The following is a 144,179-nucleotide window of genomic DNA, read 5'->3' on the forward strand; positions in this document are numbered from 1 at the left end:
AGGAACTGGAAAGTTGCTGGAGAGGCCTTCATCCTGCAATGGATTGAAAATGGCTGATGATGATCATGAGGGCATAGCTTAGGGTCCACTTTTTTCTGTGGGCATAGCTTAGGGTCCACTTTTTTCAGCAACCATTCACAGTAATGAACTCATTTTGTCACGAGACCATATTATCATCAGACAGTCTGGTGACAACTAATGCATGACATGTATGAAGGTCATTCAAAATGTTTTGCTATTCAGGTACAAAAAAAACAATACTAGTTTCAGTTATAATTTTATTTTTCAATTTAATGTCCTTAGCTCTATGAACCATTTTGTACACTTTTAATGCTTATTAAATAAATTTTTAAATTTGCTTCTCAAAATGGTCATTAAAAAACAGTTGTCATGATTATTAATATCTGAAAATCTGTCCGGAACAGAAGGAATATGCTATTAGGATGACCAGGTTATCCTACTAGCATATTCCTTCTGTTCTCTTACTTTCTTTTCTTTATTTTTATGTAAAATCAAGTATGTTATATTTTGTCCGCCCCTTTCACTTTTATTCATGGGGAGGAGACAAACTTAATTTTACATGGATGGACTGTTAAATTTCATGCTAGTAAAATCCAAATTTCATTTGGATTTTACTAGTTTTCTGAAAATCATCTGTATCTTTCTTTCATTTTTTTTTTATTATTCTTTCATGCAAATCTATCTAAATGTGCAAATAATTTGCATATTTAGAGTGAATAGCCATTTTGAAACTGCCTGGATATTGGGGGTTCATTATGTATCAGTAGGTCTCAAAATCAAGGTTGATTTGAATTTGGCAGTAAATATTTTGAGCTGAAAAATTTTTTGTTGAATATATTATGTACAGAAATATACCTATATTATTCATTATTTAAATGAATAATATAGCTATGTTTCTGTATAGCTCTATTTACACCAAAGCTGCCAATGTTTTAAATGTCTCTTCTCCTTTTAAAGGAAACATAATTCCTTCACAGTTCTGTGGATTGCTCATCTGCTATGCAAGTTTCTCAAAAATTCAAATGGACTCACTTTCCCCACCACATGATTCTTGGTTGAGTGGAAAATGCACTGTGGAACTTTTTTAAAAAAATTTTAATACTTCTTAATTGCATTTTATTTTAATTCTATCATAGTATCCTTTTTTTAATACTTTTTTTTCCATGGTGATACATAGGCATAGCAATGCGATTTATTGATACATAGCCAGGTGTAGTCCCCTGAAGAATTACCTGCTTTATTTATCAGTTATTTATAGTATGCATCAAATTTTATTATATTGTTTTTCATTACTTTCTCACATCTTTAGATTTCTCTTTCATTAAATTTCCCTCACCCTCATCTGATGTATGCTATTTTATGTAATCATTAATATTAATCATTCATTTTTACTTCATTCCTTTATAGCTTCATTCCATCTAATTGGCTTTCTAATTCAGCCTTTAATTTCTTATAATTTAATGTTTCGCTTAGATTTTTCACCTTTTCCCTGTCATCCACCCTTAATACTTCTCTTTGTTGTTTCTATCTTTTCCCTGCTAGTTTGGCACCTTATGCTCTTTACATTTCCATCTGTCAGTTTTCTTTCACTTAATTATTATAACTTTGCTCATATATATATATATATATATATGAATATATATATATATATATATATATATATATATATGTGCCTATTGTCTTCATGTCCATCCATTTGTCTGTCCATCTCTCTGCAAGCAACAGAGGTATTCCCAGTAGATGGATTTTCATAGAATTTTATATTTAGGCCTTTTAAAAATGATTGTCAAGACATTCCAAATTTCATTAAAATTGAACAAACAGAAATCTGGTAATCATTTCTTTTTTCTATATGAATTGTATGGAAAAAAGAAATGCATAGATTAAATATAGTTTTAATGCAGCACTGTTAGCTTTAGACAGGCCATACATGCTTTGCATGTATTGTTATGTAAGACTTATGATCACATTGTTGCTTGTGAAGAGACATGTATATAAAGAGAGATAAGTATATGCGAGAAGAGTAATAAAAATTATACAATTATAATTAAACTGAATGACTAAGAACATAAAACTATACAGCTTTATTAAAGTGTTCTGTAAAGTTACAACCTTAGTAATTAATCAATAAGGAGATAACTAGATTTATTTTAACCTCTATTAATCAGAAAAAGAACAAAGTTTCATTTAATTTAAGAAAAAAATCAAATGCGCCTGAAATGTAATGCACTACATACATTTCAGGTGCACCAACTTGTGAATTTTTCTTGCTAACTTTTTTGAATATTATATTTACATCTCATATAAGTATTATTTGCCAGAATATCAAATTTCCATAAGAAACTTCTATCACTTAGGTTAAAATTAAGTTAAATGAATAACTCTTAATTATTCTTTTTTAAGCAACATTTAGTTTATTGACCTGGTAATGTCAAGAAATCCTGCATTCAAAACTTTAAATATCCTAAACTATTACTTTATTAGACAATGTTTATAAACTCATTTCAGAATTCTATTATCAAATCAATTCAGATACACTAGATATGACTTCCTTCAGAGAGAAACAAAATAAACTGCTTTTATATTTTTCTCAACATTACAGGATGAATAAAATGTAAGCAATGCTTATAAAATGTGGAGTTAAGTATTATTTATCTAAAAATACAAAAAAAATCATAAATGGTCATGCTAGAAGTGGTTAAATTTTAGAGTCATTCTGGCCACAGAATAATTTGATATTATTTTAAGTTAACTATTTTTGATCATTAATTAAAAATTTTAATTAAATGTACTATGTTCAGTTCTTACTTACCTAGTCCTTCAAAAGTACCTCCTAGAACACCTTGCATGGTAGCTTCAGTTCCTGGTGGAGCTGCAACTCTAGCATAAGATGTCATAGCAGTGTAAAATGCACCAAACGCTGGTCCTTGGAGGAGTTCTATTGGTAACACAAGCCAAGGATCATACAGTAAAGAATAACAAATATATCGCACACCAAATGCTACCAAGCTTAGTGTCAATGTATTTACATGACCAAGCGTATTAATTATCCATCCAGCAAAAAAGAAAAATGGCAGTTCCCCAATAAAGCACTGAACAGCAGAGATTAGACCTAAGATTACCTGTGTGGCATTTAGTTCTTTTATATATAAAAATAAATAAGACCAAAGCATACCAGTTAATGCACCAATAAAAAACACTGCAAAAATAAATATCACAACTCGTATTTTCGTGAATAGCAAACCAATATCTTTAAGAATATTCTTAGATTTTTTTGTGCTATTTACTGAAATTCTGCACATAATAATCAGATCAACCAACATCAATCCACCAAATACATAAAATCCAGGATAATACACATCGTAAGACAGTTTTTCTGTAACTATTTGATTCAGGTAACCAGCAAATGCACCAAATGCACCCCATCCTATAGTACCCCACATTCGCTGTCTACCATATAGATGCATATCTGTGCTTAAAATTTCATAACACAGAGCATCTGAAAGAGAAACAGCAACTCCGGTTGATATCCAAGCAATAACAGTAAAGATGCAAAATATCCAGAACTGTGGAATGCTATATAGTGGCTTATTTTTTGTCACATCCTGAACAGTGTGAAAACACCTATTTAAGTCAGGATCACAAACAAGATTACAGTTTTGTTTCTCAAAATAGTAACATGATGTGTTTAGTGCTGTCTTCTCATATTTTGAAGATCTAACAAGTTTCCAAGTTGTGTGATTTGAAGGTGCAAGATATTTCTGTGCAACTTGCAAAACCATAGTATAGTTGACATACCGTGTGCACGAAGTAGCATTATGCTTATCCATGTCTAATTCACACATATTACATTTCATAATACAGTTTAATTCCTTTTTTGATAATAAAGACATACAAGAAAAATTTGATGAACCATTAAGTTCAATTTCTTCTTCTTCAGTATCTGTACAGTTCAATTTAATCCTATACTTAATGTTATCTGTAGGTAAACCTGTATGCATTTTGGGTATCACTGTCAATAGAAGGTATGAGACAGTAATAATCATAAGAAAAATTATAAATAGCATTTTAATTTTCTTGTAATGATCTGCAATGCCTCCAAAAAATGGCTTTGCTAGCATAGCAAGAAGGGGCATGATGGTATACAAAAAACCTAAATACATTTCTGAAAGTCCCAACTGACTGGCATATACTGGAAGATAGGGTAAAACACAGGCCAAAGCTGGAAAAAAAGAAGAAAAAAAAAGTATTTGCATTATATAAAATCATTCAAAAAATTAAATCTCTGACCAATACTATCACAATTTTTCTCAACATATTTACATGCACAAATTTTTTTAGAAACTTTTTCTGCTTATATAATATGTGTTGCCATGGTGCATCATGTGTATTGTACTCTAAACATTGTCTTCATTTAACAGGAAAAAAATGTGGTTTCCAGTATGAAAGTCCTACTACCTCTGCCGGAGACCAATTATTTTTCATTACTGGAAAACTATAAAAAATGTAGAGAAAAAAAAAATTCATGTCATCAGTATTTGAACCCTAGACTAGTTAAGTAGTGAATACAAATTCACTCAGTACAAATTCACTAATATGATCATAAAGGAAAACAATGTACATCAAGTCCATCATTATTTTCCTTTTGGTAGAAACAGTAAGCTGAAATTTGGAGATCAACCAAAACGTGCAAAGAATGAATAATTATTCTTTTCTGTGAGTTGTATTTTTTTTTTATTATACAGCATATAATTAATGTTTTAATTTTATTTTTAATTTATTCATAAACTATACATCTTACAGAAGGTAACTTCCTAATAATTAATGCAAATGCAAAGTAGTAAATTAAAAATTTTAACCATACTTAATGATAGTTGTATGATAATTATAAACATATTAAAGAAAAATATAAAATAATAAATATAAACAGTCATCTCATAGATACAAATCCAAAAACAAAATGAAACAATGGAAATCAAAAGTATGAGGACTGATCAAAAAGAATGATCATAGTTTTTAATTGTTTACTTTAATGTACATCCAAATTTTGTTAGTATGTTTCAAAATAATCTCCATTTAATAAAAAAAACACCTAATCCAACGTTGTTGCCATTTTCCAAAAACTTGTGAAAGTCTACTTCTCTGCTAAGAGATAGACCTTCACAAGTGGAATTTTCCTTTTTATCATAAAACAGAGAACTTCATTCTTTGATCATCAATATCATATTTGCTGCACAGAACACCACTGTGAAGCATTGATACTGTAATCTTAATTTTTTTTAAATAAAAAGATAAAAGTCATAGGACACAAGGTCTGGCCTACACAGGAGGATATGGTATACAGCTGACACTGATGGAAACAGAACCCTACAGCGATTAGAACAACATGAAGGAACACATTGTCATAGCAGAGTATAATTACTAGTATAGGGATTTGGATTTTTCTGAAAGATAATGTTTTGTAGAGTTCTTAAACACAGAAAAATAATACTGGCTAGTAATCGTCAAAAAGTTAGAATCATAACATTACCAGTAGATGACATTACATTAAAAAATAAATTTTATAATTGCAGTTAGTTGAGGCTGACAATTTGAATAAATTTAATATAACTTGTATTTTCTTATCTAGTTGGTTGGGTTTGTTTTTGGTTTTTTTTGCCAGTTCAGCAAAAGCCTGTGGCTTCCTTGCATTATATGACAAATACTATTACAATTACTATTAAATGCTGATCACTATGGGAATTACACCACAGCCAACATTACATAAAAGAAGCAAACATGCATAAAATGTACATGCTACCATACAAAAATTACACTTTTCATAGCTGGTCTCATACTGAACTTCAAGGGAAGAAAAAAATGTCACTGAAATGTGATCAATTTATGATTACATGAAAAATATGTAATATTTGGATGTAGCAGTAGTAGTGGCATGTGATGCAAGAAAGCAAGTGTATGAGCTTATCAGCGCCAAAAAAAAAAAAAAAAAAAAAATTACACCATTCCGTCCAAATGCCTGTCCAGTTCCTCCTTAAATTTATTTAACCTATCAACTTCCACAATCACAGATGGAAGTTTGTTCCAGCAATTAACCACCCGCTGGCTAAAGGCAAATTTCCGCACATCTATTCTACATCTGTCTTTTCTTAATTTGAATTTATGCCCCCTAAGGTTCGTAATCTGAACAAGTGGAACGATCCCATCAGAATTCAGCATGCTCAACCCATTCAAGGCCTTATACACCTCAATCAGATCACCGCGCAGGTGCCTAGTCTCCAGCCACTGCAATTTGCAGAACTTAAGCCTCTCTTGGTAAGAGGATCCCTTCATTCCCCTCACTAATCTTGTTGCCCTTCTCTGTACACGCTCAAGCAAATCTACATCCTTCCTAAAATGAAGCCTCCAGACCTGTATGCAGTACTCAAGGCGTGGCCTGACCATTGCCTAATACAGAGGGACAATCACCTCCTTTTCCCTGCTAGCAAAATTCCTATATATCATTGACAAAATCCCATGACCTGCCTGGCAGCCTGTCTGCATTGCTCAGAAAACTTCATATCTGACTGCACAATTACTCCCAGGTCTTTTTCATTTTCTACCACCTTAAGTGTAGTACCACACAGTTGGTACGTTTCTCTGGGGTTACTTCTACCCACATGCAGTACTTTGCATTTGTCAAGGTTAAACTTCAGTTGCCACTTCTTAGCCCATCTGCCCAAATTATCTAGATCCTGTTGCAGTAGCACACTGCCATTACTGTCATTAACAACCCTGCCAACCTTATCATCTGCAAACTTTGACACTAAGCCTGATATACCTTCATCAATATCATTGATAAATATACAAAACACCGAACCCTGTGGGATTCCAGTAATAACATTAGTCCACGAAGAGCAGCACCCATTAATTACCACCCTCTGTCTTCTCCCACTCAACCATCCTTTTATCCATTGTAGCAACTTACCCTTAATACCATTCTGCTCCAATTTGCACAATAGTCTTCCATGCACAACAGTGTCAAAAGCTTTCCTGAAATCCAAATATATGATATCAAAATTATTTTTTGCATCCAGTTCCTTTAATATCCTATCAAATTTGATAGATTTTTTTCCATAATATCTTATCAAATTTGTCAGACAAGACTTTCCCTTAACAAACCCATGCTGTCTGAATTATTGCTGCAGTCTTGTCTAGATGATCCTGCAATGCATCTTTAACCAGTGACTCCATTATTTTACCCGGAACAGAAGTTAAACTAACTGGTCTGTAATTATTCATATCACCCTTCGATCCCCCTTTGTGAATTGGGAATACATTTGCACATCTCCAGTCCGTGAGGACCTCCCCTGAGTCCAAGGATGCTCTCATAATGTGTCAGTTTGCAAATTTATTTTTCCTTCTCTTCAAAATAAGACTGGTGATGCGCTATTTGAATTTATTTTGTAAGTTAGATGTATCAAAATTTACCTAATTATTTTGAAAAAATATTTTCTTACTTTTTTTTTTAATACATATAAAATGATCAGTTGCATTAAACTGAAATCCTTTTCAAGTTAATAATGACAGTTAGTTGGGTTTTTTCACACAAGATATCACAGAACTGAAAACAAACACTTCTACATGTTTTTCCACCAATGCACATTTGCTATTTATCCAATTAAGGATAACATTTTCATAATCTGAATAAAGTATAAACTAGCATTTTTTGTCAATACATTGTGAAACAAGCAAGAAGAATAAAAAATAAAATTGAAAATGTAATGCCTATTACATTTTCAGTGTTTATTTTGCAAATAAAAGAGAAGTTTTATTTTTGATATATCACAAAATTATTTTCTTACTGTGTTCATAATATACAAACTTAAATGGCTAACAGAAGAAATTTAATAGAGAAGTAAAATAAAAAGTTATAATTAAAATCTTACCTGCATTAAGAAGAAAATAATGAACTTTAACTGGCAAAAACTTCTTGTTAATTTTAAATAGAGACTGTTTCTTTTTTTCTATATTCTTATTATTGATTTTGCTTTCAGAAGAATTCTGGAGACCATCTGATTTCTTTTCCATTTCAAAATATTTAGCATATATTTACCAGAAAACAACTCTAATATGAAAAATAAAAAAAATTAAAAATTCAGAAGATTTTTTTGTAAATTACATTTTTTATATATATTTATCTATTTTTGTTTTGCTTTATATCAGGCATATAAACTGGCTGCCTGTGGGCCATGTGAGCCTCAATATGGGCTTCAAGCATTTGCTGCAAAGCCCAAGTGTTGGCTAAAAGTTCATAGTTGGCTAAAGTTGGCTAAAATGTTAAACTAATATGAAAATAATAATAAATGTAGATTAAATAAATTTATTAAAATTTCAATGAAATTGATAAATTATCTAAATCTTTAAAAGTGCTATTGGCCAAGATATGTACTTTTTGTGCAAGAGCCAATACGCAAAAAAATATTTTAATATATTATTTTCAGTAATGCCTATTTGGTGGGTGGGTTGTGTATGTATGTGTGTGTGTACGCGCACCCCATGTGCACACTAGTGTGGTCCCAAGAGCCAACAGTACAGCCTACAAACAGTTCTAGGTTTGATGCCCCTGCTTTAGTATGATTCCATATTTCAACTACAATGGCTGAAATTATTAATAAACAATGTTTCACAAGAATATATATATATATATTATATAAGTTGACATATATGTATATATATCAGCTTAAAATCACTTTAATTTTATATATATATATATATATATATCAGCTTAAAATCACTTTAATTTTATATATATATATCAAAAGGAGCACTGTTTCTTAAAATACATTATTTTCTTGAGAAACAAATTTATAATGTTGCAGCAAAATAAGTAAAATGCTTTGAAACAGTTTATGTTTGGAAGTAAAGGCCAATTTATGTTATTATGCCCACGTCATTCAGTCCAGTTAAAATGAAAATATTTACCTACAATATAATGCAGAAAAATTATTTTTAAAAAATGTAGCATTATTCTAAATACTTTCTTAGTAACTTTATACAAATAATTATCAGGACTCAATCCATTCAGAAGCAAAGTGCAGGTCAATGTGCTTCTAATATTTCATATTCCTTCTTGTAGATGTTTGTTTTAAAACATAGATAACTTCCAAAGATAAGTATCTTTCATTTTTCAGTGCAGTATTACATAAAAGCAGTAATCAGTTATAACCATACATGCCACTGAACTAGAAGTGTATGGGTAATGACAAGCTTAAGACAGGGAATTCTAAGAATGCAAACTGTACGTCCAAATAACATTACAGTTGCAGTTGTTACAGAGCTACACACTTCACAGAATTTTTTTTTATTTTTTTATTCATATTTGGGGCTTATTTAAATTCATATTTGGAGCATAAAGTATGAAAAACTGCAAGTACAAATTATAAATAATACTGTAAAGTGCAATGCAGTGGTGAAACTACCATACTGCTAGGTCCACTACTGAGGGGGGGGGAAGAGTCAGAGGATCCAACAGTTTGTTTGGTATGATTGCAAAAAGGGGAGAGGCATCAACAATAAAATACTGTTGAGGCATCAATAATAATTCAGAAATTAACAAAGTAATGTGTAAGATAACAACAGAAAAACTGTATGTGGTACAGAGGATATTAACTATAGATATAAACTATTCATTGCAAATTATAACAAAAATTATGTACTACAATAAACTCTAAAATTTTGCACTCTCAAGAATTGAGAGGTTCTGGATTTTAAAGAGGTATACCTAGTGGTTGAGTAGCTTTAGAGAAGTACAATTCTGTAAATTTTAAGCTCTAACAACTGAACTTAATTACATCTGTAAAATTTATAATGATTAGACATTGAATAATATGCACTAAAAATAGGCAAAATATGCAACAAAATATATGAAAATAAGCACTAAAATGCTGTTCAATTATATTTTTACATTCATTATAATACATTTATTATACAGGTAACCCTCATATAACACAGTAATTAGGTTCCTATAAAATCTTGTGTAGTGCAAAACCGGGTTATACGAGACTAAGAACCAGAACCTAAAAGGGAGGTTACGTTTTCCAAGAGCTAACAAAAATACAACATTTAGTTAACAAAATGTTGACAAAAATACACCATTCTAGATTTTGTGTATCTTCTGCTCTCTCTAAAAAATCATAATCTGGGTTTGTTTGCTTTTGCTTGATAGATCATTGTAATTTCATCATATGGAACTAAGCAGTTTTGAAGCTCCCTTTTGAACTTTGGGCTCCTTTCAGTCAAAGAATATGAATTCAAAAAGTAAGATTCTATTGTTTGTTTGTTGTTTGGTTTTTAGGAGCATTAGCAACTAAGGCCATATTACTCTGGGGATATGCGGTGGTCAGCATCCTCTGTATTTGGTGGGCATGGGCTCAAACCCCGGTCTAATCAAGAAGCATGTGCTACACACTACTGCTCCTGCCCACCTGGCTACGGAAGCGCCGTAAGCTTCTAATTGCTCAGCTAATTTATGTCTTTCCGTATACTTTTTAGTGTAAAATTTGGAAGTTCAGAATTTTCATCTGCACTATCATCCTCTGAATTTATTTGATTTGCCTCCAATGCCATTTCCACCAAATCCGCTTCATCAGCCTCTTTTACTAACAGTAATTCTTGAACGTCTTTAGTAATCATATCTTTTTTTTTAGGAGCATTAGTAACTAAGGCTACGCTGCTCTGTGTTCAAATTACGTGTGTTCTGAGGTCGAATTTCTATTTTTCTGAAGAAAAACCTGAGTTTTCCGGTGGGGGGAGGGGGGGAACGATGCTACCCTTGTCTGAGACCGACTAACTCAGGCACATTGTGAAAAAGACCCATAAAAATTCCTCCCGTCATTGATGGGATTCAAACTTAGGTCTTTTCCACCCGGTGTGGGGATGTCAACGATTCTACCAACTGTGCTACCCACGAGGGCCTCAGTAGTCATATCATCAAAATCTTCCCCTCCTACCGGCTTAGCAAGTTCTACTATCGCACGGATTCCATTTTCTGTCAGTTCGACCATATTTCCTGAATGAACTGACTCTGGCGATACATTTTTTCAACATGCATTTAATGTTGACAGTTTTACTTCTTTGAACGATAGGGCTATGTTTCAAATACAGCCCCAACTGAAAAATGTTTCCATGCCTCCATCACTTCAATTTTCCATCAATTCAATTCAGAATCAATTTTTTCCAAAATCCATTGTAACGATTTTCTGATGTAATGAGTTTCAAAGGTAGATATAATGCCTTGATCTAATTAAAGGAGGTGAACTAGGTGGTAGAAACATTACCTCAACGTTTGGATGACTTAAATCTTTTGGATGGCCTGGCACGTTATCCAATAGTAATAAAACTTTAAAATCTAGATTTTTCCACAAGTTCAATAGCACAGAACCTAACACAGGGATTTCCCAACATTTTTTTTTTTTTTTTGCATTACAATTAGCGAACCAAAAAAGCAGGGATTCACAAAAAAGAATGAAAATGTTGAAAACTTACATCCAACATAATAGCAGAGTTTTTTCCCACACAAAAGCTCAAAAATACTGTGTTATGTGAGGTTGCCACAATTCTCTAACAGTGTTAGAGTGAAACCGTGTTGTAGAAGTACCGTATTATACGGGGATTGCCTGTAACTTTACTGCAAGAGCTACTAATATAAAATAATAATTAGCATTAGCATTAGTAGAGGCATATGATGCAAGAAAGCAAGCTTATTCAGCATCAGCCAAAATAAAAGAAAAAAAAAAAAAAAAAAAAAAAAAACAACCACTACTCCCATTTCACCCCTCAATTCGTTCGAAATACCTGTCCAGCTGAGCCTTAAATTTGTTTAGGCTATCAACTTCAACAACAAGCGATGGAAGTCTAGTCCACAAACCAACTGCCCACTGGCTAAAGGCGAATTTCCGCACATCTATCCGACATCCGTCCTTCCTCAATTTGAATTTATGCCCTCTCAGGTGATTATTCTGAGCAAGAGGAAGAATTCCATCGGCATTGAGCATGCTCAAGCCATTCAAAGCCTTGTACACCTCTATCAGATCACCTCGGCGATGCCTAGTCTCCAGGCTCTGTAATTTGCAAAACTTAAGCCTTTCTTCGTAAGAGCAACCCTTTGTTCCATTCACTAATCTTGTTGCCCTTCTCTGTACTCGTTCCAGCAGCTCTACATCCTTCTTGAAATGAGGCCACCAGACCTGTATACAGTACTCAAGGTGTGGCCTGACCAATGCCTTATACAAGGGAATAATCACATCCCTGTCCCTGCTAGAAAAATTCCTGTATATCATTGACAAGACACCATGAGCTACTCTTGCAGCTCGTCTGCACTGCTCAGAGAACTTCATATCTGCCTGCACAATTACCCCCAGGTCCTTTTCATTCTCTACCACTGTCAGCGTAGTACCACAGAGTTGATACGTTGATCTGGGGTTACTGTTTCCCATATGTAGTACTTTACATTTGTCAATGTTAAACTTCATTTGCCACCTCTCAGCCCATCTGCTCAACCTTTCCAGATCCTGTTGCAGCAGCATAGTATCAGTAGTGTCCTTAACAACCCTGCCAACCTTTGTATCGTCTGCAAACTTGGACATTAAGCCTGATACACCATCATCAATATCATTTATAAATACAGAAAACAACAATGGACCCAACACTGAACCCTGAGGAACTCCACTAATAACATTAGTCCACGTTGAGCAGTGTCCATTGATTACCGCTCTCTGTCTTCTGCCACTCAACCATCCCTTTATCCATAGCAGCAATTTGCCTCGAATGCCACACTTCTCCAATTTGTGCAGCAGTCTTCCATGCGCAACAGTATCAAAAGCCTTTCTAAGATCCAAATATATAATATCAAAGTTATTCCCTGCATCCAGTTCTTTTGTGACTACATCATAGTATCCAATCAAATTGGTCAGACAAGACCTGCCCTTAACAAACCCATGCTGTGTCTGAGCTATAACTGAATTCTTGTCCAGATGATCCTGCAGTGCTTCTTTAACCAGTGCCTCCATTAATTTTCCTGGAACCGAAGTTAAACTAACAGGTCTATAATTACTTGTGTCAGCCTTTGATCCTCCTTTGTGAATTGGGGTTACATTTGCACATCTCCAGTCCATGGGTACCTCCCCTGAGTCCAAAGAAGCTCTCATAATTATGGCTAGGGGTTTGCTTACTTCCTTTGCTGCCTCCTTTAATATAACTGGATAGATCCCATCCACCCCGGGTGCCTTTTTTATGTTTATCCTCAACAATTTCTCCTCCACTTTCCTCTCAGTTATTAGAAAATCATCTAGCTCACTGCCAATGTTTACTTCACCTACGACATTCCCCTTCCTGAATAACTCCTCATGTGTGAATGTAGATGCAAAATACTCGTTTAGATTGTTAGCCACCTGAGCTGGATCCTCAACTGTTGAACCATCAACATCCAGTGGACCAATCTGATTCATCCCTTTCCTTCTTGAGTTTAAATAGGTAAAGAACTCTTTTCTGTTTTTCTTTGCATCCTTTGCCAAGGATTTCTCATAATCTGCCTTTGCCTGCCTAATCTCCTTTGTGACTTGGTTACAGACCAACTTATATCTATCATAGGCTTCCACGTCACCCATTAATTTGTATGTATCCCATGCATTTTTCTTCTCTGCCATATGTCTCATTAGTTCATCTGACAACCATTTAGGCCTGAACCTTGAACAATATTTCTTGGTTGGTATGTAAAGCCTGGTAGCTTCCAAGATTAGTTCCTTGAATGCTTCCCATTTTGAATTTGCTGTTGGTAACATCATCAGTTGGTCCCACTGTATAGAATTTAAATACTGTCTCAGACCAGCATAGTCTCCTTTACGAAAGCAAAAACCCTTCCCTTTACCTCTGATGGTAGTTACCTCCTTGAGTAAATCCCACTTCAGCACACTGTGATCACTGCCACCCAGTGGTTCATTTATCTGCAGATTCCTAATGCATGAAGAATCACTACTGATAATCAGATCAAGAGTATTACTCCCTCTAGTTGCCTCCCGAACATGCTGGTGTAGAAAACAATCATCCAATAAATCCACAAAAGCCTTGCTAGTGTGTGAGTGACCAACCCACAAATTCCAGTCAATATCTGGGAAATTAAAATCCCCCATTATAAGACTCTCTGATTTACTGGCCCACTCTATTTCCCTGTACAGTATCTTATTATACTCATCAGAGTCATTAGGCCTATAGCACACTCCTACTCTCAATTTTGATTTACCTATGCTTATGTCACACCAAACTGACTCAACACTGCACTGTCCAGCGATGTCAACTGGCTTCACTTCCTTGGATTTTATGTGTTTTTTAACTAATAGCATAACCCCTCCTCCCTTCCTATCCTGTCTATCCTTTCTGTAGACGTTGTACTCCCCAAATTCCAGTCTGCATTCCTTATATCTGTGTGACACCACGTCTCTGATATCCCAACAATATCTGCCTTTGATGTTTTGAGTAATACCTCAAATTCATCAAATTTATTTACTAAACTCCTAGCATTAGTGTACACGCAAGTGTACATTATAATGCACTGTGTTCTAATATATTATTCTGAATAATTTAAAAATATTTAAAGAATGGCAATCGGTTATAAATAAAATTAAATAAGAGAGTTAACTACTCACATCTTTTTGACCTTTGTTTGTTCATAGTTTTTTTCAAAGAAGTAAAACATTGAAAAAAGGAAAAAACTCATGCTTATCTTGAGGACTTTAGCATAGCTTTGTCCTTTTATTTTGAAAATTGTTTTTACTACTGGTAGGATGAAAAGGGTATTAATATTATTCATATAGTGCAAAGACCCCACAGGCATTTGCTATACCAACCAACCAAAAAAAAAAAAAAAAAACCATTAGATAAGAAAATACAAATTATGTGCTTCCCTCCTCACATAACTACCCAACTGACCTTTGAATTTTTACAAACTGTCAGCCTTAACTACAAGGAGAGGCAACTTGTTCCAGTAATTAATAACTCACTGGCCAAAAGAAAACTCCCTACAGTCTACTCTAAAGCTTTTCCTCTGTAATTTGAATTTATGGCCTGTGAGGCCATATATTATATGGACCCTAGTTCATGCCATCACTTTATAAAATTGAAAATTCTTCATTAACTTTACTAACCCCCTCTCAGAGCCTTATAAACCTCAATCAGGTCCTCTCTAAGGTGCCTGGTTGCCAAGCTCTGTGGCACACATAATTGAAGTCTTTCCTGATATGTTGCCCTTTGCCGATCTCACCATACAAGTTGCCCATCTGTGGACCCTTTCAAGAAGCTCAATGTATTTTTTTTAGATGAGGTCTCCATACCTGGACAAAGTATCTCAAATACTGTCTTACAACTTTCTTACCTTGTACAGTGAGATTATGATCTCCCTATCTCTACAGGATATTGTTCAATGCAGGCAACCAACCCGGTTTAACACAGTACTTCAACAACACGGTTTCGCTCTTAAACGACTGATAAATTGCAGCAATCCTCGCACAACACAGTACTTATATGACACGGTTTCGCTCTTAAACGATTGATAAATTGCAGCAATCCTCGCACAACACAGTACTTATATGACACAGTTTCACTCTAACATGGTTAGAAAATTGGGGGAAACCTTGCATAACATGGTATTTTTTAGCTTTTTTGCTGGGGAAATCCTGCTATGTTGGATGTAATTTTTCAACATTTCCATTCTTTTTTGTGAATCTCTGCTGCTGACTTGCTAGTCGTTATGCAAAAAAAAAAAAAAAAAAAAAATTGGGAAATCCCTATATTTTATTTTGGGAAATCCCCGTGTGCTATTGAACTTGTGCTTGTTTGAGACCACAAAAAATTAACTTCAAAGCATGCAGTTCATGACTTTTAAGGTTTTTTTAAAGTTATTTTAGCTTTTATTTGATTGTTTATAAATTTTTCTGGATAGGTATTACTAAACTTTGTTCTTAAGAACCATATCAGAATAATTTCTTTGTTGTGAATTTAATTCCAGCCCTAAATTATGCCTAAGGAAAGTAAAAAAGCACCCCTCAACAGACATTTTTCAATTGTGGACTGTATCAGAATCACAGATTTATGGCTCAAAGAAGTAAAACTGTCAACATTAACTGCACATTGGAAAAATGTATGGCCAGAGTCAGCTCATTTAGAAAATATGGTTGAAAAGGCAGAAAACTGAATCGATGTGATAGTAGAACTTGCTGAGTCAGTAGGAGGGGAAGGTTTTGATGAAAGGACCACTGAAGACATTCACGAATTACTGGTAGAAAAAGAAGCTGGCAAAGCAGTTTGCTGTAAATGGCATCAGATGTAAACCAAATCAAGTAAGAGGTTGATAGCACAGATCAAAATTCTGAAGTTCCAAATTTTATGCTAAAAAGCATATGGGAAGGCAGAATGCAGATCCTTCGTCTGAAAGGAGCACAAAGTTCAAAAGGGATCGAACATGCTTAGCTCCATACCAAGAAATTTACAAAGATCTATCAAGTAAAGGCAAACAAACCCAGATTGCTGATTTTTTAAAGAGGAGAAGATACACGAAATGTAGATACTACAGAAGAAAGTTCAAAAGGTGAAGATATTCTGCAACAGAGAAAACTTTTTTGTTTGATTGTGCTTAACAGTGATGAAGAGAAAGAAAATTAAATGAAAGTACATTATCTGACATATATGTATCATAGTTTGTAAGACGTTTGTTCAGTTATTACTTTTTTTAATAAAAAGTAATTTTCAAATTTATAAAAATATGGTGTATTTTTGTTAGCTTTTGGAATGTAACCCCCCCCCCCTTTTGTACTGGTTCTTAGTCCCATATAACTCGATTTTGCCCTGAACAACATTTTTTAGGAACCTAACTACCATGTTATATAAGGATTATCTGTATATCATCAATAGGACACCATGGACTTGCCTGAAAACCTATTTACACTGCTCAGAGAACTTCATATCTGCCCTTATTGTAACTCCCAGATCCCATTTTTCCTCTACTATTTTGAATTCAATGCCACCAAGTGTATAAATTATTTTGGTGGTTGGTATTCCCCAAATGTAAGGCCTTTCAGAAACATACCTTTTCTGACCATTGTTGAAGTCTGTTCAAGTTATCAAGATGGAGCACTACTTGGTATTGATAAAATTAATGACTCCCCAAATCTTTATGCTGTCTACAAATCACGCCATCTATCCCTTTATCAATGTCATTTACGAAAATCTGTAACAACAGTGGTCCAAGAGCCAATCCTTGGAGGACCAACTTCTAACATTATACTAATCTGAAGAATATCCATTAATCACAACCCAATGTCTTCTGCCACCCTATGATTCACCATAGAATCTTTCCAGTTCATACAGCAAATTTGTAACATATTCCAGCTTACATCGTAACCTTGTAACACATTGCACTTTACACAGTAACCTTGTAACATGTTCCAGCTTATACCGTAACCTCTTATGAGGGACTGAGCCAAATGCCTTGCTAAAATCCAAATAAACTATGTTGAAATTGTTCCCTACTTCCAGTTCATGAGTAACTGTGTCAAAATAGCTTACAGTTTAGATGAACAAGTTAGTGCAGAACATCATTTTAGCTCATAATAAATCACCAAAGTAGGTGAAATGGCATTGTTTTTGTTACATCTCATATTATGTAAATAAACAATGCCATTTCACTTATTTCAGTGATTTACTACAAACTAAAATGATGCTTTGAACTAACTTGTTCATCTAGTAAATTTTCGTAGTCTGATGCTTTCTGCCATAAATCCTTTTTAGTACTTACCAGGCTAGTTAAATGCAATTTTCCCTTAACAAAACAGGTAACATGTTGTGTGTCTTTCAGAATGCTACCTCTATCCAAAATGTCCCTCGACTGCACTCTTAACAACTGCCTCCAAGATCTTCCCTACCACCAAAGTCATACTAACTAGTCTGTAGTTACCAACTTCACTCTCAGAATTGCCTTTTTGTATTGGTGACACATGGAACTTCTCTAATACAGAGGAATCTTTCCCGAGTCCAGTAGTTCAATACACTCTCTGGCTGCCTCCCTCAAACTTACTGGGTACATGCCGTCAAATACAGAAGCCTTACTTGCTTTTAGGCTTGAAAGTAATAAACAGTTATCTGTAATTTGAAACTCACTAATTCCATGTCTCAGCTTTACTTGCACAGCCTCATCTTAGCATGAAGGTTCTTTCATCAGTAAAGACTGATGCAAGTACCTATTCAATTCATCTGCAACATCAGCTGGGTTATCTAAAACTTTTCCACATCCAGTATACAAGGGTCCAATCTGATTAGATTTCTTCTTCTTTGCAGTCACATTCATCAAAAATTCCTTGTTTCCATTCTTTACTCTGTTAGCCACTGCTTTCTCATACTGAGCCTTGGCCTCCCTAACCTTATCTGTGATACTATTGCAATCAACTTATAGCTGCTGTAGGCTTCAGCACTTTTCATCACTATGTAACTTTCCCATGCTATCTTCTTCTGGTCTATTAGACTGGCCAGCTCTGTATTCATCCATCTCAGCATTCTTCTCATGCTATATTTTCTTAATGGTATATATGTGTTCATGGCTTCTATGATTATTGCTTTTGGTTGGTTGGCTGTTTGGATTTTTTTGACACAAAAGCAACTTTGGCCATATTGTGCCTAACTATTGATATTATGAAAAATAATGTTTAATCATGATTTGTACGTGGCTGAATTGTCCCATTAAAATTATCACCTATGATTTTTGATAAGGTCAGGAAGTCCTGCATATTTACAGGGAGATGGAAGGCTGTTTGCTGCACCATGTAATGCAGTAGGCAATCTATAAGGAAATGTTTCACAGTGAGATGACAGCAGCAGCAGCAGTAGAGACATTCTCGAGGATTTGCTTTCATGAGTAGGTAAAAGTGTGTAAGATGACTAGATCCAATGCATAATCTTGTTAGAATGACTTCTTCATGCCGATTCGTACAGATACTCAACTTCCATGACTTAGTAGTGAAAACCCGTTTGGTGACAGAGGGAATCTAATTGACTGAACTGACCAATCTAATCAGTAATCATGACATGATCGGCAATGAACTGGATGCAAAATATAATTTTCACATTGTTTCATACTGTTCCACATGAAAGACTGTTGAACAAACTGGAGCAGTGTGGCATTAGGGGTAGTTTACTACTATGAATAAAGAGATGGTCGAGTGGCAAGAAACAGAGAGTGGTTATTAATGGCCACTGCTCTTCATGGACTAATGTTATTAGTTGAGTTCCTCAAGGTTCATTGCTGGGCTTCTTACTGCTTTTCAACATTTATTAAAAATATTAATGAAGCTATATCAAGTGTAATGTTGAATTTTGCAGATGATGTGAAGGGTGGCTATGTGCTTAACTATAGGAATGAAGATATACTACTGCAACAAGCCCTAGAAAAATTAGGCAGATGGGCTAAGTAATGGCAATTGAAGTTTAACTCTGATAAATGCAAAGTATGTACTATATATTAATTGGATGGGATCATACTCAAAGTGGTGGAAAATGAAAAAGACCTAGGTGTATTTGTACAGTCCTACGTGGTGTTCTCTGAGCAGTGCAAGAGCTGTCCTAGGCTGCTCATGGGTTTCTGTCAAAAAAAATGGGAATTTTGCCAGCAGGGACAAGGAGGTGAATATCTGACTGTATAAGCCAGCATTTCCCAAACTTTTTTAGTCACAGAAGACTTTTCATCTCACAATACATTTGCAGGACACTTACGGAACACAAGTTTAGCGGGCTCCAAAGAACTGTTTGCTAATATTTTATTACCTACAATGCACTGAGCATCAGGAGCATATTTATTTCCAACACATACAAAGCCAAAATGCAAATAACTGTCATCATACTTTCATTTTGGTTTTTTGTTAGTTGGTTACTGTTTTTTCACTTCAGATTTTTGGGGAACAAATGGCTGCGATTGTTCATCCTCACTTTGAAGTGTGACAATATTGTGTTGGTTTTCATCGGAAATACTAGAAGTACTTGCTTCTCATTTCAAAGTTCCTTTTTTTCAGCCAAAAATCCATGGTCATTTATTTTAATAATTATACTGTATTTCAAAATACTGATAATGAACAAAAATTTATGCACAGAAGTGAGTTTAGTTATGATATCGGTTCGCTTCCCCCACTCCTTCATTAGCATTAGTAGAGGCATATGATGCAAGAAAGCAAATTTATGCAGCATCAGCCAAAAAAAAAAACCCTCCCATTTCGCCTCTACATTTGTTCCAAATGCCTGTCCAGCTCAGCCTTAAATTTATTTAGGCTATTAACATCCACAACAAAAGATGGAAGCCTGTTCCACGAATCAACTACACACTGGCTAAAGTTGTAGAATAGATATGCGGCAAATTTCCGCACATCTATTCAACAACCATCTTTCCTAAATTTGAAACTGTGCCCCCACAGGTTCTTGCTCTGAGCAGGAGGAAGAATTCCATCAGCATTTAGTTTGCTCAACCCATTCAAGGCCTTATAAACCTCAATCAGATCACCTCGCAGGTGCCTACTCTCCAGGCGCTGAAATTTGCAGAACTTAAGCCTTTCTTGGTAAGAGCACTCCTTTGTTCTCCTCATCAATCTTGTTGCCCTTCTTTGTACTCATTCTAGCAATTCTACATCCTTCATAAAATGAGGCCTCCAGACCTGTACACAGTACTCTAGGTGTCCTCACCACTGCTTTGTATAATGGGATAATAACCTCTCTGTCCCTGCTAGCAAAATTCCTATACATCATTGACAAGACTCCATGACCTGCCCTGGCAGCCTGTCTGCACTGTCAGCGAACTTCAAATTTGACTGCACAATTACCCCCCAGGTCTTTTTTACTTTCCACTTCCCTGAGTGTAGTACTACGCGATTGGTACGTTTCTCTTCAGTTATTGCTACCCATATGCAGTACTTTGCATTTATCAATGTTAAACTTCAGTTGCCACTTCTCAGCCCATTTGCCCAACTTGTCTAGATCCAGTTGGAGTAGCATACTGTCTTTATTGTCGTTAACAACCCTGCCAACCTTTTTTATCATCTGCAAACTTGGACATTAATCCTGATATACCTTCATCAATATCATTGATGAATACACAAACCAACAATGGGCCCAGCACCAAACCCTGGGGAACTCCACTAATAACATTTGTCCACGAAGAGCAATGTCCATTGATTACCACTCTCTGTCGTCTCCCACTCAACCATCCCTTTATCCATTGTAGCAACTTACCCTTAATGCCATACCTCTCCAATTTGTACAGCAGTATTCCATGTGCAACAGTATCAAAAGCTTTCCTGAAATCCAAGTATATAATATCAAAATTATTTTTGGCATTCAGTTCCTTTGTAACCACATCATAGTATCCAATCAAATTGGTCAGACAAGACCTCCCTTTAACAAACCCATGCTGTGTCTTAACTATTACTGCAGTCTTGTCTAGATGATCCTGCAATGCTTCTTTAACCAGTGATTCCATTATTTTCTCCGGAACACAAGTTAAACTAACAGATCTGTAGTTACTTGTGTCACCTTTCGAACCCCCTTTGTGAATTGGTGATACATTTGCACACCTCCAGTCCATGGGGACCTCCCCTGAGTCCAAGGAAACTCTCATAATTATGGCTAAGGGTTTGCTTACTTCCTTTCATGCCCCATTAATATAACTGGATAGATCCTGTCCATCCCAGGTGCCTTCCTTATGTTTAACTTCAACAATTTCTTCTCCACTTTGCTCTCAGTTATTACAAAATTACTTAGCCCGTTAGCATTTGATAAACTTCTGGCACTCCCCTCATTGAATGACTCCTCATGTGTGAATGTAGATGCAAAATACTCATTCAGCTACCTGAGCATGATCATCAATAGTCAACCCATCTATGTTAAGTGGTCCAATCTAATTCATCCTTTTCCTTCTAGAGTTTACATAAGTAAAGAACTCTTTGCTGTTTTTCTTTGCATTCTTTGCCAAAGATTTCTCGTAATCTGCCCTCACCTGCCTAACCTCCTTTGTGACTTGATTACAGACTAGTTTATACCTGCCAGACTTCTGTGTCACCTGATACTTTATATGCATCCAACACATTCTTCTTCTCTGCCACGAGCCTCATTAATTCATCTGACATCCATTTAGGTCTAAACTCCGCATTTCTTAGTTGGAATGAAAAGCCTAGTAGCCTCCAAAATTAAGTCCCCGAAGGCTTCCCATTTAGAATTCAATGTTGGTAAGATCATCAGTTGATCCCACTATACAGAACTTAAAAACTGTCTGAGACCTCTGTAGTCACCTTTACGAAAGCAAAAGCCCTTCCCTTTAGCGTTGATGGTAGTTACATTTTAAGTAATTCCCACATCAGTACATTGTGATCACTGTCACCCAGTGGTTCCTTTATCTGCAAATTCTTAATGCATGAATAATCACTGCTGATAATCAGATCAAGAGTATTAACTCCCTCTGGTTGCCTCTCAAACATGTTGCTGTAAAAAACAGTCATCCAATAAATCCACAAAAGTCTTGCTAGTGTGCGAATGACCAACCCACAAGTTCCAGTCAATATCTGGAAAGTTAAAATGTCCTATTATAAGACATTCTGATTTACTGGTCACTCTATTTCTCTGCACAATTGCTCATTATACTCATCAGATTCATTAGGCCTATAACACACACACCTACTCTCATTTTTTCTTTCCCAGTGCTTATTTCACACCAAACAGACTCAACACTGCATTGTCCACCAACATCAAATGGATGCACTTCCTTAGATTTTATGTGTTTCTTAACTAACAACATAACCCCTCCTCCCTTCCTGTCCTGGCTATCCTTTCTCAACAGATTGTACTCCCTAAATTCCAATTCTGCACTGCTTATATCTGTGTGACATCACATCTCTGATGTCCCAACAATATCTGCCTTTGATGCCTTGAGCAACACCTCAAACTCATCAAATTTATTTACCAAACTCCTAGCATTGGTGTACATACAAGTATACATGCACCTGTTCCTATTCTTAGCTACCCTAACATAACCCATGTGTTTACTTGTACCGCAATGACTCCGAGCAGTCTCTGAAATACCCTGCATCTTGTTTTCCAGGCTGCTGCTCATTCCAATAGAATGTGCAAGAATCACTTTCACCTCTGCCAGTGGCTACTGTTAATCTATTAGTCCTTGTATCCCCACCAAGCTAGCAGTTTTCCGACCCACCTAACACTGCCTCAATAGCATCAACAAATATTCTTGCACCCTTTCTATTTAAGTGTACCCCATCCCTGTAGAAGCAGTCTCTCCTGTCAACAAGCACAGACCAGACTGAAAAAAATTCTACCCCTTGAGCCTTGCACAATCTCTCCAGGGCTGATTTGATCGACAAGGCTCCCATCGTATACTTCCTCCTATTGTGTCTGTGCAGAATTGCAGACACTTTCACATTCAACCCTAACTCACGACAGGTGAGTTAGGTTCTGTACCTGTACTTAGAATAAATCTGCAGATCTCTTACTCTTAATGTCATTAGTCAACCCGTGTACTCCAGGCTAAATCGCATACAAATGTCATATTAGATCACCACTGCTACTTTTTTCATAGATGTCATTACCTCTACGTATACTTCTCTATGCAAAAGCCAACCAAAATAAAGTGTTCCACGGTCTATATGATTAATATACTGGCATTTAGTCTATGCCAGTATATTAATAACTGAAAAAAGTTATGTTAAAAATTATAATGATACAAAAGGGTGTACGCTACAAATATGCAAAATTTATTTTATTTTTTTAATTATTAATTACGATTTTTCACGGAACACTTGTTCACATCTCACGGAACACAGTTTGGGAAACGCTGGTGTATAAGCTAAGCTTCATCTTGAGTATTGCAAACAGATCTAAAAGCTTCATTTTAGGAAGGTGTAGATTTGTCGGAGCAAATGCAGAAAAGAGCAACAAGATTAGTCAGGAACACAAAAGACTGTGTTCCTGACTAAGAGAGAGAGATATTTTAGTTCTGCAAATCATATTTGGAAATTAGACACCTGCAAAGAGAGGTGATTAAGTGTTTAAAGCTATAAATGGATTGAGTAAACTAAATGTACATGATATCCTTACTCTTTCTCAGACAATACACATAATGGGACTTAAATTTAACCCCAGGGGCTCAAATCTGGTAAGTATGGGCTTGGCACACCCATGGTCCTGAACTGGATATCATCATTCTTCATTTTCTTGGTGATTTCCTTCTACTTCTGACTCTTGTTTTTTTTCCTATCTTTCTTTCTTTCTCTCTCTCTCTCTCTCTCTCTCTCACAGGGTAAATAAGAACATTTTTTTTGGCTGGTGCAGCAAAAGCGTCAGGCTTCCTTGCACCATATGGCTAATAATAAATTAAAATTGAAAAATATGGCTGCAGGATAGATAAACAAAAGTTTGTTTTCAGCCAAAGGGTAATTGATTGATATTGGGACAATCAACCGGTCAGTCTAACTTCAGTAGTAGGGAAAATCATAGAGGCAATGATCAAGGTTGGAATTCAGGATCATTTGGATAGAAATGAAATTCTCGAGGATAAACAGCATGGTTTTGTAAAGGAAAAATCAGGTTTAACAAATTTGGTTAGCTATTTTTACAGGGTCACTTGTGAACTGGATTTAGAGAATAATTTCAACATTGTTTATTTGGATTTCAGTAAAGCATGACTTTCCCGCGGTTACTGACATGAGCGGTTACTTTATAAGCTAGAACAGCTTGGAATCAGAGGGAAAATCCTAAGATGGATAGCAGGATGGCTTCAAGACAGGAGGGAGAGGGGTGTGATAAATGGTAATTCCTCAGATTGGGTTAACGTAAGAAGAGGAGGCCCCAAGTATCAGTATTGGGACCACCGTTGTTTTTGATTTTCTTAAATAACATCCATGAAGGGATAGAGGGTGTGATATCTAAATTTGCAGATGATGTAAGGATTGGTAGATTAGTTAATGTAGTTAGAACTCTGAAGTTAGAGCTTCTTCAGAGTGACCTAGGCAGACTTCAGGGATGGTCAGAAAAGTGGCGGCTATGCTTTAATCCAGCAAAGTGCAAGGTCTTACACCCTGGGAACAGTAACCCCAAAATAACTTATACACTTAGTGGAGCTGAACTAAAGTCAGTAGGGGAAGAAAGGAACTTGGGAGTTAAGATATGGTCAAATATGAAGTTCTCCGAGCATTGTAGACAGGTTGCAAGGGAGACCCATGGTGACCTATCAATGATTTATTGAACATTTGCTAGTACAGATAAGGACATCATAATCTCATTATATAAGGCTATTGTCAGACCACACTTGGAATATTGTGTTCAAGTGTAGAGACAGCACTTAAAATAAACATTGAAAGGGTTGTTGTTGTTATTTGGTTTTTAGGAGCATTAGCAACTAAGGCCATATTGCTCCGGGTATATGTGGTGGTCATTCCTGACCTTTCCGCATCCTCCGTATTTGGTGGTCACGGGCTCGAACCCCGGTCTAATCAAGAAGCGTGTGCTACACACTGCTGCTCCTGCCCACCTGGCTACGGAGGCGCCCATTGAAAGGGTCCAGGGACGGGTAACTCGCCTGGTGAGATTGGCAAAAGGACATTCTTATAGGAAAAGCTTCAAATATGTGGATTGCACATTTTGGAAACTAGGCATGTTAGAGGCAACTTGACTGAGGTGTTTAAGGCTCTGAGAGGCAATAGTAATATGAATGAGGATGAAATTTTCACGGTTATAAATGGTTCTAGGAGCCATTAATTAAAGTTATGGGAAGAGATGTTTAGACTGGGTTGCAGGAAGTTATAAATTACTGGAATAATTACCTATATGGGTGGTAGAGGCTGAAGGTTTGGGGAAATTCAAAGGTCAGCTGGATAGTTACCTGCAGGAGGAGGAAAATGCATAGGTTATCCATTTCCTTTTCTCTTATTATTATTTATTTTATTTTTTTTGGCTGGTGCAGCATATGGCCATTACTATTACTAAATACCAATACAAACTTTCTTCTGGTTTTGTGAAAGTGAGTGGTTTGAATAAATTTATGGGTTAGAAAATGCTAGAAGGAATGCACAGAGAGTTTTTTTTTTCTGCTTATGCTGTATAAGCTTGCTTCCTTGCATCATTTGCAACTACTAATACTAATAAAAGAGCTACATAGTAACTTAGGTTTAATGTATATGAGTGTGCATATACAAAGAAGCACTGAGTGTCATCACAGATCCTTGTGGAAGCATCAAGAGATTCCTTCCATTTTTCTATTACTTTCAAATAATAACTATGGCACAAAATCCTCTTCCCCTTACATGGAATTCAATCCTTCAACAGCTAACCTGCCCTCAATACCACTACTGCCATATTCACATATATAAAATATATAAAAATCAAAGTTTTGAGCATGAAAAAAAATAAAAATGTGAAGCACAATATTTCTTTGATGTACTACACCACTTACAACATTTTGGCCGAGTCAAATAACATGTTGCTGTCAAAGTGAATTATATGCTCTCTCCTAGCCACCAATGGCTCTCCTTAGGTACAAGGAAAGACCACTGAAGCACAACTTTTATATGTCCCAATACCATATTTAAAAATACAGGCAACTATCTGTGGACTGGTTGCCTACTCTGTCTATTGATAAAATCTGACACAGTTACAAGTTAATGACAGAATCTCCAAAGCCACTTAGTATGGCTGAAAGGCACTTGAGTTGAATATCAGCTCCCAGTTTGATTATATTGCATTTAACCAAACATAACATGATCTTCAGGAACTAGGAAAATTCAAACAGCTGTAGAGTTTTAAGGTCATATCTGTTTGTGCCCCCAACTAATCTTGTTGTCCTTCTCTCACCTTTCCAACAGGTCTATATTCTTCCTAAAATGAGGTTTCTAAACCTTATTTTAAGAAGAGTATGTAGTATTTCAGACATGACCTAACCATTATCTTATACCAGCAGTTCTCAAACTTTTTCGTCAGTGGGCCAATATTGATGAAAATACAAATTGATGACAATAGAAATTGTGGGTGGGCCATATATCTGATTAATGCTGTGATATCATTGACATTATTATTTATTATTATTATTAGCCTTAAGGTGCAAGGAAGCCTGAGGCTTATGCTGCACCAGCCAAAAAAAAAAAAAAAAAATTCCTGTGTTACCCTGAGAGAGAGAGTCAGAAGTAGAAGGGAATCACCAAGAAAGAGAAGAATGATGATATCCAACTCAGGGCCCTGGGTTTGCCAAGCCCATACTCACCAAATGTGAGCCCCTGGGGTCATATGTATATACATTGCAAAACAACATATCAGAAAACAACACTTCTCAATACAGTTTGGTTTTAAAAATGGCTGAAGGCTGCATACAAAAAACTTATGGGGCTTAATCAATGGGATAATCACATCTCTGCTGGCAAAGAGTTCCTATATATCATTGATAGAATATCAGATAAGCAGCTTTGTACTACTCAGAAAATTTCATGTCTTTATCAACTACCTTGAGTTTGGTGCTACTCAAAGCGTATGTTATGTTATTCTGGAATTACTGCCATCCCAATGTAATAACTTGCATTTATTAATGTTTAAACTTAACTGCTACTTTTCTGCCAATCACCCTTAAGATCTTCTTGAAGTAGCATATTCTGATTACTGTCATTAACCACTACACCAACTTTTTTTATCATCAGAAAACTTAGACATCAAACTTGAAATACTTTTCAATGATATTGAAATTCAATATCATTAAAAATACTAGGGGTCCAATACTAGCCCTGTGCTGCCCAACTCATTACATTAGTTCATGAAGAATAGTGGCCATTTATAACCACTCTCTGTTTTGTAACATATTTTGTCTCCTATTTTTATATTTTATACATACTGTTGTACCTGACAGTCCAGCAATTTGTATAAAAATCAGTTAGAAGTAACTGCTGATATCGTTATTATATGTCTGCCATGTGACTCCAACAAAATTGCCTTTGTAGTAGACATACAATCAGAACATTAGCAATAAAGTAGTCAGTCTCAGCCAGTATGCCTTCTCCTAGATTCCTTTGGTTAAGATTTTGTTCATATTTCTTAATTCCCTGGATCCTCAGTTCCAGCAGTTTGCATAAAACATGATGAAAGTTATCCGTCCATGCTTGAAGACTGGATTTTCTACTTGTTTGTTTAACCATGAAGGTAGAAGAGCCCCTTCCCTCTCCTACCCCCAGCAGTTTTGTGAATAGCTGTTTCCAAGTTTAGAATTTAGGTCTAAGAATACCAGCAGTCTTTGAAGAAAAATTCTATTATATCTCATCAGAAATATATATATAATTTTAGATCCCTTGTTCTATATTTCTATTATAAATTATAATAGTATGTAACCCCTCTTCCTCCCCACCTATTTACTCCTATAAATCACAGTAACTACTTAGTTACATCATAAATTCCACATCAATACACAGTATTATAACTGCCACCTAGTACTTCTTTTAATTGCAGATTCTTAATACATGAAGAATCACTGCTGATAGTCAGAATAAGAGTAGTGCTTTCATTTGCTGCTTTTCTAACATGCTGACACAGAAAACAGTCATTCAAAAATACAGAAAAGTCTTGGTACTGTGTGATTGACAAACTCACAAATTCCAGTTAGTATTTGGAAAGTTAAAATCCGCCAATTAGAAAAGGCAACATTGATTTATATCAGAGAATTGACAAACTGTGTTCATTTCTAAGGAATATAACAATGTCTCAGTGATTTGGAAAGTTAAAATCCGCCAATTAGAAAAGGCAACATTGATTTATATCAGAGAATTGACAAACTGTGTTCATTTCTAAGGAATATAACAATGTCTCAGTGAGGTTAAGTAGCCCAAGAACAAATTAGTATCCTGTTTTGCAGAGGTCTATTATTAGTAATAATCTGCAACATAAAAAGTCAACACTTCTAAGCTGTTTTTTGTACAAATATACTAATTATTGACTTTTTAAGTAAAAATTATTGTAACAGGCAAAATTATTAGAAAAAACTATTTGAGGCCAACCTGTCTGCTTGGCTAAGATGTATAATAAATAATACATTTTTAATTCCTATGCATGTGAATGACGATTTAATTAAATCATCATAACAAATTTAGAATGGAATAATAATTACAAAATCACATCTCGTGGAACGTATGTAACTTATTCCCTCAAACTCTGCCACCAGCAGTTGCCTATGTATACACCTGGTCTGCTGGTTCATCAAACTAAAGTTTCCAACCCAATAATCATCTGATACAGTAACATTCAATAGCAGATACATTCTCCTTCTTCCTGTGCTAATCTGATTCACAATCTCGAGAACCAGCAGCCTAAGGGAAGGAGAGGGTAGGAGGTTGAGGTCTACAGTACCCGAGCCCACAATTCTTCAAGGGGCCGGCTGTACTTTTTTAAGCTACAAACTTAATATATATATATATATATATATATATATATATATATATATTTTTTTTTTTTTTTTAAATCTTATATGTTAGAATTAGGTTGTAGCTCTTTAACCTTCACACCGACAGGTGAACACAAACACATGCAAAGAGGATGATAAACGCTTCACCGGGACCCCCGTTAGTTCTCAACGTCCCTGAAAAAAGTAGTCTTAGATGAATAAAATATATTCAGCTAATATTTACTTAACTTACTGGTTAAAATCACACCGCACATAAAATAAGCCGGCATGGAAAAAAAAAAAAAAAAAGGAACAAAATCCACTACTTACTATTTGCAATTGTAATAATATATGTTAAAATTAATGCTAACGATGAATTAGCAGTTGGAATACAGAAATCAGAAACCACAGGCTTTAGGCTACAAACAGGGTGCCTTCCAAAAGGAAGTAATTAAAAAATATTCCTCCGTAAGGAAAATTATTGCTATTTGTTTTTAATAAATTATCAGTACTGATTGTAGTCACGTCCTGAGTAAAAGTGAAACTCGTCACTGCGAGTACTGCATGTATATAGCAATCACGTGATCAGCAATACAAACATCGATAACCGAATCAAACAAATAGTAGCGATTACTATTGTAAACAGTTATCGCTATCTCGTTAATCTATGTGGTCATTTTGAACCCTGCTGGTTTAAAAGTGAACGAGTTTAGTTCTAAACACGCGTGTTTAGTTTCAGAGGACTAATAAAATATTGTAAATTGCATATTTGACTCAAAATGTAGGCATTTGTTTGTTGCTCAGTTTCGTTCATCCCACAAACATAAACGAAATAAATTATATTTCATTCATAAGACAAAAAGCGTAACCCAGACAAACATATAACTCATTCAAGTTTCCTTTTACATGTTTTTTTTTTTTCACGATTTTACGTCTCCTTCATCACCGCCCTCTGGCGGCTATCAAGGATACATGTAAAATTTCATTAAAAATAGCAAGAAAATAAAAACTCGTGGTCATAAGAACTGAATCAAAATCAATGATAGCCTTCATTTCTTTTTTATGTAAAATATTTGTTCTACATACAGTAAAAAAATAACCGAACCTAGGAAGAGGAGCGAAAGGAACGTAGCCAACGAAATGATAGTTGATACAGTGGGAAGTAAGTTCAGTCCATAAGGCTGTTATGTTGTTATTTTGGTTTTTAGGAGCATTAGCAACTAAGGACATATTGCTCCAGGGATATGCGGTGTTTATTCCCTGACCTTTCCGCATCCTCCGTATTTGGTGATCACGGGCTCAAACCCCGGTCTAATCAAGAAGCGTGTGCTACGCACTGCTGCTCCTGCCCACCTGGCTACGGAGACGCCTCCATAGGCTGTGAATAAGAACACAGAGTAGTAAGGTAAAAACATCTAAAACACAGGGCAATATACAGTGGCGGACAAAAAACTGCATCACCTTAAAAAAAATTAACATTTGTAGTGAAACGTATAAGATATTGTTTGATTAGAGTCATTTTGTGTGACGCAAAGCGTGGGGGGGGGGGACGTGGTGACCAGGTGTTGCTACTTCCCATCTGCTAAAAGACTGGTACTGGCCGAAAACATAACAACACACCATATCACTACACTTACACATCCAACAGACTACATAAAAATGGCCGGTTTTGGCGTAAGCTTCTACACAAGATGTACAACGTCGGCTGATGGGGGAAACCTGGGATCCGCCTCAACAACATTTGAATATCCCCTGACGCAAAGAAAAGGTATTACGTCAGATAACGCTTCTATTGCATCAGACAGTGATTGCAAGATATTGCATCAACCATTTCTATAAATACGGCGTTGGAATACACGCTCAGAGGTGTAAGCATGGCTCCAATTGTTCAGTTGACCCCAAGAAAAAAAAGTGTAGCTGTTGCTCTGTCCCAGGAAGGGTTTTCTATGCGCACTATCGCTGATAAAATAGGCTCTCACCAGTCAACAGTATCCCGGGTGTTGAAATTAAAGCGTGAAACCGGTGATGTGAAGAGAAGACCTGGATCAGGCGGTAAGAGAGTGACTACGCCTTCCCAATATCGATATTTGAAACGGCTATGCCTTCGTAATCGCCATGTTAGTGCTCCTGATCTAAAATTGGACTTTGAGATGCCCTTTGGTGTTGAAACAAGTGCACGAACTGTTCAAAGACGGCTTTCGGAATGTGGTCTACATGCCTATCGGCCCAAGAAGAAGCCTTTGTTGACCCAATAAATGAGGAAGAAGCGTCTTGTTTGGACTAAAACGCGTGTTTCGTGGACAAAAGAGCAATGGGACATCGTCATCTTTTCTGACGAATCGAAATTCAACCTGCATGGCTCGGATGGAAAGCGATATGTCAGAAGACGAAAATCGGAGGCAAACCATCCTGGCTGTATAACACCGACTGTAAAGTTCCCCGCCGGTCAGATGGTCTCAGGGTGCATAACAAACAACGGGGTGGGGCGAATTAAGTTTATTAACGGAACGGTGAATGCAGAAACCTACACTGCTATCTTGTAGGAGTGCCTGAAACCCGTTATTAGGGATCACCACACAGAGGTTCAAAACTGCATTTTTCAATAGGACTCAGAAACTTGCCACACAGCAAAATTGGTAAGTTTTATGCTATTTAGATTTAATAATGAGTTTTTCTTCTTGTCTCACAAGGCTTAAAACATACTTACACCAATGTTTTTTTCTCGTTTTTCTCCCTTAAGGTGCAGTCATACCTCAGAAATGCTAGCATTACAGTGTTGGACTGGCCCGGCAACAGTCTACATTTGAATCCCATTGAAAATTGCTGGTACATAATGTCATCTAAAATTGCTCAGAAGAAGCCAACAAGTAAGATTCAGCTGCAGGAGAGCATTGTTATAAATTAATTTATTTATTTATTTTTCTCCTCCTCTCTCTCATTCTACTCTGCTTTGGAGCTTCTCTATGCCAGGGACGTCTCCCTCCTCTCTTCCCCCTTCTCCCTCTTCCTCCCTGGGAAACCAGTTCTTAAGGGGGGGGGGAAGCAGATGGTAGGGAGGCTTGCTTTCCTATAGCTAGGGACGAGTGCCTGGAAGCGGCCGTCCTCTTTATGGCTTTCAGGTAGCCAAGAGGCCAATACACAACCCAGTATACACAAGACACTGAGACAGTATTTATTTTCTTTCCTGTCCTGTGCAGGATGAACTTTTTTTCTTCTTCTTCTTCTTTTTCTTTATTTTCTCTCTTTCTCAATTATCCTTTTCCTGCCGGTGCAGGTAAAATTTTCCCTGCGAATTTTTTTTTTTTTTTTTTTTTTACTTCACACACGGGCCTTACCTTCACAGTCTGTTAAAAAAAAAAAAAAAAGTAAAAAGTAACCAGGCGGAGTTGAACGTATGTTCTAGGAGCCTCCCACACATATAATACATACATACATACATAAGAAGACTGCGCGGTAGCACAGCGGTATTGTCACCGTCTTCCCCACACCAGGTGGAAAAGGCCCTGGGTTCGAATCCCGCGGATGAAGCGAGGAACTTTAATGGGCTTTTTTCACTCCGTGGCTGAATTAGTCTGTCTCAGGTGTAGATAGCAAGGTTTTTTTTACCCCAGAAACTGGAATTTATTGTTCAGCAAAACAGACAAATCGACCATAGAACACATGCAATTATATGACACAGCACGGCTGATGAATTTAAATATTCGGGTGGCCTAAAATAATAGGTTTTTTTTTTTTGGTACATCATTGTTAGATGGAGCGACATTCTGGTTGAAGACACTGCTAAATCGAACGCTTTTCCCTTTGTCATTTACGCAATCCTGATAATCCTTTCGTTCTCGCGCACACATTGCTACCTTCGTCCTTATTTTCTTAGATCTTGTCACTTTCATTCTTGTTCGACACTCTCGAGAGCACTCTGCACTTGACTTCGGCATCGTTGCACACTGAAATTTTATTTTCGAAAATTATTTGTTTTATTGTGTTTTTTAATGAAGTTCGACGAAATTCAAACAAATGGCGTTTGAATTTTGTAAATCGGTTCATTATAACTCGAGATATCGTACCAGTTATGAAAATATGCGCCACGCACTCTAATCATACTTGTGTGTGTCGAGTGCTCGGTACAGACTAGTGGTAGGAGCGTGAAAGCGCCTCTGTCAGAGACCGCGGATGACGTAATCACTTCCGTGACGCATATTTTCATGACCAATCAGATTTACTTGTTGTAGGTGCCCGCAAGGATGTTTCACATCGTAAACTAAGACAATCAACTCGCCTAATTTTATATAATGCAGCAGCGTTCTTAGATAGACACCGAAGAAGATATAATCCTTTTAGGATAAAAATAATGTGCATTTTATCATTTTTACCTTATTTTGTCTATGCAGCAGCACAGTGATTATAATTACTGTCTTTCCCACACTGGATGAAAAAGACCCGGTTTCGAATCCGGTCAATAACGCAAGGAACTTTTATGGGCTTTTTTCATTCTGTGGTTGAGTTAGTTGGTCTCAGAAGAGAACAGCAAGATTTTCCTCTGGAAATTTGGGTTTTTCGTCCAGCAAAACCTGCAAATCGACCATTTGCAGATCGACGCAAACTATGGACATATTACACATGGCTAGATCAATTGGTTTTCGGGTGGCCCTAATATGACACTTTTTACCTTATTGTAAATCGATAACTCGTAATACGCATTGTTTTATTTTTATTTCAACTCTGTATACCTTTGGTCAGAGTTATGACAGAAGATTCTGTTCTCATTCATCCCAACCCAGATGGATTTTTCGTTCTATATGTTCATTTTTTTTTACTGCTACATGATAACTAGAGCCCAATGATCTTCTGGAACACTCTTTGTATCCCCCCCCCCCCTCACCACTTCAGAAAATCCTGGGACCGCCACTAATAATGTATATTGTAAAATAATATAACCTGTACAAAGTGTATATCTTGTATACCCTCTTTTCAGAATATGCAATTTTATACAGTAGTTATTAAGCTGCATTGTCATACTGAATAGAACAGAGGAATGCAGTGTCCCTTGATTTGTGTAGTAGGAACCCCCCAATCAACCAGTCTAGAAAAGAAATATATCAGATGTTACATACCGCATTAACTCGGTTTTTGCCACAAGGGCCTGGATTTATAAACAAAAGAACAACAATGAGAAATAATTTCATTTTTGGAGATTTCATAACGTTTATTAGAAGTAATTACACGGATTTCTGGAAAGAATTTGCAATCTCTCACTTTAACTTACAATCCTGGCATACGTTGGCAAAGGCAGATTATGAAAAATCGCTGGCTAAAGAGTAGGGATAAGGAATTTTTCACATATATAAATGCAAAGAAACAGGGCCGCCAGTAAGCGAAATCAAATTTGTCGCCTCAAAATACTTAGATTAAAAAATAAAAAGACGTAAATAATTATTCATTTATTGCAAAAGAAAACATATCTCACATATAAGAATAATAATATTATTATTAGCTATATGGTGCAAAGAAGCTTGAAGCTTATGCTGCACCAGCCAAAAAAATTTTCCGAGTTACCCTGAGAGAGAGAGAGAGAGAGAGAGAAGAAGGGAATCATCAAGAAAGAGAAGAATGATGATGATATCCAGCTCAGGGCCCTGGGTTGCCAAGCCCATACTCACCAAATGTGAGCCCCCAGTGTTAAATAATGAAACAACAAACAAATATAACAAAATCATTCTTAAAAAAAACTTTAAATTCTAAATCACAGTAATCGTACAATAATAAAATAAAAGGAAAATTATACAAATTTGTTTCCTTGCTTAAAGAGATGCGAATTTATTAATTATTACATTCATGTTTATTTGTTCCAAAAGATCATTTTCCATTGAAATTATTGCCAAATTAGACAGTCATTGTTGAGATATTTTCGATAGTAAATAATTTTTGATTAAATTTAATTTTGAAAAACTCCGTTCACCTGAGGCAACTGAAACTGGTAAAGTTAGAAAAATTCTTAATGCAGCTGCTACAGCTGGAAAAGTATATGTGAAATCGTTTTTAAAAAATATTGTAACACTTCAAAGGGAGTATATAAATTTATATTCAATATAAATTTGAAGTGCTCTAAGTTCTTCAGACAATGTTAAACCATCAATATCGGACTCATTACGATCAATGTCACTTAACTTAATATTTAAATCTTTGCAATGAGTTAATAAATCGTCATCTGACCATTGTTTTTAATTCAGAAATATTATAAAACATTTTAAATATTTCTACATGTTCTTTCATATTTGTAAACCTTTCAGTTAACGAGAAAATTGTGTCCATAATTTGAAAGAAAAAAATTTATTTTGAAATTTTGTTGCGAATCCTGAATACCTTCATCTCTACTTTCATAATCGAAATGACGTTTTTTCAAGGTCAAACAAAGCTTCAATGCCAATGACAGCAGCCATATTATTAGCCAAATCGAGAATTTTTTTGACTGCTTCCTCTGTTCTACTTTCTTTAAAATATTCCATGATATTTTGTAGACATTCAAGAGCTTCATATATATCAGAATCTTTTTTTTTTTGAGCATTTACTTATTAGAGTAATTTTATTTAAAATAGCATGCCAAATTATAACTGAACAAAGAAACATGAGATGTTATTTTTAAGGCTATTGATTTAGCATGATTCCTTTTATCCATATTTTCATTTTCAGTGATTATAGCAAAATACTAGAAATGACTAGCTTCTCTAATCATTTCTGGTATTTTATCTGTAATATTTTGGGAAATTATTTCAATAATTTAATTTGTATTTGATCACCCAAATAATGCACGATATTTTTCGATTCAGATTTCTGAATACGGCGAATATGTTCTGCCATAACTGAATCAAATTTAGCAATTGTTTCAGTAAGTTTTAACAAGTTACCATTCTCATTTTCATATAAATCTTTTGAAGATCCCTTGAACTCTATACATTGCCTTGCTAAAATTAGTATCATATATATTATTTTGGCTGAATCCATAACATGGGTATCTCTGTTGCGGGCGTGACCGAAGAAAGGAGTAATTGTCCGGTCGAGTTCTGTAATTGGCTGATTATTGGGAATGCGTAATTTACCTCATTTTGCGTTTCTGATTGATTGGATGCAAATTCGCTTCTGATTTTAGCGGGATATGCGAAATTATCGTGGTTTAGTCTTCGTCGTGCTGCTCTCGTTTATTGTGTGTTATTGTTATTTTGTGTTATTCCGTTTCAAAAGGATGGATGTAGCACTGTAACTGAATGGTGTACAAGTGTAAATTTGATACCTTCGGAATACAGTACATGTTTTCAGTGCGGATGTTTGATGAAGTGTACTGGCATGCCATGACTGATGAGGTTAGGTTTTTTTTTTTTTTTTTGCTTTCAAGTTGTTTCTTGACGATTTGATGTTTTTCCCAGCAATTGTATGTATGAATTGCTAGTATCAGGGTCTCTTTATATTAGCGGGGGTGTTGGGGGAAGCAATCCCCAGAACAGAACAAAAAAAAAAAAAAAAAAACGTTAAACAATCAGATGACCAGCGCGACTTCTGGATATGTGGAACAGGAGGTTGGATAGGTTTTATGAATACCACTAAATGGTAATCCCTTTAACTCTTAATTCTTGCTTAGTAGCAGCACTAATTGTCTTAATTGTCTCAATTGCCTGAAGGCCAGAGGTGCGAACCGTTAATGCGTTCCCAGTTAAGTCTCTCGCAATCCGTTCGTTATATGGAAATTTTCTTTTCTACAAAAACTATTTTAAATGTAATTACCAAGGGGAATTCAAAATATATCGCTAAATAGAAAATTTCGTTTTAAATAAGTTCGTTAAACACAGGTCCGACTTGCATATGTCAAAAAAAAAAAAAATTGGCGCCCACCTGAACTGCCGCCCGTAAGCGACGCTTACCTCACCTACCCACTTGCGGCGACCCTGCAAAGAAGAGAAGGACAAACCAAATCAGACCCTTATGTAATGGACGTGGGACAGTATTAGATACCCCAGCTAATGTTGCAGATGAACTCAGTTACTTTGCATCGATATTTACAGAAGAAAAACCCTTTATGTCAAAGAGAAATTATGGGAATGAAGTTGAAAAATATGTAATTAATGATATCGAAATTTCACATGAGTATTTAATGAAAAAACTCTCGAGACTACAGGCCAGTAAGACTCCTGGGTTTTATGGTATATACCTTCTAATTTTAAGGGAGGCGGCAAGTGATGGCATTGAACCATTGAGGATAATTATGAGAACATCACTGGACTCGGGCGTAATTCCGTTGGATTGGAAAAGTGCCAATGTATTACAAATACATAAGGACGGTTCTAAGAGTGAAGTGGGAAATTACCTGCCGGTCAGTCTAACTTCAGAAGTAGGGAAAATCATGGAGACAATGATCAAAGGTAGAATTCAGGATCATTTAGATAGAAATGGAATTCTGAAGGATACTCAGCATGCTTTTCGTAAAGGGAAAATCATGTTTAACTAATCTGGTTAGCTATTTTGACAGGGTCACTCAAGAGCTGGAATTAAGGAATAAATTCGACTTAGTTTATTTTGGATTTCAGCAAAGCATTTGACTCAGTCCCACATGAGCGGTTATTTTATAAGCTGGAACAGGCTGGGAATCACAGGGGAAATGCTTAGACGGATAGCCTGAAGGCTTCAGGGCAGGAGGCAGAGGGTTGTGATGAATGGTTATTCCTCAGATTGGGTTGACGTAAGAAGTGGGGTTCCCCAAGGATCAGTATTAGGACCACTGTTGTTTTTGATTTTCAGAAATGACATCGATGAAGGGATAGAGGGCGTGATGTTTAAATTTGCAGACGATGTAAAGATTGGTAGAGTAGTTAATGATCGCCGCCAAGCAGAGCTTCTTCAGAGTAACCTAGACAGACTTCAGGGATGGTTAGAAAAATGGTAGCTATGCTTTAATCTGGCAAAATATACCTGGTGAACAAGTAACCCCAGAATAACTTATACACTTGGTGGAGTTGAAATAAAGCCGGTAGTGGAGGAAAGGAACTTGGGTGTTACGATACGGTCAGATATGAAGTTCTCCGAGCATTGCAGACAGGTTGCAAAGAAAGGTCATTGATGTCCTATCAGTGATTTATCGAACAACTGCTGGTAGAGATAGGGACGTCATAATCTCATTATATAAGACTATTGTTAAATCACACTTGGAATATTGTGTTCAAATATGGAGACCGCACCTAAAGAAAGACATTGAGCTTCTTGAAAGGGTACAAAGACGGGTAACTCGCCTGGTTATATCGGCAAAAGGGTTCATATGAGGAAAGACTTCGAATATGCGAGTTGTAGAGCTTGGAAACTAGGCACTTTAGAGGAGACTTGAGGTGTTTACGGCTCTGAGAGGCATAAGTAAAATGAATTAGGACGAATTTTCATAGTTATAAACGATTCTAGAACTAGGGTCCATAATTTCAAGTTACTGGTGGAAATGTTTAGACTGGATTGCAGGTTTTTTAGCCATCGAGTTATAAATTACTGGAATAAGTTACCTACATGAGTGGTAGAGGCTGACTGTAGGAGAAATCCGAAGGAAAACCTACAGGAAGCAGGAAACGCATAGGTTGTCTATTTCCTTTTCTCTTATATTTTTTTAAAATTTTCTTCTTATTATTTATTTCATTTTTATCTTATTTTATTTATTTACTTCATTTATTATTATTATATATATTTATATTTTGGCTGGTGCAGCATAAGCCATAGGCTTCCTTGCACAATGTGGCCATTGCTAATACTATTCAGCAACGCAGTGAAAAATAGTCCCAATGACTCCTCCCGCCTTAATGAAGATTGTCCCTCAACTTCAACTAACAGCAGAAATTGAATACAGGTTCTTTCTTCTCAGTTTATTCTAAGACTACCACCAAGCAGAACACTTTCAGAAAAATTTCACGGAAAATTTCGACAAACTCAAGCAATAAATCTGAACTATTTAAAAGGTATGCGATTTCGTTTTTCATAAATATTCTTCTACACAAGCTTCCTCATAACCTTGGTCCGCCTTCTGCAATATTGTGAAAAATTTTCTTCATAGTGTACTAACAGCTATCGATCACTATGTGATGACTCTTTATTTTCAAACTTCTTGAGCAATGATGGTTTATCACAAAGTTCTGATGTTTAAATTACTTTTGTTCTTCCATATAGAAAGACTCAGTAAAAAGTAGTGGCAAATACACTGCTCGACAAGATTAACAGAACACGTATACGACGTTGTGAAATATGCAGCTTGCGATAAAGCGGGACAAAATTTGGTATGGTAGTATATCATAGAATAACTATGCAATGAAGAGACAGCTAGAAACTTCGGTGAGGTATAAGAGACATTTATAGGGGTTGTACAAGAATTACCAAAAAGGTCACATTACAGAAGTCGATACAGGGTGCTCAATAATATGGTCACATGACGTCAGTGTGCCGTATGATCCGCATCCAATGGCAAAACAGGCCTGACAGCAGTGAATCATGCTTGATATAAGGGGTATCTATAACATTCTGTGGCCATAAATCCCATTCTTCCAACAGCGCCGATATGAGCTTACCAAATGACCGAGGAGTCGGCTATTGGCATACAATGCGACGCAGAAAGGCATCATATCACCAGATTTAAATCCGATGTTCCCGTGGATTTAAAAATGCTGATCGTGTTGGCCGCGGCAGTCAGATTTCTTCAGTTTCAAAATATTCCTCCACCACTTGGGCTCTATATGCAGTGATGTTGTCGTGCATGGAAAGAACCTGGGGCAACAGCACACCTAAAAAGTCGCACATAGGGTTCGAGAATCTGTTCTCGGTACCTCAGCGCACTTACAGTACCCTTACCGAAAACATGAAGAGGGATCCGGCCGTTGAACATTATTTCGCTCCACACGAGAGCACTTTTAAGTGCCTCTATCTATGATATTGGAAGAATGGTACCGCATTCCTCTTTGCCTCCAGATGAAATAATATCTAGAATCTGTATGTAGGCTACAACGGGACTCATCAGAGAACAGAACTTTACCCCATTTGTCAGGGCTCCAAGTCACAGGTTTATGACGCCAGTTTCGACGAATTCTGCGGTGGTTTGGATTTAATGGAACACAAAACACTGGCTTCCTTGTGGGAAGCCCACTTGAATTGAGCCTTCTTAACACGGTCCGGTTGGAAATGTTTTCATCTGTGGTTGCAGCAACCTCGAGAGACAGCACACCATAGGGTTCTGTCTTGCTCTTAGAGCCAGATAGCGGTCTGTTCTGGTTGAGATAGACCTCGGGTGACCTTGGCCAGCTCTTCTCGTAATGATTTCCGTTTCCTGAAACTGCTTCCATAGTGCCAAGATGATGCATCAAGCAAACGTGCCACCTCCGCTTACGACTGACTTCCCGGCTTCAAGTCCTCCCAACAGTCCCATCTCAAAGAATCATCTAAAGGACGATGACTTGCCATTGTGAGTACTGGAAATGTGGTCATTTCACTGAGTAAACAAAAAAAAAAAAAAAAACGGGAATGAAGTCTTGTGGTCTCAACCCGTGTTTTTATAGGGATGAATAATTTACATACTGTGTGGCTCCGTAAGGTGGTAGACTGATTTCTATTGGATGCTTGGAATTTACATGCCAATATTCTACCATTTACACTAGTGTTCAAAGAAAGTGCACTACCCCATAAAATTTTAATTGTCGTCCGAATAACGTAAGTATATGGCAATATTTCTTACAGATTGCATCAGATAAGATTGACACGCGTAGGTGATGATTTCTGAACTGAAATAACAGCTGATGCAAACGTAATATTGCATCAGCTGCTATTTTCAGCTATATAAGCACGCTCTGCAAGAGTTGCAGTCATTCCTTGCTTGTGTCTGGAATGAAGAAGTTACTTGCAGTTGACGCCACGAAGAAAGAGTGCTATTGTTGCTTTACGTGAGGAGGATGTTCTTCCTGTCATGTTGCTTATAGAGTGTCTTGTAATCAGTCGACAATGAGTAGTTTTCTTTCCAAACTCAAGAATACTGATTCTGCTGATAGGAAAAAAGGAACCGGATGCAAACGAGTCTCTACGCCAAAACAGGACCACGTTTTTGAAGCGCTTATGCCTTAAAAACCGTAAAGTTTCTTCGTTTGAGCTGAAAAGAGAATGGGGAAAGAACATACAGGAGTGGTAGCAAGTGAAATAACAGTCAGAAGACGCTTCTTCAAAAATGGACTTGTAGCCCGTCGTCCTAAGAAGCCCCTCCTCACAAAAAAATGAAAAAGACCCGATTCATTTGGTATAAGGAGCATGTCAAATGGACCCCCGAGCAGTGGGAAGTGTTATTTTCTCGGATGAGAAGAAATTCAACCTGCACGGCTCTGATGGGAGACAAACGATTCGCTGTAGACGTGGTGAAGAAACCATTCAGTATGTGGTTTACAGTGAAATTCCCTACCAGCCAAATGATATGGGGGTGCATTTCGTATCGCGGAGTAGGTTCACTGCAGTTTATAAAAGGTTCAGTAAATGCTAATGGGACACGTGGCTATATTGGAAGGCAAATTGCTGCCATTAGAGACCATTTCAACCTGCCAAGTAACTGCATCTTTTAGGACGACTCTGCTCCTTGTCATCGGGCGAAAAGTGTAAGTAGGTACTTCAGCTTCTTTTCTGCATTAGAGGTTCGAAAGTAATGTGTTTACATTTGTTGCAGGTGAGCAAATGGTTGGAAGAACGGTCCATTATAACTTTTAGCTGGCCAGAAAACAGCCCGGACCTGAATCTTATAGAGAACTGTCGGCGTGGTGTGGAATCTGCAGTTGCCAGAAAGAAACCAAAGACCCTTCGTGAACTTCAGGAAGCCATAATTCTTGTTTGGATCCACGAACTATCAGTTGATCATCTCCAGAAATTGAGATGATGCCTTGTCAATGCCTCGACTGTGTGCTGCTGTCATCAGGGCCAGAGGAGGTTCAACTAAATATTAGTTTGCACCTGGTGAAGTTTTCATTTTGTTTTCCATTTAAAAACGATAAACTGAAGCATAAAATTAAGAGCTTCTGATAACATTTCAGCCATAATTGCCATGTTTACCAAAACTGTTTGTATAAAGGTTGCAAATGCTGTTTGGAATATTTTGAAAGCATCTGTCAAATATTACTTAGCTTAACCTTAACTATTAATAAATATATTTTGTTTATATTTCTATTTGTGATGCTAGTCATTAATGTAACATACCATCGCGAAAAAGGGTTAGAAATGTGAAATTCGTAGGTGATGCACTTTCTTTGAACACCAGTATATGTGCTGATATTCTAAATTCAGTTCGTTCGCACATTGTAAGAGAAGTAAGCGCTAATGCTGCCTGTATAAAATAGAATAGGAAAAGCCCCTAGTAGATCGTTTTAGTTTAGTTGTCGGGTTTTAGGCGCATCAGCAACTAAGACCATATTGCTGTAAATTGCATGTGTTCCCTGGTCGATTTGCTGTTCGTTAAACAAAAAACCAGAGTTTCAGGGAGAAAAAACCATGCGAACCTCGCCTGAGACCGACTAACTCAGCCGCGGGGATAAAGATTGTTACATGCTCAATTGGGCTAATATCGGCTGAGATGGGCGGCTGTGGGAGGGCGGAGAATTCATTGATGGTTTAACCACTTCAGAACTTGCCAGGCATTTTTGCATGATGCCATTGTCTGGATACGCTGTCATCATGAATGGGTGTAATTGGTCGGCAACGATAGAAAGGTAGGCGTTTCGATTAAGCTGTTGATTAATGGTGATCTGAGGATCCGGGGAATGCCATGAACACAGTCCCCAAATCATAACACCGCCGCCCACAGAACACTAACGTGCATCCATGTGCCATAGCCCCATGTTGATTTCTACAAACGCGAATACGTCCATCAGCATGATAAAGTTGAAAATGGGATTCATCAGATCGGCGACAGATCTGCATATGTTGGCGGTGCAATGTTGGGGCTGATGTGCCCATGCAAGGTGCAGTTTCTTCTGTCTCATAGTCTATATGAATATTGGCCTTGCTGCTTCTATGGTGCACTGAGTGGTAAGTCGGTCCACTGTGCTACGAGACGAGACATACGACGCTCACGAGTGTCATCGATGTGCCCCACGTGCGATCTTTGGCTGGTTATTCGATCACATGATAGACTCGTGACACCGTTGGCTGTTATCGAATTACTGGCAACTGTACGCCTTGTCCCCACAATTATTTCACATTCGAAGGCGGAAAGATCTGCTCGCCGACCATTCTTCCTTGCAAACACTAAAAAACTGATCGCCACGTGTGCAAACTACGATCTTATATCAGCCGTTCCCGACTCTGAGCCTTCACCAGCATCATACCCAATACATTCTTACACAAGCGGGTGTTGCTAATGCAAAGCCAACTCAGTATATATCTTAATATATTTCAAATCTGATGGTGCCTAGCATTTGAATGAAGTTATACAGGCTCGAGGATGTGTCACATGTGCTAACACTTTTCACATTTGACTAATTGTTTATCATGTTTTCCCATTTGCACATTCATTTATACATTTTAATCATATACATACAACAACGGTCTTACATATGTCAAAATAGTAGTATTTTTTATTTTACAATTGTACAGAATTGTAACTGTGCCAACGGTCGAAAATAGTCCTGATTATCAGAATATAAATGGTAACGGCGCTTGAAGTTTTAGAAGGAAGTAGAAAACGAATAAAAATCACTATAATACATCCTGTTCATATGATTATACATCTATCACAAATCGAATGAAATCACATTGGATCTTCAGCAGATTGTTCGGTGGTTTGTCTTGGTTCGTTTCTCTTTTATTGGCGCAATTGGGAATATAGTAATAAATTCACCGAAAATACAGCTGACAGATTCTCGTACTGGCAGTGTTGGAGTTATTTTGGTACTCTTCTAAAGTCTTGAACGGAAAGGCAGAGAAAGAAACTTTCACTTGGTATCAGTGGCTCTACTAGATTACAACCATAAACACCATTCAACAATCAGTTTTCTCTCAATCATCTGAAGGCCAAGAAGTTACACCCGATACGGTAAATTAGCACCAAAATATATTCGTTGTTGTCCTTAACGGCAATCGAAGAACTTTCAGTAACTATTCTATAAGTCACACCTTTCTGTCGGAACTCGAGAAGATAATTCACCTGTTGAAATAAACTTCTATAGGGCGTTTATCTCATTCAAACTATGGAGTTTCCTTGAGGCATCATTGGTTCTTCCACTGCTTCTTTCGGTTCTGAAAAAATAAAATAAAATAAACACACACATCACTTGGCGAATCAATTGTATTTAATGAAATTAAGAGAATTTTTAAACTCTCACCTTTAATCCGTTGGCAGAAGAGGAAAAATAAATAAACAAATAAAAACACGATCTGGCTAATGCAGCATTTCTGTCTGAATCTGTAATAGTTAAGTAACAGGGTGGTTTTTTTTTTTTTTTTTTTGTAAATTATAATTTGGATATGGAAACTTCAATGATTTCATAAAATTATAAGAAACAGCTCAAATTTCGCATAGCACTTTCAAATTTCGGGGTGGGGGGGAGCTTAACACACCCATTTGAAAATACCCCTGGTTTAAATATATGATATCAATAAACATAATAAAATTATGCCACGAAAAATAATTCAAGAACATAACTGAAAGTGTAAAGCAATAAATTAATGGGAGGGGCGGTCGCTTTTTCTAATTTATGGGGTCATCAAATGTTATTTTAGTCCTTGGCAGGTCACATATTTTATAAAGTCGGTTTTTAATCTTTCTTAGAAGGGCAATTGATACAAGATTTGAAACAAAATCAAGAGTTTTCAAAAACAACGATTTATATTCAAAAATCAAGAATTAATATAATTATTCATGACGAAAGTAATCAAGCAGTGGTATCATTATTTGATAAAATCTTTAAATACATATGTATCAGAAGGTCATTACTCTCCAGTTATCTCTATACCTGCTAGAACCACCTTTTCCGCTTGAAGTGGGTTTCCTTTTCCTCTTCGTTTTTTTTTTTACCTTTATACAGTATTACTCGTATTTTCGATCGCCTTTTTTGGGACATATAGAAGGGCGGAAAAGGTATAAATTTCTCACACCCACACGAACAAGTACAAAAATAAACGGTATAATAAAAAACATTTCTAATAAGAAAAATGCATTTATTCGATGATTGGTACTAAAGTTTAAAAAGTGTGGGTAATTCGGGGATAGAATTTGGGGGTCCTGCCCAGAGCTGGCCTTAGAAAATGCGGAACCCAATTTTGAACCATTTGGTGCCGCCCCTCTGGACTTAAGATAATTAGGTATGAGGAATATATGCTATTACGTAAAATTAAAAATAAAATCTATATTTATTAGTTATATTTTGACGTAAAATAAAACCGTCAAAGGGTAATGCAGTGTCAAAGAAATGCAAGGTAAAAGAAGTTTATATTTCTTTGTTTTGATCAAACTAAACACATCAGAAAGTTATATTAGTTAACTCGACATAGCATTTCGAAACCTTAGACTAAACTCATAGCTAACCCTAACCCAATAACGATGAAACACGCAAAAACAAATCACTGTTAAATAACATCACTCATGTAATGGACTTTAACAGTTTCATGTAATGAAACTAATTATAAAGAAATTTTTCTTGTTTTTTGTTCAGCAACATCTAAAATTGTATCAAAATTTAAATTTATTACATCATTACATTCTATTGATAATATTGCAAGGCTATTGAGTCTACCTTGGAGCATGTTTGACCTCAGATATGATTTTCTGATTTTAATTTGGAAAAGGCGCTTTCTCTTGAAGCTACTGTGACTGGAATTGTCCAAAGTATGTGTAGACCAATAAAACAATATGAAAATCTAGTAGTTCTCTCATTCAAGTAAGGAATTTCAAGATTTTCGAAAGTATGAAGAAAAAAGAATTGTCATCAGTTTTCATTTCCTAAACAAGAATATGACCATCGAAATATGCTGCTTGTCTGCAGCGCAGTCTTTCCCTCCCCACACCGGATGGAAAAGACTTGAGTTCGAGTCCCATCGATGACAATAGGAATTTTTATGGGCCTTTTTCACACCGTGGCTGAGTTAGTCGGTCTCAGGAGCGGGTAGCAGGGTTTTTCCGCCCGAAAACTCGGTTTTTTCGTACAGCAAACAAAAAATCAACCAAAGAACACACGCAATACATAGACAGTACATACGGAGCAATATGAGCATAGTTGCTGATGCTCCTAAAACCCTATTACAACAACCTGCATCAGCCCCACGTTCTTCTGTAGGATGTTCCTTATTTTTCAAAGATGGAGGTGGAAACCCTAGAGCTGGGCCCACTGTTGGGGCGGGGCTCAATTGTGTCAAATAGGTCCAATTGGCCTAACACTGGCCCTGGTGCTGCCAGAGCTTGCACTAACCTGTTAGATTTTTAATAGTTTTCCGAGCTGTCTATTAAGACAACTATAAGTATGTTATATCAGTTAGTAAGCTGTTTTACTGAATTAGCTCTATAGACCCTCGTCTAGAGAGTTAATTCAGCCCCTCTGACAGGTCGTACAATTAAATAAGGTGAGGCGTTTGCGTAAACAATACTTTCCCCTTTCTCTTACCTTTCTTTTTGTCTACTTGTTTCCATACCAGGAATCGATCGACTAATGCACTCTCTGCTGTGATTACGAAACTCACTATGGAAGCTGTAAGATAGGTAGTTTTTCCGCCATATATGTCAAATCCTAACCCTCCTATAAGACTTCCTAAAGCAACACCTGAAAATAATAATTATTAATTAGTACATTAAGCATGCTGCGATCGTAAATTCCAAGTTTCTGATTAATTTGAATAAATTCAATCAAACATTTAAAAAAAAATTATTATCTGTATGTGAAAGGAATAAAATCACTACAGCTGTAGTCTCTCCTCACCTTTCTGCACTAACTATTTTCAAAACGCCTTTTTTATTCAAGAGAAACTGAATTATCCACACTACTGTTTTTAATATTAAAGCAAATAAAATTAAATTAGGAGTGGTATTTACCATTTCTTTGAAATCGGGGACAAATCTTTTCACTAAATCTCGTTGCCGAATATTTAACTTGTTCTGGGAGCTGTAAAGCGTGTGAGAAAATACGGATATTATTTTGTATTTACTTGGGATGCTAAATTTAGAATCAGCAGGCGATGTCAGTACAAAGCAAAGGATCCAAAACTCATTATCTTCCAGTTCTAGATAATTACTTTTTTTCTTTAAGAAAAGAAATAGTTACTCCCAACGTCTATTAAATCTATTTGAAACATCTATTTAAAAGAGGGCAAACAGAAATTTTGGGTCATCGAATAATTCATGACGTAAGTGATTCAGATGGAGCCAAAATTATTGGAAACTCAGAGTCAAAAACCTGTTAGTTCAACCATAACCATCTTATAATAGTAGCAAGACACCCCCCCCCCCAATTATGTTTGTTCTAGAGATTTCCTTTAATGAACATTTCCGAAATTTATTTCTGGCTGCAGTTTGACAACCCCTGGCATATTTCACTATTCGCAGTTTTATATGCGGCCAGGGTTCGTAATGGAATATTTTAAGAACGCTCGTAAGCGGTTAAAAATAATTTAGTACAACACATTTCAAATTAAAATTTCACGCTCAATTAAACAGCACAATAAGTTTTCATATCACACTGCAAAAGTAAATAAATTATTTGATAAAATTTCCTGGCTATTATATGTTTTATGATTTTTTAAAATGCATTTTTTTAAAAATAAAAATGTTTTGTTTTGGTCCATACAAGTTTTATTTGCTTTATTTAGGCCCACACTTCATTACTTTCCGATTTAAGAATAAACAAGGAGTTACCTTTTATTCCGTCGGAAGGAATTCTTCTTGATCAACTCTGCGCGGATCGGCGCGGCACACCCCAACCCTACTCCAGGAATATCAAACCCCCATGTAACCTCTAGTACTGGAAAACATTGTCAAAATCGCGAATCTAAATAGAAGTAAAATATTCTTAAGAGCGATAAAATTTACGATTAAAATCCACTGCAATTTCTTCCCCTTAAGCGGACCAAAACTGTGGACACGACGGATAATAAAACTGTGGAAATTTAACACGACGCTTGTCGAAAAGTTTTGGCCCGCTTAAGGGGAGGAAATTGCAGTCGATTTTAATCGTAAATTTTATGGCTCTTAAGAATATTTTACTTCTATTTAGATTCGCGATTTTGACAAAATGTTTTCCAGTACTAGAGGTTACATGGGGGTTTGATATTCCTGGGGACGGGTTGAGGTGTACCGCGCCGATCCTGGGGGTGTTGGATTACTCGTGGACTGATAGTATGGAACACGTTATGAGTTTTAAATTATTTTTAGATTAATTTAACGACAATTTGTTTTATTATTTTATAATTCACAAAAAGGAATTGATCAAGAAGAATTCCTTCCGACGAAATAAAAGGTAACTCATTGTTTATACAACCTAGGAAAATATCGATCACATGTATGCTCTCACTTATTTAATTACTTTCCGATAGATGGCGGGATGTGTCGGCTTTAGAGAAACCCAGCTTCCAACTTACAAGCAACATACTAGAAATGTATTTCACAAAAAACCTGAAATACCTTGCAAGAATCGTAAACAATATTGCTTAGCTCTTGGGAAATAGCACAGCTCAGTACCTTAAAAGGCATCATGTATTCCAGGAGTGGTCAACTTAATTTATGATGCGATCTACTTTTTTTCTTCAAAAACCCCAGGGGGCTCACATCTGGTGAGTAAGGCTTGGCACACCTAGGGTCTTGAGCTGGATATCATCATTCTTCTCTTTCTTGGTGATTCCCTTCTACTTCTGACTCTTGTTTTGTTTTGCGCGCGCTCTCTCTCTCTCTCTCTCTCTCTCTCTCTCTCTCTCTCTCTCTCTCTCTCTCTCTCTCAAGATAACTCATTTTTTTTTTTTTTTTTTTTGGCTGGTACAGCATAAGCCTCAGGCTTCCTTGTACCATATGGCTAATAATAAATAATAATAATAATGTGCCGCGATCAACCATCTCAAGGAGAATTTCATTGCACATGGTTAAAAAAATTAATCCAGACATATTGAAAAATGTTGTTTATAAATTTTAAAATTAAATACAATTCAGAATTCTTATTTTAAATTCGTACTATGTATAAATATAGTACAAGCGTATCAGAAATGCATAGCTATATCAGAATAAATCAGAATATTTGTAAAAACGGCATCGTTTTAAGTTATATCTCATATTGTGAATACCTTCACAACGAGTTGCCATGAAATTGCACTACTTCGAATAAGTAACGCTTCAACCTAAGGAGAAGTTTGTTAGTCTTCACCTTAGGTGAAGCGTTACTTATTCGAAGTAGTGCAATATCATGGCAGCTCGTTGTGAAGGTATTCACAATATGAGATATAACTTAAAACGATGCCGTTTTACTAATATTCTGATTTATTCAGATATAGCTATGTATTTCTGATGCGCTTGCACTACATTTATACATAGTCTAGACTCCCCCATAGCTTGAGGCTTATGCCCTAAACGCTTTAGAGTTTAAATTCGTACTTATTTAAAATTTTAATTTATGTGAAGTTTGTGTCTTCGTGTCATCTGCCAAGCATTCAAAATCGGGAATATACTGTACTGTGATAAGGCCAACCGTAAAGAATTTTTTTCTGTAGGCAAGTCCGTAAGAGTAGAGCGATTCTTCGTCTTTGTTTGTTTCAAATACGAAAAGGCCGATTCACATAGATATGTGGAACCAAAACAGGAATTTAAAAGTTCACTGCATTTTTTTTACATTTGGGTACTTTTCTCGGCAAACATATTTCCAAAAGTCTTTTTCTGATGATCTGGCTTTTAGGAAGATATCTTTTCGCAATGTAATAATTTCATTTTCAAGTAGTATTTTCTCCGTGTGAAAAATCTCAGCGATTTTTTTCTGCAATTTGTTTTTTTTATCTAAGTCGACATTAAATGGATAAGAAATATATTGAACAATGTCTTCAATTGTTTTAAAATCACTGAATCTGGTTTCAAAATCATCCACAACCTTCTCAATTTCAGAAACATATTTGTCACTAGTCAATTGAAAAACAGGATATTTTTGCAAATGATCATGCATATTTGCAAAATGATCGATTTTTTTTTTTTTTCTTTGAGATCCTTAGCCATTATCAAAAATTTATATTTATAAGCAGAAATACTACTAATCATGTCACCCACATTTTTATTTTTTACCTTGTAATTCCAAATTCAGATCACTTAATTTACTGGTAAAATCTGCCAAAAAAGAAAGATCACACAACCACTCCGTATCTTGTAGCTACTGATAATCAGTAGATTCGAAATCTCTGTAGAAACTTACTCGGACGACTCAACCACCTCACATCTGTGTGTAATATCAGATCTGGTTCGTTTTCATCGAGTTGCGTTTTGAAAAGTCTCCTTTGAAGAGATTGTCCTCTGATGGACTAGGCAGTCCTCTGATGGAATTAACGATTTTGAAAGCTATGTCCATAACACTTTTAGCTCCATCTGTTGTTATTGATACGAGTTTAAATAGTGGTCATTTCATTTTTGAAGACCACTTTTAATTGACGTAGCCCAGTGGTCAGGAGCGAGAGTGCATAGCACGCGTTCCTTGAGTGGACCGGGGTTCAAGCCCGTGACTACTAAATGCGATAAATATTTGTATTGACGATTAATTGTAAACTCTACTGACTTGGTTGTCGTGCCGGAGTATAAACAGAAAATTTATTTAATTTATTTATTCATTAAGAGTACTTTTAATTTCATTTTTATTCTTAAAATTTTCGAACGAGAATCTGTTATTTTTAAAATGCGTCTTCAATGAATTGACCACCAGAAGTGAGTTGCAGTTCCGTGATCGACCGAAATTGAAGCCGCTTTCGACTTTTTGGCCACCCCGATGTATTCCATTAGACACTGTGCCTAGGTGTGACGAGGAAAAAAAAAAAAAAAAAAAAGTGACCCAAAAAAATATAATTCAAAAAGAATTCAACGATTTTATTTCCACAATAAAATTCTACAAACAAATTTTTTAAACACAGATTTCTGCAGTAAATTATTTTTACGCTTTTTTTTCCCCCTTAGCAAATCATTAACAATCTCAAAGTTTGCATTGTGAGTAGGTTAGTGCTGGAATAAGTGTTGTGGAAATCACTTCAAAACCAAATTTAAACGTTTCGAGTTTCTTTTCTTTCTTTTTTTTATTTAGATTTAACGCGAGGGAATTTTAATATGTTCCTAGGGCCTACGAATTTTAATAAAACGAAAAAGCAATAACTTTTCATTTTATTAAAATTTCAGATCTGCATTTGTCTCCGTTAACTTATTTACCGTTCACGACGATGTAAGGTTAGTTCTCTTTCCTTTTATTTTTTACATTATATTATTTAGACCTATACCCTTATATAATTTCAGTTATACATGTCTATTAATTCATCTTTCACGCGTTTACCACTATGGAATTTTTTTATTAAAATTTCAGATCTATATTAGTCTTATGTGTCAAGTTTCAAAATATATGCCATATATAAACTATTTTTCCCTCTGCCTTTTATTTTGGTTTATATTCATTTCTATACTTGTAACCTGTTTTTACCCATGAATTTTACATCAAAAATAGACACGATGTTGCAGTATGTTATTACTTGCAATTCCAGCGGTTGACACCTGATGAAGACGCCAGGTTTTGAGATGTAGAGCAACATCCTTTCTTGATTAAATTTGTTTTATAAGTACTATGCAATTTTTTTTATATGTCCTTTCTTCTCTCTTCCCCTCCATTGTTTCTTATTATATATATATAATGCCTATTACTAATATCCATACACGGACCCTAAACGGAATATTCGTAAATGGGCCTATATACGAATAGGGTTAGAGGAACTTACAAGAAAGAGATGATATAAGAAAAGCACCGTATTCAGCATAAGCACTTAACGATGCTCGAAACACTTAATATTTTTACTTTAAAAATGACATAATAGCTGTAGAATGTACTGTGTTAACTATTTTAAGCGCAATTCATAAACCCTAAGTGAACCTAGAACAAAAGCCTCATGCTACGAGAACTATAAAACATACTGTAATACAAGAAGGGGACGGCTCCAGTTTGTACGTAGCACTGACGAGTTAAATTTGCTACTGAGTGCATCAATCTCATATTGTGGAGGAACTTCACCAATATTGCATTACACACTTCACATTCATATTAAATATAAAGAACACTGGAAACAGAGTTATTAAAACGAATTTTTACACCGGAAAACTTTTTTTTTAGTCTTAAGTCCAATCTAATGTTAAAATTGGAATACAAGTGCCAATTATTCTCATAAAAAGTTATAAGCTCTGGGGAGGAAAAAATCCATTGCAACGAAACAACACATCCTAAAAGGGATATGGTGAACACAAAAATCATGTAAAATACAAAATCCGGTCAAAGTTGGGCATAAAATTATAGAAAATACGCGATTTTATATATACAATACATTCGCCGAAATTTAAAATGTCATACTGGAGATTATTGCCTCAACCCCTTGAAATAAGAGGAAATCGCCTACTCAGGTGATGTGAAGGGTAGGATCAGCGTCTTTATGTCAAGGTCCCACTGGAGATGGAGGACGAAAAAATGTAAGACGCAATAGTAATCTGACAGCTCTTCTTTGTTGATAAAATATGGGAGGGATGAAGGAGTTGTCATTAATATAAAGGTAAATTACGGGGCCAATCTGTCGTAACAGCACTCTTCGACAGCTATCATTAACAGTGAACTTCAGAGCGTTAAAAGTTAACAATTCTTTGAATTATGCCAACAGAACTGATCACAATAATTCACATTAGAAGAATTATGTCAGTGTGTAATTCGAAATGTTCATTATAAACTTATCGGCTTGCAAAATGCTTTTCCACAGAAATACAATGAAATTGCATAACTACAGATGCACTTTGACTTTACCTTCAAATGACCTCATTGAGTACAATTTGGATGACTTCTTACTCTAGCATCCTATCATCATCATTTTTCTAGGCAGCTCTTTAATTATCAACTAGTCAAGGATAATCTTTGTATTTTATGAGCAGAACAGCTGTACAGAAGCACTATCAATTTTTTATTATTTGTTTCAACGCACTGCGCACTTGGATGCTTTCAGGAAGATTGGTGGCCAAGGACGCCGAAACCCGCAGACCATGACTAAAGTAAGTGAGTACTGTTGAAGTTTTAAAAAGGAATTTGAATTACCCATCTGATAAACTCGCTTGCATTTATACAAAAGTTAGATATATCCAAATTTGTTCACATATAATAAACTTAATGTTAGAAAAATATCTTAATTAATAATTGTTTTATTGGACATTTATTGAAATTTGGCTTGTGTGAATTCCATTTCACTTTAATAACTAGTTATAAATGATTTTAATTGGCTTTAAGATATGGTAAATGAGTGTTTATTAATGGTCAACAATAGATCACAACATTCCCGACATTCTCTCGGAGTGTTAGATTGGTTATTAGATTGCAAACCAAAATTTAACTTTTCGTGGTTAATTTATTTAATTAATCAGCAGACTCTTTCTTGGTGATATGCTCCCCCCCATCCATGTTTTGTTAAAATAAAAAAAAATAATAAAAATTGTAGGGAAGTGGGGGACATCCAATAAATTACATGCTCCAAAGAACTGAAAAAGGGAGTACTGTGTGTTCAATTATACGAGTGATGGTAAAAAAAAGTTCCGAGAACAAGGTATATAAATGCGTTAATAAATTACTAGGGGGTTTCGCCCCCCTGCTCGCTTCTTTTGATAAAGTAAAGTAAAATACTTACAGAAGCTTTCGACATTGTGCTTGTCTCTTTTCTATGAATACATAAATACGTTACATATGGAAATCAAGCATGGTACCGCGTGGTCATAATAGATAAACATAGCGCGTGACCACGCTTAAACAGAAGCTTGTTTTACCGCAGTAAAACAAGCTTCTGTTACGTATTTTAGTATTTGTTACGTAAATACCACGTAACCCGCATCTCTCTTCTCCCATTGGCTGAATAAATATCGCTAGGAGGAAAATTATTTTAATGTATAGAAAGATAAAATAGTTTATTTTTGATAGCGTAATGTCTTATAAAATAGCATGAAAAAAAAAAAAACTGTCAATGTTTTATGTAGTTTCTAAAATTTATTATTTTTATGTTGGTAGGTGGAAAAAGAATGAATATCCAGCTAATCGAGCACCTTTCGGCAATCTACCAGGAGGATACGAATGCTATATAAATCCATGAAAGAATGACTAGTGTTTGGGGAAGTCTTACCCAGTTATGCTATTATTGCAAGGTGGTACCCAGAGTTCAAAGAGGACGGGAGTCAGTTGAAGCCTATCCAAGGTCTGGATGACCATCTGAAACAATCAATTGTGAAACAACTGCCATCGATGAAGAAAAAAAAAATTGAAATCAAAAGAATTAAAGTGTCTGGAACTTGGAAAACGTACTCAACATCTGCCTCGCACGGAAGTATTTTCACAGTAATATAGGGGCTAATGTCCAAAGTTTGTAAAAGATGTGTTCCGAAAAACCTTTCTATTTATTACAAATATCAGAGAGCAGAATCATGAAAAGAATTTTTTTAATTAATTCTTGCTAATCCAGATAGATTTTTATTCCGTTTGGTGATTATACTTGGCTACATTTTTATGATTCCGAATACAAATTAGAAAGCATGCAGTAGAAGCATGAGGGATCTCCATTCCCAAAAAAGGTTCGAACCCAATTATGATTGTTTGTTTGTTTGAGAATTTTTTAGGCATATGGGCGTCTATGGCCATAGTGCGCCACCCAACTATGATCTATACAAGTATTAGCCTCAGTTTTCTGCAACAAAAAAAAAAAAAAAGGATTGCTGCTAATTGATTACCTTGAATCTAAAATCACAATAACAAGGGAAAGATTATGGCAGCTTTTGTCACAATTAAAAGCATCAATTCGGGAAAGAAGACAAGGAAAATTGGGTTTTGCTTCATGCTTGTTCTCCATGACAATGCACAAAGCCCGGGATGCATAGGCATACATTCAAAGCAGCTCTTCGGGAGGCCTGATTTGATGCCCGACTCCTATATATATATATATATATAATGTGAGGTAAAAGTTAGGCAAAAGTGATAAAAATAAATAAATATGGCTATGTAGCTATCATTAGAGGCAGCAAATGCACATCCTCCACATGATGCCTAATTATATCTGATAATTAAAATAAATATGATATTTAAAATAAAAACATCAGCCAGTAGTACGGCAATAATGCAGAGCGAAACGAAACGTAAAATAATATAAAATAAACAAACAGGGAAGGGAAAGTAGCGGTAGTAGGACAAAAGGTAGTCGATAATCCCCTGTATAATTTAGTCAATTAAGTCATTAAACCCAATTAATAAAACATGATGTAAATTTAAAATAATGCCAATTATACATAATTTTGTCCTACTACCGCTACTTTCCCTTCCCTGTTTGTTTATTTTATATTATTTTACGTTTCGTTTCGCTCTGCATTATTGCCGTACTACTGGCTGATGTTTTTATTTTAAATATCATATTTATTATTTATTTTAATTATCAGATTATATATATATATATATATATAAAGGGTAATATAAAGAACCATTAGAATATATAATAACTTAATGTTAGAAAAATATCTTAATTAATAATTATGTTTTATTGGACATTTATTGAAATTTGGCTTGTGTGAATTCCATTTCACTTTAATAACTAGTTATAAATGATTTTAATTGGCTTTAAGATATGGTAAATGAGTGTTTATTAATGATCAACAATAGATCACATATTCAGAATTAGCTCTTTGCACTTTAAATATAATAAGTGCACTCGGGGTGAACACACTGGGAAAAAAAAGGCAGAAAGTTGTGTGTCTGTCTATTTAACTTCGCTCTCAGAACTTTTTGACCACCCCTCGTAATGCTATGCAAGGTCACAGCAATTTTCCTTATAACATTATTTTCATCATAATATAAAATATTAAATAATATTATAAATATATTTAAATATCAAATAAAAAATTACTTGAAAGAAAAAATAAACGCGCTTTAATATTAAGTCCATCAAAATTGGAAAGTTTTTGATTGTGAATTTTTTTCTAGGGGTTATATTTTTTTCAAAATCTGAACGATTTGTGCAAGAGATATACAAAGTTAGATTTCAACATAAAAGAATCATATTTCTCATTAAGTGTTCTGAAAAGGTCTAGTACCGACGCTCCAAACTTTTATTTGTCAAATTATTTCGAAGGAAACAAATATAAACTGTTTTCTAATTTCGCAATTCAGACCAGAACATTTTCCTCGTCTGAAGTGATCGAAAGAAACAAACTACATGTGTTTTAAGGTTAGGTTGTGGAAATTTAAAATTGCAATAAAAGATTAAACAAAGCTGCGCATCACGTATATTTTAATTTGAGAGAAGAAAAAAAAAAAAAAAAGCAAAAAAAGATGGAGTTATAATTCGATCAATTTTTAAATTTAAAATTTACGTGGAATGCAATGTCGTTTATGCTATTATTAATTACAATTAGTTAATTCCCACTTATTCTTTCTTCCAATAAATTATAAATTTAAGATATTAAAGATTATTAGATCACTGCCAAATTTCATCAAATTTGACAATTAGGTAAGTAGGTGTACATTCACATTTCCATTCAAGGTGCTGCTTTTTTTAACCATACAATTTGGCCAAGTGATGATCAGTGCTACAGAATAAGTGTTTTTTCAAAAACGTGGAATTGAGCTGCCCGTTGAGCTACACTAGCAGTAGCAAAGTGCATATAAGCACCGTCCTCCCCGCACCCGGTGGAAAAAACTCGAGTTCGAATTCCGTCAGTATCAAAAGTATAGTAAACCTTCGATTTAACGGGTCCCGATATAATAGATTTCGGATTTAACGGACCAGACAAATAATACAGTAATGTATATATTAATCTGGATCATATTATTTTTTAGGTTATACAAAACTGATTATTAATTAAAAATTAATAATAATTACCTCTTTCCATTATTGTTTTGACAATTACCTACTATTATTTTTATAATCAAATTCAGGAAATTGTTTTTCATTCTTTCTGAAAACGTGTTCAAACAGTTGTTTTCCCAGATTACAGATAAGAGCAGGCGCTGACTTGCGAGCTGAACGTGACTCGGGACACTAAACTGCAGGTCTACCGACTCTCTTTGTTTCGGTCTCAGTCTGCCTCAAGCTATCGTGCGGTGGGGTTGTATACAGTGTTTCTGTAATTTCTGAATTGTGACTTTATTTATTATATAATTTTGCAATCCTTACAATTTAAAATGGTATCAAGTGATAGAGGAGTTAAAAGAAAGCGTGTGAACTTAAATGTGACACAGAAATTAGAACAAAGCGTCTCACTAGCACGTGTTTGTGACATTTACGGCGTAAAAAAAAACTGTTTCTGATATCCGTAAACCGTAAATCAAAGGCCAAATTGCAACATAATTTTATATTATACAGTACTGTTTACTGTATTAAAGTTTTTTTTTTTTACATTAAGAACAATAAAAAATCCCCCCCCCCAGGTTACATTCGGCATTAACGGACTTTCGTTATTAACGGACCTAATGACAATTAGATTTAAATATTATTATTATATATTTTTTTAAATATTAAATTCTTAAATAGAGTACGAGGGTATTAACTCCTAAGTTAATGCTGGTACAATACGGTCTATAAGTCGTTGATGCGCCTAAAAATCCTACAACAATAATAAAACTCTTCCGGTATCCAGGATTTTCGTTGCGTTAACTTATAAACCAGCACAATATACGCAGACTTACTTTACTCCTATATAGACACACATATACCCCCCTCTCTCTCTCTCTCTCTCGGGAACTAACTGCGTGGCTGTAAAACCCTCCTATCGTATTATTTATTTATTTCTCCCCCCCCCCAATTATTATACTGTATTAAACTGAATTGGGTGCAGTACTTTCAGTTCAACTAAATAAACTGAGTTAACGTTAAATATAAATTAAGTAAACTTACCAATTCCTTCAAATGTGGCACCTAATACGGCTTGCATGGTTGCTTCTGTACCAGGAGGAGCGACATGGTTACCATATGATGTCATGGCTGCATAAAATAAGCCGAATGTCGGTCCATGAAATATACCGAGTGGTAAAGCGAGCCACGGGTTTCGGATATAGGCATATCCAATGAAGCGGAAACCTAAACATAAAAAGGCAAGTGTCATTGCATTCAGATGACCTATTTTCTGTATGATTTTTCCAGCAAATATGAAGCAAGGTAACTCGGCCAAGAAGGACTCGACAACTTGAGTAAGTCCTAACATTAACTGTGTGGCTCCAAGGTCTTCCAAGTGCCAAAACTGAAAATTCCAAAAGAGTCCAGAAAGGACACCAACCAGAAGTACGTTAACAACAAACAAAGCGACTCTAGGTTTTAGGAGAAGTTTTCCAATGTCCTTAACAATATTATCAGATTGTGCGGAACTTCTGGCCTCCACTTTCATAACAATTCCAATGTCCAAAGCCAACAGTACAGTCATCAAGTAGAAAGCAGGAGAGAAATCTGTATAGGTGGAATCACCAGTAGCCAAGTTATTGAGGTAACCTGCGGTGAATGCTCCAACACCCCATCCAATAGTTCCCCACATTCGCTGTGTGCCATACTTTTCCGGTTTGTCGTCTAACATTTCATAGCAAGCGGCATCGGACAGATAAATAGCAGCGGCCATGGTCACACCAGAAACCATCAGTAGAGAGAAGAAGCACCAAAACTGTAATGTCACATAAATGTTTTCCTTCTTTGCCCCCACATCGTGGTGATCATGGAAACAGGAATGAATACTTGGAGTGCAATTTAAGCTACACCTGAGGTTGTTCAAATCATATGACATATGCCTATTTTCATCTTGAGAAACGTTGTGAAATATGAATTCAAGTAAAGATTCGTTTGCTTCTTTTCTAACTGCGTCTTGAAGATAGATTTTCATGAAGCTGGAGCTGTTGATTTTAGAACCATCTAGCAGTGATTCGTCACAGTGATTGCAGCTTGCTTCGCAAAAGGACACTGTTTCAGAAAGTACATGGGATATGCAGGAACTGTTATAATCTCCCAAAAAGGTGGTCTTTGCTATCCCCTCATTACAGTGCAGTAGAACATTTACAGAAGATTTGTTAAGTTGGGGAATTTCCATTGGAGGAATAAATATCATAGACAAGTGAGAAATGGCCATCAGAGTGACAAGAATTAGAAGAACTAACTTGAGTTTTTTGAAGTGATCCACGAGGGCCCCACAAAGTGGGCTGGCTACTAGTTTCAGGAAAGGCAAAACGGTCATCGAGATCCCTACGGCTGTAGCTGTAATTCCAAGTTGTTTAGCGAATACATTTCGGTAGGGCAGAACAGAAGCCACAGCTGCAATAAAACATTGAGATTAAGATTAGGATTTGATATAGACAATAAAACATAAGTTGAATTAAATTTACACTGAAATTTCATTTTCTACGTAAAAATTGTAATCTAAGAAATCTTTTAGATTTGTTTCAAAGCAGCTAAAATCAAAGATAAAAGATGCATAAAACATTTATTGTTCAATTGTATTAATATATTTTATTACTATACTGCTGTATATCAAAAATAATCAGAAAATATGAATTACCGAATGTGCCCCGAATGCGTTAGTTTGGTGCGTGCTGGTCGCAGATTGCATGAGATCTTTAAATGCGCCTGAAGCAATTTAACACAATACTATCAAAGTATTCAGATCCCTCTAACATCAAATCCAGAAAGCCTATTTCTTTCCTAGCCGAGTGTAGCCAATGGTGAGAAAATGACGAGGGTGACAAATCAGTCAAATTCAAAGCTCCAGGCATAAACAGCAAAACCTCTTACTGCAGCCACTATTCACAGGAGTTGCACATATAGCATTGCTTTCTAAGGCAGAAATACAGCAAACAAATCCAATAACAACACGAATGCCAACCGTTGGTTACACTCCAACATTATGGAAAGGAGATCGATGAATAGCGCTGCATAAATAGTTCAGGCGAGAAGGCTAAGGCAGTTTGGAAAATACCCGGTGAAAATGCAGCATCTAAACAATAAAATTTGAAAGAATAAGTTTGTTACTGTGACTGTTGTAGTAAAGTTTTAGGAGCATTAGCGAGTAAGGCCATATTGCTCCGTATCCGGCTGTAAATTGCGAGTGATCTGTGGTCAATTTTCTGTTTGCTCCACGAAAAACCATGCTATCCTCTCCTGAGACCGACTAACTCAGCCACGTTGTAAAGAAGGCTCAAAAATTCTTCAGGTCATCGACGGTACTCGAACTTAGCTCTCTTCCACCTATCCGGTGTGAGGAGGACGGTGGTTCTACCAACTGTGCTGCCCACGAGGGCGAGTGTGACTGCTTCTCATGGTTTACACTGAGACAATTTGTAGTACTGTATAGTGCTGTCAAAATCCTTACAGACTTGTCCCACATTGACATTTTGACAGTTCCATTACTATTGTAGTAATTCTATGAAAATAAATACCGCATATGGCAGAACGGCGTCGTAATTATCTTTCCTTCCCCCCCCCCCCATCAGAAGTACTGATCCGAATTTCTATAGACCAAAGGACATTGGTTTCATTAATAATGGCGGGGTTATAAATTTAAAATAGTAATCTTTATGAAAAATGTAGTTTAAGTGATAATTTTCCGAGATATGAACTCACTTTGTCGAATCCCACCCCCTCCAATTCCGATCAAAGTGCTCTTCTCTGTGATTGTAGTTACAACTCCTGTAGAAATGGGGCTTAATAAGCTTCCTGAAAGTAACTGATCGAAGTACTGTATTTCCAGAACGATTGCAGGCGTCATTAATAAATAAAAAAAAGCGACTGTCACAGTACTAATTCTCTAATTAAACATTTTCTTTTGAGATTTCCGTTAATTTTGCAAGTTGCTGAACTGGCTGCTAAAAATGCAAATTGCATTTCTAGCAGAAATGCAAATAAAGATAAACATAAAACCATAACCAGTAGCCAGTTAATATTAATGATATAATAATGTACTGGTTTGTTTAATGAATTCTCCTTGTGTATGCTCTGTAATTTAACTTATTTATAGTAATCACCCTTGTATGAATATACTGGTTTCTGGATCTGTGTGGAAGAAGAAACCAAACAGGGTAATTCAGAGACTGGTGTTTTAGCCACTGGTATAAATATGCTCAAAGATTTATCTGATACCCTGTCTACACACGCACGCTGCGTAATCATTATATATCGGGAATTCCATAACCATGTGAATCCGGATCATGAATATGCAAATGAATCACAAATATAAAAAAAAAAAAAAAAAAAATCGGCAGATATTGCAAGTAGCACATCTTTTTATCTGCCTTCTTTCGGAGCAAAAGAAATACTATTAGAAATCGCAATTCGTATTAAACCAGCAGCCATAACAGATCGCATCATCTCTTAAGCTTTTTTTAGGAAACCCACAACAAGAAAGGTATTATAACCTATGGTATTTAGTAGCCTGCATGCGTTCAGGGTTGAGAAGATCAACTGCACTTGAATTTCTGTAGACTGTAATTTTCAGGAAATACGTGTCAGGATATATATACACACACACACAGTGTATTATAGAGTAGATTTTAACTAAGCAAAGGGGCGCCTCCATAGCCAGGTGGGCAGGAGCAGCAGTGCGTAGCACACGCTTCTTGATTAGACCGGGGTTCGAGCCCGTCACCACCAAATACGGAGGATGCGGAAAGGTCAGGGAATGACCACCGCATATTCCCAGAGCAATATGGCCTTAGTTGCTAATGCTCCTAAAAACCAGACAACTAAGCAAAAAGAAAGAAAATTAGTACAGCAAACAGTGGTATTTGCTATTTTGTTAATTGGCCTTTATCTAAATTATATTAGGAGGGTTTTTCCTTTCTGAAATACTCTACCTTGATCTAGTCCCCCTTACTTTGTATGTCGCTTTATTATACATGTATACTGGTTTACTTTTATTTTTCGCTTTACTGGCTTTCCATGTTACTGATTCATTTCAAGCCTGTCTCATTTATTTTTATTTAAGTAATATATATATATATATATATATATATATATATATATATATATATATATATATATATATATATATATATATAATAGATAATAAATGAATAAAGTGAAGGAATAAATGAGGAAGAAGAAAAGTTGGTTCTGTGAATTTGAAGAAAAGCAGCAGAAACAGAACGTCCATGAGACAGAGTGGAGAGACCTTGTAATAGATGGGTCATTAATTATCCTAACTGCCTTCGTTTGAATGGAGTCTAGAAGCCTCAGAAAGGTTATGGGGGCACCGCCTCAGATGCGAGAGCAATATTCCATGGTAGGGCGGATTAGACATTTGTACAGAGTGAGTAAGCTGTTTAGAAGAAAAGTAAAGCCGAGAGCGAGAAAAAGAAACCTGTTTTTTAAATGCAAAGGAAGCAGTTAAACATCTTGGTATAAAGGTATCGCAAAAATACTTAAATAAATATTTCTGTATATATCTTTACTGCAGGCAGTGATTGATTACATGATTGCCTGATGCAATAATACCCACAACAGCGACAATGCTAGGGGTTTAACATTAAATAACTCATACAAGAAAAATTACACAAAACATACAATAAGACATAAAACGTATAATTACATATTTTACATATAAAATTAATATTAACATGTGAAATGAAAACACATGAAAAGCGATGAAAAGAGGATGGCAGTCATTCGGTTGAAGACGAAAGCTGGTCCCTGATGATGCGTCTTCTGTACGATTTGTCCTCTATGAACTTTTTGTAGTCCACATCCATCTCCTGGACATTGTGAAGCATCTCCATGGGCAGGAATCTATCCCCTATTCTGAGCCTCCACGCCACAGACTGCAGAGAGGGGAGGGCTCTTAAGGGTTTTGGGGGGATCCTCCAATTGCACATTTGCCAAAAATTTGGCGTATTGACTTCACCAGCTATCATTTTAATTGACACAAGCAAGCGGAGGGCAAATATCCGTTTGGAGACTTTTCTGTAATTTAGAAGTTGGGTGATATCTGAAGTATGTATGAGTGGTGGCAGTTTATGCTTGAAGAGGATCCACCGAAGAAGCCAGTACTCATCAGATGCAATGGTTTTTAGCGTGGTTTTCGTTGCCGACGCCCAGATTTCTGACCCGTAGGTGATGGCTGGCTGCAGAAACCGGTATATGTATTGGAGCGTGTACTCAGGCTCTGTGACATGAAGGAGGTATTGTTTGGTAAGCCATCTTGCTCTGCAGACCTTGTTGTGAATGTCTGCAACATGCTGTTTGAAACTGAATTTAGGGTCGAATATAACGCCGAGATCTTTGTGCTTGATGACTGGGGTGATGGGGGTTCCGTGGATTTCCAGGTTTAGTTGCGTTGGGTTTGATTTGAGGGAAAATACCATTTGTGTAGATTTTTTTGGATTTATCTTAAGAGAGAACTGTGCCAAGTATGTAATCAGATTCTTGAGGCTGTTGATAATGTTTCCAGAAACAGAATCAGGTCGGGCGGTCCCGTTGATCCGATAGAGGAGCTTCAAGTCGTCTGCATAACTGATAAATTCTGTTTGCTGACACAGGAATGGGTGGATGGCAGCCGTAAAGAGGAGCCCTGAGAGAACTCCGCCCTAGGGTACACTTACGCAAACTTTCCTTGTGAAAGATTTTTTATTCACAGTCAAGTGAAGGACCTTGGTCGTAAGTAGCGACTTCAAGAATTCCAGTATATTGCCTTTTATCTGGTATCCATCCTCACAAAGTTGCAGGAGGGGCTGGATGTCTATGCTGTCGAATGCAGACTGGATATCCAGATAAACAATTGCCATCTCAGCCCTATCTTGTAGAGCCCCCAAAATGGTGTTGGTGGTTTGCAATAGGTTTGTAATGGTGGACCTGCGTTTCAAGGCATAGTGAATGTATGGTGATTCACATGGCAGAACCTGGTTGGTTAGGATAGGAAGAAGGCACTTCTCCATGACTTTGAGGTGACATGAGGCTTTCACAATTGGCCTGAATTGTGAAATTGATGTCGCTCCTTGTGTTTTGGGGATTGGTCGGACAATATATTGATTCCAGGCTGTTGGGAAACTTTGCGTTGTGAGGATTCCATTGAAGATACCTAGGAGTGCATCAATGATGAATACACTAACGCTCTTAAGAATGAATTGTGGGACCCCATCATATCCAGTGCAAGACGTTGGTGGGATATCATTGATGGCCTGGATAAGCTCTCTTTTTGTGATGATAATGGAAGCGAGGACATCTCGCTGACAACTGTTGTGAATGCTCTTAAAGTCTGATGCTGACTTTGGCTTAAATCTTGTGATGTAGTCTAGCCATTCAATTGGATTAAGTTGGTGAGGAAATTCATCATGCCTTGCCTTAAACGGTGCTTTCTCGATCTTGATTGTTTTGTCGATATAGGCTTTAATGGCTTCAGATTTGCTTCTATTGAACTGGGCGCGGGCTCTTGAATATGCAATTCTGTCTAGTGGGTCTGATTTTGCTTTCCATTTTCCATGTAGTCTTTGTTTATTCCGAAATTTAAGGCTGAGATCTTGGGTCCACCATGCTTTGCTTCGACAGGAGATCGAAACTGTTTTTGACGCTGCAGTTCGAGCAACAGACTGCAGCCAGCAGGTAAGAAAGTGCAGCCCGAGCTGTGCATCACATTGGTTTAGGGCTTCCCAAGGAAAAATAGATGCTGCGAAGCAGCATTTCTCTGGATTGAGGAGAGAAGGGCTAATCACTGTCTTCTTAACTGGTGCCTGATGTTGCCAGGATGTCCTGGGAGTGATTGGAAGAATGAGGCCTACTGGTAGATGGTCTGACATGAAGGCTGTTTCCGGTTGGCTGTCAATGGTGAGAGTGTCTGTTGCATATATTAGGTCTAACAGGTTAGAGCCTCTGGTAGAAGAAAAATTCTGGAGGGTCAGACCTACTGATGCCAGATTAGAAGATAACAATTTTCGAAGACTGTGTTGGCCTGAGCTAATATTAAAGCCTCCACACACTAGTAATGTTGCTTTAGGGTGGCATTGATTAATGATCCAGTTGGAGATCTCTTGTAAAGTGTTCTTTACTGTGGGAGGGGGGGATGTAGACTGTGCACACGTCAAGTCTGTGGCCTTGAATGCTGAGTGAGGCTCTTGCAGATTCAAACAGTTCTGTTTTTAGTGTTGCTGAGCTTGTGAGTGAGAATTTTTTTTTTTTTTTTTTGTTGAAGAGAATTCCTACACCACCACCAGTTGTCCGTTCCGTGGAGGCAAAAATGCCCGAGAAGCAAGTGGCTTGAGAAAATGCGAGGTCTTCTTCATTGGGGGACAGCCATGTCTCTGTGATACAAATGATGTCATACCACCTTGACAAAAGAAGAATTTCCATTGTCTGAAGTTTGTTTCTCAGACTTCTAGTATTTTGATAGAAAATTGTGCACATTAAAGAAGTTTGGATGTATGCCCTTGTTGGAGCTCAGGCCTTCATCAATCGTCTATGGTTCGTTCTGGAGGTAGTTCTCACCTCAATCTTCATATGTCTTCCCTCAGGCGTTTGTGGTGGGTGATCATGTCGCTGGCAAGCTTCTGTGAGAGTGTTTGAACCTTTAAGAAGGTCCTGCTCAGTATAACTGGAATGTTCCTCCCAAAACTTAGACTTAATGGCGGGTCTGAGTCGGGTTTTCCTTTCATTATTTGTGGTTTCAATACGTTGGGGATACCGCATCCAGGTAGAGGTACGCTCTGTAGTGTAGAAGTGTTTCACTAGTGCCCCTGCAGGCCAAGAAGATGCAAGGCTGAGTAGTTTGTAGTTTGATTCTGCTGTAGTGATTTTGAATGATGCATAGTATAATAATGATGCATAAGCATATTTGTGATATGCTTATAATAAGAGAGATTAGAAGTCAGAGTAATTCTAGAGATGCATGATCTTGTCTGCCGACCGGGCTAGCTGGGTGGGTAAAGTGCCTGCCTGGCAACCCAAAGGTCGCGGGTTCGAATCCCGCCTCGGGCTTGGATCAAAGTACTGCAAAAACCTTGGGAGGTGCATTATGGCCACAGAAGCCGATGCCCCAACAACAAAAAAAAAAAAAAAAAAGATCTTGTCTAGAAATCTGAGTGCCGTCGAAGATAAGCACAGGGGCAGAAAAATCATTTTTTGGGAGATGTAAGACAGGACTGAGATGAAATAAGTTGTCTCATTGGAGAATTACCTGAAGTTCAGCATTTAAGGAACTTGTAGTGGATACTGAGAAGTTGAAACCGTTTGTGCAGGACAAGGTTTCTCAAACTGTAAGATGGAATGCAATGTGCTATAATTGGCAAAACTGTGGTTGGGATTTCAGTCAATGGAAGAAATCCATTAATATACAAGAGGAAAAGAGTAGGAGAAAGAACTGAACCTTACAGAACACCAGCATTAGTGAAGGTAATACACAGAGAGCCGTGTACCATCACCCGCAGTGAGCGGTAAGACTGGATACCCAATTACAAAAAAGAATTGGCAATCCATAATATCGAAGCTTATTTAGAAGACCGATATGCCAAGATATTTCTTATAGAGTTTTAGGCGCATCGGCAACATTGTGACGTATATAATATGTCTGTAAATTGAATGTGTATTCTCTTGTCGATTTGCTGTTTACTGGACAAAAAACCCGAACTTTCGAGAGGGGAAAAAAAAAAAAAAAAAAATCATGCTGCCTGAGACTGACTAACTAGGCCACATTGTGAAAAAGACCCATAAAATTCCTCCCTTCATTGACGGTATTCGAACTCGATCGAATTTTACACCAGGTGTGGAGGATGGTTATTATATCAACTGCGCTACCATGAGGGTCTATATGCCAAATGCGATCAAAAGCCTTTGAAATATCAATAGAAACTGCTTGAGTGTCACCAGCCTTTTCCATTGAATTTGTCCCTAGGAGGGTATGCACAAGTACCACCTTTGAAGCGAAAGGAATCGTACAGGGAATAACTAGGACAATATAGATGCGCAGTGGTGAATCAACCGATAATTGAGATTCTGTCAGAAAAAAAGTAAGTTGGGCCTGGCAGACTAAGTGGAAATGGACATAATTGAGATTGTAACTGAGACTATGCATATTTGTAAAATGAATGAGGAAGCGTTCGGGAAGTTTGGATCTTTTCGCAAATAAGTTTATTCTATTAGTCTGACTATTCATAATGTATTCAATGGTAATAAAAGGTGAGGAGGACATGTTGTATGAAGTCATAAAATATTTGGAGATGGCGTACACATATGGTGTAACAACAAGTCTACAGCTTCTATTTCAGAATGATCAAGGTGGCATCTTAATGCCAGCTGCCGAAGATGGGGCTAGGAATAACTATAGTGGAGAGAAATTGTACAGGCGTTAAGGTCATTCTTTAGCACACTCATATAATTCATGGTAACGACTGCTTACGCGAGCAGTGCGTTTCTTAGACCAATAGTTTGTTCATGAGAATGGGTGGAATTGTAGCGTTAATGCATCGTGGAATAGCTAGTGGATGCCTTGACACGTCTAAAGAAATTCTCTATATAACAGAAACTCTTTACTGACAACTATGATTTACCATGCGTTTCTCGCGCAGTACAAATTATACAGACTAGTACAGGGAAAAGAAGGGAAAAAAATTAAAGCCTGTTTCAAAGCTGGCTGCTTTATACTTTTTTCAATATTACAATGGATAACCCTTAGAGAATCCTAAGGAAATAGGGAAGCAATTGGGTAAGAAATATATGCATTTTTCCCCCGTACCATTAATATGAAATAAAAATCGGTCAATTAGTGTAGCATATATAATCACTAACGAACAGTTTCATTGTGTGCATCGCCCTCGTTACGACATTTAAAAAAATTGAACATTAGTGGTTACAACATACCAGTTAAACATGCAAGGGAAAATAATAATTGGTAATAATCAACAAGATGTCATGTCTCCTTATATACCTGGATCCTGGATGAAACGTCGCTAATTCCTTCGGCTGGCTCAAGGTTAACTGCTCCCCATTTCATTGCTGTTCTGCAGATGTTTCGTGAGCACAACCAACTTCCCTATAGTCGGCCTCCACAGTACAGGAAGACACTTCCCAAGAGTTGCTTATTTCACTACTACGAGTTTCCAAAAAGGAAATTTATGCTTTTCTTCATAAGAGGGGTAGTACAGACATTGGATTCCTCCAGTAACATATCTCGGCACTTATGCTATTACTGCTTCACAGACATCACCATTAGATAGATTAGTAAGAAATAACTAGGCACTTGTAGTGTGCAAACACAACAATTAACATCAAACGTTTTACGCAGAACAATTATTTCGGTGGACATTAAGCGAACTGCCTATTTCTATTCCATGTGTTAAGGATTCTCTAATCATCAAATAAAACATCTTCGTAATCTGCTTGCACAGATTTTCGTCAATCACAAAAATTAGGAAACTATTATTTTCTGATTTATAATTTCTTTAACCGTAAACTATAATATCAGTTTCATTTCCAGACTGTAAATAGTAGTAGTAGTAGTAGTGGCATGTGATGCAAGAAAACAAGTGTATGAGCTTATGCAGCATCACCAAAAAAAAAAAAAAAAAAAAAAAAAATACAAAACAATTCCCTCTAAATGTTTCTCCAGTTCCTCCTTAAATTTATTTCACCTATCAACTACCAAAACGACAGATGGAAGTTTGTTCCAGCAATTAATCACCCGCTGGCTAAATTGCCGCACATCTATTCTACATCTGTCTTTCCTCAATTTGAATTTATGCCCCCTTAGGTTCGTAATCTGAACAAGTGGAAGAATCCCATCATAATTCAGCGTGCTCAACCCATTTAAGGCCTGATACACCTCAATCAGATCACCTCGCAGGTGCCTAGTCTCCAGCCGCTGCAATTTGCAGAACTTAAGCCTCTCTTGGTAAGAGGATCTCTTCATTCCCCTCACCAATCTTGTTGCCCTTCTCTGTACACGCTCAAGCAAATCTACATACTTCCTAAAATGAGGCCTCCAGACCTGTACGCAGTACTCAAGGCGTTATATAATCTAAAATTAAGACAATCGGCTTTAGAATTAAAGAATGGCGTTTGGTTTGATAAAATTTATTTTCGAAAATTAAGTTTAAAGCATTTCAGTTATTCAACTATTTTCTAAAGTTTTCCAAAATGTTAAGATGGTCATTGCTGATTAAAAGTTCGGGCTCATGTGAAATTAATCATGGGATCCGAATTCCAAAACCAATAAAAACTGGAGTATAATGTTTGTATGTGTTGGAAAAACTTTTTGACAAAAGCTATATTTAATCTTATTTTGTATGCCAAATATCATATCAGCGTTACAGTTAATATCTTCCATTTCGGGCGGCACCTCCGTAGCCAGGTGGGCAGGAGCAGCGTTGTTTGTTATTTAGGAGCATTAGCAACTAAGGCCATATTGCTCCGGGATATGCGGTGGTCATTCCCGACCTTTCCGCATCCTCCATATTTGGTGGTGACGGGCTCGAACCCCGGTCTAATCAAGAAGCGTGTACTACGCACTGCTGCTCCTTCCCACCTGGCTAGGGAGGCGCGGGCAGGAGCAGCAGTGCATAGCACATGCTTCTTGATTAGACCGGGGTTCGAGCCCGTGACCATCAAATACGGAGGATGCTCCTAAAAAAATCAAATAACAACAAATAACATAACATCCATTTCGGGCATTGGATATAATATAGTTTTATTATATTATTTAATTTTACGACATGTAATTCTGTTTTTCTTTATTATGAATACTGTGTTCGTTTTATATATTTTGTATGCATTTATTAGTGTTTAATATTTGGTTGTCCATAGAACCAGATAAAATAAAATGGTCAAGCTGAAAACTATAAAATGCAAACCGTGTAAAAATTAAAAATCTTAACAAAACTTGTATTATGAAAATCACTAAAAGGTGTATTTCAGAAGTTTTCTGTATGACAATTCCAGTATACAAGGTGATTCACTACCAGTGCGACAAACTTGCACTGGTAGTGAAACCGGTTCCCGAGGCAGTAGGGTGGACGAGTATTCAAACGTTGAACTGGTCAACATGCACCTCGCGTATGGAGCTGCGGACTGTAACGGGCGCGCCGCTCTGTGCTTCTACCAGGAACGTTTCACGCACAGGCGTGCTCCTCATCATACGATTTTCGAACGTGTGCACAGAAGGTTACGTGAGACTGTTTTTTCACGAGAGGTACCATGAATCGAGAGCGAACGACGAGGAAGCCAGACAATGAGGAGAATGTCCTACGTCTTGCAGAAGGCAATCCGAGTACGAGTACTCGAGAGATAAGCCAACGATTGGATATTTCCCAATCCACTGTATGGAGGATACTGTCAACAAACCAAATGAGTTCATACCATCTGCAACGCGTCCAATCATTGGAGCCTGCGGATTATCCGCTCCGGAGGACTTTTGCTACTTGGTTTCTTCAACAGAAACGGTTCGCAAATGCTGACTTCCAGCGGGATCGCTGTTCACGCGACCTCCCGTTCAACGTCCTCTACCGCATGACGAAGGCATTTCGGACCCTGCAATGCTATGTAAATCCGATTCGTCTTTGTGCCCCCTACACCTCCTGCAAGTTTGTCGCACTGGTAGTGAATCACCCTGTATAATGGTTGACAACAGTGATCTATCCCCACCCCATTAAGTGGAGTTCTTATATTCCATCCATCGTATACTCACTGGCCAAAAAATTAGAAACCTTTATTTATTTTGTAATGCTATCTACTAGGGCCACCTTTTGCCCGAATTACAGCCCATACATGTCGTGGCATGGATTCCACTAGGTGTACGAGGGACTCCAGCTCCACATTTGAACGTTCTCCCATCAGGATATTTGTCAGCTGTTGTACCGTGGTTGGTATAGAACTGCAAAGCCGAAATAACCTTTCTAACATATCCCAGACATTTTTAATTGGCTTCAGCTTTAGAAAAATAGGCGGCCAGGATAAATGCTGGAAATCTTGCGAATGTTCTTAGACCCATTCAGATATATTTTGTGCATGGTAGATAGTTTCATTATTGCCTGGAAAGAATCCATCGCAATCCGGGTAAAAATGAAGCACTACAGGGTGAAGTTGATCCTATATGTTAGAAAGATATTCACTGGAGGTAACACGACCTTCTAGTGGAATGAGCGTATCCAGTCCGATAGATACGGATATCCCATGCCATGATGCCGCCTCTAGCCGCTCGAGTGCTGAATACCAGACAGTCGTGATGCATGGCTTCATGATACACTTTCACCCTACCTCTGGTGCAAAAAAAAAAAAAAAAAAAAAGTGGAAACTGAGACTCAAACCACATGATCTTTTTTCCAATCGACTGTGGAATACATGTACTTGATTTTTCCAGTATTCCACAGTCAATTCTTGGCGTTGGCAGCACCAATCCACATATGGTGCTGCCAAGGACGATTACGTCTCTACAACTAATTGTCTGCTTCAAGGATTAGGGAACGTTGATCTTGGTGGTGACTATGCTTGTCAGAGATAAATGTGGCTTACGGTTTTTATTGATTTCGTTTGTCTGTCATGCGTACAGTAACTGGAAGTACGGGGAACTTCTAAAATGATTCCTGTACGTTGTAACCATACATAAAAAAAAAACAAATAAAATATACAAAGTAAGTGCGCCAAAATCTAAACTGATTAAATAATAAATGTATAAATCTGCAGCCGTTTTCAATCCACTGCAGAATGGAGGCCTCCTCAACAAGCCACGTTGAGGGAAAGACCATATTTTCTACGCTGGTCCAGTGTGGATTGGAAGATCGGCCGTATTTAGCAGTCAGGGGCTTGAATCCCTGTTTACTCAAACAGCGTGTACTACAGTATTGCAGTCCGGCTCTTCACTACTCGGCTACGGCCACCTAATAAACTACTGGAGACCTGTGGAGAGGGGGTAACAAGCCCCTTTCCACCTGTGTGTGTCTAGTGGCGAAAGGTCACACATTTCACATCGTTTTATTGTGTTACCAGGACTTCGAGGGTGTAATATTAGATGTGACAAAAGGAAAACTATGAAGCCCCCCCCCAACAAGATCGTTCACCAGGGGCTCAAGCGGTTCAAAAGGGGCTCGCTAATACGTGATGGTTCTGTTGTAATTTATATCTTGTTTTAATTACTTTAATTTTAACCTTTTCAAGCTTTGTATATTTTATATATTACCGTACTTGTAATTTTAAATCTTTTGCGCATATGATTTAACTTCATAATTTGGAAGAGCACGCTAAGATACCCGCTCAACTATTTTTAAAATTAAATGTAACAATTTTCATTTCAACAGACTGGGGTATAACTTAAATCAATAATACAATACAGAATGGGACATCGATTATGATACAAAATATCACAGTAGATGCAAAAGTTAATTGTTGTTGGTGGTAGTTTTTAAAATGCATCAGCATCTTAAGCTATGTAAACACACACTTAACAAACCGTGTGTTTACCAACAACCTATTCCTTCGCTTGTGATCAGTCTCAACTGAGGGAGCATTTAAAGGGTTCCTCCCGTCTCCGTACCCAGACTTCTCGAAACAAGTGATAAAACCAATATATACTGTCATGGAGTACCAGCTAGATCTGAAGAACGGAAACTGTAATTAAATTCACCCCAAAATATATTTCTAAAAAGCCTCACTGTTGCGTGAAACGTGTGAGAGTAGACCAATCGTGAAGATTGCTTGACATTTTTCTTTTAACAGTAATCACTCGACCAAAAAGAAAATCCGTATTGTCAACTATAACAATTTCCTGTAGAAAACATACATAATTATCCAACCTATATTAAGGATGCAAAAATACAGTTTAATTAGATTTTCAGGAATAATTATACATAGGCTCATAACTATTTTGCACATAACTTCATTTATCACTGTGAAGTATTTTATATCAAGGATGGAAAAAAACTTACCACCAAAGTAAAGAAAATAGTGGACTTTAAGGGGTAGAAAACGCATATTGATTCCACATCGACGGTGACTCTTCTTTTTTTCTTTCTCTGCCATTCTTCAACTTATTCTGACCTAGGACAAAGGCAACGCTACTATTAGATCAATAATGAAAGAGGTGTTAAAGTATCACAGTATCATTGACGTACACAAAATATGTAGCAATAAATTAAAAAATTGTGACAGAGTTAATTACAGCAGCTATATAAATATTGGAGTGTTAATGAACATGAATCTTAAGCCCTTGTTATTAACGACTGGGTTGGTTTATTTAACTTCAGCTCAGCCCGGTACAAAATATGTTTTCACTATCGTTAACGCAACTAGATCATTAGAGACGCTTGAACTATCCAAACTTGTAATTTTTAGGAATATCGCTAACAAATACAAGTATAGCTGGTTTCACGAGTCGATTTTAAAGTTTGAGAAATTAGAATTATTTAGCGTTTTTTTTTTTTTTTTTGCGCATTAGCAACAAACGCTGTTATGCGCCATGGCAAGATATGAGGATTATTACCCAAAGTTAAAAGAATCGACATCGACCTATTATTATTAGTAGTAGCAACAGCAGTGGCATATGGTGCAAGAAAGCAAGCTTATAGAGCATCAGCCAAAAAAAAAAGAAAAAAAAAACCTCCCACATCACCAGTCCATCCCCTCCAACCAATTCAAACTATCCATTTCCACAACAACAGATGGAAGTTTGTTCCAGCAGTCAACCACCTGCACGGCTATCCTGCAACCATTCCTTCCTCAATTTGATTTTTGTTCCCTCATGTGTAGCGTGTGTTTAGGGTCGAACGGCACCAGGGTTTCCCCCATTTCAGCGTAGTTTTCATTGTGATTGATACAGTTCGCTGTAGAGGCCAGAGATTTAAAAGTGCATGGATCTTGAGATGTGTAATGTAGTGTACCGTTGTTCTTCTGACCGGTCTCTGTCTCCTCCCCTCCCCTCCCTGTCTCCCCCATACTTCGCTTGGTGGGGTTCGTCCCCACTGACCTCTTTGGGGATGTCTACTCTATCATCTCATCCTTTTACCTGTTTCCCCCCCAGTCTCCCCCACTCTAACTAAACCGACTAAGTATGCCCCTAACGATGCCGCCAAATTGTAATCAGCGTCAAAAAATTCTCGTAAATCTCTTTCGACCTTTCCAAATTGTAGTGTTCAAACCCCCCCCCCCCCATTTTTTTTTTTAGGCCTTGCCAATGAATCCTTGGAAAATAGGTGGCGGGACCTGCCAGAGTACTTAAATAATCTACTGGGTGCCTGACCTGCCTCCTCGTGGCAAAGTGTGGGCAACGGTGGGTCCCAATAGGGGCCCAACGGCTAAATTGTCAGAGAAACAACAGAACATAACACTACACACTTTTTAAATCTCTAGCCTCCAGAGTTCTGTGTCACTTACAAAGAATACAACGCGGAGATGGGGGGCAACCCCCGCTGCCGTCAGACAACTAACACACTTTGCACTTTGTTCTTCTGGCCGTTTAGCCGCCAGATCCCTGCTGAGGCTCGAGGTTGCCCACGCTTCGCCCCCGTGGGGGCAGACCAGATACCCCGTAGTTTGAATTTTACTCTGGCAGATCCTGCCACTTAGTTTCTTGGGATTTCGGTGGCTAGAACAACAACACACACACACACACACACACACACACACACACACACACACACACACACTTCCGAAAGAGTGGGCAAAATCATAATTTGGAAATTCATGATTTGGATGTGTGGGGCATTCGCTAGTATGCAGATAGAGGGGGGGGGACTGAATGCGTGTAGTCTGAACAAGAGGAAGAATGCCAACAGCATTGAGTTTGCTCAATTCATTCAAAGGCTGAAAACCTCAATCAGATCACCTCGCAGTCTACTCTGCAGTCGTTGCAAAATGAAGCCTTTCTTGGTAAGACCACCCTTTCGTTCCCTTCTCTGCTCCCGTTCCAACAGATCTACATCTTTCCTAAAATGAGACCTACGTACAGTACTCAAGATGCGGCCCAACCATTGCCTTCTACAATGGGATAACCACTTCCTTATCACTGCTAGTAAAGTTCCTGTAATACAGAAATACCAATTTTAAATTTCACAGTTCTTACTACTATAGTTACTTCTAGCAATTTCCTTATTTAATGGTATGTAATAACGATCATACTAATATATCATTATTGTATAAATAGTTAATTTCATTTCATTTTGAAAATAAGTGAAATCTAACTTGAATGCATTGTGTATTCAGTAAATGTAATTTTGGGTATTTCAGCTTGTAGATTAAGCTATAGCAGTGGCGAAACTACTGTAACGCCAGTTCCTCCACCAACACAGGGAAGTCCAAAAATTCATTTCATTTGGATGAACCATCAGCAGTCATCCCCGTGCTCTCGCACATATAAGTCTTGTTCTCGACTGTGTTTATCAACTTAACCATTATTATACAGTTAGTTATTACAAACACCAATAGAGATCCACAACACAAAAGAAATAAAAACTAACCAAAAAACATTTGACACGATGATCATTTAGCCTCGCAGCAGGGGCGGGCACTCACGTTACACCCACAAGGAGCTAGGTCCGAAAGGTCGGGGAGAATTGGTTGGTTGGGCGTTGTTGTTAAAGAGAACGGGGGGGGGGGATATGTCATTAATCTCGTGAAGGACGAGAATTCGTAATTTCCACTGAGCCTTAGTTAAGGAGCTTAGTTAAGGAAAACGACCAATTTGATATTAAAAAAATAATTTACTGAATATGCAAACTTCAGTTTTGAACCTGTGAAATTACTGACAGAAAAGGAGATTTCCTGTATCACATTATCTCAATTCATTTGTTGATGCGAAAGAATATTTTTTTTTATTGAGATGCACGCGTTTCCTCTATCAATCGACGCCTTAAACATCATTTAGAAAATTAAAGCATTCACTGGAACAGGTTTATATTTTCACCTTGCGATACGCTTGACTAATGAAAAATAAAAGGAAAGCCAGTAGGAAGAAGGAAAAGGAAGTGTGCGGTAGTTCTAGGGGAAGTACTACTTTCCTTTAATTCTGAAGTTGTTCACTGAAAATTATTCCTGAGGCCGCATCTCGTATTTATGTAGCTGTGACCATGTCGACGATAGCAACCCAACTGTATTGTACCCCAGTATTTCTGTCCATAAGTTACTGAAGATCTCACTTTGTTTTTGTACTAAATGTCATCAGAATTCTAAGGTGCATCTTCCAGTGCACAAACAACGATTGAAGTTTTCACCCACCTTACTTGCATTGCTGTTTGTAAAAAAAAAAAAAAATTATGACAGCCAGCAAACAAAAACTTATATATATAAAAGAGCAGAAAAAATTTTGGCGCCTTCGTAGCCAGGAGCAGCAGTGCGTAGCACACGCTTCTTGATTAGACCGGGGTTTGAGCCCGTGACCACCAAATACGAAGGATGCGGAAAGGTCAGGGAATGATCACCGCATATCCCCGGAGCAATATGGCCTTAGTTGCTAATGCTCCTAAAAAAAAAAAAAAAAACCCCAAATAACAATAACAAAGTTTTCTAAGCGCTCCACCAGCACGGTGCGCAAATTCTTCAAGTGCATTTTCCTAAAACAGATGTGACAATTGCAATGCTCGTATCCAGACACCCTAAACTAATGCATAAGTATTTTATATAGCAGCCATTACTGTTGCAAAATTTTGCAGCAGAAATTAAGAGTTGCCTCATGGGGTTATTTTATTTAGTTTTCATTTTTCTTTAAAGGCAATTTTTATAGATAGCTGTAGAAATTAAAAATTTCGTAGCATACAAAAATCGGAAAATAGATGAAATCACAGTAACAGATGAAGCAGCAAAGTCGCGAAATGGTTGAAATATTATACAGTATATACCATTATGGATGTGTGCGTGATAAGTTGCAGTTGAATTTTTCTCAAAATGCTTAAATTTAGTCACACTATTATAACTTTCATATCTTGCCAAAATCTTCAAATAACAATATTTAATAACCATAAACTGAAAGCGTATTTTCCCATACTTTTGTTGGCGGTCTTATTCGATAAACTAATTGAAGGCCACTTCCAAAGTGTAAAACTTTACCCCATTATTTATTTTATTTTTTTATTAGCTTTAGCTTTTTTATATTTTCGTTTAGAAAAAATTTCTGTGCAATCTTCATTTTGCTATACTGTATTGATTTGAGATGTCGGAAGTGAAAAATGCAGCAGTCTGGTTTTCTGCAGTTAACCTTTACGATTATCATTAGGGCCATGTCAAGACTTAAACAGGCGGAGTTTTATCGATGCAAACTATAAAATGCCGCCCTCCTTCCAAACATGAAGCGGTCGCTTCCAGTATTTCATGTTAACACGGTCCTCATTACGGTATGTGGCATTTGTGTGTGGCTGAATTATTTGGAAACACTTTCCACATGTTCCGATGGAATTTCCTAGTTAAACAAGGAAATACATACAAAGGAAGGAAAAACTGAATGGAAAATATCGCCAAAAATATTATCACACTGAAAATGTTAAAATAATTACGCAATCATAAAAATTACTGAGACCACAAACAGAAGAGGCAGGGTTAAATGACGAAAGCGACTTTTTTTTTTTTCTCCTCACATCAACAGCCCGGTGATCCGTTGGCACGACATGGTATGTCCTTTAAACACAACCTAGCTTTGTTATTCAGAAGATTGATAACTTACAGTTACTGGCAAGTGCCGAATCCAGGAATTACACAGAATGCCCGGTAGAGTATGAAAAACTTCATTTTCATAGATTGCCTAGGCAATATATAAAATTCATAGGCATTGTATACAATGCCTAAGCAAAGCATGAAAAAAAAAAATTTGTTTTTTCATAAATGTATCTCGAAAAATTAGAATCGCCCTATGATCTGTTATGTGAGTGAATCACAGTTCTTGATTTTCAAACAAGAGCATATGGGGGGTGGGGATTCTACTCCCCATATTTTGCTGTAAACGAATCGGAAGGCATATGAATCGACATCCTAAGTGAATGAATATGAAATAAACTTTCATTTAATCTCTGCAGCGTCGGATGAAACTACCAGTTTTTCCTTACCACAGAACCAGCCTCAAATTTCTGGGATCTCTGACCTGACGCACCCATGCACAATCCTTGGGGTCAACTCCAACGCTGCTGCTTAAGTCACTACCGGCCATTCAAATATTGGAATCAGAGTTGATATGTATAGATTTGCAACCCAATCTGGATATAGACGCTCAGCAACTGTCCGCTTTACTCAGTATGTAAACAGCTCGTCTTTGATTGCACTCGTGTGTGTCCTTCAGATCCTAGTAATGAAGCCTAAAGCAGTTGTCCACCAAAACGAGTGCGCGTGCTTCTCCAATCCAATTGATAAACTATCTAATTGGGAACTGGTACAAAAAATTAATAAATTTTCTGTTTATACTCCGGGACGACCACACGGTCAGAGGAGTTCACAAGGTAGAGATTCACAAGAAACAGCACCGTATTCAGCAGTCACGGGCTTGAACCAGGGTCACTCAAGGGACGTGTACTTATGCACCCGCTCGCATGACCACTCGGCTACGGCGGCCTAGCTATGACGTAAAAAAAACTAACAGTGGCTGTTGTTTAAATTGAAATTTATTTTTGTGTATTTTTTCTAATTTTATGTAATGTTAATATCACACAATTTGCCCTTAACTATAATTTACCTTTCCACTTTTAGAAAATTGCTAACCTATTTTATATTACACCTAACTTTCCATTATTGACTATTAACATAACCTATGAATATCCTCATTGCTAATCTCTAATTGTATGTTGAGGTATACTCAACTTGTCAAATCCGTAGCCTTGTAGACTGTGATGGGTATTTATTGCCCACTGTACCTGGTTATGTGCAATGAAAGATTATTTTTTTTAATTCGACTCTATTGTGAGAGCATTGCTTGAAAAACGTTACTTTTATAAGTTACCGTAGATCAAAATAAAATCAAATTATTTTAAAAATAATAATAATTTTTGATTTTGAAAACATTCAACGTTTTTCCACTTATAGTCGAGTATCTACGGTAAACGATTTTCACCATGCATAAGAAATTATCAACGATATTCTGCTACGGTGAATCTACTAAACATTTACTACATTTACTAGTTCAATTAATTTTACTAAAAAAGACAATTTATAGCTTAATTTCGTAATGCTTTATGGCTGAAGCATTCTACGCATACAAAAGTACACTCATTTGAAATTCTGATAATGATAAAAACGTGAAATAAATATTTATAGCCTTTAATTCTCTTCTTAAGCAAATGCACGCTAGCCTGTTTGTTAAAGCGGTGGAAAAGAAAGAGGCAGGGGGACGGAATAGCATCATTTCCTCTATAAAAGATGCTAAAACAAATACTTAAGGCGTTTCAAGACTACGGAAAAGGTTTAAAAATATTGTATCAGTCGTAACAAACCTTATTTTTTGCTATAGTAGATTAAAGAGAATCCCCATTTCCCCTAAGAAAATGAGTTTTTCTGTAATGGGATGTAAAGCATGATAGACCAAACTGTGCTTCATAAAAAAAATTAAAATAAAATCGAAATGCAAAACTTCAGTTTGTCTCAACCTACATAGAAAAAGTTTCCGTATTTGCAAATAAATAAATACACAGAATTAAAGTTCTGCTATTATTAATAATTTAAAAATATTGTAATAGCTCTATTACTAGACAGTATTCCCCCCTATTACCTGTTGTTCAGCTAAGAATTACCGCCGAGAGGCGAACGGCCTGAGTAGGTACATAAATTCCACAAATGAAACAGTGAATATTCTCACTGTTTGCAGTAGTTGGCTTACTATTTTGCTAGATGAAAAATCGAATTTCCTGGAGGGAACAACTATGCAACCCTCTCCTGAGACGACCGACTAACACAGCCACTGTGTGAAAAAAAGCCAATTATCATTCCTTCCGTTTCGAACTCTATTTTCCTTAGATGTGAAGGGCAGCGATTATAATTATCTAACGTACAAACTGCGAGGGTCATTGCATGTCCTATAGGAATCAAATGCGTGAGTGAGACACACACCACACACTCGCACATGTTATCTTTATGGATTTTGACCACGTCTAATAAGTGACTAAAGACATTCCTAGAAAGCAATTTGAAAACATAACCAGTGTCTCAGCTAGTGTTACTGGACGCTGCCAAGTGGTCCAAGTAAAAGAGCAAGTAGTACACGAGTTTGAGTTATCATGAACTGTCTTCAGCCATTTAGCGTTGGGCTCGAACCACTTAGCGTGGTTAGAGTCCACGTCAAATACGATTAATGATAATACTGTTAAAATGACTAGTTTTAAACGTCTCCTAAACTATGTGGTCGTACTGGAGTACAAACAACGTTTATTCTTTCCAGCTGGTATATGGCTACCTAAAATCTACTCGGCAGTCCAACTTGGTGTGAACGAATAGAACAAGATACACTTCGCATTTGCATACACTATTTAAAAAAATAAGCCAAAAGAAATTATTATATTAACATAAATGTGTAATATCTATCTCTACTTATTGTAAATTAACGCCAACTCGAATGAGAGATTACTATGTAGCGGTTGACTTTAATATAGTAGCACAATCAGCTATCTATGGCTCCAAACCATATTTATTACCATACAGAAAGTCATTGACAGATGAAAAACAATTTTGATATGGTGGACTAAAAGTAATCGTAAAGAAACCTACTGCGGACTTAATCAATGTTGAAGATGACCATTACTAAATTTTACCATATTTAACAATTAATATACAGTATTTTCTGAATATTGGAAATCGCAAAGTACGATGCTTCTGCCCTATTTTCTCTTATAAACTGAACTCCACACGAAAGACTTATCATACAGTACACTAAAAAGTAACCTAGAACCTTTCAAACTGACAGCACGTATGGAGTCACTCTTAGTTCGATCGGATTTTCATTTTAATTTCATTAAATGAAAATCCGATTTCGAATTTTCACTTAATCTAACTACAAATTATATTAGTGAGGTCTTGACGGATTTTATAAATAAAAATAAAAGAAAAATGCCATATGAACCTTACCTTGCAAGATGAGCACCACCGAATTGCTGAACTTATGATGACTATTACCAGTATGATTCTGGTTCAGACTTCGCGCAGTCCATAGATGTAGTATAGATAAAAAGGAAAAGAGAGAAAAAAAAAGAATTGCGTAAGTAGCTGGGCCTATTGGACGGTTTTGTGTGGCTACCTTGACCTTGAAAGTAAGAGAGTTGCTCCAGGTTCTACGACGTATTACTTAAGGTAGAACAGTGCGTTGGAGCAGGTGAGCTAAGCGTCATCTCACAGGAAATTTCTCAGAAGTTGGCAAAAGGCGCTGAAAACTGTGTCGACAATCCCGTTTAATCATTTACTTCACATTAGGTGGCAAATCTGCGACCAGTTATTTACACCTAATCCTATTTAAAAAAAAAAAAACAACGGAATCTTTTACATATTCATAACTTTCAAGTTACCAAGACGATTTCCTGTATACTTTACCTGTTAACTGTGCAGGTATTGCATATTTCGTTATTAAATATTTTTCGAAAATCAAAATTCCCCTTAACACATGCAGTTTCTTGTTGATATAAGGAATTTCGTGAAGAAGGGCTTGGCAAGGGGAAAATATACAGACCACTCCCTTTCAGATTTGTATGATAAAATACAGGATTTCTCCAGAACTGACCTTCAAGTTATATAACCTTTCTGGAACATACTTAAAAACGAACAAATTTTGGATAGAATTCCCAATGACAGATAACATTTCGGTTGTGTTAATTAACGCAATTATGGTAAAAGACAGGCAAGAAATCAGCTGAAGTACTGCACCCACGTTATTTGGTAAGTTCTTTCTGAAAATATACACAATCCAGAGAGAGAGAGAGAGAAAAAAAAAAATACCAACGCTGGTATCAGGTGTCAAAAATGTCTCTTCGCCTATATTTCCTAGTACAGTACAAGAATGTATATAACATTATACGAAAAGAAGTATTTACATTTTAAGTTGGAATTGAGGTCTTTAATATAAAGTAGGAACTTTTCGAGGGGTATGTACACATCATACAATAAACAAGTTGCATTTTATTTAAAAAATAGATAAACAGTAAAAGTAAAAGCTTATTCTATTAAGACAAGGGTTTGGTCATTAATTTCTCATAATTTGAGATTATAGCATGGAGTTGCCTCAGGGACTGAGTAACATCACGTTCCGAAGTATTTATACATCTGATTCAGAGATGGGCGTGATTTTGTCCTGATTCGTCACTACCAGCATCGGCATAGATAAATTGTGAACAGTTAATCTTTTAATCCTATGCAACATGTACAAATTTCTTTACTCGAGGATTAAGGGTCATTAGATGAATTATTGGAAATTAGATATAGATGTAAATCAAGGAACTAAGAACTTGTGGAAATCTATCAAATGTAACTAAAAACTACCCCACCACAAAAAAAAAAAAAAAAAAAAAATGCATAGGCCATTATATGACTGGGCGCTGAAATTACAGCTGCCAATAATAATTTTAACATTTAAGCAGTCGTGATAAATTTGTAATTAAAGATTCTTTCTTGAACTCTTCTGGCCTCAGCCGCTTCGAGAATAAAGGGATATTTATTTATTTAAAATTCGATCGAACCGCCTCTTATTTTATTACTTTTTATTCAGCAATGGAGTCCGTACTACGTTTTCTGCTGCGATGACCGTCTAGTCAGCAGTGAAACTACAAATTCTGCACTCTCCCTCTCCTCCACAATATTTGCGAACGAGCACGAAATGCTCGTTAAAAACTAGACGATTCCAGCCATGATAGATCTGCCATTGTGTACAATAAAAATATGCGTTTTTCGCCATCATAACCTTGCATGCTGTACAAGGGGCAATTGTAACTAGCAATCAATTGAATAAATAAAAATTAATTTTCTAAAATATCTAACTGCAATGTTAAATGAGAAATGCATCAGCTATAATCTAGGAGCCTGATTGGCGCAAAAAGTTCCGTCCATATTGCATCCAGTTTTAAGTAGGAAGGGGGAAAATGTACAAGTAAATTAAAGTCGGGGAGGGGGAATATTAAGCAGTGGACGAACAGGTGCAAGTGAAGAAACGCGCAACTGGCAATATTAATGAAGTTTCAATGATTCGGGACAACTGGAAAGACATCGCATAGGTCGACGTGAAATTTTTCAAGAGGCAAAAATTACTGTATGAAAAGCTGCAGAAGTGAACGCCTATATGTTACATAAGGGGGAGTTCGCTATACAGATATTACCAGGAGTAAAAAATGTAAGGCGGATAGGGAACTGCCGTATTTATCGGACCATAAGACGTAGTTTTGTCATGAAAACGTTGCCTAAAATTTCCTTGCGTCTTATAGAACTAAAAACTTCTAGAAGTATAATCTTATTTCTATCGTTAACGAATACTCTGTTTCGCCCTAAGTTGCCACCAAAGAAAAGCCTATCTTTACAGATACAAAAAATAGTTTACAGATACAAAAAAAAAAAAATTCCAGATACAAAAAATAGTTTAATGGTATTAACAGCAGTTAACTATATATAACTTTGAATCTATAAATTATCGTGTAAGACTAACTTAGGGAAGAACAAGCACAATAAAGAGAATTTTTTCCCCCTTGTTAATTTTATATCCATCCTTATGTAAAACTGACGTCACTCTCTTGATATCTTTCTCTTTGACCTTGGAATATCATGAAGCACTGCTTTCAAAACCTGCCATATATACAGTATTTTATTTTTTATTTAGTAGTCATTAAAGAATTTAAGAAGGAAATGAGCCATAATAGCAGGTGATGACTTAACCTTAATATTTCTTTTTTAACATATATTGTTACATATTAGAATTTAACTAGTCTGAAACGTAAAATAATGAACCAATGTATACTCCCCGCCATTACTTATGGAAGTGAAACTTGGACAAAACCAAAAGAATGGAAGAGAAGTTGAGAACTACACAGTGAAGAATGGAACGAATTATATTGGGAATCAGACTGTTAGATAAGAAGAGAAACACATGGATTAGGCAGCAAACTCAAGTAAAGGACATTCTTATCAAAACTAAAGAACTAAAATGGTCTTGGGCAGGCACAGCTCGAAGACATGATGACAGATGGACTAAGAAAATAACAGAATGGTACCCAAGAGGAGCTTGAAAAAACCTGGAAGACAACGACGGAGATGGACAGATGAAATTCATGAGTTTGTGGGTAGTAAATGGATGGCCATTGCACAAAACAGAAGGAACTGGAAAGTTGCTGGAGAGGCCTTCATCCTGCAGTGGATTGAAAATGACTGATGATGATGACTAGAATTTAAAGTTTTGTTATACTAAGAAAAAAGCAAAACACAGAACAGATTGTAATAAGCAAGGCGTATTAATACACGCCATTTGTTATGTGAAGATTGTTGTTGTTGTTTGCTGGATTTATTGGTGCAAGGGCTACTAAGGCCATAATGCACCTATTACAATCTTATTTGATAGTTATGTGAAGAAATCCTGTACCTATCTCAGTGGTGTCAACTTAGGTTGAAACAGAGTATCGCATGCAGTGATTTTTCCCTCCAAGATCAGATCGTATGTTGCACAGGTGAACAACCCTGTGCAAAACACAGAACTCCCTCTACACAGAATCTCCCTATATTCCCTCCCCTTCCAGTTGTATCAGTTTCTAGAAATACTGAAACTGAATCCGAACCGATACTTACATTAAAATACAAGGTACTTATATCTGAACCAGCATGTTAGGTCATATACGCATTGTGTTACATTTCAGGGGCATTCGATAATCAAATGATGTCTACAAAATTTGTATACTGTACTCAATGAGAATTTACCAATGCTTTACCACGTGATGCTTACGATGTAGTGGATAGGCGTGAGGCGACATCGGTGCATCAGTTGGTGTCAATCTGATATTTCCTTGTTGAGTGACGATTAAACATCCGAAACATATTCCATTATGTATAGCAATAACTGGATATTTCATGGGGAAAAAAAATTGCCGAATTTCTATTCGTCAGAATTTAATAGGATTTGGAATGGAAGAGGCTTGAACTAGAGGTAGTTTACAGCTCTCCATCTAGGAGCCTTTCCAACAGGTCAAGAAGAGGAAACAGTGACTTCTCAAACGTTGCCAAATTGCTGAAGTGTTTTCAATGTATTAAACAACTTGTCTTCCACGTGATATATTAGTGTCTTATTTGATTCATTCCCAAAAGATGACCAACCACGTAGCACCCCCTCTTCCGAGTAATTGCTTATTATTATTTCTATATTTATTTTGTATTTTCAGGAACGAAGTATTTTAAAAATTATTTAAGTTTTTTAAATAATTATTTAAACAATAATTCATTTAAATAATTATTTAAATAAACAATATATAATACATGTGAATTTGTCCGCAGTTTACGTATTACCAAGCAGGTGGCTGTAAAAATTTGCAAACATCGATTAAAAATAATTCAGTTTAGATGTAGCATGACGCATTGCAATTATTATTCCTGATAATTACCCCCTGCCTGAAACAGAAAAAAATTGAGTAAAAATAGAAGTTTTAGCATAAAAGTATTTAAGTGTTTTAGAGCATAGAAGCACAAGAACCTTAAAGAATGGACGTTTCTAAATTAATGATTTTGCCAAATTTAGACGAAAACCATTCTAAATTACATAAGTCAATATATTACTTCATTTAATTTTTCATTTTTATATTTACAGAATTTAATATTATTTTTGTTTTTATATTGTATCGATAAAGGTTTTAAATACACGTTTACCGTTGTCTTGTTATTTTTTTATTTTTACCAAAACAAAAATTTTCAGGGGACTCGCACTAACTTTGCATTGGGGTCCACTTTTTCTAGTTACGACACTGAGGGCATTGCATATCATATGAAGCTAATCGGCGAGTTCGTTTACCAATTAATTCAAAAGATCTTTGAGAATGAGCAGCTGTAAAACACTTGTATTTGCATTTTAATCATAACATTAAACAGTTAACTGAATTTGATGAAAAAAAGATTAGTACAATCAAGAAACAAAGACCTTTTTTTATTAGTATAAGTGAGGTCAAGCAGTTTCAAAAAAGATTATTAAAAGTTTCGATTTACGCTAATTTCTGCAAGCCGCCGTAACCGAGTGGTCCGGCGCGCGTTGAGTGACCGAGATTCAAGTCCGTGACTGCTAAATACGGTGCTTTTTTTGTATTCTGTCTTGTGAATTCCTCTGACCGTTTGGTTGTCCCAGAGTATAAACAGAATATTTATTTATTTATAATAATTAAGATTAGTACCGAGTTCAGGAACGACATCCTGAAGTTGTTTTCTTGAAAGTGCAAGTTGTACCCGGCTTTTTTGTAAAGACACTCGCGAAGCGGGATTAGTCTGGTGTATTTTCTGATAACAAGCATTACGGACGTTTAGTGTTTTAAGTGTCAATATTCTTAACCGTTATGACAATGCTGAAATTTTGCTATTACCAGCCAAGGTGACACATGAATTTAAGAAGGAAATGAGCCATAATAGCAGGATGCATTATCACAGCCGTGGCTACCTGAAGCAGGTGCCGCATGTCATTGTCCTAGTGAATGAAGTCGAGAGTTTTCGGTTAGTTTGACCTTGAAACAAAAACAAGATAAATAAGTTGTCTTTTTCGGCTGATATTCGACTAAAATGAGGTTAACGAATAATGAAACCGCCGTAGTTAATAAATAGATACGAAATTCATCCCCGTTTCCTTAGTTTACCAACATGTGGGAAATATCGGAGGAAGTCATCGGCACTCTATCAAAGTCAAGGTTGCCGACGCAAACTGTTGCCACAGGTATTACACAACTTTTTTTTTTTTTATTTGCCCAAGGGAACCATTTAGCACTCTAGAACCGGTTTTACTGTCAGTTTAGTGGGGCACTACAGCAAGAAGTTTCAACAAGGAAGGGTTTGCATCAAATCTTTTCCAAACAGATGTGGGGTTGAGGAACGTTTGTTGTTTATTATTATTACTTGCTTTCTTAATTTTATTCCTTTCCTCCCGTATTCTCTGTCTTGTTTAATTAATTCTTCACTAAACTCTACTATGCCCCCCTTTTTGTCCCCTCCCACATAGCACCTGACTTGTTAACTCTCAGAAGATTCTACATTTCGGGAGGGGTTTCGGTAATGTTATATTCCTCACCCGGACTCGAGGCTCTGTGTTCAAAATGACTGACACAACTCATATGCATTATATACAATTTGTTTATTAACATATATGCAAATATAGATTATTTAGCAAATCATTACACATTATTCACTTGACATTAATACATGGCATGAACTACGATTCTGGTCATTAGGATCTTCTATACATCATCTTCTTCTTGCCGTTGGGCTAGTAACACTCTTGCGTTTATATATATATTATTTTTCAATTAAAGTTCATTAAAACAATCACATTTATTTCTACTGTTATTACACATTTCTTTCTTTTAATCCTTCGCTAATACAATTCTCTTCTTCTTAAGCCAACTGTCCGAATGATAAGTTTCTCTGGACAAATCTCACCTTAACAGTAATAAAACTACCATTTAAATTGTAATGGTTCTGTCTCACCCTTGGATTTTCAAGGAAAATAAATAGGTAAATAAATCTCGGCTATCTGCGGCTAGCAGCGCCTCTCCCCTAATACTGGTACGTTATTCATGTTAACATACAACTCTACTTGCTCTACAGGGTGATTCACTACCAGTGCGACAAACTTGCAGGAGGTGTAGGGGGCACAAAGACGAATCGGAATCACATAGCATTGCAGGGTCCGAAATGCCTCCGTCATGCGGTAGAGGACGTTGAACGGGAGGTCGCGTGAACAGCGATCCCGCTGGTAGTCAGCATTTGCGAACCGGTTCCCGAGGCAGTAGGATGGACGAGTATTCAAACGTTGAACTGGCCGACATGCACCTCGCGTATGGAGCTGCGGACTGTAACGGGCACGCCGCTCTGCGCTTCTACCAGGAACGTTTCACGCACAGGCGTGCTCCTCATCATACGATTTTCACACGTGTGTACAGAAGGTTACATGAGACTGGTTGTTTCATGAGAGGTACCATGAATCGAGAGCGAACGACGCGGACGCCAGACAATGAGGTTTGGTTTGGTTTTGGTTTTATTGGCGCATTAGCTACTAAGGCTATAATGCGCCAAGACCATGTCATTTATAAAATAATTTAAACTTTCAGTGACCTAATTAGTTAGGTCACTATGTCAAGAAGTATAAGAAAAATGTAGATTTTATAAACGAGTAAAAATATTTATTGACTTTAAAAATCTAAAAATAGCAGACACATTGTCATTGTCGGATAAAATCTGACTGAGTGTATATGGCTCAGTCAGATGATTAAAAGCGGTAAGACGGATACTGCTAAAAACTGGACATTCGATTAAAATGTGTCTAATTGATAAAACTGTGCCACAAGACTCACACATAGGAGGGTCATCAGCCCTCACCAGACAATGAGGAGAATGTCCTACGTCTTGCAGAAGGCAATCCGAGTACGAGTACTCGAGCGATAGGCCAACGATTGGGTATTTCCCAATCCACTGTATGGAGGATACTATCAACAAACCAAATGAGTTCATACCATCTGCAACACGTCCAATCATTGAAGCCTGCGGATTATCCACTACGGAGGACTTTTGCTACTTGGTTTCTTCAACAGAAACGGTTTGCAAATGCTGACTTCCAGCAGGATCGCTGTTCACGCGACCTCCTGTTCAACGTCCTCTACCGCAAGACAAAGGCATTTCGGACCCTGCAATGCTATGTGATTCATCTTTGTGCCCCCTACACCTCCTGCAAGTTTGTCGCACTGGTAGTGAATTATCCTGTATAAGTTAACCCGTCCAAAATTATTACTTTCCCTCCATTAATTAATCAGTAAATATACCATAACTATAAACAATCCTTCGTTAAACTAGTTCAAAATTATTTCCTTACTCAACTATAGAACATGCACTGAGTTTACTGAAAGTGCTCTCACAATCTCAGTTAATTTCCTAATCTTTCCTAACAGTCCTTTGCAAATATATATAGGTACATAAACTGTTTGAGCACTTACTTCTAGGGTTAGAATCCTCCCTCTAATAAAATGTTTGGCCTGTGACTTTCTGCTCTGCACTGGGGTCCACCATCAGTCTGAGATCGCTCTCCTTCAGCTTCGGAACTGCTAACATCTGCCAGGGATACTATCCACTTCGCCGATCATTCCTGATATCATATCTTTCTTCGTTGTGCCAGATCATTCAGTAGGAGTCGCTTCCCTTTACTTTATTTCTCTCTGTAGACTGTAAGGTTGTCCGGTGTTCTTCCGTGAGCATTATCTCTCGCCGTCCTTCTAAATATACCTCTCGGTGGACGCTTTCGGACTTCTATGTTCCATCTGGAGAAAGTTTCCTTTTCTGTAACCTATCTATACTTTACTTAAACTATCAGAGTTTAGCCAACTCACCATAATTGGTCTTTCTGGTGAATCACTCTCTCGGGGACTGTTTCCCGAGCCTACCTCTCCGAAAAAAACTTTCATCCCCTTTCTCGCGCACTCTTCCCTTTTTATTTCTCAAAATTTCGTAACGCCCTTCCTTTCCTCAACCAATCATTTCTATCTTCCCATCATCATCTCCATTCTCATTTGCCTATTGCACGTGACGTGCAACAGGAAAAGGTCGAGTTCCTTCCGGTTTCCAGAAATTTCTTGAACTTTCTTTGTACATCCGGAAGTTCAGAATCTTTCCAGAACCATTCAGAATACGTCTGCATCCATTTACTTGATTCGTCTCGTCTCATTATAAAATGACCACCCCCGCTCTGTGTGCAGTAAACAAAAACCGCTTTCACCTGGTACCCTTATTATAGTCTTTCGAGCAATCCGTCCCTAGCCATTCCATCAATTCTTAGGGAGTGGGCGCTGATCATAAGTCTCTTTCTAATGTTTATTTTCATGGTATATTTTCTCTTAGATTAATTATAGCCTCCACTTAATTCAATTCCATTAGCGTGAGACCCACTATCTTAAGCAGTATTTGTGATTTTAAATGTGTATTATTGTACCAGGAACTTCACTTAGAATTAATCTTCAAGTTTGAGGGACAGCAATCCCGAAATTGTTATAATAAAATTCTATATATTTCTCTATCTTTAATTTGTAAGATTTTATGTCTTACATAGACTTCTGAATGCGCAGCTATTACACTCATCGATAAGCGAAGTTAACGTTTTATATAAAGCTCTGGAAAGATAAGTACACCAAGTAGAATAAAACATTGAATAAACTACCTGACCTATCTTGAAGTTCAGTGGGGTGATCCATTGAAATATGTTTCGTGACAGAATAATGTACTTAAATTTGAGTTAATTTTGCATTGACATCTATATGCCATAGCTACCATTTAAAAAAATAATTGCAGTACTGTATATCCTTTTCATTACTTCGCTATATCTTGAATGATACCCAAGTAAGTTAATTATGCACTCAATGACTACTCATACTACCTACTCAAGCAAGTTAATCATGTACTTTGTTCGTGTATCCCTCTATAATTTACTGCACATTACCGAAGAACATCCGCAATAATATAACTGACAAAATTTCATGTAATAATGAAATTTTATTAAAATCAAATTACTGCTAAATTTGTTTTTCATAAAATATAGAATTTCAAAATTAGGTATTACTCCTATAAAAAAGCATGCAAAACTGTTCATGTTTATACTCCTGCGCTATCACCAAGTCAGAGGAGTTTACAAAAATTCATGAATACAATCATTGATCATATTTAGCAGTCACGCGAGCTTAAACCACAGTCCACTCAAGAGTGTGTGCTATTGGAATCTCGCCTCTAAACAATCGGCTACGTCAGATTTCTTGGCAACAGAAGGGCGACTGTGGTGCAGCTCTCTGGCAATTTGAAGGCTGGTGACAGATGTAATCTGTCACAACACACAGTACATCGAACCTTGCTGAAAATGGGGCTGTGTAGCCGCAGGCCGCTTCGAGTGCCCATGCTAATCACGGTTCACCAGCGACAGTGCCTACAATGGGCATCCGAGCATCGAAACTGGATCTTGAGTGATTGGAAGGTCGTCTGGTCTGATGAATCATGTTTCCTGTTGCACCATGTGGACAGCGGGATACGTGTGCATCGTTTACCTGGGGAAGTGATGGCGCCTGGATGCACCGTGGGATGAAACCAAGCCAGTGGCGACACTGTCATGCTTTGGGCGACGTTCTGCTAGGATATCCTGGGTCCAGTCATCCATGTGCCGGGCACTCTGACGTATACCACCTACCTAAAACCAACAAGGAGACAGGACCTCCCGGAGTTCTATCGACCCATAGCACTATTGACAGTGTTAAGCAAGCTCCTGGAACACCTCTTGCGGAGCATGGTTGAAAATCACTACACCAACTGAGGACTCCAATCGCCAAACCAGTACGGTTTCCGGAGAGGACACTCAACTGTTGATGCCCTGGAGAACATCATCAAAGCAGCCACAACAACAAACAGAAAATACTTTCTTGTCATAACAGTGGATTTTGCCGGGGCGTTTGGTACCCTCTGATGGCCAAACGTCCTCGGGAGGCCAACCTGCCAACCAATCTTTATAAGTGCATTGCTACCTACCTGTCAAATAGATTCATTACTGTCACAGCCCCGTACTGCCCAGTCTCAAGATCAATACATAGAGGATGCCCACAAGGCTCTGTCCTAGGCCCACTTCTGTGGAATGTGGTCCTGGACAGCTTCTTAAACCTCGATATTGGGAATGCTAAGACACAGGCCTATGCAGACAACCTTGTCCTGATGCTCACCGAGGACTCTACAGCTCAATTAGAAAACACCACAAACCAGGCGCTTGCTGCCCTGCAACAATGGACCAGCCAAAATAATCTGACAATGTCCCCAACAAAGACAAGTTCAATACTACTTCGTGGGACACTGGACATCAGAAGATCCCCCCCCCCAAATAAAAATCCAAGGAATCACAATTAAATTAACAACAGAGTTAAAGTATCTCGGCGTCATCCTGGACAAGAACTTATCTTTTACCCCCCACATTAACTACATCCGGACAAAGTTGGAAGATATTCCTCTCTCTTCGCGAAAATAACTCATAAAGGGGCCTGAGAAAGAATACCCTCGCCCTCTACCACAAAAGTCTTCCTGCCTATATGCATCGGGAGCCTGGTATCCAAACGCAATAACCGCCACAAACAGAAGAAATTTAGAAACTACACAACGATACATTCTGCTCACTATATCCAGAGCATGCAATATAGTCAGGACCCACGCACTCCAGGTCCTGATGGGCGCCCTCCCTCTGGACTTGGAAATTGTTTGTTGCAGACTCCTTTACCATCTCTCCAAAGGACAAACTGCCACTTGCCTGAACTTCACGGTAGACCTCACAAATGACAGAAAAAACGGAGAATTACCCTGCACCTCCAAAAAACCTGGCAAACACGATGGGAAAATTCACAAAAGGGTGCAATCACCAGAAAATTCGTGCCTAAAGTATACTCTGTATATCCAATTTATCTGCACTGGCTCTCACCAGGACTATTAACCACTTATTTGCTCACTGGCCATGGTGCCATCAGACAGAAACTAGCAGACTTGGGCTAAGCGATATACCCCTATTCCACTGTGGACAAACTGAAACGTGGGAGCATCTGATGCACCACTGTGATCTATATGATGACCTACGCTGCTGTCTAATTACAGAAACCCAGTACATGCTACTAAATCAGGAGGACCGTGTACTGGAAGAAGAACACAGCTATAAGGTTTTAACCAATTTTGCACAAGACCTCTTCGGTAGAAGGACCTTCCCTGTGACGCAACCAAGGCAACAGCACACAACGTAATCCTCGTTTCCTCATCGGACCTAGAGAGCATTTTGCTCATACGGATTGAAGACTCAACGACTGGAACTGACCACACCCAAAGAAACTAGAACACTGAAGAGACAGACCCAAAGACGAAACTTATTTCGAACTTGAAACTCACGGGCCAGAAAACTGGCAAAGATACCATCACATGGACACCTGGAAATGCCAGCCATCCAGGACACTCCCAGTAATCGCCTAAATGTTGACCTGACGTCATAAGACATAACGTGACCTCCGGCACCGATCATGGAGAGACTACATCCCGCATGTGGCAGTTGCACTAAAAGACAGCTGGCATTAGTGTCAGTACCTGCCAAGCATCACCACCTTCGACGAGACAAATTGCTGACCAGCTGCTGCGGTGCCATTTTGGCGATCTGAGTCGGCTCCCTTGCCGTGCTCACCACTTTCTTCCCACCACGGTGAGGTGGGGGAGGCGATGTCCTCCCTGTCTCCTCCACCCCTCCTCAATGAACGTTTGAAGGTTCGCTCTGCGGAGCTTGAGACTCGTGTTGATCTTTTTAACAATTTGGTGAAGACGCAAACTGTGGCTGGGAGTTTGAATCCTAGGTATAAAACGTTTGCAAAGGCTGTTGGAGGTGGTTTGTCTGTGGCGGATGAACAGGTTTTGTTGAAGACAGCAGGGGATCGTGAGAGTACTCGCGGACCTGCTCATAGAACTCCTGAATCTCAGTCTGATCCTAATAATATTGTTATTTTTCGTCCAACCGAGGGTTCTGAGATTGACTCGAGTCAGAGCGTAAAATCGACAGTGACTGAGGAGATTAAAAAAGAATATAAAAACATGAAAATTAAAAGTATTCGTCTCTTGCGAAATAAAGCAGTACTTTTGGAGACAACTTGCCAAGAAGATGTAAGTAAGATAACTGAGAATTTAACTTTTAAACATGCAGGTTTGTCGATTGAGAAACCAAAATTTTCCAATCCAACTGTCTTAATTTATGGAGTTCCCAAGGATTTTTCTAAACAGGATATTTTGGAGGATTTGTATTACAAAAACTTTCAGGATTATAATGTCACTCAGAAGGAGGTTAATCAAGAAGTTTCCTTTCGGTTTAGTTCGGGCTCTGGAACTAATGTCATAAACTGGATCATTGGATTCAGCCCACGTCTTTATAAATGTTTGTTTAAGAACAACAGAATCTTTTTGGGCTTTGGATCACACCGTTTTAGAAAATTTACTGTGGTCGGCAAGTGTTTTCGCTGCCTTGGCTATGGTCACTCTTCGCAGAATTGTTCACATAACGCAGTGACATGTGGCCACTGTGCTAATAGTGGTCATATTAATGCCGAGTGTCTCAACAAGGATAGTTCCCCCTAAATGTATCAACTGTAAAAGGAGAGGTAGAGGATATGATCACTCAGTGCGAGATAGTAAATGTCCAGAATATATCAGAGTTGTAGAGATGACAGACAGAACATATAATGAGTAGTAATAATTATTTGCAATCTAACACAGAGATCTTAAATTATCGTAAAGGTTTAAAAGTTTTACAGATAAATGGACAGCGGTCTCGTGCTATAGCTGACGAAATTCGAGTTGCAGCTTTTGAGGGTAATTTTGATTTAGTGTGCATACAGGAGCCTTATTATACGGCCGAAGTGGGAGGACTTGTATATAAGGTTGTGGGATATCCGTCATCATGCAGAGTTCTTGCTACTTCGGATGCTCCTCCAAAGTCAGCAACTGTAGTTCTAAATCGGGATATTGTGTTGACTGTTATTACTAGTGAATGTTCTGCAGATATAGTATGTGCAATTGTGGCGTTAAGGGACTTTTCTTTTTGTTTGATTTCTGCGTATTGTTCTCCTCTGGCAGACTTTCTGGTTTGTTTGTATTGTCTAGATAGGATTTGCTCGAGATATGCTGAAGGTGGATTGGTATTGGCTGCAGATTTGAATGCTAAATCTCATTTTTGGCATAGTGGTGTAGTTGATTCTCGTGGATCTCTTTTGGAAGATTTGATCCTATCACATAATTTAAGCGTACAGAATTTGCCTGATAAGCCTTTTACATTCTCTACCTGTCATGGACAGTCTAATATAGATACAACTATTGTTTCTTCCGGGTATGCTGAGAGAATATTGAATTGGGACGTGCATTCTAATCTGGTAAACAGCGATCATAACGCTATTACTTTTTGTATTGCTCCTAACCCTGTGCAGAGGGATTTTGGAATTGGTAATTTGAGAAGATTTTCTATGGAAAGAGTTAAATGGGATAAATTTGGTAATTATTTAAAATCAGTATATAATGATGATTTTGTATTATCTTTAAATAACTTGAATGCGATTGAGTTGGCAGCTCATGTTGAATACCATTTATTTCAAGCTATGCTACATAGTGCTAAAAGAAAACAGTCTAAAGTGGTCCCGGTGCCTTGGTGGTCAGTAGAATTGTCTGCTTCGAGGTCTAGGGTGATGAGGGCTAGAAAAATGTTGCAGCGAGGCAGGCATTTGTCTGGACGGGATGTAGAGTTGCTTGCTGAGAGTTATCGTTCTTTAAGACGACAGTATCATAGAGAAATTGCTCGCGCCAAGATGGAATGCTGGCAGAAATTGGTAAAGGAGGTGGGTAATTCGTACCCTTGGGGTCTGATTTACAGATTATCACGGGATAAGTTAGTACATGGTGAAATCTACAATACCGTGGTGACTCACGGGGAAGAGACTGATGATTGGTATAGTAGTACTGTTCAGCGGATAGTTGGGGAGCTTTTTCCTGAAGATGAGCCAGAGTTGGATACAGATGATCAGGCTAGAATACGTCGGAATAATTTGGAAAATGATGGTTCGTCGGAGATAGGTTTGTTTTCGAGGTTGGAGCTCGGTATAGCTATTGCGAGGTTGAACACTAAAAAATGTACAGGTTTGGATTTGCTAGAAAACAAAATACTATTGAAGTTTTTCGAGATTTGCCCAGATGTCTTGTTAAATATGTTTAATAAATGTTTGTTGGAGCGTGTATTTCCGAGATCGTGGAAAGTAGCTCTTCTCAAGATTTTACACAAGCCGGGTAAGCCTCGTGAGAGTCCTCGAGCTTACAGGCCAATTCCGCTTCTGTCTAACCTGGGTAAGCTGTTTGAGAGATTATTGCTTCCTAGAATAGTTGAGGTCCTGACTGCTGGTCATGCTATGTCGGATTTTCAGTTTGGCTTTAAGAAGGGTCATTCAACCGAGGAGGCGATATTGACGTTAATTAATTATGTGAGGTCTTCTCCTGAGAAATATGTTTTAGTTGTGTTTGTGGAGTTTGAAGGTGCTTTTGATACTGTGTGGTGGGAGAGCGTTTTGAATGTTTTGAGGAGGTCTGGTTGTGACAGTTATTTATACGGAGTTATACGTTCATACTTTAGGGACAGACTGGTTAAAGTATGTGCGAAGTACGTAATGTACAGTAAATACGTAGGTCGTGGATGTCCACAGGGATCAGTTCTGGGTCCAATATTTTGGAATGCCGTGCTGGACCAGTGGTTAAATAAGGCTCAAGCTATAAACTGCATACAAGTGGCATATGCGGACGATTTGATTGTGGGGATCCCAGGTGGATCTAGAATCGTGTTGGAGCACAGAATACAGGATGTCCTGGAGGATCTCTCTAATTGGGCTCTCTGAACAAATTGAAAATTTCATCTACTAAAACCAAATTCATGGTGTTTAAAAACCATTTTGATTATAACCACCCACCTAGAGTTGTGTTAAACGGGAAACAAATTCCTTTTGTGTCTAATATCAAGTATTTAGGGATATTTCTGGATGACAGGATGGGTTTCCATCTGCACGTTCCACACCTTAACGATAAAATTAGGAAGTTTATCTGTTCAGTTATAAGAATTTCAAGGCGAGAATGGGGACTTAGCAAAAAAACTATGAGCTTGTATTACAAAACGATCTTTCTGCCAGTTATGGCTTATGCTGCTGGCGTGTGGGTGGAGGCTGTGTTTAAGATCAAAACTCAACGTAAGTTAATGTCGCTGCAGCGATCAATGATGCTGACTTATTTGAATGCGCCACGGACTGTGTCTACGGTTGCGCTACAAGTGATAGCTGGCTTGTTACCTCTGGATTTATATGTGGTTTACCGAGGAATGTTGTACGCGTTGAGGAAGGGTATCCCTGCCCAATATCTAGGGATGTGTTTAAATCTGACGGCTACCGTTAAGGAAGAGAAACTTCGAATTTGGACTGGTTTGGTTGGAATATGGAGAGCCCGATGGAGTTCTTCTGAGGTGGGAGTGATAACTAGAAAGATTATTCCAGAGGCAGATTTCGCTATTTCTAAACCAGTGTCGTAGTGGTTTTGCCCGACTATGTATACTAGTTTTCTGCTAACAGGGCACGGGTCGTTCCGGGATAAATTGTATTCTAGGGGGTTGGAGCCAGATCCATGGTGTTCTTGTGGAGCGGTAGAGACTTGGCAACACATTCTATTTTATTGTCCTTACTATAATGTTGAAAGGCGTCTTTTGGAAGAACAGATATCTAATCTTGATGAAGATAATGTACATACATTGGTGCAAGGAGTTAACAACTTTCAGGCCTTACAGGTGTACGCAAATGCTGTGTTTTCCAGAAGATCTATAATAAGAAACCTTACGGACATTGAATTGGCTGTTTACAACCAGAATCTTCATTGATTGGATCTGGGCTTGGGAGCTTCAGACCTGGAAGCCTTTGGTCGGGTCTGGGGCTCCTGGGCATGGACCACTGCAGTGTTTTTTTTTTTTTTTTTTTTTTTTTTTGTTCAGTTCTTGGGTTTGGGCGGCCCAAGTCTGGACAGCTGGCACTCAATAGTATTGCACTTTCTCTGTTGAGTGTTGAATTGTGGTTCGGCGCTCCAGCTTTTAAATATAGTACCAGGTCCGGCTCCTCGTGCCAGGGACGGACATCAGATTGCAGTTGAAAAGTCCAGCTGCTTTCTGATGGCAAAGTGACTTGACATAAACAACACACTACACTCACAAACATATCTCTCTTATATATACTTTTATTCTTTCCTATACAAAAATTATGTATACAGTTGACTTAGCTTACGAACTTAATTTTTTTTTTTTTTCCCTCCCATTCCTCTTCAAAATTGTGCTTTTGTCTTCTTATTTCTTATCTATCTTTTTATTTATCAGGTCCACTTTACAGATTTTCTGTTTAAAATGATTTAGGTGGAGATCGGCTTTTGACTGGGAACCACCCTGACACAGTATACACACACACACACCCCTCCTCAATCGGGATCTTCGACCATAGATGCCATCCAAGGCCTAATCACCAAAGTGATGCAGCGTACCAAGAAATATTTCCTGGTCATAGCTGTCGACTTTGCTGGGGCGTTCGACACCCTCTGGTGGCCGAGCGTCCTTTGCAGGCTCAGGGCAGCGAGAACACCAAGCAATTTGTACAGGAGCATCAAAATTTATCTCTTGGACAGAAACGTCCAAGTAATAACGCCCTACAAGAGGTTGACCTGGCCGGTCCGCAGGGGCTGCCCTCAGGGATCTGGCCTGGGGCCGCTCTTGTGGAACAGTGTTTGACGAGTTCCTCACCATGGACCTGGGGGAGGTGGAGGCCCAGGCCTTCGCAGATGACCTCGTACTGACGGTCGCAGGGGATTCCAGACAGAACCTTGAAACGCTTACAAACGAAGCCCTTGAAACCTTGCAGGACTGGGCAAAACTACACACCTTAACAATTTCGCCAACGAAGCCGGACTCAGTACTACTGAGAGGGAGGTTAAACCTTAGAAGACCACCACAAATCAAGCTGGCAGCACAAACAATCAAACTGCCAATGCAAATTAAATATCTGGGACTGATCATCGATCAGAACTTATCATTTAAACCGCACCTAATCTATCTAAAAGAGAAACTGCAGAAATACACAGCGCTCTTTGCCAGAGTTACACGCAGGGACTGGGGGCTAAACAGGAGAACCCTGTCCCTGTATTATAAAGCCATCTTCATCCCGATAATAACATATGGATCTCCCATATGGTAGAAGAAAGCAGGAACAGCAGTGAATAAAAGGACACTGGACACGATCCAACGCAACATATTATTAACAATAACAAGAGCATGTAACATGGTTAGTACGAGTGCCCCACAGGTCCTAACCTTGGATTTAGATGTGTATCTACTAGCAAAAGGAACCCAAGCCACCTACAACTGTCTTACCATTGACATCACCAATAACAGGAAAAACGAGAAACAAAAAATAGTGGACCACCTTGTACAAATTTGGCAGAGAAGATGGACAGACGTGGAAAAAGGAGCGATAACAAAAAAAATTTATTCCCCAAGTAACCAAGCTGTATCCCAAGGCTCCCGCATGGCTGTACCCAGGCCTAAACACTACTTTCCTACTCACCGGCCACGGGCCTTTCAAGGCCAAATCAAATGCCTTGGGCATAATCAAAGAATCACACTGTCTCTGCGGTGAACTAGAAACATGGCATCACGTTATGCATCAGTGTGAAATACACAAAGACATCAGATGTCAAATGATCACGAGAATTAAATACATCCCTAACACCCAGGAACACCGTCTCCTGGACACACCAGAAGCATTTGCAGCCTTTAGCCGCTTTGCCCAGGACGTCTTCTCCAGAAGAAAACTACAAATAGCCGTCCACCAAGGCCAACAGTAATAATGAAACCAAATATGGACACCAAGGAATACGAAAAACTAAGGACGGGAATATCAACCAATGATTGATGACCATTGGAATATGCCACCAAAAGTTGAGAACGGAACGGAACGCCACCCGTTTAAGATAACAGAACCCACCTGATAGGGAAGTAAAAAAAAAAAAAAAAAGAAAAAGAAAAAAAATAAGCTATCACACAGAGAAGGATGCTGAACCAAAGAAAGAGGAACACAAGGATGCGGCTTGCCCCATGAGTGACAATGAAGAGAAACAGACGTGAGACAAAGGCCATATTGGAGACCTGAAGAGGGCACTCTAACCCTCTTCACCTATAATTCCTACCTCCCAGGGAGGAGGGGACGGCCACACGGTCTCCCCCTTCTCGCCATCCCCTGTTTCCTCTCTGGTGGGGCATGGGCATGCCCCACCAGAGAGGAAACAGGAGAACGGCCCCAGTTCAGTGGGAACGGCCCCAGTTCAGGAGGAAACGGCCCCAGTTCAGTGGGGCATGGGCATGCCCCACTGAACTGGGGCCGCCTTCTGTATTGGCTCCATACTTCTGCCTTTTCCCCCAGTCTTCTGCCTCCCCCCTCTATCTTCACGCTAGCGAAATCCCACACATCAAAATTAATACATCAAAACCGCCATATGCCCAGCATTCGGCCTAAAAAATTAAAGCGATAATACCCCCACTTCAACGCAAATAATAAAAATCACTTTATTTTATTTTCTTGATGACCATTGGAATATGCCACCCAAAGTGTCTTTCTTTTTTTTCTTTGGTCCTAGCCGCCGAAATCTCAGGAAACTAAGCGGCAGGACCTGCCAGAGTAAACTAAGTCTACTTAGTTCCTGACCTGCCTCCACGGAGCATAAGTGGAGCAACGTTGGATCCCAACAGGGGTCCAGCGGCTAAATGGCCAGAAGAACAACGGTACACAACACCACACTATCCACACTTTTAAATCTCTGGCCTTTAACAGCGTACTGTATTACCTGGCAATGTAAACTACGCGGAGATGGGGGGAAACCCCTGGTGCCGTTTTACCCCAAACACACTTTACTTTACACCAACAACGGTACATGACACCACACATTTCAATATCCATACACTTTTAAATCTCTGGCCTTTCCAGTAAACTGGCACACCCACAATGAAAGCAACGCAGAGATGGGGGAACCCCCTGGGGCCGTTACATACTGAAAACACTTTACTTAAACATCATTGCTGACCAGGTACACCCTTTCATGCCAACGGTCTTCCCCTCTGCTGGTGCCGTCTTTCAGCAGGATAATGCGTCATGCCACACCACCCGGATTGTTCGAGACTGGTTTGCGGAACATGAGAAAGACTTCCAGGTATTGGCATGGCCTCCAAATTCCCTAAACATCAATTCCATCGAGCATCTATGGTTTGTGTTGGAACAGCAAATCCGATCTGCGGAGTCTCAACCACGGACCTTACAGGAGTTAAAGGATCTGCTGGTTACGTGTTGGTACCAGATACCACAAGACACATTTAGAAATCTTGTAGCGTCCATACCTTTCCGAGTACGAGCTGTTTTGGCTGCACGTGGAAGACCAACATCATATTAGGTAGATGGTCATAATGTTTTGGCTCATCGATGTATAGTTTTTTTGGTTGCTTGGGACAATAAATCCGCTGGAATGCAGCGCGTCTTGAACCTAGCTTAAGTGTTATTCATTGTCCCAGTAGGTTAAAACTAACGTATCACAAATTACAGTCACGCAATGATTTTTAAAAGTATCCGTTTCTGGTGATATTCGATTTTCTAAATTGACTTCTTATGATTGATGTATTTTTCGCCAGTGCTTAACAATACTGTAATAACCAGATAACAAGAATGTTATTAGTCGTTGGATTATCTTATTTAATTATTAAATATAATAAAATAATTAATAAATTAAATAATAAATAAAATACAAATAAATAATAAAATAATTAAACAAATAATTAATAAATAATAAAATTTAAAAATATAAATTCCATTTTGAAATGCGTAATTAGCGGTAAGGAACTGTTTTTGCAACCCACAACCTATATAATTTTATTTCTTTTGGCCCCTAGGAAAAAAAAAAAAGCTAGTCGCCACTGGATAACCCCCTGAAAGCTAAATGTCATTTCTTCAATCAACAGTCGTAGTAGGCAAATTTCTAATATTATTTATTTTATTATTATATATTTTTTTAAATTACAGATTACTGCGTATTTGTCAAGGAACTCAAAATTGACTATGCTGCAATATTTCTATTCTTTTCCGCATATTTCCATTTTATAATCTATTAGAATTAAAAGTTAAAAGGATTTTAACCTTGATACAGTATGTTGAGATGAGATGTTACACTAATTCTGCTCAGCATAACAGCTAAGTGGAGCGGATTGTTCCTTTGACAAGGATTCTTTCATTATTATAATTCTAAGAATAGATTCTTTGTGAAGATGTAGTACTAAAAGACAAAGGTGAGGAAAAGGACCTGTTCACGTCGTGTTTCTTTTTTTTTTTTTTTTTTTTTTTTAATCCCCTTCATGGAAAAGAACCGCAGGTACTTTTCATTACTGAAGTTTTGCTATCGTTCTAGGAATTACTTTTAAATTGACCTAAACTAACCTCTCCCCGGGAAAAATTTTTCCGTATTCGATAAATTCTTTGAACTGGGGCGAGATTAAATGTAGGATAACTGGGGAAATGTTGAATTACGCATGCGTGTTTAAAATACATAGTTAAATAGGCTTTAACAATAAATAAAATAAATTTTCTGTTTATACTCCGGGACCACCAAACGGTCAGAGGAGTTAACAAGGTAGACAGAATACAAGGAACAGCACCGCATTCAGTAGTCAAGGGCTTGAACCCCGGTCATTCAAGTCACGTGTACTTATGCACCCGCGCGCCTGACCACTAGGCTACGGCGGCCTATTTGGCAATTACGTGCGGGAAATTGTGAAGAGTTCTTGGAATGCTCTTCAAAAGCAAACCCCAGCAATGAATCTACAACTAATGAGATTAAGTTGTATAACCGAGAAGTTAATCGATATGAAATTACTTTAACTGCAAATTTACGTCATGTTAACCCATGTTAATGAGCAAAAGCAACGAAGCGTATCATCATGCGAAGACTTCAACCAGACTTGTCAAGACAATTCTAATTTCCTCGACTGTACTGTCAATGGGGATGAGTGCTGGGTGTTTCAGAGAAAGCGTCAGAGCATTCAGTGAACTTCAAAATCATCATCAAGGCCCAAAAAAGTTTTTTTTACAGAAGCCCAGGATCAAGACGATGCTGATAATGTTTTTCGACAAACAGGGTATGATTCACAAGGAATTTGTACCTGAAGGAAGAGAGTCGATGCTGCGTCCTACGTACAGATGCTTCATATACTATTGAAGCGCATTTTTCCTCACCCGCAATTTCTCTTTAAATTGCCGGTGAGGCCGCAATTTAGAGAGAAAGACAGCTGGTTTCTGTTGTACGATAATGCCTAGGCCCATTATGGACTTGTTGTGAAGACATTTCTGACGAAACCATCCACCCTTCCTAATCAGCACCAGCGGACTACTTTCCCTTCGGACGGCTTCGCTGAATCTCATTCATAATCCGACAGAAATATTCTGCCATCTATGTCCTACCTCAATTCCTCTATGGGGTCACTAATCTGGTCTTTACAGTTGGTAATAATCACCGTCCTCCCCACATAGGATGAAAAAGACCGGAGTTCGAATCCCGTCAGTGACGAGAGGAATATTTGTGTATCTTTTCACAACGTTGCTGAGTTATGTTTTTAGTAGTAGTAGTACAGTCTAAGCTCTACATAACGACCCCCAGAGGAATGAGAAAACAGTCGTTATATCGAGTGTTCATAAAATAGCATTAGATTAATGAGAAATTGGCCGGGACCAACCCCAAAGGACGTTAAAAATAGGGTCGCTATAAACAGCTCGACTGTAGTATTAGTAGTGGCATATGATGCAAGAAAGCAAGCTTATAAAGCATGAGCCAAGGGAATAAAAAAAGAAAAGAAAAGAAAAAAAAAACCTTCTCATCCCCACTAATAATTTGTCTAGTTCTTTCTTGAATTTATTCAAACTGCCCACTTAAAAACAACGGATGGAAGTTTGTTCCAATAAGCAACCCGCTGGCTAAAGGCAAACCTCTGCATATCTATCCTGCAATCATCCTTCGTTAATCTGAATTCGTTTTTACGTCCAGCAAACCGAACACACGCAATTTATAGACATTCATATTATATACGATGCAATATGGTCTAAGCTGCTGACGCGCCTGAAATCCTACAACAGCATAAATGCGATGGTCCGGGGAACAAAATTTCTAATCGTATATCTTCTTTCCTCCTCCGTGCCTAGAACCTGATATGAGTTATGAACTGAAAAGGGGAGCTTCAGCAAATGCAAACAATGATCTTCCTTGAATATTCACTAACGTTGGAAAATTTATCTGGATGTCAGAGCTATTCAAAATTAAAGTCTGCAGCTTCTTCCGCTGTTCGCTCATTTTTAAGAGAGGCATACGATAATTTCCATGTTTCAGAAATGGCATGCATTACCCATAAGTTTACGCTGTTGTGATTTAACACAATGCATTTCTGTGCCAAAATTCACTGACTTGTATCGATTATTTTGCCAACAACTTAATTATTTTTAAAAATTTATACCTTAACTTTCCTGCAATCTTTGAAAAGAAGTGCATACAAAAATAAGCCAGCCAGCTTCGAAAATCGACAGACCAGCTGCAAAATATTCGCGTATCTTACGACTCAAATTTTTTATCAGTAAATTTTGTCAGAATTAAGAAAAAAACAACTAGCCGGTCCTTATAACATTAAAAATAACAAAGCATTGTTGCATCTGACGAATGTGAAACTTAAATTGTGCTCTCCTTCCCCCGTGAAATACCAAACCAATGGTTGTCCCCCCCACCCCATCCTGCGATGGTGGACTTGGCGGTATGGTGGTTTCATCATAGGTTGAAGTAAGAAATATTCCATTCTCTTCTAGTTGTAATCTCTTACTTTATCCCGCATAGTTTCCTTCCAACAACAAGGTTTATTCGGAATCTTTTTTAGGTGTGAATATACCGCAATTTACATCCTCTCTCATTTATAGGTGAATCAATCAGCGGATAAAAGATGTGACAAAGGTCAATCTGACTTAGGCATGATATTCCACCTTAATGGGATCTTGTGATCTCATTAAATTGACTCAATAACAGTTTATCCGTTATTTCTTAATAAGGTTTGCAGTTCATTACAATTTTTCTTATTTACCTACAATAATTAGAAAATGAGTCATAATGAGTAATCGTCACCCACCATCATATTTTTGAAGACTCATTGTTTATACGGGTTATATTATGCAGACGTATATTTGGCTGAAAGGCATTTGTGCCCACGCGGCTGCACGTGGAGACAAATGCCTCCCAGCAAATCCAATTCGTCAGCAAAAATTGGGTACTAAGAAAAAGTGGTTGAACATCCTATTTGCAGTCTGAAGCGATTCCGTTAATCACTTTTCTTCCTACAATGTGCACAAACAACGAAAGATTCATTCGCATAGTGATTTGGAAAAAGTAAAATGGGAACAGTGAAACCGCCTCCTTATTGTTGCATCCGGTTCTGAAACTGCACTTTAACAATGAAACAATTTGGAAGCTATCATGGCCGAGATCTAAATTGTGTCCGAATTCATCCAAGAAATAAATGATAGGCCAGTCTTTCGAATTCTTATTACAATAAATCTGCCTAAAATCGAAGGGAACAAAAGCTGAGCAAACCGCAAAAGGATGTCTGACAAGAAAGTCAGATATTTTATTAAAAACTTAGTTATGTTGCCAATTTCTTGTTAACCTTTTCAGAAAATAACAGATATCCAATAAGTGGTTTATTTTATATAAATAGCGAACTATATTAATTAACATAATGACAGTAACAAAACGTTTGAGTTATGAATTATTTTTCGTCCCAACTACCAAAACGTGTTATGCGTTAACTTCGCTAGACTCGTTGTAAATTTACCTAAATTATTCAAGTAGTAAACTATTAAGCAACTAACTACAGTAGAATTCCAGTTATCACAATTTTTCTCCTTAATTTCACTCAACGTTTAACATTTATGTATAAGAAACAAACTATCATACGAATATATCACTCATGATCTCACTTATGTAAAACATTATGAATGAAACAGTTCGCCTTTCATAACCATCCAGGTTCTCACTTTTTTGATAGTCTTAGTTTGACCATTAATTGTGCTAATCCGAATAAGAATTGGGCTAATCTAAACTGATTGTAACGAATAAACACCATGTAAACTTAAGAGAGCTCGTAATTCGTTTAACGTCCTTCAGATCGCTATTAGATGGGTGGAATAATAAGAATTGAATGAGAACTAATTAAGTTTTGAAGAGTCTTGTAGTGTTTAAAAAAAAAGACATCTTTCAAGCACCAAAACAATGGCTATTATTTTAATTGCTGTATAAGTATTTATTTGTGTAAATCATAAATGCAAGTCACTGCAACTTTTTTTCTACTTCTCTTCTATACTGTAGATCAGTTTCCCAAACTGTGTTCCGCGGAACACTATGTTCCGTGAGATGTGAACAAGTGTTCCGCGAAAAATCGTAATTAATAATTACAAAAATAAATAAATTTTGCATATTTGTAGCCTACACCACTTTTGTATCATTATAATTTTTAGCATTACTTTTTTTTCGGTTATTAATATAGACTAATAATCAAATAGACCGCGGAACACTTTATTTTGGTGGTCTTTTGCGCAGAGGTAATGACATCTACGAAAAAGTGATCTAATATGCTATTCTTATGCGATTTAGCCTGGAGTACAAGGGGTTGAAGGAGGGGGAAGCGAACCGATATCATAACTAAACTCACTTCCTTGTATATAATTTTTTTTTTTTTTTTGATAATTATCAGTATTTCGAAATATTATTATTAAAATAAACGACCATGGATGGTTGAAAAAGGAACTTTAAAACGAGAAGCAAGTACTTCTAGTATTGCAACTGTGGTCGATGACAACGAACACAATATTGTTACACTTCAAAGTGAGGATGAACAATCGCAGCGTTTTGTTCCCCAAAATTCCGAAGTGAAAAAACAGGAACCAATTAATAAAAGACCAAAACGAAAGTATGACGACAGTTATTTGAATTTCGGCTTTACATGTATTGGAAATAAAGATGCTACCGATGCACAGTACGTAGTATGTAATAAAATATTAGCAAGCAGTTCTTTGGCTCCCTCTAAACTTGTTTCGTAAGTGTTCCGTAAATATATGGTAAGATGAAAAATGTTCTGTGACTAAAGTTTGGGAAACGCTGCTGTAGATAGTGTATCGAAAATCAATCAATTATCGGAAAAAGTCTACTATTTGAAATACCCTCAGCCCCAACTGTTTCGGATAACCGAGATTCTACTGTAATTTACTAAATATCAATCAATCAAATTCGTGATAAACTGGTCAAAGTAATCCAACACTAACACTGAACAGTTTATATCAACAAAGTCATTCACAAACTAAAAATTTTATTTTGGATTATTTTCAGCATTTAAATATTTTCGAATGTAAACATTAACAGCGCTTTGAAAATATTTCCTCGTTTAACAAACGTACCTGTGAACTCTCTTACCTGAAGGTTCTTCAAGGCTGTGTGGAAATCGTGCTATTGTAGCCTAAACACTAATGAAACAGCAGGATGTATCAAGCACGAGACATACGCGTCCATCTCGAAGTCACGTGTCCGAAAGGGAAATTGACAACTGGTTACAGCTAACAGTCACCTTACCAATTCGCGGAGTTAGTTTTTTTTTTTTTTTTTTTTTTTGTTAGAGTTTGCGCGTTAACAGAATGCGCAACTTCCAATAGCAAAAAATTGAACTTCTATTTTGTATTACAACTAATGTCATTCAATGTTTGTTCGATAGTAGTAGCAGCATGTAGTAGGACGTTTACACCAGGCTGCTTCATTCAAATAATTTTATTTTTACAAATTAAATATTTTTCTTCCGTTATGCAATTTATTTATTTTTTTCTCTTTTGGAATCATCCCACAGCCCGTTAATAATAAGAAAAAAAAAAAACTGAAGGAAATCCGCTCTTCAACCAGGTAGAGAGGAAGCGAATTATAATCAGTTTCAGGTAAAAAGTCAAGGCCACTCTTTCATGAATGCACTGTTTTATTCTTAGAATCTTCATTCAGTATTAGTGAGTGAGATGAAATCAATGTTGGTTTAGCATTTCAATTCAAACTGTACTGATGAAGAGCATTCAAATAAAGCGGAGTGAGACACAAAATAAGCGAAATTAATTAAAACAAAACTTAACATGGGTATATTCTTTAATAAACGATATGTTGTACATTAGATCCAAATCACAGTGTACGTTATTTCCATGCACACGCCACTACTTGCGAATACACAAAGAACGTGAACTTTAACGTAGTGTTGGTTTTTGCTTTGAGATCTGCTCTGAAACGTCAAAAAAAAGAAAATGAGGTGATACTGAAATTCACTTTAATGGAGGATGAATCTGTGAAACTTCTCGTAATCATTAATAGTGTTGCTTGAGGAGTCCCTGTTGAACGCGTGTCGAACTGAATCTCGCTTACTCCAAAAGTAATTCTTGGGTAGCTAAGTATTATTTCTAAACATTTGCAACGTGTCTCGTAGATATGTTTTGCAAAAATTTGGTTATTTTCTGTTCATCCAACTTTATCTTATTGTCTGGTAGATCTCAAAGGAACAATTTATCTTACACAATACGTTTAGCTTCCTTGCTACAACCTTCACCTCCCTCCCCCCCTTTGAATTTAGAGCCAATTTTTTTTTTTTTTTTTTTTTTTTTTGAGATATCGTTCTCTTTTCCTAATTCTGATCTGTTCACCTAATTTAAATTAAATGAATTACCTATGGTAATAAATCTTTATTTTTCCTCCCTATTGGTTCTACTTCTATCCCTATGCCATTAAATAATTTTATTTATCTGACGCTACTGGTAACTAATGCTAATAAATCTTTTTTTAATCCATTATTTCTTCTATAAATCTGAAATATTACATGTTCTTATTCACTCTCTCTTAGGGTTTTTAGAAATACTTATATGCCGGGGAGGAGAAGTTAAAATTGTAATTCAAGCTTCTCGCACGTCTTGTGTTAAGATTTTTTAAAAAAAACGTACAGTTTAACAGAAGATAAAAGTTTTGAGATTAGCACATCGTATCTGCGAAGCAAATCACATTTTGGATTGGAACAATGCGGGTAAGAGGCTTGAAATTAAACGAATCCCCAAAAATTTAAAGCAGAATATGAAATAGGCATGAAAAGGATAAATCTAGACACACAGAGGTACTGATAAATTTAATAAGAAAATGGATGTGAAGGTCAGAAGTAGAAGGATACCCAAATAAATACAGATTAGGGATTGAAATTCCAATGAAAGCGCATATACTTTCAATCTGGGAGAAGAAAATGATGTCATTACTTGACATCACCAGCAGCAACTGATTAGTATTTGGTGATAGTTCGATCTATGTGGCAATGATGTGAAAGACGGTTAGTTGGTGGCTACGACAATTTGACGAGTATGACAATTTCGTAAATTGCATGCAAAAATTTCGGCGTATGACAATGCAAACTTTTAACATGCTGTGCTGTGCTGTAAATGGTTAATTTACGGATCCCGGTACGTTTCATATAGAGCAGACTATCCATTTCCTTTTTAATATACATTCCAATTTTTAAAGGCAGATCCTACAGAAAAGTAGCATGGACAGGTTAAAAGATTGGGAAACAACTTTCCTTTCGTTTACTTTACTTTCACTTCTGTAGGTTGTATTTTAGGAAATTCATATGGAGATATGTTGTTATAGAGACCAAAAGTGGAGATCACTACGGGATGCTGGCTGTTTAATGAAAGACTTCTGTCATTCCTTTTAATAACCCGCATTATACTTCTTTCATTGAAAGCAGTTAAAATTAGCAGCAGTTCTGTGGATGGGTTAAGGTCAGGAGCATTGAACGGGGGTAAGGGAGCAAGCGAGATTCCCTGGATATTGTGGAGGGGGGCTCAGAATTGGAGTCCAGATCCTTTACAGGTAAAGGCAATCTGGCTCAGTGAGGCGTTTTTGCTAGGGTCCGTGGTGGCTTTCGATCCCCCTGATTGATAAGATAGAAGACATAGTTAGCATGGACGAGGGTAGTTAAAAGTGTGTTTATTTTTGTACTCGTACCAAACAACTAAGGCTGCGAGAAGACTGTTTATAATGGCTGTAAATTGCACACATTGTATTGTCGATTGATTGTTTTTTTTATTACAAACTCCAGCAAAGTAAGGTAGCCATGCGCCCACCCATCATAATTCCTCCCGTCATGAAGGGATTCGATGCGATTCACCCGGGCCATGACATAGAAGAGGTCCCAAACCGTTTCTTAAATTGGTATAACATGGTTATAACAAAGAAGGGGACACCGCAACACTAACCATGCAACCCGGTGATACCATTGCACGGTCCTGGAACAGCAGCACGGATTGGTTGAGCCTATTATTTTCGGGGATATATGCTGTTATACATAAGTGCATACCACTTTCCAACCTGCCCATATGTAGAATCGGCTTGAATACTTTTACACAAAATAAATTTATTAAAAAATATATTTTTTTTTCCTATTACTGTACTTTCTAAATTTCTGCATTCCTCCTAATTGACCAAAATTTCTCTTAGTTTCCCAAACCTTTTACTTCATTGATTTTCTTAATTTCTGGTCTCTATCTGATATACACCGAACTGTCGTAATCTTCAAATCGGTCGTAGCCACCAAACTGTCTTTCATCAAATTGTTATAACACTGAACACTATCTCGTACACCGAATTTTCATGCACTGAATTTTCGCACGACGAATTGTCATGCATCCAATAGGCGCGATACAGCTCGCACTGCGTTTAGGCTTATGCAGCCAGATGAAAGCCGAACCAAATGTATGTTATAGTCCAGGAGTGGCCAACTTAACTTGTGATGCGATTGTTGTTATTTGGTTTTTAAGAACATTATCAACTAAGGCCATATTGCTCCAGAGATATTTTTTTTTTTTTTATATGCGGTGGTCATTCCCTGACCTTCCCGCATCCTCCGTATTTGGTGATCACGGGCTCGAACCCCGGTCTAATCAAGAAGCGTGTGCTACGCAAATCTTCTCCTACCCACCTGGCTACGGAGCGCCATTGTGATGCGATATCCTTTTTTCCTTCAAAATGTGCCGCGATCTACCATCTCAAAAATTTCATTGCACAAATCGAGGGATGACTGTGTATTTAAAATTCGTCGTGATCGACAGAAATTAAATCCGCGATCGACTAGTTGGCCACCCCTGTTATAGTCGAAAGAATTTCGATTGGCAGGTCAAGGTCATTCACTAGCTATTCTGCGACGCATTCATGCTATGATTCCACCCCTTCTCTTCAATAAACTTTTAGTCTAAGCAACACAATTTATGCGAGAGGAATGACGCTAGTGAGTGACCTTAAACCATCTGTAGAATCTACTTTTATTTATTATTATTATTTTTTTTTATTGTATTAGGCGTTCTCTGCCAAATTCTGGCATCCCGCCTTAAATTACAATACTGCACATACAATATTTATTACAATTTACACTATTATACAGAAAATGCGCAACAGCTATTCAAAAGTATGGAACAATGCCCGAAGTCCATCCGGCTCATTCTCAACAAAGGTAAGAACTGCAGTCTACCCACACATTTTGGCAGTCAAGAACTGAACAGCAGAAGGAGATGCTTATAGAATAGCTTTACTCCTTCCTTCAGACGTCAGGAATAATGTTATTTAAGGGTAAGCAATCCACCGTTAATCAGAACGGTATCGCACCACCTATGCCTACCTTAATCAATTAAGACTTCCGTTCCCATAGCTAGAAGCCAACTTACTCATATTCCGCCATTGATCTCCAACGTAGTTCTTAACGTATCAGACCTATGTCAGCCATTTTTTTCTGCCTAATCGTTCTGTTCCGCTCCAACTGCAGAAGTACACGTCTTCTTCGAAAAACCTTCAAGGAAAATGATTGGAACCCTCTCTATTGTGTTATGTCTTATGTACGGTGGCACCTAAACCTCAGTTCAAATCCCTCTCTACTACAACATAACCGCGTTGTAGGGAGGAGTTTACACTTTGTAAAATAAAAGATCGTTTACTTGTGAAAAATAACATAATTATGTAACCCCAAGTTATGGAATAAAGTTCTAACAAGGTTTGCATGTGCATATGTGCATCAACTTTTAATCAGAAAACCAAATTCTGACATACGAAAACAGAGATAACTACTCATACCATACCTTTGTGAAATAAATACGCAAAAACAACGTAATGAAAACAGCTGCTACGATTCCTTGCAATTACTTTAATCACAACTTAGCAATATGGGTGGAGTTTTGACTCTTTCACAATGTACAAAACAGCAATTGCAGATAAATAGATACCAGCAAGTAAAGAACCGAAGACAAACAGGTATGATTACTACACTAAGCGTGAGGAGAACAGGCGTTCACGCAATTTCTGCCATTTTAGATGTACCGAAAAGAATTGTATGGTACATTTTTAGGAAAACGGGGTACAGCTCGCACTGACGTGGAAAATAGGAGATGTAGGGCTTACTGATAGATTGTTATGGAGAATCTTAGTGCTGGTAGAAAAGAGTTACTACGGTCAACGAAGGTAATAAATAATAAATAAATTTTCTGTTTATACTCCGGGACGACCAAACGGTCAGAGGAGTTCACAAGATAGACAGAATACAAGAAACAGCACCGTATTCAGTAGTCACGGGGTTGAACCCCGGTCACTCAAGGCACGTGTACTTATGCACCCGAACGCCTGACCACTAGGCTACGGCGTGTCGCGACAGATGAACCTGCTTCGAGCGCAGGAGTTAAAGGACTTGATGGTGTACGTTGATATGGTATAGAAGCCGAGGGGGGATGGCGATTCCAAACAGCTGCTCAGTTGCAGAAATACCTCGTTCCGGTTCTGCAGGCTAGGGTTCCTTCCTTCTTGGGTTATTAAAACAGTAATAACCCAAGAAGGAATCTCATATAAGGGTAGCACATCCAACTAAAATGAATTATGAAGATTTTCAAGGATAAAGGGCTAGTCTCTCCAATATTCATCTGAAGTGCTTGTCATTACAACGTTTTCGTTGTTGGTTCAGACGAGAATCCAGGCCACGGACCACTGCATACTTAGTAGTAGTAGTCGCAGCTACTGATTGTCGATACTGCCAGTACATCGGCTGATGACCCATAGAGTGTAGGGTGTTCTGAACATCCATGAGAACAGTAACGTGGTGAAATTTTACAGAGAGAGGATTGCTTTTCATTGAATGAGTTGGATCCTTCAAAAACCCAAACTATTATATTAGGGCCACTCGGTAATTTCCTACATATACTCATTTGTGTAAAATGTCTGTAAATTGCTTGTGTTCTCTGGTCGATTTGTCTGTTTTACTGGACAAAGAACCCCCCAGTTTCGGGGGAGAAGAACCTTGCTATCTACATCTGAGACCGACCAACTCAGCCACGGAGTGAAAAAGCCCATTAAAGTTCCTCGCGTCATCGACGGGATTCAAACCCGGGCCTTTTCAACCCGTTGTGGGGAAAACGGTGACGCTATCACTGTGCTATCGCGCAGACAGTTGGATCCCTCAGTTGAAGAAGAAAAAATAAAAATAAAAAATAAATTTGTCTTATTAAGGTTACCTGAGAACAGCGCCCTCGTAGTAGCACAGCTGGTAGGATCGCCATCCTCCAACACTGGGTGAGGAGGACCCCGAGTTCGAGTCCCGTCGATGACGTGAAAAAAATGTATGGGCCTTTTTTACAACGTGGCTGAGTTAGTCGGTCTCTCAGGCAAGGGGTAGCATGGTTTTTTCTCCCAGAAACTCTTGATTTTTTCATCCAGCAAACAGAAAATTTACCTCGGAACAACGCAATTTACCGACAGTATACACGGAGCAATATGGCCTTAGTCGCTGATGCTCCTAAAACCCTACTATTACAACCGAGAACAGCTTCATTCACCCATGTGTATTATGACCAAAAATTGTTTGTGTACTCTGTTCGGTTTACCAGTTTCTCTGGACCAAAAAAATCGAAGTTTCCAGGGAAAGAAACAGCTGTTCGCTGCGGGCCTACACCTCGGCCGAATCTCAAGGAACTGCGTGACACACTCATGTCTGCATGGTACTCCATTCCTGCACAACGTTTTCAGCATCTTGTTCAATCCATGCCTAGACGAATTCAAGCTTTTTTGAAGGCTAAAGGAGGCTCAACACGCTACTAAGTAGGTGTACCTAATAAATGGCAGCACAGTATATATTAATAACATAATGAAATTTTACACATTGTTTTTAAATTGCCGTGCAGAAAGAGGACAAGATGAACAGTTTCTGAGTTAATTTTTTCATTCTTGCTATCATTAACGGAATTCCGAGTTCGAATTCCGTTAATGACGTGAGGAATTTTTATCGCCCCCAAAACTGGGTAGAAAGGCCTTAGTTCGAATCCCGTTCAATGACGTGAGGAATTTTTATTGGCTTTTTTTTTTCTTTTTTTTTTTTTTCACAAGTGGCCGATTTAGTCGGTCTCATGTGAGGGCCGCATGACATGGTTTTTTTTTCTTCCGAAACTCGAATTTTTCGTCCCGCAAACAGTCATATCAACCACAGAGCACACGAAATTTCCAGACATAATATATACATACGACACAATGTGGTCTAAGTCGATGATGCGCTTAAAGTCCACAACAATAACAAAAATTAAAATTAATGTACAAAGTTATAAACAACCTTTGTATAAATTCTTATTAGGAGATATCAAGCTAAACATTCCCACAAGAATCACCTGTAATCTAACCAAGTTCAGAACTGACTATGAAACAGGCCGCCTATTAGGCACTTTAGCATATATGCTTAAAACATGTATTCCATTCCCGTGTCTGTCCGTCTGCATGAGTAACTCATCTCCTAATGGATGGATTTTCATAAAATTTTATATTTAACTTGTTTAGAGAAATTTGTTGAGCCATTCCAAATTTCATTAAAATTGGACAAATAGAAATCCAACAATTATTATTTGTCTCCGCATGTAATAACTCGAATTCCAGTAGAGTGTAATAAAATTTTATAGACTTGTCTATAATACACTGGTGTGCAAAACTTAAGGACCAGTGAGGTTTTCACCTGTAGCTTCTCATAGGAGTGGCCTGGAAATGGGAAAAGCATACCAAAGGAACCTCGTGAGGTACAAAAATGATCAAGGAAACAACAACGGAAAGAAAACGGTATAGAGGGACTTTATTCAAAGATGGCAACATAGCACTGGCTGCCATGATACAGATGCATCACTGCCAAAGATGGAACAAAGGGAAGAGGTGGTCCTCAGTAGGAGATATGGTCACCCCTAATGTCGATGCAGGCTTTGCACCGCCTGTCCATACTTAGAACAATGTTGTTGATAAGTTCTTGCAGTAACTTCGTCCATTCCTCTATCAGTGTCATCTTCAGCTGTTGAACGTTTTCTGGTGGGTGTGGATGTGCCGCTAGGCGTCTCCCCAGAGCGTCCCATATGTGTTTGATGGGATTTCGATCGTGGAACGGGCAGGCCAATCCATACGAACAACGTCCTCACTTTCCAAATGCATATCAACAGCTGCAGTGCAATGGGGTGTGGCGTTATCATCCATACACACGAACTCGGGGCCAATGGCACCTCGGAACAGACGCACATGGGGAAGGATTACCTCAGTACAGTAGAGTGCACCGGTTACAGTACCACCTTCCAGTATCTGGAGTTGTGTACATCCATCCAAGATATGGCCTCCCAAGACGAGAACACCTGGACCGCCATATATATCCCTTTCAGTGATATTTGCGGGGTGATACCGTGCGCCGACCTCTCGCCAGATTAGCTGACGTCCAGAATCTCTGCCTGAGACTGAATCTACTCTCATCAGTAAAGATGAGAATAGATTCAGTCTCAGCTGCTGTCCCATTGCGCTGCTATCCAGTCCTTGTTTTCGATGCACCACTGTGTCGCCGATGGGTAGGTGTTAAAGGGAGACAGCCTACTGGCTGTCGGGCAAACAGTCCCACCTTTGTGGAGTCGCCTGGCCACAGTAAACCACGATGTCCTGCGTCCTGTGCAGCTGGTTTGCAATGGATCCCGCTGTTGGTGTCGGTCCCTCCTGGCCTGTAGGAGTATATAGCGGTCATCATTGGCCGTTTTTTTTTTTGTGGACGACCACCACTTGCCCTTCGAACAGCTGTATGTACCTGTCGTTCTGAAGGCTGACCACGCACGTGAGCTGCTATGGGCGATGCCGAACTCTGCCACGCTCCTCGCACTTCGACCTTCCCAATTATTCGACCCCGGGTAAAGTCATCCAGATGTTGTCTACTGCCATTTCGTTGTCTGTATGGGATAGGGCCGTCTGTAACAATCGTGCTCACGATTCGGTAATTTGCACTTAACTGCTGAACTGCTGCTTTTATCTGTTTATGTGAGCCCTCTCATCACAATTCAAATTTTTGCATGTGCACCAGCTTTCTACTGAACGGCCACAGTTATGCAAATCGACACAGGCTGTTTCGTTTGATTTTGTGGTTGTAACCGTTAGAAATAGTGTTGGTCCTTAAGTTTTGCACACCATTGTATACAGACTTGTCAAGCCGTTCCAAATTTAATTAAAACAGATTAATAAAAATTTGGCAATTACTATTTCTTTGTCCGTCTGTCTGCATATAATAACTCGACTTTCGTTGATCTATTTTCATGAAAGTTTATATTTTGCTCTTTTAGAACGATTTGTGAAGCCTCCCCAAATTTCATTAAAAATGACAAATAGAAACCCATCTGGCAATTATTATTTCTTTTTTTCATACATATCACACAGGTTATTCATATACTGTTTATTGTAGCTGATGCACTGGATATTGTTTGTTGCCGTGTGCTGATTGGACGAATGAATGAGCAATATGGCAGATGCGAAGAAACGAAATGCTCCCAGTTCGTGCATAAAAGTCGTTGTTTTCTGCTTGTTTATTTTTATTTTTTTATAAATCATGTATTATTACAATTCGCTAATGCGCCTGAAATGCAACGTGCATTAACTAACTTGTTCTTTATTACTGTTAGTGGATGAATACAAACTCGATCCATTTACTACAATTTGTTTTTAGTCGCAGCTAAAAATATTTATTTAGACTTGAAAAAATGTTTTTTTTTTATGCGTTATGGTGAAGCGAATCCAGATTTACAGTTCAATTTCATCATTTTATAATATTCACAATTTCTTACTTATTTTTTGTGATTTGATTTTGAAAGCTTTTTAAAATTGTTACTGATTCGGCAATATTCATTTCTGAAAAATACCTCATTTTATTTTTACACAACTGTCAATTATTGCGCACTTTATATCTTAAAATGGCATGAAATTAATTAATTCTGTACATTAATGAAAGATGTTATTATTGCATAATAACACTCTGTAAACGAGATTTTAACCCTGTTAAGTGTATTAATAAATAAATAAATAAAGAAAGAAAAATAATGTAGTGGTAATAAGAAATGCGTAATAAGAAAATAACTATAAGTACTGTTGGAAGTGCTCACACTCTAGGCTGTTTTATTAACAACCATCAGCGCCCAAATTTGGCCAGAAGAACGGTTCCATAGGGACCCGAAACGTAACATAAAATTTTAGTTAAATTGAAAGTAATGAGAAAAATGCTTCAATAAAATGGAAATTTGTTGCTAGCACGTGGGTTAATGTCTCTTCATTTAAAATACTTAGTATTCTGAACTCTTAGTAACATTTAGACAGTGCAATACTTAAAGCGCATTAACCTGTCCCCTCTTCTCCGAAAAATTTTTGCTTCCTGCGTGTTGTAAGCACTATTTGACGTGTTTTCATGCTTCACCTATTTTCCAGTGGTTGTAGGTTTGTCACTGCAAGATTGCATAGAAAGTGATCTTGTTGTGTCAATGACAAAAAGAGCCTTTTTTGTGGAAGTTCGTTTCAATTAGAAAGAAGACAACTGAGGTCATGAAGCACTGATGTGTATCTTGTCTGTAAATTGAATGTGTTTTTTTCTCCCGGAAAAACTACCTTTTTTTTTTTTTATTCCATGAAGCAAGAGAATATGCATTCTCTTGCTTCGTTACATAGAATGTGCAAATCACTGACATGATATACTAACACTTCATGGCCTTGATTGCCTCAGAGTAAATTCAAAACAAACAGAAACCAAAAGCTATAAATTTCGTGTGTTCAAAGGTCGATTTGTTTTTAAAATAAAAAAAAAAAAAAAAAACTTGGGAGAGGGAACCTTGCACCTCATGTTCAATTATTTAATGTAAGCACCAAAGTAACAAGACCAAGGATTTTGAGATGCCTTAAAAAAAGACAGAAAATTCCATCTTCCAAGCTGCAATTTTCTCACCAGCTATGACTCTGTTAAAACTAATTATTACAACCAGGAAAGTTTCAACCTTTGCTTAATTAATCGCCCATGGTATGAATGCACCAGACTTCCCTAAACTTAACACACTTCCAAAAGAAAAGCGGTTAGCTGGTAATGGATACTTTTTTTTTGCGCATACTTCAGCTATACTGCGCCAGTTCATATGGTTTATTTTGCATAAATGTGTGTGTTCATAGGCCTACTTGCATGTAGTGCGGGTTAGGGAAATAAAAAAAAAAAAAACAGGAACTATAAATTAATGGGGGAAAAACCACACACCTTCTGCCCAAGCGCCACTAATTACAGCTCCGACTGAAGAGGCCTGAAACTAAAATAAAAGGCAAATAAGCCAACTAATAATAAGTGCTTACAACAAATCTTACTACCAGAGAACACAGGTTGTCTCTCTCCTGACAAGAACATTGACTTGATCTATGAGAATAAAAAGTATAAAATGAAAATCTTTATTGTACTTTTTATTCTCTCTGTATTTTGTACTTTTTATTCTCTGAGCTACAGTTCTGACACTTTCGTGAACTCTGACTTCTAGGTACATTTGTATGTCTCGCGAACATTTTACGTGCTTTTGGAACCATTCACTTAAGACTTTATAAATTCATTTGAAGCTTACAAATCTGTTTCGCCTGCAGCTCTTCATTCTAATTATCGTTTAGTTTTATTAAATACAAATATATATATATTATTTTTATGTTATTCTTTTAATGTTGCCTAAATATCGTTTATTTTATTTAATTTTTATATGAGCCACTCTCCTAGTATTTGAATATTCTCCGGGGAGAATATGAAAATTATTTGCTGATTAAATAATAACTAAGGCTATGAGTAGGGTTACCACCTAGAAATTTAGTTACAAGCGGAGATCCAGTTTCTTTAGTACCAAGTGTAATTTTTTCGCTCCATCAATAGTTCTCCTTCCTTTATGATTGAAGTCTGGATCCAGCTCAAGCTGTAAACTCGAAATCTGGAGGTTTTCGCCCTCGCAGTTAGCACAGTTGGTAGAATCACTGTCACCCTAATCTTACGAGTTAAGTATTGAAGTTACATTACATTATATTACGATAGAGGAATGTAAGGGCGGGCTGAGTGGCAGGTGTCAATTACACAGGACAAACCATATTTAGGTTGTGCGACACCAAAAAGCATAAAAATAAATAACCTCATAATATCAAGTCTTACCTTACCGACAGAAGTATTAGTGTCGTGGCACCCTATGGTAGAGTAAACCGCAGTGTCTGCAGGGGTTGCCCCCAGGGTTCTGTCCTGGGGCCGCTGTTGTGGAACATTGTCTTGGATGAGCTCCTGGCCATGGACCTTGGTGACGTCCAAACCCAAGCTTTTGCCGACGACTTAATCTTGAAAATTGCTGCCGACAGTAGAACCCAGTTGGAGGTAAAAGCAAACCATGCCATCAAGATACTACAGGACTGGACCACCTTACACTGCCTAAAAATCTCACCAACTAAGACATCTTCAATCTTACTGAAAGGCACCCTTGACCTGCACAGGCCGCCTCAAATAAAGGTGAACAACACCACAGTGAAACTCCAAAGCCAGCTTAAGTACCTGGGGGTGATATTAGATTGTAATCTTTCCTTCAAGCAGCATCTCACACATCTAAGAACAAAGATAAGGAAGTACTCTGCACTGTTAGCACGTGTGGTCCGTCGTGACTGGGGACTTAAACGTCGCGTACTCTCCTTATATTATAAAACGACATTCCTACCAGCTATAACATATGCCTCTGCGGTTTGGTATCATACGGCATCAACCGCCGTAAATAGACGCATAATCGACTCAATCCATAGAACTATCCTGTTAACCATTACCAGAGCCTGCAGCACCACTAGCACTGTTGCCCTACAGGTCTTGGCCGGAGCCCTTCCCCTTGACCTGGACATCATACGTACTGGAATAGCCTATTATATAAACAAAGGAATGCCTTGCACCCACCTAGACTACACAGTGGATAACAGTGCAACCCACAAGGCTGAAAAGAACAGGCTGCAGAAATACTTAAAAGAAACCTGGCAATACCGCTGGACAAACACAACAAAAGGGAATATCACCAAAAAGTTCATCCCGGACGTAGACAGAGTTTACCCCATTCTTCCAACCTGGCTGCAACCCGGACTTTACACGACCTACCTCCTTACGGGTCACGGGGCTTTCAATGCAACGCTTACAGCATTGGGAATAGTGGAGGATCCGCGTTGTACTTGCGGGGAACAAGAAAGCTGGGTGCACATTATGTTTGAGTGTGCCCAATACGAAGACCTTAGATGCAGACTAATAACTAGAGTTCACTATCTACCGAGGGATCCTGAGTCACATCTACTAGATACACAAGAGGAATATTTAGCCTTAACTGATTTTGCCCAGGGATTATTTACCAGGCGCCAAACACTAACCGCCATATACAGAAGACCTTAAAGGAATGAGACAAAACAAACTTGCAAATAGCAGCGAGATGACACAGAGGAGCCGACTATACAGACCTTGGACTGAGTACAAAATGAACTGGGAAAAGACAAATGACAATATATTGTCTAACCACAAGAGTCATGATTACCGCCAATGGAAGCGGAAAAAAAAAAAAAAAAACACCTTTAAATAGTTGTGACATCAGAACAAAGGGACACTGCCCGAAGACCTTGCAGCATAGACCCACTACATAATGACAAGAGGTAGTGTGAGGACTATCAAACATCACGGAAGGGATAAAACCCCATAATGACAGCCAATAGACTTGATGACCCTAAGATAATGACCAGAAAATAGGACCCAGACCACATGCAGTCTGGAAGGATGACATCTCAGATTTAACCCCCTATTAGTGTCCCACCTAGATGAGACTCAACGGCCAGCTTTTTAGGGCCTGCAAACTGATGGAGACGACATACGGTGGCACTCTCCCGCCGGAACAGACTATTTGCGACCCAAATCCGCACTCTCTTGAGCGGATCTTTCTTTCCAAACTCCTGGGGAGGAGAGGCTTGCCTCCCCAATTTTCTCACTCTGGTGGGGCACGGGCATGCCTCACTACCTGCAGGGGCTATCTACTCTGTCGGCCCCTTATTTCCAACTTCTTCCCCCCAGTCTTCATCCTTCCCCCAAACTTTTGTCTTGCACAGCGTTTAGCCCTACATTTCAAAATCAAAAGAGAACATCAAAATTCTTGCCCGAACCTATTTGGTTTTTAAAACTCGCTTTCACCGCACAGCCCCACGTCGCGTACTATTAATACTAACTTGCTAAGTATCACTAATATCAACCTCGATTTATTTATTTATTATAATTATTATTATTATTTATTTTTTTTTATTTTATTTTATTTATTATCATTATTTTTTTTTTTTTGGTCCTAGCCACTGAAATCCCAGGAAAGTAAGTGGCAAGACCAGCCAGAGTACAAATATTGGTAACACCCAGCCGGCCTCCCTGTGGCGGGTATTGGTAACGTCGGGTCTCACTAGGGGCCCGGCGGCTAACAGGCCGGATGAACAATGGGCACAACAAACTACACAGTACATATCCCACACACTTTTAAATCTCTGGCTTGTCCGATACAGAGAACATACGCGGAGATGGGAGAAATCCCAGGTGCCATCAGATCCCGAACATACCTAATACCTAAAAAATGCTCTTATACCAAAATCTCAAATTACCTTGCTTGATAACGCATTACAAAACTAATAATATAGTCTTGAATAATAACCTGCGTTTTAGCTTCAATTGGTTAGTTGGTTTTTATTTATTTACTTTTACTATTATTATTATTTTTAATTAATTCTTTTTTTCAATTGATTCATTTGATTATTTTGAATTCAGTTTCTTTTTTTGCTGGTATTTTTAGGTGCGTTAGCATATTTGCTTAAAGTGCCTACTTTTCTTCACCATGTCCGTCTGTCCGTCATGTAACAACTCAAATAGTGGATGGATTTTCATAAAATTTTATATTTGGATCTTTTACAACGATCTGTCGAGCCTTCCCAAATTTCATAAAAATCAATAGAAATTTTTGTCGGACCAATAGAAATCCGGCAATTAGGCTCTTTCTTATTCATGTAGTTCCTTGCGAATTCAGTCCAGGGGACCACTCCAACCGACGCCACCGTTATATATCTAACGGTGGCTGTTTGTTTGTTTGTTTGTTATTTGGTTTTTAGGAGCATTAACAACTAAGGCCATATTGCTCAGGGAATATGCAGTGGCCATTCCCTGACCTTTCCGCATCCACGGTATTTGGTGGTGACGGGCTCGAAACCCGGTCTAATCAAGAAGCGTGTGCTACGCACTGCTGCTCCTTCCCACCTGGCTACGGAGGCGCCCCAAACGGTGGCGTCGCTACAACAGGCCTGACGACCAGAAAGAGCGTATTTCCCGAAATGTTGCAAATTTGGTTGTTGGTATTGAGGTGGTTTTATTTTAATTGTGGCATTTCAATGAAACCAACTTAATCTACAAAGTGTTTTATTAATTCTTTCTCAAATGATGAATAATCACGTAGTGCCTCTTTTTCCAATTATTATTTAATTTTTCATACATCATATCAGATAGGCTATTCATACGAGTCCGAATGCGTTGATTAGAGAGAGAGATGAAAGACAATATAGCAGATGCTCAGAAACAAAATGTTTTCGACATTCACATAAGACTTCTTTTTTTTTTTTTTTTTTTTTTGGTTATGAAGCAGAAATTATTACTATATGCTAACGTGCCTGAAATGTAAAGTACTGTCTATACATTAACTAACTTGTTTTAATTTGTTTTGTTCGCTCCTTCGTCAGGAACTGGCTTTAAAATAGAGCTGAGTTGTCCACTTTTCTAAGAAGTTCTATATGGATTCGCTAGTTGTCAATTCTTTGGAGGGGTCTGGGTTCGAATCCTGTCGAAAAATGGAAGCCTTTTAAAGGCCGCTATTTTTCCACAAGCTTCGAAGGCCTCTTTTTAAAGGCCTTTTCGTCATTCAATTAGCCGATCTAAGACGGAGAGAGCAGCGGTTTCTCTTCGTGAGTTATTCTGGATTTTTCATATAGCTCAACAAGCACACTAAACTGGGTTACTTTTGCACAGACACAATACGACGACCATAGGACCTAATATTATGTGACTATGACCACAGTAGCGGGTGTGCCAAAAATTCCCAACACTAAACTTCATTAAAATGAGATCACGGCACTTTGTGTGACCGTGGTTCAATCTCGCGTAACTGCAATTACGGTACCGTTTCGTGTATTTAATCTTGTGAAATTCTCTGGCCGTTGATTGTCCAGAAGTATAAACAGAAGGTATGTTAGGCTAAAAATATATTTGGTGTTTTTGGTATTCAGACCATCATTCTAACACTGCCCAAAATAAGACCATTACTAGGCTGGTAAAGAAAGTTAAACGATTTGATCATTCTGTAAAGTACATCACATCATCCATTTTTCTTTCGTGGGCCGCGAAGTTTTCAGAGTGCGTTCAATTGCTTCTGGCCACTTTGTTCCCAGAAAGCAGCAATCACTAGGAAGGTCGCTTCCTGGTAGCAGTGGCCAGAAGTAACTAAACAACGGAACAAAACACACACACACACACACACACACACACACACACACACACACACACACACACACACACACACACACACACAAACATAACATTATATTAATTTCTGGTATTTCAAGTTCTGCATTCACTAAAGAGTACCATGGCGGAGTTGAGCTATCGTTTTCAGAAGCCGCCCTACTTAAAACAACACATTCAGTATTCCAGGATATATGAAGCTTAAACAGTTATTACTCCCAGCTGGTGAGATGCTACAGTCCTATAGTTTGGATCGTATCAAGCTATTTTTTCTTGTGAAATTAATATTTCTTCCTTTTTTTTCTGTCTAAAGCATTATAACTCGAAACAAGGTCTGGGTTCTCAGACCTCGCGTTGGAAACCACTTAGCTATACGTTTTCAAAGTTTGAAAGGTTCATCATTGCAACCCTGAAATCATCGCGAAGATTTAGAGAGCTCTTTAAGAAGCTTAAAGGATAAAAATTTCGAATGAAATGGTATGCATATGTCTGTAGAAATTAGCACGAATTCCTGATACGAGACTTGCGTGCCTGAGTGAATACGTCAATCACAATGCGTTTATAGATCCGGTTGAAATCCCCAAAATTTCGAGGTGTCGAGATTATCCTTGAATTGCTTCATCCAGCAGATAAGCTGCATTTAGAGCATACGCAGCTGACAGATACGGCACATTTTGCATCTCACAGCCTGAGATGTACCTTCAGAAACTCCGCTAGGATACTGCGCATCTTGACACTTCTATCGGAGGAGTTCACAATGTCAACGCAACCTTAACACGTGCAACATTATAATATGATTTTCATAAGGAATAAAGTAAATGCATTACTTGAAGAATGCCTGCTGCGACTGAATGCAACTATAACAATGAAATAAAATTGTTCAATTTGGTGTTTAGAAAAAATGAGCAGAATGTACGCGCGTTCAAAACTGTTCGGTTTTGAACTTGTCAAATTACTGACAAAAAACAAGTTCGTTATCTCATATAAATGTCTTATTTTTATTTTTTTGTTGCAATCTAGCTTTACTTTTTTTCCGAGCTCCAAATGTGATGTGCGCGGGTGCATAAGTACACGTGCCTTGAGTGACCGGGGTTCAAGCCAGTGACTGCTGAATACGGTGCTGTTTCTTGTATTCTGTCTATCTTGTGAACTCCTCTGACCATTTGGTCGTCCCTGAGTATAAACAGAAAATTTATTATTTATTATGTCTGGATACTTCACATATCAATTTCAATCCACTGAGTTAATTTATGAGATAGGGAAAATCCTGGGTTAGCAATACCGTTCTTATTTAAACAGCAGTAAAATACCGATAGTTACAACCTAAACTTACTTTTGCTCATAAGTTAGGGAATATCCTGATTATTGGATATTACCTAACTTATGAGCAAAGTTAGGGAATATCCAATAATCAGGATATTCCCTAACTTGGATTGCAAACTGTCAGAGTTGTAAGCGAGCATCTTGCAACAGAGTACTCACATGACGACTATATTGACTTCATTGTGTGCGTGAGGAAATAAAACAGGGAAAAAAACAAAACAACAACAACAACAAAAAACTAGCAACCTATTAGAAAAACATTGCTTAGCTGAAAATTCTCCAAGCTTCCTAACGTACCAATTTCCTTGAAGAGAATTTGTAAAGCTTTAACCTATTGACCCAAGTCAGGTGCCCCAAACTAATGCAGAAGTTGTATTGTTATTTCTTGTTAGTTTCCTTCTTTGCTTGGGGGAATAGCTTTACCGTTCCCTGTTACGCTTGTTTACAGATATTGAGCAAATGCGAAGGGGAAAAAATTGAAGGAAACACGAAATAAGAATTTTCCTGGTACTGTACTTATGGTGAACCAAAGTTATTTTGTAATCTTACATACACAAGGCCGTAGTTTAGAAGTTGAAAGAAAATGACACGTTGAATTCAAGCATTAAAATAAACTAACACTTCTTTCTTCGGTTATTTCCAGTTCACTAATTTTCATTACATGATAGCTATTCTGAAATAGCTGTGATCATGTAATGAGCGTTAGTACTGGCATCATTATCTGTTAATTTAGCCGTCATCTTAACAGTTGCTGTTGCAAACCATCATTCAAAAGCGTATTGGTGAGTATCAAGTTCACACTTTGGACAACAAAAATGAGCCAAACGCATCCAAGGAAATGAAATTCGGGTTTAATGAACAGAATTCACTGAGAAACATTTTGAGAAAAATTCTGCATCTATTAGAGATACAGAAATTCTGCCAGAATTTTTTTTTATTTCTAATAACTGAAATTCTGCATCTATTTAGAGATACAGAAATTCTGCCAGAATTTTTTTTATCTCTAATAACTGAAATTCTGCATCTCTAATAACTGAAGCCGGCGGGTAAATTACCTTGATGACACATTGTTTCTTAAGTTTTGTGCGCTGACTCCAACCGTGTCATTGGATTTTCCCTGATGTGACTCAATATTTTGGCAGTAAATGAAGATTTATGTTTTTGCAACATTTATACGTATTACATAAGTGCATACGAATACTGTGATATATAACAGCCTATAGTATTCATATAATGAGTCTTATTCTGTCCCCTTTACAGTTTAAAGTATTTCCCGCCTCGTTCTCTGTTTCTGAATATTATATAGGTCCGAAGCAGGTGAAACATCACATAGCACCAAGGTCTGCAGATCATATGAAGCCTATTTTGAGGCTTCAAGTTGGGAGCTACTGTTTTGATTTGATTGGTCTTTATGAAGAAACTGGTATGTCAAAATCCAGAAGAGTGACGTCTTTTTCGTAGACAGTTCACGTAAAAGTTTGAAAGCTGAGTTAAGTTCGTATTAAAGACGATTACAGAAGTGTAAATCACGTAATAGAGAAGGTCAAGTAGTATATCTAGTAAAAAAGGAATGTCTGTGGGGAACTTCACGATGCTGAGGTTTCTTCTGGGTTTGCAAGGAGATTTCATTAAGTTCCCTTGTTCTATATGCATGTGGGATAACTGATCAACAGATCACCCTACAGGAGAATAGAAGGGTCTGCCAGAAATGAGTTACAGCTAGGCAAACATAAATATTTCATTGGTTACAAAAAACAAAGCTTGCTTCCACTACTCCATGGGAGAGTGGCTAATGATCAATGCCAAGCAGCGCTCTTTCAGGACGACTTCAATAGGCTTCAAGGATGGTCGCAAAAATGGAAACTGTGGTTTAATGCGACAAAATACAATACCTTATGTTGGGGAACAGTAACAACAAAATAATGTATTTTTGAGTTACTTTGAATTGCATTCAAAATAACCAATTACTTATTGGTTATTTTGAATGTATTTTATTATTTTTTTTTCTTTTTAATTTGGAATGTAATTCACTTGGTTGGACTGAATTAAAGGAAATCATAAAAGGGCCTTTGGAGTTACAATAAGGGGAAAGACATTAAGTTCTCCGTAGGATGTAGACAGTCGGAAAGGAAGACCCACGATATTCTATTGATGATTTATTTATCATTTGCTTGTATAGTGGGGGGGGGGTCATAATCCCACTGTACAAGGCAATTTTGAGACTGCCCTTGGAATACTGTGTCCAAGTGTAGGGATAGAATCTAAAAAAAATTGTGTGTGCCGAGCACGTATAGCGGGAGTTAAGTGAAACTTCTTTAGGCGAACATTTATCACTTGACCAAGGATCCCGTATATTAACCGGATGAATGCCGAAGGCGACGAATTTGCATGAATAGGAGCCTCGGAGATATGAGACACTCCGCTACCAAATCTAGTTTTGGCAAGTGCTGTGGCATCGGATGATATTTAAAACCATTTGACTTCGATAGAGAAGGAATCACTTTGTCTTTGGGTGAGCCACAGCAGCTGTTACAGGCCGACATGTCACGCATCCTCATTTGGAAATGCTGTTTGAAGAAGAGCGTGATTTCGAGCTGATACAATCTTCTCATCGTTCTTGAACCAAAGCCGATCACACACACAGGACAGACTGAACCGAAATCATTATCCATTATTGTACTTTTAAACTGCGTGGATGCTTCGGTGTTTCTTAAAATACTGTTGCTGTTCCTGCTACGTGTTGAACGATTTGATGGAGTACATCTGACAGTCGGTTTTGGCTTCTCTTTTCGGTTACGACTGGGCTTTGAGGACTCTTCATCGTTAAAGGCGCAGAGTAGCCGAGTGGTCAGGTGCGGGAGTGCAGTAGCACATGCTCTTTAAGTAGACCGGGGTTCAAACCCTTGACTGCTGAATACGATCGATCTGCCAACCCGCACTAGACCAGCGTGGCAGATTATGGTCCATTTCCCTCAACATGAATTGTTGAGGAGGCTTCCATCCTGCAGTGGGTGGATAATGGCTGCACTTTACCTTTTTTACATCGTTTTATCATTTGCAGTATGAACTTCCATGACTCCTTCCAAATTTACTTCTAACATTTCTGGGGAGATGTAATGCTCTGAAGATGTGGATGGACCTTCTCCGGCTTCTTTGTTCAACTCCATCGCACGCTGTAATTTCTTCTGCTGTCGAAATAGCTTAGATCCCTCCTTTGTATTCAATACAGGTGGTATTGGTGGTCGCAATTGGTGGTCGCAATTGGTGGTCGCAAGACTAATACGTACACTATTAGTCTTCGGAATGTCGAATTATATAATTTTTTTCCGTCGGAATTTTTTATTAAATAGGGTGGAGAATGACGAAAGAATAGCATGACACAATCATTAGGGGTACTGATTGGTATAATGGTAGGGGGGGAGGAGGAGAATCATTTCGTGTTGCATTTTCTTGGCGATTTTTGTCAATCCACAAAGCAGTGCCGTTGTGAGATGTTTTGCGCCCTAGGCAAATCAAGCATTTGCCTAGGGTATATGGATTACCCATAAAATTAAATAATTCGCACGACGACGAAGCGCCACTATCCAAATGGTGCCTTAGGCATTTGCCTGGAAGCCTACCATACCACGACGGCACTGCACATGTACGTGCGCCATACGCCTTACAACACTCACTACAGTGGATCCCCGCTTTACAAATGGTTCACTGTACGATCAAATCACTTTACGATAGCCGCTCCATAACAAAATACCGTTCACTATACCATATTCCATAGGAAAGCAGACGTATACTAGGCAAATACGAGCAGGAGTGCCAAAAGAGGGAGTCCTGTCTGGAATTCTTTTCATAGCTATAATTAAGCCGCTAGTACACAGTAGACCAGATATGTTATCATATGCGGGGGACTTGAAGCTTTTAACAAAAATAAAATCGGCCGATGAAGCAATAGACACTACAGTAACCATCAACAAGACTTTATCAGAAATACAGCAGCACCTCATGAGATTTGACCTGCAAGTTAACCCTGCAAAATCTGCCATCACGGTCTTCTCACTTAAACCTGTAAGATCTGAAAATCTTACAAAAATAAAATATTTTTTTTGACTTCTGAAGTTAGTTTTCCTTTTTGGATTCTTGCCGTTGGGAGAAATGTTAATAGCCTCAGTTCAATAAACAAGAATTATCCAGTAAGGATTGTAAAACTTAAAAGGTAGGAAGAACGAAAAACAGAAAAATTAGCTTTGCATCGGTCAAGACAGAAAACTGACGGAAAATACTATAGCAAGCCCAGCAGGTGGTACGGCGCAACAAGTTTATGAGGGGTCACGCTCCGGAAACGCATATGGCTAAACGCACACACAAGCCTCTAAAAATAGACGCGATGGTCTCCAGTGACACATTTGTGGTTTGTCTGTAGTGCTATGGAGACAAGCTGTGATGACACAGAAGGAGTTGTTTTGATGCATTCGGCCTACATGAAAGAACTCAACGGATGTAAACAGGTAGGAAATAAAAAAAAAGGAGAGGGGTATTGTGAATCACGTGCCACAGGGCTGGCTGACCTGCCAACAAATGAAAGGATAAAAATGATTATAGGAAGGAGGAGATTGGTAGAACCACTGTAGGAAGGCGTGACAAACTCGGAAAAATTGTGGATGGAGACGGACAAAAAAAGAGTGTCAGTGAGTTGGGCGGTAAGATGAGAGGGGGTCAGTGTCAGTGAGTTGGGCAGTAAGATGAGAGTGGGTCAGTGTCAGTGAGTGGGGCAGTAAGATGAGAGTTGGAGAAGAAAAGAAAGGAATGAGTTTTTTTAGATAGAGTAGCCGGTGGAGAAAAGTGGCTAAGTTTAATGTGTAGTCAGTATGAGGGGTAGATAAGCTTTAAGTGAACAGTTAAGTCAGTGATCTAATAAGTAGTGAGAGAAGCAGTCGAGTAAGTGGAAAGATGAAGTTGGAGCGCAGAAGTCGGTCAGACAGTCAGTCAAAGTAGACTGAGTTTCGAAGTGAGAGATGAACACGTGCCATAGAAAAGAGGGAAAATTTTTCAAGATCTTTAAAGTAGATGAGAAGGAGTCAACTCCATTATGAAGGAACGAGATTGCCTGATATTCTGAGAGCAAGTACGCTGGAGCTGATGAAATCCGAAGCCGGACAAAAAGAGTACAGCCATTCTGATCAGATGAAATTAATGCGTCCATAAAGAAATAAAAAGGTACCCAGGAAGGAATCCTGTATCTTATATCGAACTCCCCCAGTGATTGTGAGATGCGACCCAGATAGAAAGAATCCCCTACTCGCTTAGAGAAGGATGTACCGTGAAGTCTGCCAGGTTATGTAAGTGATTAGTTTGCTTAAGTACTCTCAACATCACACCGACTATAGGCACTCGATAACCAGTTTATCAGAACTTTTGACTGAACACATATGTATAAGTAGTACTTTATTGTAATGAATAAGTTAGTGCTTTTGAATGTTATGGACTGAAGGACATTACCCAGGGCAAGTCAATATACATATAGATAAATTTTGGAAGGGAATAGATATAAAATTTTTGATGTGATTGATACTTGTTAATATTTGGTTAAATAAGTGAATGACTAAGTATGAATTTTGGAAGGGGATAGACGGATGTCAGTAACCCCCGAATGTGCAAGTAGTTAATTGTAGAAATTTGATAGTAATAATTACCTAGATTAGAGAAGGTTGTAGGCTATAATCTGTTAGAAAACAGAGTAATGATTTATACTGAAATTAAGAGTATCGGAGCTTTATCAATTTGGAGTAGGAATTGTTTTGTAATGAAAGGAGAATGTTAATAGATTCTTTTGAAAGTCAATTGAACTCAGGAGTAAGGAAGTAGAAACATTTTGTTAGTTTAAAAGAGGAGATAGTTGTTTATGATTTATGTAAAGGAAATAGCCCTCCTTGAGTTTGCTCAATAGGCAAATTACTTTGCTCATTTACATTCTGTTATAAGAAGATGAAATTAAATCTATTTGGTCATGAGTTTAATAAATTTCTTTTGTTTGATGTATCTATGTAAAGGTGTCCAATAAACTGTATTTTTATTATACAACATTTGTGTGTCTCTTTGTTATTCTGAGAAAAAGCCTATCCAAAGGGAATTAAACTCATCAAGGAGATTTTCCCCTAGAACTTGGAATTTTCTGAAGTAAAATAGTCAGATTGCGCAAGTGGGGAGTTATTATAAAGGGGAGTTGTTAAAAGGGGAATAAAAAATAAATATATACAAAATAAACCCCCCCCCCACAAACCCACACCAACCATAATTCAGCCAGCGATAGACGGAGTCTTGATCCCCTGCGTCGAAAAGCAGAAAGACCTGGGTGTGACCTTTGATCGAAAATTAAGATTCCATCATCATATATAGAATAACTCTGTGCTAAATTCAACAGGTAGTGTTGGGTTGCCAACTTGCTACATATTCATAAGACGGATCTGATAAGAACGTATAGTGTATAGTGTGTTCGTGTCTAACGGCACCGGGGTTTTCCCCCATCTCCGCGTTGCTTTCATTGTAGGTGTACCAGTTCACTGGAAAGGCCAGAGATTTAAAAGTGTATGGATTTTGTAAGTGTAGTGTTGTGTTTCGTTGTTTTTCTGGCCATTTAGCCTCTAGACCCCTTCTGGGGCCCAACGTTGTCCACACTATGCCTCGTGGAGCCAGAACAGGTACCCAGTAATTTTAAGTTTTACTCTGGCAGGTCCTGCCACCTAATTTCCTGAGATTTCAGTGGCAAGGACCTATAAAAAAAATAAAAATAAATAAATAAAATTTAAAAAAAATAAAAAAATAAAAAATAATAATTTAATAGTATTGGGAAGTAGTCGCTGAAAGGTTAGGCCGAAAGGGGTTTTCGCATGCATTTGGAATTTCGACAATTTTTTTTTAAATTTTGACATCGTACGGGGCATTCGCTAGTGTTTAGGCAGAGTAGGTGGGGAGACTGAAGACAGAAATATGTCAGAAATATGGAACCAACAGGGATGGCGACCCTAGGTCAAAGTTTTAAATTTAAATTTAGACTATGCGGGGCTACGCTGTGAAAGTGAACAGAGTAGGGAAGAGACTGAAGGCTAGGGGGATGAAATAGGAAGTAAGGGGTCGATATAGGAGGTGACCCCTGTGGTCAGTGGGGCAGGCCCATGTCCCAGCAGGAGGAAAAGGAAGGCGAGAAGGGGAAGAGACAGTGAAACCATCTCCTTCCCTCGCCAGGGAAGTGGAAAGAAAGTACCGTGCAAGAGAGCACAGGTATAGCCTGTGGCGTTGGCAGCAGAGCTGCAATGAGGTCAAGTCCATGGTAGGTCTTCTATTTAAGTTCTACTTCTTCTAAAGAGATGTCAACTTCTAGGGTTGTACGTCATTCCTGGGACAAGTCCTGTACTTGCAGTTCAGGTTGTTGAGGTCGTGCTTGCAGTCTATCATCAAGTTTTTCGGTTTTAATCTTCTTTCGTTTAAAGAGGAGAAATGCTAGTTGGTGATATGTTTTGTCTTTGCGTTGTCATGGTTGAGTGACATTTTCTCTTTTCCTCAGTGTATGGCAATTTGCACTCTTCTTCTCGCGAAGAGGTCCTGGGCGAATCGTGACAATGCTTTATAATCCTCTTCGGTTTCAAGGAGGAGAAATTCTTATCCTCTTGGAAGATATCTCACTTTTGCAATTAGAATACATCTTAGTCTTCATATATGGGACAGTCAAACATAAAATGGTTCCAGTCTTCTAGTTCTTCACAAGTGCAATGTGGGTTGTCTGTGAGTCTGAAGCCAGCAAACTTTGCATTGAAGGGGCCATGCCCTGTTATTAAGTACGTTGTATGAAGTCCTGGGAAGAACCATGATGGTGATTTCGGGTATATTCTATTTGTCTGTGGAAAAATCTTGCGGGTGATCTCTCCTTTGGTGATACCGGCCCATCTGTTTTGCCACTCCTGTAACAGGTGGTTCTGTAAGTGTACTTTTTCTGCCTTCCTATTGTTAGTGGGATCAGTTGTAAAATTCAGGAAGGTAACTGGGACTCCTTTGGAAAAGTAACAGAGCATTCCAGTTCTAACGATTTCTAGGTCTAGTAGGAGCGTTCCTGCTATTACTTGTAAGGCTGGAGTACTCACTGAACTGCAGGCGCGGGTTATGGCGAGGAGGATGGATCGCTGGGTAGAATCCAGCGTTCTTCTATTTACTACTAGCGTGGTCTTATCGTATCATATGGCCGAAGCATATGAGATTGCTGGGATGAAAACTGTCTTATAATAGAGTGCCAGCGTTCTCTTGTTGAGGCCCCAGTCTACGTGAGACCCTGGCCACCAGGGCTGAGTAGTTCCTGATCTTCGTTCTGATGTATTTAAGGTGTGGTTGAAAGGATAGTTTGCTGTCTAGGAGAATACCTAAATATTTGAGCTGTGGCGCCAATTTTATCGTGCTCTCATCAATTTTAATTTGGGGTGGTCTACGCAGGTCGAGAGAGCCTTTAAGGAGAATGGATGAGGTTTTCGCAGGTAATATTGTGAGAAAATTCTTTTCTGCCCAGTTTTGAAGCAGTCGAAGGGCATGGTTGGGCAGGGTCTCAAGCTGAGCTCTTGAGTTTGCTTCCACTGTAAGGATGAGGTCGTCCGCAAAAGCCTGGGATTTGACTACCCCCAGGTCCATCCTCAAGAACTCATCGAAGACAATGTTCCAGAGCAACGGGCCCAGCACAGACCCCTGCGGACAGCCTCTGTAGATCTGTTTTACTATCTTCTTGTACGGGGTATTGATCTCGACCTTTCTCTGTGATAGGTAATCTTTTATGGTATTGAACAGATTTACTGGCACCCTGGCTTCCCTCAGCCTACCGAGGAAACTCGGCCACCAGAGTGAGTCAAATGCCCCGGCAAAGTCGATGGAGATCAGGAGGAAGTATTTCCTGCTGCATTCCCTCGCTGCAGTGAGCAGGTTTTTCAATGCATCTATCGTGGAGGAACCTGGTTTGAACCCATATTGGTTCACCGCTGGTAGTCCTGAAGCTTCATAGTGCTAGGAAATTCTTTTATGCAGCAATCTTTCGTATAGTTTACTCACCACTGATAGAAGTGCAATGGGTCTATACGAGTCTGGATTCTCTGGCTGTTTGGTTGGGTTCTTCAAAATTAACTTAATATTTGTTGTCTTCTATTCAGTTGGGTATTTCCTGCTTCCATACAGCAGTTAAACAGATCCAGCAGAAGCTTTGGTGCATATTCAGCTACCTTTTTAACAATTTCCGACTCGATCAGATCTAAGCCTGGCCATTTCTTGGGTTTGATCTCTGCGACGGCTACCAGGAGCTCCTCCCGTGAGAAAGGGGACTCCTGTTGTGATGTGTCATAATTCTGGTTTTCTTGGCACAAATGGTGCTGTTCTTGTTGGATAGTCTGCGCGGGTAGCACAGTGGTATCGTCACCGTCCTTCCCACACCGGGTGGAAAAGGCCTGGGTTCGAATCCCGTCGATGACGCGAGGAACTTTAATGGGCTTTTTTCACTCCGTGGCTGAGTTAGTTGGTCTCAGGCGAAGATAGCAAGGTTTTTCTCCCCAGTAACTGGGGTTTTTTCGTCCAGCAAAACATGCAAATCAACCATAGAACATACGCAATTTACAGACACAAATACGGGTTAATGTATTTAATTACAGGTTACCCTAAAATAATAATTTAATTTTTTTGTTCTTGTTGGATCGGTATAGCTGGCTCCTTGAAAATAACGCCCAGAATATTTTCCATTGATTGCTCCCAAGTTGTGGTGAGCACACCCTGCGGTGTCCGAGTGGATGTTAAAACTTCGCCTCTGGGGAGTTTGTTGATGGTGACTTTGTAAACCACCCCCCAGGGGTTAGCATTTCCTGTTGTGGAGACCAAGCCCTCCCATGATCTCTTTTTACTTTTCTTGATAGTTTCTGTATAACGATTCCTGACATCTCCGTAGTGCTGCCTAAGCACTTCAACTTCTGCAGCTGGCCAGGTCCTCCGTGCTCTTTGGAAGTCGTTCCTTCTTTTAATTACTTCTCTCCTTAGTTGCTGAATCTCAGGTGAGTGGGTTAAGCATAAAAAGAAAAAACAGCTATAAAAAGAAAAAACCAGGCAGTGGGTTTTTTTTCTTTTTATAGCTGTTGCACTGCCACTTTTAATAATTTCTGTTACCTTGCGTTGGCATGAGTCAGGATCACTCCATTGGTCCAGCATCTGTTGGTTATTTTCTACCGTTGCAGTCAAGGAGTTCCTGAAGAGCTCCCAATCTGCTTTACTTATGGCAAATCTGTTATGGAGTTGCTTGATTGCCGGTGTTCTTGTTAGAGTTCTGGTAATTTGAAAGGTTATTACACGGTGATCTGAAGTTGTCCATGAGTCTTGCACCCTCCAGTTGGTTACGAACGGTGCAATACTTTCTGTAGCAAGAGAAACTTCAATTGTGGACTCCCAAAGGGTGTTTCAAAAGGTCGGGAGCTGGTGTGGCTGATTAAGGACTGAGATCTGGGAGCCGATGAGGAACTCCTCAAGAAGTTGGCCGTTCCTGGTACCCCGTCTGTCCGGTGTTGTGCTAAACCAGGCTGGCGAGCGGCAGTTTACGTCTGCACCAATTATTATCTTTTGATTTGGTAGTACATCAAGGAGGTGTTGTAAGTAATTAATTGCAAAAGTCTAGAGCTTCTTTGCATCAAATACAAGTACTAACATTTTCGTAAATGAAATTTATATCCAGTCCTTCACAAAATAGACCGACAGCAGAAAACTCCCTCATGTTTCATAAAAGTAATAGCATATTGATTCTAATCAGTAAAAGTCAGGCTCAAGGAAGCCATTAAAAATTGGCTTTATAAGAATTTAGTTTTGAAAATAAAAGTGTAATGTAATTAGGAAATATAAGTCCGCATCAATATTCAAGTTAGACTTTTCATTTTTTGTTGAAATTTTAAACTACCATATTTTGCAAAAACCACGTATTTGCCAGCGATCAAACAATTTGCACACAACAGGTCTTAAATATTTACTGACAGAAGATACTCAGTAAACATAAAGCCGCAACACATACAATACACTAATGAAATTACCATTAAGTAACCATTGTTAAATTGTCAATTAAATTACTTATACCCTAGGTCACTGGTCAGCTGTAAGTACATTCACTTGCACTACATATCTGAATGCACACGATACCACAAAACATTGTAAATATTTTTGTAACCTTCTTTAACCCATGTCGCCGTTCCGGAGAATAACCAGAACTTAATAACAGTCAACCGCAAATTCATTATTATTTTAAGTACAGAAGGTTTTTTTTTCCCCCTTTTTTTTGTCCAATCGCTCCTTACTATCAACAAATACAGTAGTTCTTAATTCCATTTGTTATGTAGGTATACTTATCTCTGGCATACTTTAGCTACAATCAATCTAGATATGTACCAGTAGCGGTACTTTATTCTTGAAGAGTCACGACTTCGGGAGATAAATACCTACACGTTTCAAAACACTGCTTCAGCGAATTGGGTGAAATGTCACGGCGATCGACAAGACTAGGTTCATGGTCACTTAATGTGGCTTGCTGGTTCTAGGACGTGAATTTTCCTATTTAAGTTATGGTTGCTCCAACTTGTGGAAGATCAAATAGGTCCAGCCGTGATCTCGTGTTTAGGTGGAGCTAAGGAGTTTCGCACATAGCAGATTCGGGGGTGCACTACTCATGAGCGGCCCTTAGCTTTCCATCCAAATCAAAAAGTTACCTTGAAGGAACTATGCACAGTATTTCATCTGGTAACTTGTAAGCTGACCGCCTACATTTGTCTTGATTTCCGCTCCCCCATTTCTTGAAGTCAATTTCCATGTTATGCTTTTTTGTTAACAACAATGAAGAGAAACATAAGAAATATTATTATTTAATTTTAATTTTCCTTGATATCAAGCCTATTCAGGGGTGGGCAGAAGTGGAATATACCCCCCCTAACCAAAAATTTGAAATTAAAGAAAAAGAAAGCAGGAGGCGTGTTCTGGATACGCCACTGAGCCTATTAATGAGAGAATCTCCCTTCTGGCTCTCCTAGCCATCATTGAAAATCACTTCAGGGTTACAGAAATCTATTACAATGCACAAAGAAATCTACTACAGTACTTAAGCAGTGTCACTTGCTTATTTTCCACAACCAATATACCAAGAAATACAGGGTGGGTATATCTTATTCTTCACATTAACAAAAAGAAAAGAAAAGTGCACCAATTTTATTTGAAAGAACAATGAAAAAAGTTTTTATATGGACATTAATAGATTTCCATACGGTCTTGTATGGAAATCTATTGTCTGATGCGCGGCCAGAATAATCTCGAAACAATATTTTCAATTTTATGAACACTGTTGTCCGACATCTGTAGTGTCACAGAAGCAACTGCATTGTTGATATGCATATGGAATTCACACTTTGAATTCCAAAAGGGAAACAAAAAAAAAAAAAAAAAACATCAGAATAGTTATATCTGGGAAGCGAGAGGGTAAAGAAAGATAATACTCGTCCAATCTGTACTAGGTGGTAGATGACTCTCATCAACCTGTGCAATACCACTTGCTTATTGGAGGCTTGAAGCGGTGACCGGTGCAATACTACCACTTTGCTTATAGGAGGCTTGAAGTGGTGGAACCCATGTTCAGTCTCCAGTGCTAAGTTCCGGTCAACCCTTCCCCATATCTTCCATTATGCAGTATGACTGATGACACTTTTGAGGTTATGATGAATATCATGGCGAGATCCAATCTTCCTTACATTTCGCAATTACTAATGACCATGCACAGATTGTTCATTTACCTATACGAATACGGGACAGTCCTAACGATACAGCCAACACACATCTTTCTCACAAACAACCCTTCTAAGTACACGGTCGAAGCTAGTGGTCCTTTAGGTGCCTCAGATCACAACTTCGTGATTGTCTCTTTTCCAATGGAACTTTTATCTCATGGCTATTCCAACCTCGTATTGTTTGGCATTACAAGAATGCAATTAAAGGGATGACCAGCGAGATTTCTTTTATTTCTTTTCGTTGGTCGGATTACTATTTCAAAACTTCTGATGTCTACGTTTGCTCAGATCGTGTCAGTGAAATTATTCTTATAAGAATGGAATCCTTTATTTCACACTCCACTTTAAAATCTCGTCCTTTATCTAAACCTTGGTTTTCCAATAAATGTGCTAAGGCTGTTCAAGAGAAGAACGTTGCACATTGCAATTGGCTTGTTTCCAATTATTCAGTTTCATTTTGTGCAGTTATTAATCAGTCCAAACTAGATTTTGAAAAGGCTAAGAGTAGAAAACTTCCTTCTTGCCCTAATGGTAGCCCAGCATTCTGGTCTCTTGCCAAAGCTATTGGCCGCAACTTTATCCCACCTCTGCTCACACCTCTGTCAAAACCAGATACTTCTGTTGTCACTGCAGCCAAGGATAAAGTTGACCTGCTAGCGTCATATTTTTCTTCCAACTCATGTATTAATGATCTTGGTAAAAAAAAAAAAAAAAAAAAAAAAAACACCTCTCACCATTCCTAACACGCTCCATTCAATGCCTCCTGTGGTCTTCCGTCAAAGGGATGTCAGAAGGATTTTGACGAATCTTGATACTAAGAAAGTGCAAGTCCTGGTGGTATTTCTCCACTTGTTCTCAAAACCTGTGCTCCCGAACTTACTCCTGTTCTTTGCCGCCTTTTTTCACTTTCTTATTCCAAAGGTGTTTTTCCCTCTGCTTGGAAATTTGTTCATATCCAGCCAGTTCCTAAAAAGGGAGACATATCCCTCCCATCCAATTATTGTTCCATTGCAATTACTTCTACCCTTTCTAAAGTAATAGAGAAATCAATTAACCGCCAACTCTTAAACTACATAGAGACCTTCCGTCTGATCAACGATCGCAAGTATAGATTCCGTTAGTGTCGATCCACTGGTGATATTCTGGCTTATGTTACCCATTTATGGATAAATTCAATGGAAAAGTTCCGTGAAACACAAGCAGTTGCTCTTGACATCTCAAAGGCTTTCAATCGTGTTTGGCATAAAGGTCTTCTAAACAAGCTTCCATCTTATGGTTTGCCAACTGTTTTTAGTAATTGGTTATCCAGTTTTCTCTGTGATCGCTCCCTGAGGGTACTGGTAGATGGCTCTGTCTTCTAACGTCTCCACTAATGATGGTTTCCCTCAAGGTTCAGTTCTTTCACCCACTCTTTTCCTCTTGTATATTAATGACCTTCTTCCATTGACTGGAAATCCTATCTATAGTTTTGCCGATGATAGCACTTGCATTCCACTTTCCATTTTGAGAAACCTTGCTCTGCTTAATCAGCTTCAACTTCTCGAATATCCGCTACCAATTCCTTAAATGCCGATCTCCAGGTAATTCTCCAGTGGGGCAAATATAACTTAGTTGATTTTAATCCTTCCAAAACTCAGTCTTGTCTTATATCTCGAAAAAAAAGGATTCTTCTGCTCCTATGCTTATCTTTGGTGACACTCCGATTTCTAGGCAAAATGATATCTCTTTTGGGGATTACGCTGACTTCTAATCTCTCTTGGCCCAAGCACATTACAAATATTGCTTCCTCTGCATCTAAAAAACTTGGTTTTCTCTTTCACTCTCAGCTTTACTTTTCTTCCAATCAGCTGTTCACTCTGTACAAATCGCAAACACACCCTACCAAGGAATATTGTTCCCACATCTGGGGCCGTGCCCCCAAAACCTCTTACAGGCTTCTAGATTCCATTCAGAAGAGGGCAGTTAGGTTAATTAATGACTCGTCTCTAACAGAGTCTCTCAAGACGTACTGTGTCTGCTGCATGCCTTTTCTACAGATACTTCCATGGGCACTGTTCTTCTGAATTGACTTCTACAATTCACGCTCTCTCTTTCAAAACAGTCCGAACACGTGCAGCCACCAGCCAACTTCGCTCTCGGCGCTACTTTTCTACCAACCAGCTGTTCAGTCTGTACAAATCACAAATCCGCCACTACCATGGAATATTGTTCCTAAATCTGGGGCGGTGCCCCCAAAACGTCTCTCAGGATTCTAGATTCCATTCACTACTGTTTCTGCTGCATGCCTTTTCTACAGATACTTCCATGGGCACTGTTCTTCTGAAATGGCTTCTATGATTCCCGCTCTCTCTTTCAAATCAGTCCGAACACGTGCCGCCACCTGCTAACATCTATTTACTGTCCAACTTCAATCTCACAGAACCAACTTTTCATCTTCCTCGTTTATTCATTCAACTGCCGTTTTCTGGAACAACCTTCCTTCACACGCATTTTCTGAAAATTACAGTCTACAGAAGTTCAAGTCTAATGATGTCAACAAATATCTTCTTTAGTCTTCTCAACCTCCAACCAAGCATGGTACTAAGCACTATAGGTTTTAATACCTCTCGTGTTTGGGGTTTTCATAAAAAAAAAAAAAAATCCATCGGTCTGGAAATGTGTTATTCGAGTATGCCCCAACTTCCTGGCTCACATGTGGAGGAACGCCTGCTGAAAAATAACCTTTGATTGCTGATTTCTGTGGTACAGAAAAAAGAGTTGAATATCCATTAATTACTGTTGACTGTCTTCACATGTAAGAAGGCCCAATCACCTCGTAATGGGAAATTGAGCACTACACATTCAATCTGTAATTAATCCTCTAGAACGATATGTAGGTTTTCAGTGTCCTACTTTCTCCAGTTCTGCTTATTTACGGCACTACGCACATGAAAAGTTGGCTCATCGCTAAAAATAACTCTCCAAATACGAAAAATGAATGGACATCGCTCTTGAAAAACAAACAGTCTTATAACAGTCACTTTTTTTTAAATTGTGAACTGTTTTGGAAACATGGCAAATTTGTTATGAGAACTTCGCGGCAATATACCATCTTTGTCTAACATCAAAGGAATTTCCCAATTCTACGTAATAATTATTTTCTAAACATTTTCCTTAAATCTGTATAATAACAATAGCTTGGCAAGCTCGCTAGTTGGGGACTGCAAGAATCGGGGGGGATACATTCCCATCCTAAGGCAGCGGTATATGTGTTAGTGTTACGTCTGTAGCTGTGTTCGCGAGCAGATTTGCACGTTATGCGGGACGAAGAATAATTAATGGGGGAAAATCCTATTCCCTCCTCCAGAAATCGACTAACTATAGTCTGGATTGAAGCAGACTAGAAATTCCTCCGGTCTTCGACGGGAATTGAACCCACACTTCTCAAAACGAGTGGTAGACAGCGAAGTATCCTTCTGACTAACCTGCTATACAGGACGCTTTATGTGCGCTTTAAACATATTACCGATATAAGTAAAACTTTAAAGGTATTTTAAAGTTTTTACTTAATTTCTAAGAACTACAAAAAGAATAGAAATCAGTATAATCATTGCGCATAAATTTCATGTATACCAACTCTCCCACCCACCTTGAAAAACAGTCACTTTTTTTTTTTTTAATTGTGAACTGTTTTGGAAACATGGATATTTGGGCACCTTAATTTTTTTTTTTTTTTCCCGGCATTTATACTTCCAGAAACTTTTGGAGGCAGCAATATGACAATCGTAGTACTTGCTACTGACTGTGTCCAAGTACCGTTGTGAACTGCTGTCACCTCAGAATTTCCCAAAAGATGACTAATTCACTTGAAGAAAGTTATGGTCTTTCCGTATACAGGGTGTTTCAGTTAAACGTTTCAGAACTTCTAAGAGGGGTAGGGTACATCCTGACAACTCGAAATCATATAGCAATGTGGGGTCGGAAATGCTTTCCTGAAGCGGTATTGTACACAGAAGTCGTTGTGCGACGTCGTGCAGCACAGATTCGATTTTCGGTCAATGAATGGGCCGGTATTATGGGAGATCACCTCATCGGACCTTACCTTTTACCGTGTCGTCTAACCGGACCTATCTACTTGATCTTTCTGCAGCAAGTATTGCCACAACTTTTGAGAGATTAACAGATTTCTGCATCGACGCAACAGACAATGTGGTTCCAACACGATGGAGCCCCTGCCCATTATAGCGGAGATGTTCGTAACTACCTGGATGTCACATTTGGTCAACAGTGGATCGGACGTGGTGGTCCCGTGCGTTGGCCTGCTCGGTCATCCGACCTATCATGTCTTGATTTTTATTTCTGGGGTCATATGAAATCGCTAGTTTATGACACCCCTGTTGACAATGCTGAGGAGCTGGTTGCAAGAATCGCAGTAGCTGCCGAAGAAATTCGAAATTCGCCTGGAGTATTCCAGAATGTTCGGATGTCCATGCGTCGGAGATGTGAGGCGTGCATTGTAGCCCGTGGAAGAAACTTCGAACACTTATTTTAATCCATGTACCTTTTGCTTCTTTTCATGTATTATTAAAACGATTTCTCACTTACGGTCTCTTTTCTTTATGGTGCTTCTGTGTACAACACCGCTTCAGGAAAGCATTTCCGACCCCACGTTGCTATATGATTTCGAGTTGTCAGGATGTACCCTACCCCTCTTAGAAGTTCTGAAACGTTTAACTGAAACACCCTGTATTATTACTTCTGACTAACGCAACGTCCTCAGTTTGAAGTAATCAGGTGTTTATCTCAGGTCGGTGTTTTTTTTTTTCTTTCGAAATCTCACAAGAACCTTAGAGTAGGGATCGGCGACCCGTCCCTGGAATTGTTGATTGTAAAAAACAAGCTGTGTTACACCGAGTGCATGCAATGATGGCAATAAAAATTCTCTCTCTCAAAAGGTCTCCTCATCTAATTACTAAATATTGACAAGAAGGTCTTAACAAAGATCTCGAAAAGAGGTCTTTTTGCGATTCATGACATGACATAGATCCCACACAAAAGAGCTCAACATTCCACCTTTATAAGATTGCCGATTCTCTGCTCTAAATTTGAAGACTTCCTAGGATAGGTATGATAGTTACACTTTGATATAATTATTACCAATCATAATGTTAAGCAGACGTCGTGTATAACACTGTAGATACAGTTACTTTCCTTTCACACCGCGGGAAAAGGACTGGGTTAGAATTATTCCCCACCGAAGATTCATCCATAAAAATCCCACACCGAGAGAAGGGGTATTTTTATGGACTTTTTTTCACGCCACAGCCTAGTTGGTCAGTCTCTGGCGAAGGTTGTATGGTCTTCCCACCCCTGAATATCCAGGGAATCAGACAAACCGATCATAGAATACATGGAATCTTCCATAATACACCGACACCTCACAGCTTTAGATACTTGGAGGTAGCAACTAAGTTGAAGTTGTTTGTTATTCTAACAAACAGAAACACTTAATACATTACTCATGATACACTAAAAATCCAGTTATCTGGCATCTCTATGGACGTCAGTTGCATGAATTTTCAGTTTGGATGAGTGTTACTCGTATAAGGTCTACAATACAAGAGTAACGCTCATCCAACCGGCGACATTACTAATA

The 144,179-nt window shown here is 38.0% G+C and overlaps 2 protein-coding genes across 6 annotated transcripts in view; both read right to left on the bottom strand.

Moving 5' to 3' along the window:
• LOC150090800 (major facilitator superfamily domain-containing protein 6-like) overlaps nt 1-8,088 on the bottom strand; it is a 20,011-nt gene extending 11,923 nt beyond the window's left edge. Inside the window, exons 1-2 of the mRNA XM_090372929.1 lie at nt 7,947-8,088; nt 2,834-4,243 (exon numbers count right to left, since the gene is read on the bottom strand). Of these exons, the coding sequence (XP_090229055.1) occupies nt 2,834-4,243; nt 7,947-8,088 (1,552 nt within the window). The remainder of the gene's footprint in view (nt 1-2,833; nt 4,244-7,946) is intronic.
• A 36,056-nt stretch (nt 8,089-44,144) lies between these two features.
• On the bottom strand, nt 44,145-108,033 carry LOC150090801 (major facilitator superfamily domain-containing protein 6-like). 5 transcript variants are annotated; one of them, XM_090372897.1, is made up of 5 exons: nt 107,924-108,033; nt 73,582-73,693; nt 58,613-60,007; nt 47,122-47,277; nt 44,145-44,761 (listed from the first exon to the last, which is right to left on the bottom strand). In XM_090372897.1, the coding sequence occupies exons 2-5, from the start codon at nt 73,673-73,675 to the stop codon at nt 44,706-44,708; spliced, it is 1,701 nt and encodes a 566-aa protein (XP_090229023.1). In that variant the 5' UTR covers nt 73,676-73,693; nt 107,924-108,033; the 3' UTR covers nt 44,145-44,705. The 5 variants fall into 5 exon arrangements, with proteins under 5 accessions (XP_090229023.1, XP_090229049.1, XP_090229014.1 ...); XM_090372923.1 differs by having other exon boundaries at nt 73,582-73,688; nt 107,924-108,030; XM_090372888.1 differs by having other exon boundaries at nt 107,908-107,972.
• Nucleotides 108,034-144,179: the final 36,146 nt, after the last annotated feature.

Source organism: Mastigoproctus giganteus, chromosome 1, assembly GCF_048544385.1.
Source record: "Mastigoproctus giganteus isolate SK-2022 chromosome 1, ASM4854438v1, whole genome shotgun sequence".
Taxonomy (NCBI): Eukaryota; Metazoa; Arthropoda; class Arachnida; order Uropygi; family Thelyphonidae; genus Mastigoproctus; species Mastigoproctus giganteus.

Excerpts from the sequence above, each read along its gene's own strand:
- LOC150090801 (XM_090372897.1), bottom strand. The coding sequence starts at position 73,675 with ATGGCAGAGAAAGAAAAAAAGAAGAGTCACCGTCGATGTGGAATCAAT. Across the intron at positions 47,278-58,612 it reads TGCCACATTTGAAGGAATTG|GTGTTGCTTTAGGAAGTCTT; the intron begins GTAAGTTTACTT and ends TATTATTTTCAG. Across the intron at positions 44,762-47,121 it reads ACAAGTAGACAAAAAGAAAG|AACCGAAAGAAGCAGTGGAA; the intron begins GTAAGAGAAAGG and ends TTATTTTTTCAG.